This window comes from Malus sylvestris, chromosome 10, assembly GCF_916048215.2.
Source record: "Malus sylvestris chromosome 10, drMalSylv7.2, whole genome shotgun sequence".
NCBI classification, from domain to species: Eukaryota; Viridiplantae; Streptophyta; class Magnoliopsida; order Rosales; family Rosaceae; genus Malus; species Malus sylvestris.
The window spans coordinates 23075903-23209222 of record NC_062269.1 but is presented as its reverse complement, the minus strand read 5'-3'; the positions used below and the strand labels follow the sequence as shown (position 1 = coordinate 23209222).

The window sequence follows — 133320 nt, the reverse complement described above, 5'->3', positions numbered from 1 at the left end:
TGAGGAGTTTTCTTAGTCTAGCTGGTTATTATCGACGCTTTGTGCAAGATTTCTCGGTGATTGCCTCTTACTAAGTTAACCTGGAAATGAGTCAAATTCGAGTGGGATGAAAATTGTGAATGGAGCTTCCAGGAGTTTAAACATCGTCTTACTCATGCCTCTGTCATTGCTATTCCAGACAATGACGACAAGTTTGAAATTTATAGTGATGCATCCTTGTCAGGCTTAGGTTGTGTTCTGATGCAGCATAGGAAAGTCAAAGCCTATGCTTCCAGGAAACTCAAACCTTATAAGAAAAATTACTCCACTTATGATTTGGAACTTGGAGCAGTAGTCTTTGCTTTGAAAATCTGGCGACATTACCTTTACGGCGAGAAGTGCCGCATCTTTACGGATCACAAGAGCTTGAAATATGTTTTCACCTAGAAGGAGTTGAACTTGATACAGAGAAGGTGGATGGAACTCATTAGTGACTACGATTGCACTATTGAGTATCATCATGGTCACGCAAATGTCGTAGTGAACACTCTTAATCGGAAATCCTATGGACAACTTGTTTCCCTCCGAGCCATCCATGTTCCATTATTTTTTTTCTCTTAGAGGAACCGAATTTGCGTTGGCTCCAAATCCACATGGAGCATTGTCGGCACACTTCCAAATTAGACCTGTATTGGTGGATCTTGTTTGGAAAGCTCAGGAACACGATCAGCAGTGTGTAGACCTAAAAGAACAAGTGTAGAATAGGTTGAGATGAGATCTGAGGATTTGAAGATGAAGCTTTGATGATGGGAAATAGATTATTCGTGCCCAAAAACAATGAAGTCCATGAAAAAGGAAATCCTTGATGATGCTTACATTTCGACATATATGATGCACCCGGGTAGTACTAAATTATACCATACTATTCGTCCATTCTAATATTGGTATGTGATGAAATGGGATGTAGCGGAGTATGTGGAGAGATGTATAATTTGCAAACAAGTGAAAGCTGACAGACAAAGACTAGAAGGGTTGATGTAAAATCTCCCTATACCAGCTTGGAAGTGGGTGGATATCACTATGGATTTTGTGTTTGGATTACCGAGCACACAGTTAAGTTTTAATGACATTTGGGTAATTGTGGATAGGCTCACTAAGAATGCTCATTTTTAACCAGTTTGACAAAATTATACATTGGAGAAGTTATCACAGTTGTTTATCGGGAATATTGTCAAACTTCATGGTGTACCCGTTACCATTGTTTCAGACAGAGATCCAAGATTCACCTTTAGGTTTTGGAAAGCATTCCATGATGTCATGGATACACAACTATTGTAGAGCACTGCTTATCACCCACAAAAAGATGGTCAATCTAAGAGGACGATCCAGACTTTGGAGGACATGTTGAGGGTTTGTGTTCTCCAATTCAAGGGTAGTTGGGATAATTATTTGCCTTTATCGAGTTTGCCTACAATAACAGTTATCACTCTAGTATTGGTATGACACCTTTTGAAGCACTATATGGAAGGTCGTGCATGACACCACTGTGTTGGACTGAGGTTGGTGAACGAGTTTTGGTGGGGCCAAAATTGTCGACACCATTAATGCAAACATCCAATTGATAAAGAGAAATTTGGAGATGGCACAAGATCGATAGAAGAGTATCGCTAACCAACATTCTAAAGATTGTGAGTATGAAATTGGTGCCTTTGTATTTTTGAAATTGTCGCCCTGGAAGGGTGTGGTCCGCTTTGGTAAGCGAAGGAAGTTCAGTTTGTTGGCCCCTACAAAATTACAGAGAGAATTGGCGATGTTGCTTATACATTGGAGTTACCACTCGAATTATTGCCGATACACGACGTGTTTCATGTTTCCATGCTTCGAAAGTACGTACCGGATCCATCTCATGTTTTGCAGCCGCAACCTTTAGAAATGAGTCCAGACATGAGCTATGTTGAGGAGCTAGTGGGAATCATTGACCGACATGATAAAGCGTTGAGAAACAAGGTCATTCCATTGGTAAATGTGTTATAGAGGAACCAAGCAGTTGAGGAAACGACGTGGGAAACAGAAGAACTGATGAGAAATCAATATCCGTACCTGTTTACTTGATGTAGTAAATTTTGGAGATGAAATTCTCTTAAGGGGGTAGATTGTCATACCCTGTCCTTAATTTTTAAGTATTTGTATTATTAAATGTGTGAATTTATCAAATTGCCTTCGTAGCATGAGCATTGACTTTCGTTGACCATATTGTCATTACACGTATGACTAATTTTCTTAATTTATTCTTTTTGTACTTGGCGCCACAAATGTTTGGGAACGAGCAAATTCAAATTTAGAGGTAGAACAAAGTTTTTACGATTTCGAAACGTCTAGGGTATTTCGGTAATTTTACGTTTGGAAGATATTTCATGTTTCATCTTTAATGGTCTTAATTTGTGAGACAATGGGACCCACTTCTATACCCTTGTCCCCAGCCTTCCCTTTTTCTCGTGTGACCCGCCTTCCCATTTTTCTGTCACTTCTATCTTTAAACTCTCTTCTCTCATCTCTCTCTGAACTCTTTCTGCTATCTCTGAAATCAGCCCTCCTTGAGGGGACACACACAAACAACAACAATGACCCCACCATCACCCGTGTGAACCCAGAAACAAAAGAGGACCCCCCAAACTCTCTTTTTTCTCTGCACCATCACTGTTCACGAAATCTCTTCGGTGAGTTCTCGCCTTTTTTAGATGAAGGTAAGCCTCAATCTTAGTCCAAAATTTGTAGTTTGTGTTTTGGTGTATGTTTGGGAGTCGTTTTGAGAAGTTTTGGTAAATTTTGGACGTAGCAAACTAATAGGGAAAACTTCCCCAGTTTTTCAATGAGGACAACCACTTTGCAGCCACTTTTCGACCAACTCTGGCCACCACTCTGTCCCAAATTGGTACAAATATTTTCTCCTCGTGTCAAGCTTCATTTTGGCTTTTGAAACATCGAAAATGATTGAGAAACGAGCTCGAACGAAGCTGGGGAAGTCGAGCCCAGAAACCGATCAGTTTCAGGCCTTGCAAGGAAGGCCAGTAGCTTGCACTCGCAGGTGCTTGAGGCTGCAAGTGTAGCACACGCGCCTCCCCGGAGGTACTCTGCTCTGTCGCCAGTCGGCGACTTTTCCGGTGACACAACTCAATGCTTGGCCTTCTGGGCCTCTGCCCTGTGGTGGCGCCTAGGGGAACCCGAGGTCCCTCCTTTGGTTTTTTGATGTCCTGAATCTGAATATGACATCCATTTTTCCAAATTCAATCATCTTGTTAGGTTACTAATTAGTCATCTTTTGTGCTCAGGTGCGTAATTAAAGTTGATCCTATCCTCCCTATTATTGAATGATACTTTGGTAACAGAGTAATTGTGAGTGGACCTCTTCTAAAATGCATGATTTTATTACTAGAAATGCATAAATAAAAAGCATGATTTTATGACTATGTTTTATGAAACGTTTAGCAGTTATCGGATTTATACTTTATGAAATATCATGCTTTATCGAATTTATGTTTACTAAAATATTTATGAACATGGATTTATGATATAGTGTTTGAGTTATTGAGCTTCGATGATATATATTTTGAATAAATTATGTTCATGATTTTATGTGCTTACTTAGCGAGTATTCATACAATGTGCCTTTGTGCGGGTGATGAATATGCCTTCGGGCGGGCAATGTATGTGCCTTCAAGCAAGCCATGGATGTGCCTTCGGGCGATTATGATACCACTACTAAGCACACTATATATGATATATGTGTTATGGAAGTTTTATGGCATGCTAGAGTTTTCAAAAAATCTTTTACTTATTATGCTATATGAGTTTTCTAAAGCAGAGGGTTCTTACGTTTGAAGGGTAATTGATTTTAGTATTATTTATATTAAACTTGGTCCACTCATGTTTTGTTTTGTGCCCCCTTCAGGACCTAGGAACGAGGTGTACGATTCGAGCTACGAGACATTCCTATATCAGTGACTTTGTGTCCTCCCCTCTGCGTAGGACATCTCTAGTAATCGCACTTTTTAATATTGCTTCCGCTTGTATTTCGAATTGGTAGTATGCTTTGAACATGCCCATGCATTATCACTTTTTAAATGTTTGCAGTTGAATATTTTCCTTCTATCAGTGATCAGTACCTTATTATTATTATTATTATTATTTTGTTAAGGTGTGTATTTTGATTTTACCTCACATGGTTACGGCGCAAAATTTATACGCATGTTTTACATGTTTGCGGCATATGCATTAATTAAATGGCTTGCGTCACCTTCCGGTATCGACCAGCACATGTCCATCTCGTTATCCTTCGGACACCGGGATCGGGGTGTGTCACCTTGTATGTGCTTATAATATGGAGAGTAGTCCAACCTACTCTTACAAGCACATGTAAGGTCCTTCATTTTTCCGATGTGGGGGTTCATACATAATTAGTAACTTACTTACCAAATAATGAATACCAAGGCGTGTGAAGTGACTGTAAAACAATGTTGTAATACCCTGAAAGCTTAAATATATGAATTATATATTCATAATTATGAATATGTGGAGAAAATTGAAAAAAAAAATTGATTTATGGTTATGAAAATAGAATTGGGAAATTTTTATAATTTATGAAGTTTAAAGTTTGGAAATTTATTATTTAAAATTCCTAAACCTTTTGATGTCAAAATTTATGGTGTTTTACAATGAGATTGCCACCACCCATCACTTGGGAACACTTACCTTACCTCCCCTCTCTCAATTACACCAAAAAACATAAGGGTTTGGAGGTGGTTTGGTGATAAAACACCCGTGGGTGTTGCGGCCACCCTTGTCTGAATTCCACCAATTGTAAAATGTTTCCCTCCAATTACCACCATTACTAGACTTCCCTTGAGGCCTAGAACAAAGACCAAACAACTGTAGGGGCGGCGGAGCACCAGAGGTGACGATTCGAGGCCACACATGTATATGGTTTCCAGCGGGTTTGGGCCAAATTGGACTTGACCGCAAGTATAAAGTTTGTTATACTCTTTGAGACCTTCATTTTTGTAATTTTTGAGAATTTTTAGAAATAGTAGAATTTTTCCTGCGAGTCGGGGCGGCCAACCGCCACCCGCAGCTGCGGGTGCGGCGGTGCATGGCCAGGGAGCCGACATTGTCTTTTTTTGCGAATTTTGTTTTTCTAATTATGCTTTTGAGATCTAACTGTTGTGGGTTGAATATTAATACGATTGTGGTATATGTTGGATTTAAATGAATATATTCAGTTTTGGTTTGAATTTTAGAAATGTGAACTACGAATGGCTTGATCCCTGTTTAGGATACGTAGGCAGTCTAATGAGACGTTAGATGCAACCATAAAATAAGTGAAATTAAATAATCGAGAATTAATATTTAGTTGGAGTCTTGATCTAAGAGAATAAATTGGTAAGATAATTGAATTATGGTATGTTTGGTGAGAGAATTATGATTTAGACCATTTGTGGAATTAAGGAATTAAAAGCAAAGAACCTTAACCCTTGAATAGAAAATTATAAAGAGTTTAAAGTGGGCCTATCATCAAAATTATTATCCAAAATAAATTATTCCGGGCCGGGGTGTTACAAATATCGATTAGGGTTTTAATTATTATTATTAAGGGGAGAGGTAATGATTCTAAATTATTACAATCATTTAGGGGATGCGAGAGTTTTGAACATCAGACATTGATAAAAACCCACCACCCTATCTAGTTTCAATTTAATTACATAGGTAATACTATGGAGACTAAATTTGTAAATTGAATTTTGTAAACTAAATGACATGGAAGTTAATGATTAGATTATTATTTAAGTGTAGATTGATGTGCTTATTTCTCATTGGTGACACATCATTTGGTTTGCAAATTTAGTCTATGTAACATTACTCTAATTACACTAAAGGTCAAATAAGTTTTGGGAAAAGGAGAGATGTATAAGAAATGTATAAGGTCAAGCACACAAATGGTAAAAAAAAAAAAAATACCTAAAACCATTAGAAATATTGAAGAAATGTATAAGGAAAGACCTAAATGAAAAGAAAAAAAAAGGAAAAAAAAAAAACTAATTTTCACTTTCAAGATTTTGATTTCATCACTCATTTTTTCCTTGTCTTTTATCTCGTTTTCTCAACATACTTTATTCATATCTCAAATAAAAATGTGAAATTAAAGACTGAAAACAAAATAATTATTAAACATGCTTTAATTGACCAATCATGTCAAATAATTAAGCGTCTCAACCCCAAGACTTTGGTTCATTATACGGTTTATGCGCTGCAAGCTTAATACGTTCATACGGTTGTAGGTTGGGAGAGATATGACTAATGAGTAATGATTAGAGAGACGGGCCATACCAACAACTCACCATTTCATACCCTTTCCCATTTTTAATTTCAAAATTTGGAAGCAACCCTAATAATTTAGATTCTTCATTCTCGAATGCCACCTGTTTACATACCATTTTAATTTGAGCCACACTCCATCTGATTAATTTAATTAATCTCAATGAATGTTATCTCTTTACCTAATCACGAATCTATGATAAACATATACAACACATATAAACCTAGATACCTCTTTAAACGGGTATACGCGTCGTTTTCATTAGCACCAACCTCCAACCTAGACACCTATTTAAACGGGTAGGTGTCCTTATAATAAATAGTTCACTACTAATTGAATTGAGACGTTTCGTATAAAATTTCATACTTATTGGTTTGCTTAAGTGGTTAAGTTGTGGATCATGTGAACATTGATTTATAGCAAGCTACATGACTGAAATTTTGACATAGTATCATAGTGGACCAAAAGTAACTTAAGTTTGAAGTCCAAAGATGACACCCGAATCAAATCTCTTAAACTCAAACAATAAAGGTTCACCAATGTGGAAACCCCGACTTCAAAGTCCCGAGTTTAGAGTTGGACACTTGAATTGTATCCCCAAAGTGCCGAGCAAATCAAATCCCCAGATCCCAAATCGGAAACCTACAATTCAATCTCATGAAGCTAAATCTCTCTTATAATGAATGATTCAACTAATAAGTGCATTGAGCCATTTTGTATAAAGCCACACACCTGTTTGGTTTGAACAAATTGAGTTTGGACTTGGAAACCTGAATAGTAACCGTGAATTCCCGAGTTGAGACACTTGAATCAAATCCATGAAACTCAAATCGAAAGCCTATAATCAAATCTCACGAAGCTAAATCTCCCTTGTAATGAATGACTCCACTACTAAATGCATCGGGTCATTTATTCATAAAACCATACACTTACATATTGATTTGAAAAATTGATTAAGTTATAGACAGTATTGATGAGATTATTAGTGATCCACTCCTGTATGAAACTTTAACCGTTTCCACTATTAGTAGATCTTCGTTCATTAAAAAAAAAAAACAAAAAAAAGTAAGTCTTTGTATGGTGACAATGGCAATCCATGGCTCAGCAAACATGTATATCCGCAATCAGGTTAAACTCTACAAATTAAATGTGCCGGAAAGAAGAAACCTAGATCTTGAAAACATCAAATGAGATGAAAAATTCTAGTTACCAAAGAATGAACACACCAAGGCTTTGACAAAATAAAAAAATAAAAAAAAATTAAAAAAAACACACCAAGGCGCGTGATTTGACCGTGAAACAATGTCAATTAGGGTTTTCGATTAAAATCAAAGTTTTAAAATACCCTAGGCGCTATGAAAAAAAAAAGGAAAAAGAATGTAATAAAAGTCAATAAGCTCAATAAGCAAATTAACAAATTACAAATATATAATAACAGATTTCACAATTGAATTGATTTAACAAATTCCTTTGGGTAGCTTGCTCGTTGCCTACTTTAATATAATTAGTTAATTAAAAAAAAACATGGAACCAGTGAGTGTGCCGCCTAGACTGCCTAGTCCTTCCCCAATATTAGTGACTGTTTTTGCCAAAAATTGCCACAAAACTCCACAAGCAACAGCCTAGGCCGATTTTTAAAACACTGATTATAACCAATCGACATTAAGCCTTGTGTAGCAGGCCTCACTGGCTCCACCTTGCCCTTAGAAACACATACAAAACCTCAGTTATGTATTAATTGTCCACCCCAAGAAACCACACCCTAAGACTTGGTTTCTAGGGGTTTAAGCTTGATACAACAACAACAACAACAAAGCCTTTTCCCACTAAGTGGGGTCGGCTATATAAATCCTAGAACGCCATTGCGCTCGGTTTTGTGTCATGTCCTCCGTTAGATCCAAGTACTCAAGTCTTTTCCTAGGTCTTCCTCTACCCCTTCGGCCCTGAACCTCTGTCCCGTAGTCACATTTTCGAACCGGAGCGTCAGTAGGCCTTCTTTGCACATGTCCAAACCACCGGAACCGATTTTCTCTCATATTTCCTTCAATTTTGGCTACTCCTACTTTACCTCGGATATCCTCATTCCCAATCTTATCCTTTCTCGTGTGCCCATACATCCCACGAAGCATCCTCATCTCCGCTACACCCATTTTGTGTACGTGTTGATGCTTCACCGCCCAACATTCTGTGTCATACAACATCGCTGGCCTTATTGCCGTCCTATAAAATTTTCCCTTGAGCTTCAGTGGCCTACAACGGTCACACAACACGCCGGATGCACTCTTACACTTCATCCATCCAGCTTGTATTCTATGGTTGAGATCTCCATCTAATTCTCCGTTCTCTTGCAAGATAGATCCTAGGTAGCGAAAACGGTCACTTTTTGTGATCTTCGCTAGATTGCTCCGGTCATTAGTGTGGATAAGTATATAAATGGATAGAGATAGGAAAGCAAACACAAGATGTACGTGGTTCACCCAGATTGACTACGTCCACGGAATAGAGGAGTTCTCATTAATTGTGAAGGGTTTACACAAGTACATAGGTTCAAGTTCTCCTTTAGTGAGTACAAGTGAATGATTTAGTACAAATGACATTAAGAAATATTGTGGGAGAATGATCTTGTAACCACGAAACTTCTAAGTACCGGAGTGTGGTATCGTATTGACTTGCCTTATCTGTCTCATAGGTAGATGTGGCATCTTCTCTGGAAGTACTCTTCCTCCATCCAGGGGTGGTATCTGTAACTGGTGGAAATGCACAAGGTAATGTATCAATTTCACTTGAAGCTTACTTGTAGTTTCAGGCTTGGTCAAGCGCGATACAAACCATGTAGTAGGAGTCCCCCAAGTCGCCGAGCTAGGGGATCTGCTGAAAGAGGTGACAGACAAGGTAAACAATCAGAGCTCCGGCTGATTGTTCACATTCTTCCTATCTTGCAGGCAGCATGAAGGATAAAGAGAAGAAAAATGAGAAGAGATGATATGGGATACTTTTGCTTTTGAAAAAGTAACTTTCCACAGGCTTATTCTTGAAATGGGCTGGAGGGTTTTCTGGTTTCCTCTAGAGTATAAGGCCGACTGAAGAATTTGAGGGTCAAAACAAGTCCATCAAATCTAGAGTACGTTCGACCCTGCTGATATGGGATACTTTTGCTTTTGACAGAGTAATGGATGTATCGGCACGTGTGCTGTTACGCTTGTCTCCACATGCTTCCTTGTATCCTTCTCACTTGCCCTATCTGTTCCTCAGGCAGATGCGGTATCTTCCCTGGAAGCATAAGATGTTGAAGATGAGTACTCGAGAGCAATGCCAGGTAAGTAATCAGGTAAGGGGTTCCAGGCAGTCAGTTCCTGGCTGGAAGCTTGATTCCAAGTGCTGACTGATTGCTCTCTTTCTCCTTGTCTTGCAGGTAAGAACAAGGCCAAAGGAAAAGACAGGGAAAAAGCATGATATGGGATACTCTTGCTTTTAACCCTGATGATATGAGATATTCTTGCTCTAGTATAGCTTGTTTACAGAGGTATTATCGGGGGGGGGGGGGAAAGAAAGCTGAATATTTCGAAAGGCTTCGTTGGGAGTGCCCTCTCAGATAAGAGGAAGGGTTGAGCATTTTTGCAGGTCTGCCTGTCCGTTGAGGATGGAGGTCGACATATATAGGAGTCTCCCTAACATCAAGTAATAATGCTATTCCTTTACCCTGCTTGGTCATAGCACGGTAGTGGGAGCTGCCAGCTTCACATGTTTTAACTCTGTCAGAGCACTTTGAAAAAGTGGTCTGTGGTATCTGGAAAGCTGATGTTGCGTGTGAAGATTACAGACAAGCTTTATCCAAGGAGATCCAGCTCTTGAAGTTGGGAAAGTGGTGCCTCTTCAATTTTCGAACAAGCAATCCTTTCGGGGATCTGGCTCTCGAGATTCGGAGAACGATGCCTCTTCGATTTTTGAGAAAGCAATCCTGCTGGGGGTCTGGCTCTCGAGATTCGGAGAGCGGTGTCTCTTCGATTTTTGAGAAAGTAATCATGTTGGGAGTCTGGCTCTCGAGATTCGGAGGGTGGTGCCTCTTCGATTTTGGAGCAAGCAATTTTGTTGGGAGTGTTTTCTCGAATGTGAGTAAAGGTTGGGCATGTTTGCTAGTCTACCTTGCCACGAAGCACAGAGGTTGACACACAGGGACTTTCCAATTATCCAGCAGTGGTACTGTTCCTTTACCCTCTCTTCGATTTTTGAGAAAGTAATCATGTTGGGAGTCTGGCTCTCGAGATTCGGAGGGCGGTGCCTCTTCGATTTTTGAGCAAGCAATCTTGTTGGGAGTGTTTTCTCGAATGTGAGTAAAGGTTGGGCATGTTTGCTAGTCTACCTTGCCACGAAGCACAGAGGTTGACACATCGGGACTTTCCAATTATCCAGCAGTGGTACTGTTCCTTTACCCTTGTGGGTAATAATATGGTAGCTAGACCTTCAAAATTTATGTGTCTAAACTTTGTTAGTGTTGTTTCTTTGCTATTCTTTTACCCTTCTTGGTCAGAGCGATGTAGTGGGAGCTGCAAGCTTCACGTGTCTCAACTTTGTCAGAGAACTTTGGCAAAGTTATCTGTGGTACCCATGAGCTACTGTTGCGTGTGGGAAGTGGGTGATTGAACAGTATGATTCTTGTGCTTTATACTTCGCCAGAAATCTTCGACAAAATGCCCATAATTTCTGCAAAGCTGAGTGTGCGTGTGACAGGTGCTGACAAGGCTGGAAAAGTAGGTGCCTCTTCGATTTCTGAGATCGGCCCTCGTGGTCTCTGAGCAGCCCAGCTTTTGAGAAAGCAAGCCTCTTCGATTTCTGAGATCGGCCTTCGTGGTATTTGAGCAGCCCAGCTTTTGAGAAAGCAAACGCCTCTTCGATTTCTGAGATCGACCCTCGTGGTCTCTGAGCAGCCCAGCTTTTGAGAAAGCAAACACTTCTTCGATTTCTTAGCAGGCGCCTCTTCGATTTCTGAAGCTTCGTCGAGTGCAGATTTTTATAGGGGTTGACATTAAGTTTCAAAGCACACTTGAATATCCACCAGTAGAAGCTCCATTCTTACACTTCTAAGATCTTGATTTGTCCGACCTCTTCTCTCTTCAACACCTTTGAAAATGTCTGGCCCCTTCGATCGTCGTTTTGACTTGAACCTTGTTGAAGAGGCAGCCTCGCCTTCTCCAGACAACATATGGCGCCCATCATTCGTCTCCCCTACTGGTCCTCTTACCGTTGGGGATTCCGTGATGAAGAATGATATGACCGCTGCGGTAGTGGCCAGGAACCTTCTCACTCCCAAAGATAACAGACTACTTTCCAAACGGTCTGATGAGTTGGCTGTTAAGGATTCTCTGGCTCTCAGTGTTCAGTGTGCAGGTTCTGTGTCTAATATGGCCCAACGCCTATTTGCTCGAACCCGCCAAGTTGAATCATTGGCGGCTGAAGTGATGAGTCTCAAACAGGAGATTAGAGGGCTCAAGCATGAGAATAAACAGTTGCACCGGCTCGCACATGACTATGCTACAAACATGAAAAGGAAGCTTGACCAGATGAAGGAATCTGATGGTCAGGTTTTACTTGATCATCAGAGATTTGTGGGTTTGTTCCAAAGGCATTTATTGCCTTCGTCTTCTGGGGCTGTACCGCGTAATGAAGCTCCAAATGATCAACCTCTGATGCCTCTTCCTTCTAGGGTTCTGTCCAGTACTGAGGCTCCGACTGATCCCCTCCGGTGCCTTTTCTTTCTAGGGCTCTACCGACTGCTGAGACTTCTCCTAAGCAACCTTTGTGAAAGCTCCCTCTTGTTTGTTTATTTTGACTCAAGTATATGTACATATTTGTAACTTATCGGGGATATCAATAAATAAGCTTTCCTTCATTTCAACGTATTGTGTTAAATACACCAAAGCCTTCTTCGCTAAGTTCTTAAATTTTCTTTTGTTGAAGCTTGTATGTTGAAGCTTTGTGAGTAGAGCATGTAGGTTGAGGTAGTGTTCCCTTAATTTCCCGAGTGAGGAAAACTTCTCGGTTGGAGACTTGGAAAATCCAAGTCACTGAGTGGGATCGGCTATATGAATCTTAGAACGCCATTGTGTTCTGTCCTGTGTCATGTCCTCTGTTAGATCCAAGTACTCTAAGTCTTTTCTTAGGGTCTCTTCCAAAGTTTTCCTAGGTCTTCCTCTACCCATTCGGCCCTGAACCTCTGTCCCATAGTCGCATCTTCTAATCGGAGCGTCAGTAGGCCTTCTTTGCACATGTCCAAACCACCGTAACCGATTTTCTCTCATCTTTCCTTCAATTTCGGCTACTCCTACTTTACCCCGGATATCCTCATTCCTAATCTTATCCTTTCTCGTGTGCCCACACATCCAACGAAGCATCCTCATCTCCGCTACACCCATTTTGTGTACGTGTTGATGCTTCACCGCCCAACATTATGTGCCATACAGCATCACCGGCCTTATTGCCATCTTATAAAATTTTCCCTTGAGCTTCAGTGGCATACGGCGGTCACACAACACGCCGGATGCACTCTTCCACTTCATCCATCTAGCTTGTATTCTATGGTTGAGATCTCCATCTAATTCTCCGTTCTTTTGTAAGATAGATCCTAGGTAACGAAAACGGTCGCTCTTTGGTATTTCTTGATCTTCGATCCTCACCCCTAACTCGTTTTGGCCTCCATTTGCACTGAACTTGCACTCCATATATTCTGTCTTTGATCGGCTTAGGCGAAGAACTTTAGATTCCAACACTTCTCTCCAAAGGTTAAGCTTTGCATTTACCCCTTCCTGAGTTTCATCTATCAACACTATATCGTCTGCAAAAAGCATACATCAAGGAATATCATCTTGAATATGTCCTGTTAACTCATCCATTACCAATGCAAAAAGGTAAGGACTTAAGGATGAGCCTTGATGTAATCCTACAGTTATGGGAAAGCTTTCGGTTTGTCCTTCATGAGTTCTTACGGCAGTCTTTGCTCCTTCATACATATCCTGTATAGCTTGGATATATGCTACTCGTACTCCTTTCTTCTCTAAAATCCTCCAAAGAATGTCTCTTGGGACCCTATCATACGCTTTTTCCAAATCTATAAAGACCATGTGTAAATCCTTTTTCCCATCTCTATATCTTTCCATCAATCTTCGTAAGAGATAGATTGCCTCCATGGTTGAGCGCCCTGGCATGAACCCGAATTAGTTGTCCGAAACCCGTGTCTCTTGCCTCAATCTATGCTCAATGACTCTCTCCCAGAACTTCATTGTATGACTCATTAGCTTAATACCCCTATAGTTCATGCAATTTTGTACATCGCCCTTATTCTTGTAGATAGGCACCAAAGTGCTCGTTCGCCACTCATTTGGCATCTTCTTCGTTTTCAAAATCTTATTGAAAAGGTCAGTGAGCCATGTTATACCTGTCTATCCCAAAACTTTCCACACTTCGATTGGTATATCGTCTGGGCCTACTGCTTTTCTATGCTTCATCTTCTTCAAAACTACAACCACTTCTTCCTTCCGGATTCTACGATAAAAAGAGTAATTTCTACACTCTTCTGAGTTACTCAACTCCCCTAAAGAAGCACTCATTTCATGTCCTTCATTGAAAAGATTATGAAAATAACCTTTCCATCTGTCTTTAACCGCGTTCTCTGTAGCAAGAACCTTTCCATCCTCATCCTTGATGCACCTCACTTGGTTTAGGTCCCTTGTCTTCTTTTCCCTTGCTCTAGCTAGTTTATAGATATCCAACTCTCCTTCTTTGGTATCTAGTCGCTTATACATATCGTCATAAGCCGCTAACTTAGCTTCTCTCACAGCTTTCTTCGCCTCTTGCTTCGCTTTTCTATACCTTTCACCATTTTCATCGGTCCTATCCTTGTATAAGGCTTTACAACATTCCTTCTTAGCCTTCACCTTTGTTTGTACCTCCTCATTCCACCACCAAGATTCCTTTTGGTGTGGGGCAAAGCCCTTGGACTCTCCTAATACCTCTTTTGCTACTTTTCGGATACAACTAGCCATGGAATCCCACATTTGGTTAGCTTCCCCCTCTCTATCCCACACACACTGGGTGATTACTTTCTCTTTGAAAATGGCTTGTTTTTCTTCTTTTAAATTCCACCATCTAGTCCTTGGGCACTTCCAAGTCTTGTTCTTTTTTCTCACTCTTTTGATATGTACATCCATCACCAACAAGCGATGTTGATTAGCCACGCTCTCTCCTGGTATAACTTTGCAATCCTTACAAGTTATACGATCCCTTTTCCTCATTAGAAGAAAATCTATTTGTGTTTTTGACGACCCACTCTTGTAAGTGATCACATGTTCTTCTCTCTTCTTAAAGAAGGTGTTGGCTAAAAAGAGATCATATGCCATTGCAAAATCCAAGATAGCTTCCCCATCCTCATTTCTCTCCCCAAAACCATGGCCACCATGAAAACCTCCATAGTTGCCTGTCTCCCTGCCCACGTGTCCATTTAAATCTCCTCCTATAAATAACTTCTCTGTCTGAGCAATTTCTTGCACCAAGTCTCCAAGGTCTTCCCAAAATTTCTCCTTCGAACTCGTATCCAACCCTACTTGAGGTGCGTACGCACTAATCACATTGATAAGTTCTTGTCCTATTACAATCTTGATTGCCATGATTCTATCTCCTACCCTCTTGACATCTACAAAATCTTGTGTCAAGGTCTTGTCCACGATGATGCCAACACCGTTTCTCGTTCTATTTGTGCCCGAATACCATAGTTTAAACCCTGAGTTTTCTAGATCCTTTGCCTTACGACCAACCCACTTAGTTTCTTGTAGGCACATAATATTTATCCTTCTCCTCACCATAACTTCTACTACTTCCATAGATTTTCCCGTCAAGGTTCCTATATTCCACGTTCCTAAACGCATTTTGCTCTCTTGAACTCTACCCTTCTGTCCTAGCTTCTTCACCCTTCCCCGTCTAATAGGATCAAAGTACTTCTTTTGTGTGTCCCGTGTAAAGTTGATAGGAGCATATGCTCCCAAACAACTTTGAGTGGAGTCGTTCGAAAAGAAGTTTCTATAGCCCCCTTGCTCATTTAACACTGCATCCGGGTGTCGATGGAGATACAGCGACCCTTACTCACTTATCACTGTGCTCGGGCCACACAGCGCGCCACTTACGGGTGAAGCCCTAGCTTTAGCGCGATTTCGTTCTGGATTCATTTTCATAAGGATTCGACGTAATCATGGAGTGCCGGCTGTCGACTACCTGACGCCCTCCCCCTCCTCCTTTATCCGGGCTTGGGACAGGCAATGTAAGATAAACTTACACGGCGGAGTTGGGTTTAAGCTTGATAAGTTAATATAATGTGTACGCTGTGAGAGATAAGACTAGTGATTCGAAAGACAGACTATAGAAACATTTTTGGCAATTGATAATTTGAAGCAACGCAAAATATGAAACTAGAGAGTTGAAATTTCTCTTGACCACCACGTATAGATTCTCATTCACAAAGCATTAAAATTTGAACCAAACTCCATTGGGATTAATTTAATTAATCTCAAAGAATGTTCTCTCTTTACTTAATCATAAATCTAAGATAAAATACAACTGATAGAGACCAAGATATCCCTATTTAAACGTGTGCACATGTCGTTTTCATTAGCACCAGCTTCCAGCTCCATTATGTACTATGTAGGGCTCTGCATGTGAGCCGTCGGTGCGTGTACAATCCATTCGTACCTACAATTAAATAAATGAATGGACACATAAAAATTTCACAATATAAAACCTAGTCATTGAATAAGTAATCGAAGTTTGTAGTGCTGCGATCAACTTCAAAATGAGACCTTGTTTTATGATATTTCAGAAGTTATAGATATTTTTATGCATAAATCTGATATACATTTTTTACTCGTTTTCTGTTAGCTTAAGCTTTTGATGTTTAATTGTTCTTCGGTTGTCCTTCTCCCCTTTCTAACTAGATTCATACATGGGTGTTGATTCTAAAAATTACAAAGCTTATGTGACGCATAAGTTGAGCAACTATTCAGCTAACTACGTCCTTCTTATGAATACGGACGTGCCAACTTGCGATCAAGCTTGGTCAGGCGAGTAGAATAAATGTGGTGGTGTGGTGTTAAACGTGCTGCTGACTTTTGCACTTGAATGACTATGGTTGAGGAAGGAACGCCTCTCGGCCTAGGATTTTAGAAGCTGAAGGCAAGGTTACATAATTCATTGCGAAGTTCAAGATTTTCTACACCAGGTTCTGCAGCTTCAACTATATTCGTGAGAATATAAGTGCACCGAATCAGTATGAGGCTGTATGAGCAAAGATACTCAAGGGAGATGTATCTTTATTGTGAACATCATTTGGTCATCTAAATGCCGAACTTTGAATTGTACTTGTGAGTAACCAATCATATAACACATCACTTTGCCAGGGAAGCTAATGAAGTGATTTTTTTTGGCAAAAGAATTGAAGACTCTTCGCTGGCTGAGACTTAAATAGATAACAAACTGAACTAGAAGTAGTGATGTTCAACTGAACTGAAGGTACTCCTAGGCTGACTATTTCTACCGCTCTAGTGATGTTCACCCAAATTGAATTATGCTTGTTGCCAACCCAGTGATGTTCCAACGAACTGAAGATATGCTAACTGAGGGTTTAGGATAATTACTATTTTTCTCATAGTTGTGAGAAGGTTTCGCATAGAGCGTTTTGAGTTGTTTGTATGTTGAGTTGAAGGAGTTTCTCATGTTGCAGAGCCACTTCTATTATAGGGGTGGATTTCGTGATAACCAAGTTTGCCGCGATAAAGTCCTGATAGGACTATGCCTTCTCGGCGCCCACTTATCTCTTCATCCCCTCTTTAATCAAAATTCAATCTTTATCTGGTCTGGTCTCGGCTTCTTTGACTTGAACCATAGGATTTTGTATCTAGTCTCCTCATGCATTTAATTCATTCTTTATCTGATCAGCCTTAAGTTTTGATTCCTGGAATGATTCAAACCTTATCAAAACCCAGCCTGATCCTTTGCAATTTTAATTCAACTAGGACTCAAACAAGCCTAAGTCTGATCCCTTAGTAATCCTACTTCCATTAGGACTCGGTCTAATTATGCTTTTTTAGGCTAAGAAAGCTAACTAACCTGAGGGACCACCGTTAGACCGAGGGTCATGGCTTTACAACTCGATTTATCTCTCCTCGGCACAATTCCGATACTTCAGGATCAAACAGTGAGAGAAGATGTAAACCAAATATACGCTATTGTCTTATTCCTGTTGGTTTATATTGTTGTAACTCAGTTGTTGTATAGAACCTGTTGACTTCGAATATAACAGCTAAAACCCAATTGGGCACAGGGGTATATTAACAAAGTCAAATGGTCGCTACGATTCAATTAAACATTAATTAAAATTTTTAGTTACAACTCAGATGGCTAAACCCACATTGGCAATTCTTATATAAAGCTCAATCACAAATGCTATGTTCGTCAGTACATCGAGGTTCAATTAAACCCACAAGACATAAAAATCAGACATTCAGAAAGATGGGGATGATCAAAAGAGTACTATTTCGACATTTTCGAGCTCCGATTAATCGAAAGAACAATTTGATCAGAAGCAATGCGTTCATGGAGGCCGTTGTAAAAGTAAATGGTGATCATCGTCGTCATAGTACTAGCGTAATTTCTCATCATACTCGGGAAGATGGGGCTGTGAGGATGAAGATACTGGTAAGAAAGGAAGATTTGAAGCAAGTTCTGGAGCTCATGAATGGCAGCAGCATTCATAACCAAGCGTCAGTTGTTAGGGCATCGTCATCATTTTCTTTGGAGCAGAGGCTAAATGTTTTGAGAAAAAAGCAAGTTCAAAGAGCCAAACAACGCCGCCAGAGTTCTTGGAGTCCTGAATTGCAAAGCATCCCTGAAGAAATTTAATTTTAAAACCTTAATTACAACTAAATTTTTCGAGTGTGTTATTTGACTTTATGTGTTTGACATCATACCTTGATCGCATGTAATTTCTTTCTCCAATTCATATTGGTTTCTTTCAACATAATAAAAACATCCTTGTTGGTTCTATGGTAGCTTGTTATAGCTCTAACTAACTTTAGTTTGGGCTTTGCAAGTCGCTTACAAATATGAGTTCATGTGATCAATAATTTATCTTCGATCTTAACACGCTCGGATAAAAATAACCGACCACTTAAAAGTAACTCTATTGTAACCGTTTACAAAGAGCACAAATTTGGTGCTCATTAAGAGCAAAGAGCACAAGTATATTTTCGCCTTTAACTAGATATATTAGTATCGATAACATGTTGTTTTGGATCAGTTGGGTTAGAGTAGTCAAACTTAGAGACATCTTTTCAAATAATGGAAAAAGTGAACTACTATTAAACCGATATCTAGTTGGTATAACATGTATATTAAGATAACATTGCCATTTATTTGTATTTGGAATTAAAGTATAGAGGAAGTCTAGGGAAGCTAACTCGTTTAGACGAGTTACTTGATGAAGTTTGTTTTTACTATTAATAAATCTTTTCTATTGTTGGACGAAAACAAAATACTATCATCAACAATCACATAAACAAGCCATCCTCTTACATCATGATGACTATAGTTCATCATTGTAGAAGGAAACGAGTGATTCAACAGTTGAATAAGATGAATAATGTCAGTTGCAAAAAAAGAACATGCCAAGGTGCATGACTTGATCGATTGAGAAACAATGTCACTTAGGGTTTTAGATTAAAACCATTTGATGCTGAGTTGGTATGACCGATTTATCAAAATTAATCTTTTATGTTTTTTTCACTTTGGTGAATGATTTATAAGACATAAATATACTACTTCAGTGGCGTTCTGTGCCAATATAATAAAGACATGTGTAAATTTATCTACATGTCCTTATTTCATTGACACAGATATCACGTAGCGCGATATATTCGTGTCATGTAAGTTTTCTCCTTCGAAGTGCTCACAATTTTAAAGTTTTCAGAAATAACGGCTATCCTTCAAACCCTGCCAAGAAGAAGACGGAGGAGGAAGAAAATTTGTCTATTGAGTAATGAGTTGCAACGGCTATTTTCCCAGCGCCGTCTGATCCCCTGAAACCATTAAAAAATGGTTGCATCTCTCGCGCACAATCACAGCTCTTACCTCTACAACTCCACCTCCTCGCCACTGAGCCTTTTACGAAAACGAGCCGCTGAGCCCAAAGCAAACCAAAGCTCCGACCAGCCGAAGTTTCCTAAATTGGTTCGTGGAATCCGAAAACTTTCGAAGAATCCGAGCACCTGGATTAAACCCCTCAACAACTATGCGCTGAGTATGTTGAATCTGGATCCATGGAGGATGCATTCTGGGTGTTCGAGAAAATGTCCCATTCAGATACGTATTACTGGAATGTTATGATTAGAGGTCTCGCTGATAATGGGTTGTTCCGGGAGGTGATTGATTTTTATCATAGTATGCAAAGGGAAGGTGTTCGAGCTGATAATTATACCTACACATTTGTGATCAAGGCTTGTCGTAGGTTGTTGTCGTTTGATGAAGGGCAAAAGGTTCATGGGAAGTTGTCTAAGGTCGGTTTGGATTTGCATGTTTATGTCGGTAACTCGCTTTGTGCTGCGTTGTTGGTATTTAGATAATTTTTCATCATTAATAAAACTTGAATAAATGATAAATATTGAAAATCAAAGAAACAGAGTGCAGAGAGCTTTGGAAACAGAGGGCTGATGCTTTTTCTTAAAACAGAGATCTTATCTTTTCATTCAGATATTTTTTATATATATGGCTCAATACATAAGCCGACTGAAGTAATTGGGTCGACTGATAAAGAGAATGGGTCGACTGATAAAGGCAACAGTCAGCCATTTTACACAGAATCAGTTTCAGTCAGCCATTTTACACAGAATCGGTTTAAGTAAAGCATTAACTTTTAACACTCCCTCTTAATGCTTTGCTGCTTCACTCCCAAAAGTTCTCTTAAGTAGATGAATCTGTCCTTTGGTAATGCCTTGGTGAAGATATCAGCAACTTGATCTTCTGTCTTGCAGTAGACCACATCCACTTCCTTATCTTCCACAGCACCTCTGATGTAGTGATGCTTTAGAGCAATATGCTTTGATTTACCATGACAGACATGATTCTTGCTCATGGCAATAGCTGACTTATTATCACAAAGGATATGAGTTGCTGATTCTTGTTTCTCACCAAAATCTTGCATAATTCTTCTCAGCCACACTGCTTGAGAAGTTGCAATTGAAGCCGACACATACTCAGCCTCTGCCGTTGATAGTGCGACTGATTTCTGTTTCTTAGATGCTCAAGAGAATACACCAGTCCTTAGTGTAAAAGTATAGCCAGATGTGCTCTTCAAGTCATCCACACTACCTCCCCAGTCACTATCACAGAACCCATACAATTTGGGCTTAACATTCCTTTCATACATAATACCAAAGTCAAGTGTACCTTGTATGTATCTTAGGACCCTCTTTGCAACTCCATAGTGAATGCAAGTAGGCTTGTGCATAAATCTGGACAACAAGCTTGTAGCATACATAATATCGGGTCTAGTCACTGTCAAATACAACAAACTCCCAACTAGGCTTCTATACACAGATTCATCAGCATCACCACTACCATCTTCTCTTTGAAACTTTTCATTCACAACTAGAGGTGTTGCAACAGGCTTGCAACCAACCATTTTGAACTTTTCTAGAAGTGTTTTTGCATATTTCTTTTGAGTAATAAAGATACCATCATTTGATTGAATGATACTAATTCCCAAAAAATAATGCAACATGCCTAGATCACTCATCTCATATTTCCTCATCATGTCATTCTTGAAATTCAAGATCATATTATGACTACTTCCAATATAAACCAAATCATCAACATATAAGGAAACAATAAGGATATCTGAAATACCTTCTGTTTTGACATAGAAGGCAGGTTCATTCTCACTTCTTTGAAAACCTCTTTCATTGAAATATGAGTCGATCTCTCCATACCATGCTCTCGGAGCTTGTTTCAGGCCATAAAGTGTCTTCTTAAGCTTATACACCTTGTGCTCTTGTCCTTTAAGAACAAATCCTTGAGGTTGATCAACGAACACCTCTTCTTTTAGGACTCCATTTAGGAAAGCCGACTTGACATCAAGTTGGTGCAGAAACCACCCATTCTGAGCAGCTACGGAAATAAGGCCTCTGATTGTTTCATGCCTAACTATCGGTGCAAATGTTTCTTGGAAATCAATCCCGGGTTTCTGAGAATAACCCTTTGCTACCAATCTAGCTTTGTTCCTTTGAACGGAACCATCTTGATTGAGCTTAGTCTTATAAATCCACTTCACTCCAATGACAGAGTTGTCACAAGGTCTGTCCACTAGTTCCCATGTCTTGTTTTTCACAATGACATTGATCTTCTCTTGCATTGCAGCCTTCCATGTCTCTTCTTTCACTGCATCATCAAAGTTTTCTGGTTCTTCAACACAGAAATTGCAGCTTTCATAGACTTCATTTAAGCTCCTTAACCAAACCGGTGTTGAACTTGGACTCGAAGGTGTAGGAGAGTGAACTTGAGGACTATTTTCAGGTGATAATTGTGGAATTTCTGGCTCAATTTCCTCTTCATTTGGTTGATTTTCTTCTTCAATTCTGATTAGTGCAGATTCCTCTCGGATGGTTGCTTGATTCCAATCCTATGAAGATTTCTCACTAAAAAGAACATCTCCACAAACCAGAACTTTCTTCTTTTTTAAATTGTAGAGTCTCTACCCTTTTGTGTATGAAGCATAGCCTACGAAAATGCATCTTTCACTTGACTCATCAAGTTTTTGTCTTAGTTCTTTCGGAACATAAGCAAAGCAGATTGACCCAAACACTCTAAAATGATTCACGGAAGGCTTTCTTCCACTCCATGCCTCAAATGGTGTCTTATCTTCAACTGCCACTATTGGATGCCTATTAATCAAGTAAACCACTGTATTAACTGCCTCACCCCACAAATATTGAGGTATTCCCTTGTCATGCAACATTGCCTTAGCCATTTCGACTATGGTTCTGTTTTTTCTCTTAGCTACTCCATTTTGTTGTGGAGTGTAGCTGATAGTAAGTTGTCTTTCCAAGCCAATATCTTGACAAAACTTATCAAATTCTGTGGATGTATACTCTCCCCCTCTGTCACTTCTAAGAACTTTGATTAGATAACCAAATTGTCGCTCAACCATAGCTTGAAACTTCTTGAAGATTGAGAACACTTCTGATTTCTGTCTTAGAAAGTATACCCAAGTCATTCTAGAATAATCATCCACGAAGATTAGGAAATACTTGTTTCCCACTTGAGTAGAGGTCTTCATGGGTCCGCAAACATCTGTATGAATCAATTCCAATGGAACTTTTGCTCTCCAAGCTTTACCATGCGGAAATGAATCTCTATGATGCTTCCCAAGTGCACACCCTTCACATATTTCTTCATTTTCTTGGATACTCGGCAACCCATGCACCATTTCTTTTTCTTGTAGCTTCTTGAGACTTTGAAAATTCAAGTGGCCAAGCCTTTTATGCCATAGCTTTGAATCTTCTTGCACTTCCATCTTGAATGCAGATTGAGTTGCATACTCAATTGTGAGAGGAAAACTTCTACTCTTCCTCATCTCAATCTTAGTCAAGAGTTGTTGACGATTCCTCCTATCATATATCTTGCAAGTATTGTCTCCAAAATATAAGTAGTAGCCATGCTCAATGAGTTGTCCAAGACTTAGCAAATTTTGCTTCAAATCAGGAACTAACACGACATCCTTGATGAACATCTTTCCATTCTTCGTATGCACGACAATAGTACCTCTTCCCAATGTATCGACTAGCTGCCCATTTCCCATCTTCACTCGGGTTAGGTTTGTAGTGTCAACATTATGGAGAATGTTCTTATTCGCCGTCATATGATTGCTACAGCCGCTGTCCACAAACCAAACTTTAGCTTCTTCTTGGACGGTTGTATCATGACCAACATAAAACATATTGGTCTCTTCATCTTCTGCTTTGGTGTAGTGAGCTAGCTGATTATCTTTGTAAGTACAATCCTTTTGCATATGCCCGAATCTGCTATACTTGTGGCATTTCACTTTTCCTTTGAACCAACATTCACCGGAATGAGCTTTGGCACAAATTTTGCACTTCGAAACATACGAACTCTTCTCAACCTTTTTCTTCTCTTCAAAATTACCCTTTCCTTCCCACACTTTGTTTTTGCCTTTCCAATTCTTGTTGAAGTTGGCTTTGCTTTGACTTGAACTAGCTTGAGTTTTTGGATTCACTGTAAGTGTTTGGAAAACATTTTCTACATCATTGTTGTCATGCCTAGATAGTCTCTGAGCAAAACCTTTGAGAGAACCAATCAATTCTTCAACACTCAAAGTTGACAAATCCTTAGTCTCCTCTGTGATTGAAACTATGTTGTCATACTTTCTTGGCAAGCTAATAAGATACTTCTGAACTATTCTCTCATCAGACAAGATTTCACCATAGCTTTTCATTTGATTAATAATCTCAGACAATCTACTCAGGTAATCATCTAGCAATTCATCATCTTTCATTCTTATATACTCAAAATCTCTTCTCAAAGATTGGAGTTTGACAGCCCTTACCTTAGTAGAGCCTCTGTAGACTTTCTCCAGCACATCCCAAGCTGATTTGGCACTTGTCTCATTTGAGATTCTCGGAAAAATTTCATCTGAGATAGCATTTTGGATGACCCCAAGAGCTTTTGCATCTCTCTTGATGTTTTCCTTCAACTCCCTTGTTCGAGTCTCTGTCAAAACCACAGTACTTTGAGGTACAACATAGCCATCTTCAATCAAGCTCCACAAATCATGAGATACAAAAATTGTTCTCAACTTTGTCCTCCAGAAGTCGTAGTTTACTCCACTGAAGATAGGAGTTCGAATCTCACCACTGCTACTTGAACCAGCCATGAATTTGAAAATTTTTTATTCTAGGGTTTCACTTAGAATTTTCCCCCTTTTGAGAATCAAAAAACGCCCCACTCTTTGATCAGATTGGCTCTGATACCATGTTGCTATTTAGACAATTTTTCATCATTAATAAAACTTGAATAAAATGATAAAGATTGAAAATCAAAGAAATAGAGTGCAGAGAGCTTTGGAAACAGAGGGCTGATGCTTTTTCTTAAAACAGAGATCTTATCTTTTCATTCAGATATTTCTGATATATATGGCTCAATACATAAGCCGACTGAAGTAATTGGGTCGACTGATAAAGAGAATGGGTCGACTGATAAAGGCAACAGTCAGCCCTTTTACACAGAATTAGTTTCAGTCAGCCCTTTTACACAGAATCAGTTTAAGTAAAGCATTAACTTTTAACATGCGTATGCGAAACTTGGTTGTATAGAGTATGCAGAGAGAGTGTTTGATAAAATGCCTATAAAATACTTGGTTTCTTGCAATTCTATGATTGGCGGGTATGCTACTGTTAGGGATTGTTGGAGAGCGATGGTTTGTTTTCAGGAAATGCAGGTGCTTGGGATGAAGCCTGATAGATTCAGTATGATTGGCAGTCTTAATGCTTGTGCTATTGAGTGCTTTCTCCAACCCGGGAAAGAAATCCATTGCCAGGTGCTGAAATGTATGCTTGAATCAGATGTCATGGTGCAGACCTCACTTATTGATATGTACCACAAATGTGGTAGAGTGGAATATGCAGAGAGGTTGTTTGATGAGATTTGCACCAAGAATGTTGTGGTTTGGAATGCCATGATACGTGGGTATACTCAAAATGCTCGTCTGCTTGAGTCACTTTCTTGCTTGAAAAAAATGCAAGAGGCAGATAAGTTGATTCTTGATTCTATCACAATGATCAATTCTCTTCCCTCTTGCACACAACTAGGAGCCCTATTGGAAGGTAAATCAATCCATGGCTATGCCATTAGACGAGGTTTTCTCCCTCATATTTTATTGGAAACTGCACTAATCTATTTGTCTGGTACCTGCGGCAGGATAAATTTGGCAGAATGTATATTTGGTCAGCTAATTGAAAAGAACTTGATGTCATGGAATAGCATGATTTCTGCATATGTACAAAGTGGACAGAACCGGGAAGCCTTGGAACTATTTTGGAATCTCTTGAATGAACCGCTTCCGCTTGAACCAGATGCAAAATGTGGGTATCTGGAGACGGCACAAGAAGTTTTTGATAGGATGATATTCAGGGATGTCAGTTCGTGGAACACTATAATTATGGCTTATGCAATACATGTGTATGGGAGAATATCCATCGAGTTTTTCTCCAAAATGAGAGACAATGGCATTCAACCTAACGAGAGAACATTTTTTTCCCTGTTAACGGCGTGTAGTGTTTCTGGCATGGTTGATGAGGGTTGGAAATACTTGTTGCGTGAGTCTACTTTTGGAATAAGGAATGTAGGGATATTTTGAGTATGTAATTGATATCCTAATATATTTAGGATATTTACTTCCTAGTTGGTAGGGGATTGTATAAGTATATATATATTCCTATATGTGAGAAGAATAAAAATAATCAGATTAATATTCATGAAAACCCTAGAATTCTATCTTGGTATCAAGAGCAGGTTCGGCCTGCCTTCGACAGTCAACAAATTCCCAGCAAACTCTCTCATAGTCTGAACCCTAGACTGTGTTAGAAACAGAAATAAAATCAAACTGCAGCCTTTGTAAACATCAAAGCTGTGAAAAATCTAACTCAATCTATCCCCAGAACATTGTTGAGATGGCTGGACAACAGAAGGCAGAATTGATTCCCGTGCCCGCTGTGTCCAACCCAGGCTAGTCTACCAACATCAACGCCATTCCATTCAGGGTTCGGTTGAGCACCTCGGGGCAAGCGAGAGTTGTAGCTACTGGACTAGGAGCAGCACCGAATGGAGGAGATCACGTTGGACTCAAAGCCCAACCAGAAAAAACTGACTGTGCCAGAGGCATTGTGGCTGTTTCAGTGGGCCAGCCAAGGCCTAATATGTCCCACTAAGTCACGGTAGAAGCCCAATCAGTGAGGCAGGCTTTGGAGGCAGCGTCCAATGTGGATGAAACCGGCCCGTTACTATCTCTTATCGATCAAATTTCAATGAATGATAACTCGAAAAACTCAGGTAAAATCGGTACTATTTTGATATCATCCACCAAAAGAGATACTGGTTGGATAATTGATTCTGGAGCTACAGATCATATGACTTATGATGCATCATTATTTTATCATGTGACTCCACCATCTAAAGAGGATGTTATCACAGCCAATGGTGATGTTGCTCCTGTAACGGGAGCAGGTTCTATTTCCCTTACTCCATCTTTGTCCATTCACAATGCACTACTTGTTCCGTCATTATCTAATCATCTACTTTCTGTTGGTCAAGTTACTGAGCAATTAGATTGTGTTGTGTCAATGTTTCCCACTTTTTGCGTACTTCAGGATATCCAGACTCGGGCGATAATTGGACGTGGTACTAAGAGAAGAGGGTTATATTATGTGGATGATGTGTCGGCAAGCTGAGTAAATCAAGTGGGCAGTAGCCACCCAAACAAGTATAAGACAATCTGGTTATGGCATCATCGATTAGGGCATGCGTCTTTTGGTTATTTAAAAAAATTGCTTCCGTCTTTATTTCATGGCGTTTCAGACTCTGATTTCCAGTGTAAGGATTGCATTCTTGCAAAAAGTCATCGTACTTCTTATCATTTGAGTTTCAATAAAAGAACAGTTCCCTTTGAGCTGGTTCATTCTGATGTGTGGGGGCCTTCTCCAGTAACTACTAATCATGGGATTCGTTGGTTTGTTATATTTGTGGATGACTGCACTAGAATGACATGGCTTTATACTATGAAACATAAAAGCGATGTTGGTCAAATTTTTCACCAATTTTACTGCATGGTTAAAAATCAATACTCTCTGCCCCTCAAGGTTCTCAGGTCCGATAATGGTGGGGAATATCTCAATACCGAACTTTCTCAATATTTTCAGGAGCACGGAATTCTTCATGAGACTACTTGCCCACAAACCCCGCAAGAAAATGGGATTGCAAAACGCAAAAATAGACACATTTTGGAAACCACTCGAGCACTCCTTATTGGTGCTCACGCTCCTCATTCCTATTGGGCGGATGCTGTAAGATACTCTGTTTATCTCATGAATCGAATGCCCTCCCGAGTGCATAATTTTCGCACTCCTATAGAAGTTTTTGCAGACCATGTGACGTTACCATATTCACTTCATTTGCAACCGCGTATATTTGGTTGTGTGGCCTATGTGCACCTCCATAAAAATCAGCGTAGTAAGTTGGATCCATGTGCGGTTTGATGTATTTTTCTGGGATTTAATGGTCAGCAGAAGGGGTATCGGTGTTATCATCCACCTACCAAGCATATGTACATCACCATGGATGTTACATTTTCTGAGCATGAGATGTTTTTTCTTCCTGACCACACCTACTATAATCTTAAGGGGGAGATGAGCGCAGAAGATTATAGTTGGATTGATCTTCCAAATGATTGTGGGCGTGAATTCTGCAGTAGTGGAATCTGCCAACCACCTACAAGTAATAGCCGAGAGCAGCCCATCAACATTGAGGAGCCCAATGTGATCAGCCAAGACCCAACAATGGGTTTTGATAATTGCCGTGAGCAGCCCAGCAGCATTTGTGAGCCCAGCAGCACTAGTGAGCCTAATCTGGGCTTACCAAGTTCTGCAGGTGGGCTTGAAGGTTCAGGAGCCGAAGGCTTCCCTAAGCCGAGCATACATTATGATCCCAGAGCGAGTATTGGACCATGCTGCAGTGAGCAACACTCCCCTACTCAAAATTTGGACAGCTCAAGCACTTCAAATAACCCTTCTCCAGTTGTACCCATTCATGTGCCCGAGGATATCCATAAGGTACGTTTATCCCAATCTGATGAAGCTCATAATTTGACTAACATTGAAAGAACTTATGGGTTGCCTCCTAGACAAAATCGTGGGAAACCACCTGATAGGTATTCTCCGGGTGAAAAAGTTAGATATGCTATTGCAAAGTATGTCTCTACTCATCGATTATCTCCTAAGTACAAAGCCTTGGTGAATAAAATGGATGGAATCAAAATTCCAACAAAAGTGGAAGAAGCTTTGCGGGATCCTCGATGGACAGAAGCAATGGAGGTTGAAATGGAGGCCTTACAGAAAAATGGAACTTGGAGCGTGGAGTCACTACCACAAGGAAAAAGACCAGTCAGATGCAAATGGGTGTTCACCATCAAACACAAGGCCGATGGAACCATTGACAGATACAAGGCAAGGTTGGTAGCTAAGGGGTACACACAGACTTTTGGAGTAGATTATCAGGAAACATTTGCCCTAGTAGCAAAGATGAATACTATACGGGTTCTGTTGTCTTTAGCTGCTAACTTTGATTGGCCGTTGAAACAATTTGATGTGAAGAATGCTTTTCTACATGGAGACTTGGAGGAAGAAGTATACATGGAGCTCCCACCTGGGTATGAAGTGCAGAATAAAGCAGGCAAAGTATGCAGACTACGAAAGGCTCTTTATGGACTCAAACAATCGCCGAGGGCTTGGTTTGGAAGATTTATTGATGCAATGAAGAAATATGGGTACCGACAAGGGAGTGCGGATCACACTTTGTTTATCAAACGCAATGGAGGAAGGGTTACCTTGTTGATAATATATGTGGATGATATGGTAGTCACAGGTGATAATACAGAAGAAATGGAGAGATTACAGGAGTATCTTTCTTCGGAGTTTGAGATGAAAGATTTAGGAGGTTTGAAATACTTCTTGGGAATTGAAGTTTCTCGTTCCCGTGACGGTATTTACTTATCTTAGCGGAAATATGTTCTGGATCTTTTGTCTGAGACTGGGATGTTGGCATGCAAACCAGCAGAAACACCTATAGTTCAAAATCATCATTTGGCTATCTACCCGGACCAGGTGCCAGCAAATAGGGAAATATACCAGAGGTTAGTAGGAAGGTTGATTTACTTGTCTCTTACAAGACCAGATATTGCATATGCTGTTAGTGTAGTAAGTCAATTTATGCATTCTCCTAGTGAGGATCACATGGCTGCTGTTATGCGGATTTTAAGTTATTTGAAAGGTGCACCTGGAAAAGGGTTGATCTTCAGGAAACATGGGCATATGGAGATAAAAGGGTACACTGATGCTGATTGGGCCGGGAACATTACTGATAGACGCTCTACGTCAGGGTACTTCACATTTGTTGCAGGAAACCTTGTGACTTGGAGAAGCAAGAAACAGAATGTTGTGGCCAGATCCACGACAGAGGCTGAATACCGTGGAATGGCGCATGGAATTTGTGAGTTATTATGGCTAAGGATTCTTCTTACAGAGATTGGGTTCAAGCCACATGGAGCGATGCTTTTATATTGTGATAATCAGGCTGCGCGAGAAATAGCTAATAATCCAGTGCAGCATGATCGTACAAAACATGTTGAGGTGGATAGACATTTTATTAAAGAAAAGTTGGATGTTAAGTTAATTGATATTCCATATGTAAGATCTGAAGACCAACTGGCTGACGTGTTAACGCATGCAGTGTCAGCAAAAGTGTTTCAGGACTCACTTGACAAGTTGGGCCTAGGTGATATCTACGCACCAACTTGAGGAGGAGTGTTGCGTGAGTCTACTTTTGGAATAAGGAATGTAGGGATATTTTGAGTATGTAATTGATATCCTAATATATTTAGGATATTTACTTCCTAGTTGGTAGGGGATTGTATAAGTATATATATATTCCTCTATGTGAGAAGAATAAAAATAATCAGATTAATATTCATGAAAACCCTAAAATTCTATCTATACTATGACTCGATGAAAAGAGACTATGGTATTGATCCTGGAATAGAGCACTCTGGTTGTATGATCGATCTTCTTGGTCAAACAGGTAATCTTGACAGTGCCAAGATTTTTATGGATGAAATGTCACTGCTTCCCACAGCCAGAATTTGGGGGTCATTACTGACAGCTAGTAGAAACAACAGAAATATAGAGTTCGCTGAACTTGCTGCTGAGCATATTTTGTCCTTGGAACATGATAATACCGGGTGTTATGTCTTGCTTGCTAATATGTACGCTGAAGCTGGGAGGTGGGAAGATGTAGAACGGCTTAAATATCATATGAAGCAAAGAGGACTCCGGAAAACTGTCGCGTGCAGTTTTGATGAGACCAAATGTAGGTCTTACAGATACATCAACCAAGATACGACCCATGTTGAAACCTACATGATTTATGCTGTTTTATATTTGATTCTGAGGAAGATAGGGGAAGACAAATACGTTCATAGTATCACCAAGTTCAGACCGTTGGATTTGAAGAGAAAGAGAGCAAATTCCGCAGAGAGTCACGGTGTAAGATTGGCAATTTGTTTTGGTTTGATCTCTACGGAAATCAGACGCCCCGTTGTTGTTAGGAAAAACACTAGAATCTGTGAAGACTGTCATAGTGCTGCAAAGAAGATTTCAGAAATCACCAAGAGAGAGAATTGTTGGAGATTCAAAGGTCTTTCTCCACTTCATTGACGGCAATTGCTCTTGTCGCGATTACTGGTGAGACTAGTTTTGTAGAAATATGGTGTACATACACATTTATATTGCACAACTGTGGCTAAACATCTAGACCTCCTTTGGTGCTTAGGATGGATTGAGTTGAATAACTCACTAAATCCTATGTTAGTTGATAGAAGCAATGAAAGAAACTTATCTTTTTTGTGTGTAAATTTCACGCCATCTGGTCTAATTTGCTTTGAGGTGATGTAATTCAAATAGGGAATTTATTTACCAAACGCATTTAACATAAATAAGTTGCTTTTTTTTTTATAAGTACCTCAACAACGCCAAACCAACCCTTAAGTATCTGGATTGTTGCAATATATATAAACAGATCTCATAGTATGGACAATGTATATATAATGCAGTCCAGCAGGTAGCAACACAGAAGACAGCTAAGCACGCAACTTTCACCCCATTAAACTATTTAAACCGATTATAAAGTTGACTTTCATTACACAGGAGATCATCGACTTTGTGCATAAAATTAATCAACTACTAATTAGATCTTGTGCTAGGCAATCTCTCTCTCTCTCTCTCAACTCCATCATGGTTTCAGGAGTGCGACTCAATCCTCTTGTTAATTAAATCTAGTAACCCTCTTAGTATTTCCTCATTAAGGCAATTAATCTCTCTGCGACCAAATATTTTCTTGAACCACCAAATGAGATTGGCCATCTATAATTCTTGTTCGAAGTTGAAGCTTCTTGCAATTGCCGATACAATCTTTGCTTTAATGATTGTGATAATGAGATTTAGGTATCATTTGGTATACAGATGGGACGGGACGGGACGGATCGGAGAGTGAGCAAAGATGCCCTTGGATGGAAACAAGGAGAAAGAAGGAGACGGAGAGGTTATAATTTTGTGTTCCATGGATGTGGAAGAGTCGTTCCAAGGGGTGAGGCGGAACGAAAATTCACCCAAACCGTGGAACAACATGTTCCACCAGTTTTGGGTGCACCAAACGTGGGACGGAACGCCTCGTCCCACTGGGACAGGACAGGATGGAACGGAGAGGGAGCAAAGATGCCCTCGGATGGAAAGAAGGAGAAAGAAGAAGGAGACGGAGATGTTATAATTTTGTGTTCCATGGATGTGGAACAAGTCGTTCCAAGGGGTGAGGCAGAACGAAAATTCACCTAAAATTCGTTACGTGGAACATGTTCCACCCGTTTTAGGCGCACCAAACGTGGGACGGAACGCCTCGTCCCACTCTATTCCGTCCTGTCCCACGTACCAAACAGTACCTATAAAGAAAAAAAAAATGCTTTGAGCGATACTTTACTAATAATGGAGAGGAGAAGTATCAATGAGGAGTATGTTGCTTTTTCAGCTAATCTTGGTGATTTTTCAAGTAGTGATGCTATAACTATTAGATTTCCAATCCAACAGGTAAAATGGTGGATTGTCCATGGAGCTTCCACTCCAACTCTTCAAGATTTGCCTTTGAAGCTTCTTGGACAACCTTGTTCCTCCTCATGTTGTGAAAGAAATTGGTCAACGTTTGATTTCATTATTTAGGGGGAATAAGATAGCACCACAAAGAGCCAAAGATTTGATTTGGTATATGTTCATAATAATGTTCGTCTTCTATTCAGGAGGACCAACCTTTATAAAAAATGGTCAAATCAAAATCTGAGATGTGGGTAGGGATGGATTTGATTCTTTGAGTATGCATGCGGGTGTGCTCGAAATTGCAAACCTTTCACTTGATGAATCGGAACTGGAGGCTGTGATCATTACTAATGACGACGATGAAGTTCAAGAGGAAATTTAAAGAGTGATTTGAAGATCATTGAGACTTGAATCGTGTGTTGTTTTAATTATTATGTTTGTGTTTTAATTATCATGCAGGGTGATTTGTTCGAAAATAATTATTATGTATGATGAATGAATTTGATGAACATGAGTACTTTGTTATATTATGAATAGGAAATATGGTTTTTAATATATGCGATATTTATTATATTTTAATTACTGTGTCCTTATTTTTAAGTTTTTCCGCATCGCCATATCCGTGTCCATGTCATGCAACCTAGGTTGTCATTTGTCTCACCTGCACTCAAACTATTGAGGAGCTTTCAGTCCTTACTAGAGCTCTCCGTGCTACGTTGCTTGAAGCAAATGGCTGTACGTCACTGAAGACATTGTCAAGTTCAAGAAATTCACTCACACAAGTATGAGATAAACATGAATCGTTCCTAGAGCATTTTTTATTTTTCTGCCCAGACTTGGATGAAAATGCAGGGATGAACATAATGGCTGATGCACAGTTAAGAATTATGAGAGTGGCAACTGCTCCATCAATTTTTAATGAAGAGATAACAATTGATCAAGCACGTAGTAAAAGTGAATGGAATAATTAATGTAAGGAAACACTAGGACATCAGGTTCTTCATTTTCAATCTCATTAAACACTAGGACATCAGGTTCCTCATTTTCAATCTCATTAAACCCCGTTATTCTGGAATAATTAATGTAAGAAAACAGTAGGACATCAGGTTCCTCATTCTCAATCCCGTTAAACCCCGTTATTCATATTAACATCAAATTATTTCCATTCCCCACCCCCCCCCCCCCCCCAAAAGAAAAAGCACACACTTTCATATCTCTCTCATGCCATCTTTCCACGATGGAGTTTAATCATTTATTTGATGTCCATGCATAAATGTTACAAGAAATCTCTGATGGGACTTCAGTTAGCATTATATGTGTGGGAAATGAAATTCTAAATTGGTTCAGGAAATTGTTATTAGTATTTTAAAAATCTCATTTTGCACTCCAAATTTTATATAATTAGAAAGAAAAATACTCTTGTAAGGATTGTAGAATGAGACTTTTGGAGTGCTAATAACAATTATCTTGGTTCAGCGATCAAAATGAGGGATCTTTGATAACTATCAAACTTCCTCCATATTGGTATGGTACATATTTATTCGATTTTGCTCTATCTCTTGTTGTCAAAGACGACTTTGGTGATGCAAAAATGATGTTTGGATATAAGTTCAAATTTCAAAACTAATCTTAGCGAAAGCCAAAACCAGTTATCCTTTGCATTTTTTAATTTATTTTTTAAGGTTAATCTCAATTTATTACCTTAAAATTTATTGGTTTTCAACATTTGGTACATGAAGTTTTTTTCATTCCAAAATGGTACATAAAGTTATAATTTTGAAACACTTTCATATATCCGTTAAGGTTGCTGTTAAATTTGCCGTTAACTGATGATGTGTCATCAATGTGGACAATGAGTGAACGTCACGTGGATATTAAAAAGTAAATTAAAAAATTTTAAAAATTTAAAAAAAATAAAACTTACCCAAAAATATTTTGGGCGTATCAAATTCGCAAGCCGCCGACGCCGTAGCTTCTCCACACCCCAAGCTTCCTCCAGCAAAACCAAAACCCACAAATCATTCATAGACCCAATTCGCAAAACGATTGAAAGCCCACCAAAAAATACCAAAAACCCAAATGAAGCAACAGCACAAAAGCCAAGCTCACCGCAAACTGCTTGGGATCAGGCCACGCCATCTTGGTGAACTTCTTGACGGCGATCCAACAGCGGTTCTGCAGCCGGCCCTTGTAAACAAGATTAGGGGTCTTCTCGCCACTCTCCGAAACTATGTAGTCAGAGCTGAAGTTGTTGGTGGCGGCTTTGAGGTCGGCGAAGGAGAATTCGGAGAAGGGTGGGGATCCGCCGGTTTCCGGGTTGGATTCGGAGGTGGGATTCGTGTGGTGGGTCGTGGTCTGGCTGTTGTGAGCTAGATGCTGGGTTTGGATTTTCTCTGGTTGTTGGTTCTCTGAAACTTTGGATTCACAGCAACACATGACTTGGTTTTCTGTTGAGGTTTGAAAATTCAGTGAGTTTTTGAGCTTCTTGGAGTCGGAAAGATGGAAGCTTTTTAGAAGACAACCATGAGCTAGTTCCTTGTTGCCTCTGCTTTGAGTGCCTAGTGGATTAGAAGAAGACAAAGAGAGAGGTTCCTAGCAGTTTAATGTTAGAGGTTATGGAAATTAAAGCATTTTCTAGTTGCTACAGTGTAATGTTAGAGGAGAGAGATGTGGGAGGGAGGGGGAGAGAGAGAGAGAGAGAGAGAAATGGAGTGGGTGGAGTCGAAGGAGGGGGAAGGGTGGGTGCAGAGGAGAGAAGGTAGGATGGTCGGAAGGGATGAGGGAGAAGACGCCCAATTTTTTTTTTTTTTTAGTTTTAATTTTTTTTAATATCGAAGTGGCGCTCAATCATTGTTTACGTGGATGTCACATTATCAGTTAACACTAAATTTAACAGTAATTTTAATGAATGTAGCATAGTATTCCAAAATTATAACTTTATGTATCATTCTAAAATGAAAAACACTTAATGTATCAAATATTAAAAAATTAAGAAATTTCTTAAAGTAATAAACTGAAATTAATCCTGTTTTTTAATAAGAAAGGGGAATTGACTTCTTCTATCGGATCATATCACATGTGTGTGCCCAAAAAAATAATACGTATTTGTGTGGTGTAGTGCGTTTCCACTTGGAGATGGAGTAAATTTATATTGCTCCTCTGCATTTTACGTACTTGTAACTGAGCCTGTTTTGAGTTCAACGTTATGGACCTCGATCCTCTCCTCGTAGTCAAATACGAATTAAAGGTAATAAAGTGTGGGATCCGCCTGTTGTATGCCCAATGTCGAGAGACCATCAAGTTGGGAGGAACAACAAGTTGAAGCAGTCAAAGAAAATGATTGGTTAAATTGGATTAATGGTTTTAATGATGAGAGAGAAATCGGAAGATAACCTTAGTAGTGAAAAAATTCGGATTTAAACCCTCGTGGTGAACTCTGTTAGGATTTAAGCCCAAAGTTAACATTTATGTGAACTCTCCATTAACCCAAAATTAACAATCCCATCCTTTCTCCAAAGATTTCATTAGATTTTAAAACTACGAAGTCTGCTGCGTTCAATCTCAATTTATCCTACATTTTTCTCCATGCGTCGCATTTGAATAGCTGCAACCTCAATCTTTTGATTAGAAAAGCAAAAGAAGAAAGAAAAATTGTGTGAGCATTGAGATAGAGAGTGCAATAAAAGCAGCAACATTCTTACCATCAAATAAATAGCACCAAAAAAATCCAAATCTATCTCCCATCCAAAAGAGAAACCCATTTTCATGTTTCTTCAATCTCCATAGACGCATCCAACAGAAAAAACTCATCTCCCTGTAAATGAATACCATTACGTATTTTTGGATTTTCATCGCCAATTTTCTTCTCCTATTGTTTATAATTGTAATATTCATTTTCATTTTGCTTTTAGCAAGCAGAAAATCACAACCCTTCTGTAATATGACAACCGAAGGATCTTCTTTGAAATCATTTTTTCTCAAATGGGCATATTTAAAGAATTCACTGATTAATGGACAAAAAGATCTTTGAACGGAATCGAAGCATGGATCAACGAATTCATAGCCTTGGACGAATGAGTTTTTTTCTCTTTTGGTTATAAAGGTTGAATGGGTTAACAGACAGATGAGGAAGATGTTAATTTGGAGCTTAAATCCTAACGGAGTTCACCATGAGAGTTTAAATCCGATTTTTTTCACCACGGGAGCTATCTTCCGATTACTCTCTCACCACGGGGACCATTAATCCAATTTAGCCAAAATGATTAGAAATTAAAAATAAAGAATTTGAGCTGAGATGTTTATAAGCCTTGTAGCCGAGGGATTTTTTTCCTAGTGACCGGTATTAAAAGGATACTTCACGTCGTAAAATAAGTGGAGACATATGAATAAATATATTATTTTCTCACATGTGGAGTATCCGTTTAAATACCCGGTACTTCGAAATATCTGTCATGACCAAGGGATTCCTAGTTTTAGTCATTGATGTTGTAAAGCTTTGGGTCTCCAAGTAATTTACCGAACTTTTGTGTTGGTGTGCAAGTTGGGGGTAATTTGTTTAACATTACAAAATATTTTTAATATTAGGATTACTTTGATTAACATTTTGTGCTTTGAAGGATAAATCAACAAAGAGATATTTTAGCAAAATTATTGACTTTAGCTGAAAAGGAGAATTATTTCAATTGAGTTATGCTAGAAGCTATTCAAGATAAAATGATCATCGACTATATCAAAATTATTATTATATTTCTCGAACTAAATTGAATCTTTTGTTGTAAGCCTATTTTGGTAAGGGAAAAGAGAGGAGGTGCAACATAGGGAGAAAGAGAGAAAAGAGAGTTGGAGGATTCATATGATGATGTTTTTCACCACTTTGTGTCTTTATTTATAATAAAATAGTGGGTTTACTTGCCCTACAAGTAATACAAGGTCCAATAGGAAAGATCTTGAACATAATAAAGAAAGTTGAAGTTCCACTATAAAACCAATTAGCAATATGAAGAGTAACTCAATTACTTATAAGCACATACAAGGTCCCTCCTTTCATCAATGTGGAATTCATTCTTAACACGCCCCCTCACGTGTGATGAATTTTTAAGCCTAACACATGGACAACACAATGTGGTGACGTGGAGCATGTGTGGCTATTTGGCGTCATACGTCAGGCAACCTGCTCTGGTACAATGAAGAAGTTGAGGTTCCACGATAAAACCAATTGGCAATATGGGGAGTAACCCAACTACTTAAGGTCCTTCCTCCCATTAATGTGGGATTCATTCTCAACACATAATCCTAAACATAATCTACTAGGATTTACCCATCACAAATAATTAAATTAGAACTGCAAAACTCCCTCAAGTGTGTAAATACTCAAGTAGAGGGTGCATCAAGTCATTATGGATGATATAGAAGTAGTTAATGAAGTCATCTCTAGTCAGCACAATGACTAAACGCAAGTCTCAAATAGGAAATTCATATAAGAAGTAAGTTTCATAAAACCGAGAGTCTTTCAGTGTGCCTAGAACACATGATGGTACACCACATGTCACTATATAAGTAGTGGAGAATGTTAAAAAATTAACAACTTAAATAACTAAACGTTCTGCATAATGACTAAATGGTTGTACTAATATAACAACACATGGTGTACCACTTATGTTCTAGACACAAAAAAAAAAAATTCTTCACAAAACCTAGTTATGATAACATGGAACAAATCCAAAGTCTAATGAGAAAAGTGAGTAAATCATTTGGGTCGTTGCAATATATTACAAAAACATCACGTAGCATGGAGAATATACATACACATACATACAAATATTGTATATGTATAATGGAGTCCGGCAGCTAGCAACACAGAACACGGCTACCACGCAACTTCCATCTCATTAAACTAATTAACCCGATTATGAAGTTGACTCATTACACAGGAGCATCGACTTTGTGCATAAAATTAATCAACTACTAGTTAAGTAGGAGAAAATTATATAACATGACTATTAAAAGTTAGGCAACCTCTCTCTACAGCTTCTTTTTATCTCTCTCTTGTTTAAGGCAATCAATCTATGTGCGCACAAATACTTTCTTGATTCAAAAGTAAATCATTGACTTACACATATTTAATTAAATAAATTTTGGTTCTGAGCTATAGCGTAAGACAATTCATCTATGTGCGCACAAATACTTTCTTCGAATCTTTGTTTGTTTCCTCTAATTTTGAATTGGTGTTTAGGGTGTAATAATTGATGTTATAAGTTATTTTATTTTCAGAATTTTGAAATGAAAATTGATTTGCTATTAGACTAGTGATTACTTATTGTAGCTTTGTATTAGACTTGTTTTTCATGGATTTTGTGGTGTATGGTTACCACTTACATTTACTAATAAAAACTTTAGGAAATTTTGCATTGGAGTTTCTTGATCGTTCATGTATTATGCAAACTGAATTCGGTTTGAATATATCATAAGCAGATAGTGGATGCGTGGTTCCCCCTGACTCGAAAGCGTGGGTCGAGTTTTCATGACCCCTTTAATGGAGAATATAAGCTTAAACTCCTTCAGTAATCTCTTCCTTTCATTTTTGTGCCGTATTATCTGTATATGGATTTGTAACCAGTACATATTAAACACATACAGAGGCTTACCTGCCTACAAGTCAGGGCCGGCCCTGAGATTTCAGAAGTTTTGTGCGAAAGTGAATTGGAGGCCCTAAAAAGTACTAAAAATTTTATTTTTTTGTTCAAAAAAAATAATTTTAGTTTTTGTTGATGCACAAAACCAGAGGGGTCTTGGAACAACGTAAATCCAACCGTGACTCTGCAAGAAATCTAAATAACACAAGATATATCGTGGTTCACCCCAATGTTTGGGCTACGTCCACACTGATATTGTATTTCTCTGAGAGGATTGTGAGGGAGAGAGCCTCTGTAATGAATATGAGATGCTTTGAGAGGGTGAAAGGCTTTGGGGATCTTAGGCCTAAGAATTGGCCTCTCCCAATAAGGAGAGTGATGAGTCTTTTTATAGAATAAGGGCTCATCACTTATTACATATTTGCCCCTACATTTATTACATAATTACATTTGAGTCTCCGAGTATTTATACGAGGTCTAAATACGAAGACCCTAAGTATGGTACAAACAGTAGTCCCCCAAGTCTTCAGTCAAAATAGTCATTTGGCTGGAGACTTGAAATTCAGTCCATGTGTGGGTCGAAGGAACTAGATGTTGTCTAGAACTGATACTCGATATGCGGCGATACCCAATTTGAAATGATGCTCAACTAGAAGTAGCACATATTGCGAGGCTGCTCTGCTTGTGGCTTATGTTGCCTTGGTTGGCTCAGCTTGTGACGTTGAAGGTGAGTGAGTCCCTTTTATAGAATAAGAGCTTGCTCCTTATTACAAAAATGATGGGCTAGAATTGGTACTCGCGGCGAGTAGGTTGCTCAGTTGGCGGCAATGCTCTCTAATAAAGGTGAGGGAATCCCTTTTATAGAATAAGGGCTCGCTCCTCAATTCATAAGTGATGGGTTAGGAGTGATGCTCGCGGCGAGGCGGTTGCTCAATAGGCGGCGATGCTATCTAATGATGGTGAGGGAGTCCCTTTTATAAAATAAGGGATCGCTCCTCAGTACATGAATAATGGGTGCTCTCCAATGAAAGTGAGGAGTCTCTTTTATAGAATAAGAGCTCGTTCCTCAATACATAAATAATGGGTGCTCTCTAATGAAAGTGAGGGTGTCCCTTTTATAGAATAAGGGCTCGCTCCTCAATACATAAATAATGGGCTAAGTCCCCCAAGTATTTTTCATGAGGCCCAATAAATTGTACATAATGTAATCCCCCAAGTCTTCGGTTAATAGAGTCTGTTGGCTGGATACTTCAAATTGAATCCATGTATGGGCCTAAGTGGCGGTTGTTCGGAGGCGGTATTTGTATACCCTGCATTGAAGCTTTGTAGGTGAAGCTTTGCAAGTGAAGCTTTTGAAGCTAGAGCTTTTGAAGTTGGAGCTCTCGAAGCTGGAGCTCTGTAAATGAAGCTTTCGAAGCTCTCATGAATGTTTATGTTGATTTGACATGAGTGATGCTCATGAATGTTGACATGAATGATGGTCATGAATATTTATATATAATTGACATGAGTGATGCTCATGAATGTTTATGTATGATTGACATGAGTGATGCTTATGAATGTTTATGTATAATTGACATGAGTGATGCTCATATATAATTTTGGAGTACTAGACGTACTTTTGATCATCTAGTGGGTGATAATAGCGGCAGGCTGCCGAATAATTTTTGGAGTACTGGACGTACTTTTGATCACCTGGTTGGTAATAATAGTGGCAGGGTGCCGATTAATTTTGGAGTACTGGGCGTACTTTTGATCACCTGGTTGGTGATAATAGTGGCAGGGTGCCAAATAAATTTAGAGCCATATAGCCTGGCTCTTTTGGGCATATGGGCCTTTGCCCTCCACATAACATTCCAGCCCATTATTTTGGGCTTGCCTTTTTTTTTTATTACCCTTTGATTGAGTTATATAGATGTCTCCGAAAGATAAGAAAAATAAATTACATCATTCAAAAATAAATCCGACCCTCTGCTCAATGGGTCACGCCCATAATTCCCTTCTCTACATGCCATCACCACCGCAATTATGTCTGCTTCTTTTTATCTTCTTTTGCTTTTTGCTTTGCTTTTGCTTTTGCGGGAGTGGTTGAGCTGCTTAAGGGACAGATGCATGTTTTTTCTTTTCACCTGTAGACATAATCACATGTAGCTTTTTTTTTCTTTTTCACTTTCCACTGCGCCTCTGTCTCTGTCTCTACGCAGAGATCTGGCTTCCATTTGGTGACGCTATTCCTTTCCACTTTGGAAAGCAGCCAGCTTATCCACTTCTTATTTGTAAAAAGAAAAACGATACCATTTGTAAAAGCATCTTTTCCTTTTCCTTTTTTCTATTCTTTTCCTCCCTTTATTCCTTACTTTTGCCTTCTATTGGTAGTGTTCGTTGGCTTGGATGGTTTTTGAGAGACTGGGAGTAGCAGCTGCTGCCAGATTTGAATTTGAATGAACTGACTTGTTGGCCCGTCATCATCATGGTTGTGGACTGCACCACCCCACCATACATCCCATTAATATTATCTGCTGCAGTGCCGTGATCATGCACATGCTCTTTGATGATAATGATGATATTCATCAGAGTGTCTTCCTTGGCCTGCTGAGCATCATCTTCCCTGCTCGTGAGAGACTTCAAGGTTAACTTGGAGCCCTTGAGCTTGTTAAGCATGTAGTTAGCGGACTCTACGTTGGCGAAGAACTTGTTGAGGCTATCTTTCACTGCAAGTGGTCGACTCGGCAGACACTATCTCGATCATGTGATCGTCGTTTGGCTGATGCATGCTACTCGCTCAAGACAGAGAAGAACAAGAGAGAGATGACGTGGATTTTTAGAGAGGGGGAGAGAGAGAGAGCGAGAGAGAGCTGGTCTCCTCGAAATCGGCAGTGTTGGAAATTATTGCATGCTAATCAGTATAAACAGTTTTGGCTGATGCATGCTGATCTTGCTGGCCATCATTTGGGGTATTTGCACCTTTTTCACCATTCAAACCGGCATCATTGGATCGTAGGTTCAATTGGGGTTGCAGCGATGCTAATTCTGAGATTTTCTTCCCCCACGTGGTCAATTAGAGTTGAAAAAAATGGAAAGGTGTAGTGGTAGCTGAAGCTCGGGTATACGAATCAATTAAAGCAAAACTTGAGGAGTGGGTGAAGCTTCAGCTAAGTGGGTTGCTGCAGGAAGCTATTCTCAAATTGGCAGGCATAGGTCTGCAGCTGCTCATCCTCTCTGTTTTGTAGCTGGAGTGGGTTGGCTAGCAGCTGAGCACTCTACTGTCCTCGTCTTCCTCATCTTCTCTATTGGCCTTGTCTTTCGCCAAATGCACGTCTCAATCCTCGATGAAGCCTCATCTTCATCATAAATCCGACTGTGAGCTTCTCAATAAGAACACAAGACCCTCATCTTCATCAATTTTGTCTCCTCGAAACCAGGCCCTATGGCTTCAACAACCTCGAGCCGTAGCCGCTCTCTAACGTCATTTAAGTTGTTCACTTGAGTCTGTAGATTCTCAAGGTTGCTTTTGCAGTGAGTTAGGTAACCCACTTGGCGTATAGCTGGTTTGACTGCATACTTGTCAACTATTCCAACGATGGAGTCGCTCCCTGCCGTCGACATCGTAGTCTCTAGATCTGCGACGTGGACAATCCTGCGAGTCATATCTCAGAGCAGATTGTTTCCACGGAGCTCTTATTCTGATCTGGAACTTTCTCGTGTTTTTTTCTGGTAGAGGTGGGATGGGTCATCGACGTTGAAGACGAGTTTCTCGTTCCAGCAAGGATTGAAGTCTTTAGGCTTGGTCTGAATCCGCTGCCGCTGCCCCTCAAAGTCGACCTCAATGAAGGGACTCGTAAACCAGTCGCCGTCTTTGGGCATCAGGCCGCTTGCGTCGTGAACTTCAACCACAAGTTTAGTACTGCCATGGCTAGCTCAGCGAAGCTGAGAGAGCTCAGAGGAGGTTGTCTAGCTGGGAACCGTCATTATTTGCAGCAAGTAAGGTTGATGGACAATTTGAGCTGTGAATTTTCTCCAGAGAGAGATAAAGGTGGTGGGAGTGTTTGTTGGGTTGATGGAATTATCTTGAAGTTAAAGTTCTGTCAGCAATTTAGACTGTTGGAGGATTTTGCAGAGAGAGAGAGAGAGAAGAAGGTGCGGTTTCCTAGGAAAGCTTTGGGTTCTTGGGTTTTTTTGCAGATTTTGCAGATCCACAGCGGAGGTGAAAAAATGAAAAAGAACCGACATAGTTTTTTGTGTCGATTCCCACAGACGGTGCCAAATGTTGATGCACAAAACTGGAGGGGTCTTGGAACAACGTAAATTCGACAGTGACTCTGCAAGAAATGTAAATAACACAAGATGTATCGTGGTTCACCCCAATGTTTGGGTTATGTCCACACTGATATTGTATTTCTCTGAGAGAATTGTGAAGGAGAGAGCCTCTGTAATGAATATGAGAGGCTTTGAGAGGCTGAAAGGCTTTGGAGATCTCAGGCCTAAAAATTGGCCTCTCCCAATGAGGTGAGTGAGGATTTCTTTTATAGAATAAGGGCTCTTCACTTATTACATATCTGCCCTTACATTTATTACATAATTACATTTGAGTCTCTCGAGTATTTATACGAGGTCTAAATATGGAGGCCTTAAGTATGGTACAAACAGTTTTCAATTGAGTTTCTACCAATTCTAATAGCACAAACAAATTTAACAAATCAATAAGTGGAAAAGTGGCCTATTGTTTTTCCTTAACTATTTAGAGGGTCAGGGTTCGAATTTTCATATTATTGTGTGGAATTTTTATATTATTTTGTGGAAACTTATGCATTTAATAAAAATAAACTAAAAAAACAATGGAGGCGAGTTTTGAACCCATTCCCTAGGCCGCTATAAAGAAGCAATAAAACCACTTACACTAAGACTCAAGTTTGTAATATTCTACACATGCTACTATATATACGTAAATGCATGTAAATTTGAAAAATCGGGGGACCTTCTGATTTGGGGGCCTTGTACGGTGGCACCACTTGCACCCCTCAGGACCGGCACTGCTACAAGTAATACAAGGTTCAATAGGAAAGATCTTGAACATAATTCTAAACACAATCTATTAAGATTTACACAACCACAATCCTAATTAAATTAAAACTACAACTTTTCCCTTGAGTATATAAATACTCAAGTAGATGTTGCATCAAGTCCTTATGAATAATAAAGAAACAATTAATGAAATCGTCTAGTCTAGTCGACACATGCATGGGATATAACCCACAATTTTTAATGACAAAAAGGAGTTAAGGCCATCTCCAATCGAAGGGTCCAGAGGGCCAGAGGGCCGAAAAACGTTCGAAAATCATCTCCAACCGAGTGTTAGGCCAGAGGTCTCGTGGACCCCATGAAATCTAAAGACTATTCCATATTATCTTTCCTCATTTTTTTTCAATTCTTCACATTCCAAACTATAGCCCTTTGGCCCTCGGTTGGAGACGGTTTTTTGTGACAGGGCTAAAATGAGTTATATATGACCCTTTGACCCTCGGTTGGAGATGATAATGAATATGATCATGCACTGTTTATTAAAATATTAATTTTTTGAAAAACCACAAGGCTAAAACAAGCGGTTAAAAATGGCCTAATTATTTGGATCGTTGCAAATTGCAATATAATATAGAAAAGTTTATGTAGCATGGATAATGTATAATGGAGACCGGCATGTAGCGACACAGAAGACAGCTAGCACACAACTTCCATCTCATTAAACTAATTAAACTGATTAGAAAGTTGACTTTCGTTACACAGGAGCATCGACTTTGTGCATAAAATGAATCAACTACTAATTAAGTAGCACATGATCATCAAAAGGCAATTAATCTCTGTGCGTGCAAATACTTTCTTGATTCAAAGGTAAACCACTGACTTGCATATCTATAACTAGATAAATTTCGAATTGAAATTTAAATGTAATTTAGTGCATTTCTTCGAATCCTTGTTTGTTTTCTCTGTTTTTGAATTGGAGTTTAGGGTATAATAATTGATGTTATAAGTTATTTTATTTTCAGAAATTTGAAATGAAATTTGATTTGAGTATTAGACTAGCGATTACTTTGAAATTTTAAATTTCAAATTGTATCCTCACGAAAGAATGTTGAAATTGAAAACACCGCCTAATCATTCAAGTCTTTTCTTTGGAGTCTCTAAATTATACGCCCTTTGGTTGAATCATAAGGACTTACCTCAATTTTTAGTCTATTTCCTGGTAGTATACGTATAAAACTACATGAAATCCTTTACGAAACAAAAACCAGAATAATTTTTTTGTTATCTAAACGAATCCGGAAGATACATACCATCGGTAAGTTGTTTAGTAATTAAACCCTCATGAATTTGAACTTGTTGCTTTGTATTAGAATTGTTTTTCATGGATTTTGTGGTGTATGGTTACCACTTACTATTACCAATAAAAGCTTTTGGAAATTCTGCATATTGGAGGAGTTTCTTGATCTGTTATGTATATGCAAACTGAATTTGGTTTGTGTATATCGTAAGCAGAAAGTGGATGTGTGGTTACCTCTGACTAGAAGGCGTGGATTGAATTTTCATGACCCTTTTAATGGAGAACGGAAGCTTGAACTCCTTCAGTTCTCTCTCCCTCTCTTTTTTGTGCTGTATTATTTGTATATGGATTTGTAACCAGTATATCTTAAAACACATATATTATCATCTTGTCCACATGAGGTACCCCTTTGCTATACTTTCCTGGCTCCCCCCGCCGATATGCGCATATCTGTGTCTGTGTCTCTGTGTGTGTGTGTGTGTGTGTGTATGTATCTATATATGGGTGTGTTTGCAGGTTATGAGAGATACAGTTTGGTTTGCAGGTAATTAATATGGCGTCTTCATCTTCTGCTGCTGCTGGTGCTATCTCACCTCGAAGAAAGCATGATGTGTTCCTTAGTTTCAGAGGTGAGGACACCCGCGACACCTTCACCAGCCACCTTCATGCTGCTTTACTTCGAAAGAAACTTGACATCTACATAGATTACAAACTGGAGAGAGGGGATGAAATCGGACCTGCCCTTGTAGAAGCTATTGGGAAGTCAAAGCTTTCGGTGATCATTTTCTCAAAAAACTATGCTTCTTCCACCTGGTGTTTGGATGAACTCTTGCATATACTAGGATGCAGGGAAGGGGATGGACAGTTTGTTATACCCATTTTTTACGACATCAGTCCAGCAGATGTAAGAAAACAGCAGGGGAGTTATGCAGTTGCATTTGGTCAACTTGAAGAACGTTTCAAGGACTGTATGGACAAGGTGCTTGAGTGGAGGGATGCTTTGGAGAAAGCTGCCAACCTATCTGGTTTTGATAATTCAAACAAAGCCGGGTAACTAGCTTTGCACCTCTTGCATAATTTTTGAACCTCTTTGCACCTCATTAAGACATATTTAATTAGTATCTATTTTTTGACCTTCAAAATCATATTTTTCAGGACAGAGGCCGATTTCGTTGAGAAAGTTGTCCAAGTTATATTGACCAAATTGAATTGCAAACAGTCAAGTGATTCTAAGGGCCTCGTTGGAATTGAAACCAAAATCGAGGAAATTGAGTCGTTGTTATGCATTGATTCACCTGATATTTGCACTGTAGGTATATGGGGAATGGGCGGTATTGGCAAGACTACCCTTGCTGGTGCTGTATTTAACCGACTCACTTCTAAATTCGAAGCTTCTTGTTTTCTCGCAAATGTTAGGGAGGAGTCAAGAAAACAAGGGCCAAAGAACTTGCAGAATATACTTCTTCGTGAGATATTAAACGAGAAAGATCTGACTATTGGCACTCCATCTATAGGATCTAAGCTTGTCCGCGAAAGGCTCAGCCGTACAAGGGTCCTCATTGTTCTTGATGATGTGAATGATTCAGAACAATTAGAACTTCTAGTTGGAGATGATGTTCGGTTTGGTCCCAAAAGCAGAATCATTGTAACAACTAGAGATAGGAGCCTACTGAATGAAATGGTTGGTGAGGACAAAATTTATGAGGTCAAGGGATTGAAACATGACGAAGCCCTTCAGCTCTTTCAAATGCATGCTTTCAAGAATAAGTCTCCTACGACAGAATATACAGAGTTTTCAAGAAAGGTGATAGATTATATTAAAGGCGTTCCATTGGCTCTTAAAACTTTGGGTGCTTTGTTCCTTCACTGCAAAACAGAAGAAGACTGGGATGAAGAGTTGAGAAAATTGAAGAAGTTTCCTAGCGAAAAAGTACAGAATGTGTTGAGACTTAGTTATAATGGATTAGAAGAAAATGAGAAGGAATGCTTCCTTGATATCGCATGCTTTCTTAAAGGGATGGATGTTGATTCTGCAAAGAGAATGATACAGCTTCGAGGTTTCTTTGCGAACGGAATTCAAGTTCTCATTGATAAGTCTCTACTATCAATTTCAATGACGAATTGCTTGGAGATGCATGATTTGCTTCAGGAAATGGGTCAGAAAATTGTTGGCGAACAATGTACAGATGAGCCCGGAAAACGTAATAGGTTGTGGGCTCCAGAGGATGTCTGTCAGGTTCTGGAGAATAATACAGTAAGATCCTAAAACTTTCTTGAACCAAAAATAAAGAACATGACTTGTCTGTGAAAAAACACAGGAAACTCATATTTGATAAGCCGGTCAGATGTAAAGTAGTTTTGAGTAAACTTTGTTGTATATATTATGTATCATTTTATACTTTGCTCTTGATTTTCAGGGAACTGCAAAGGTTAAATGCATATACGTTGACACGTCTAGTCTTACAAGGCTACAACTTTCGGGATCATCCTTCCAAGAGATGCGTAGTCTAAGAATTCTCAAGATCTATGGTTCTGAGGATTTTCCCAAATTTATAGGTTTTCATGATGCTATCTTTGGCGAGGTGTACTACAAGATTGACCTTTCTCAAGGTCTTGAGTCTCTGCCCAATGCTCTCTGGTATCTTTACTGGGACCGATACCCTTTGAAATCTCTTCCATCAAAATTTTCTCCAAACAATCTTGTTGAGCTTCGAATGCCCTATAGCAGACTTGAGGCGCCACTTTGGAATAAGAACCAGGTACACATGCTTTACTTGAGTTAAACTTGTATGAAATGTGGTGGATGTGGAAATTTATTTCGGCCAAGTTTATAAATTTCCTTTTAATTTGTTACAGAATCTTGGAAACTTGAAAGTGATCGATCTTAGCTATTGCACACATCTGGCTGAAGTTCCAGATCTCTCTCGGAGTTCAAAAATTGAGCATATAAATCTTTCTGGTTGCATAAGATTGGAACGGATTCCTTCATATTTCAAAGGTTTTGACAAGCTTACTTATCTTCATCTGGGACACTGTGAAAATCTGAAATTCTTTCCTCAGATGCCCGACAACATTGAATTCTTAGATTTATCTTTCACCGCAATAGAGGAATTGCCCGCATCGTCAATTCAGTGTCTCCTTGGTCTCACTACACTCAAACTGAGTTATTGCAGTAGGCTGGTGAGTCTACCAGAGAGCATTTGTAAGTTAAAATCTCTTGAGAGACTTGATCTCACTGATTGCCTTGAATTTAAATACTTCCCTGAAATTTTGGAGCCTATGGAACATCTGAAATTTCTTAGTTTAAAAGGAACAGAGGTTGAAGAGCTACATTCATCGATAGGAATGCTAATTGGGCTTCAAAGTTTAATTCTTGACCGGTGCGAAAACCTTCAGCTTGTCCCAGACAGCATCAACAGTTTAAAACATCTTAAAACGTTGAGCCTTATTGGTTGCTTGAGTCTCAAAAATTTAAATCTCTCACTCAGTTTGTGCTCTTTGGAAGTAATAAGGCTATGTTTCTGTGAAATTCCCAACCACCTCGTGTTCTTACCCTGGTTACGAGATTTAGATCTGGGAGGAACCAATATTGAGAGCCTACCTTCAAGCGTCATACAAGCTTCTCAGTTGTCTCACCTGCGCTTTAACAATTGCACGAGCCTTCGATCTTTACCAGAGCTCCCAGTGCTGCGGTATCTTGAAGCAAATGGCTGCGAGTCACTGCAGACAGTTTCAAGATCAAGGACTTCACTCACACAAGCCTGGGATAAATATGATTTGTTTCGAGGGAGTTATCATTTTGCTAAATGCCCGAAACTGGATGATAAGGCACTGAGCAACATAGTCAGTGACGCACACCTAAGAATTATGCAAGTTGCAACTGCGCCATCCAACTTCAAGGAAGTAGAACGTTATAAGGTCTCTCTTTCTCTCTCACACGCGCACACACTGTCTATTTCACTTCTGCCATTTTATTCACGAGTTTAATGATTTTGATGTGCATCACGATCTCAGGGTATCTCTAGTGGGACTTCAGTTAGCATTGTGTACGAGGGAAATGAACTTCCAAATTGGTTCAGCCATCAAAGTGAGGGATCTTCGTTAACCATCAAGCTTCCTCCAGATTGGTGTGGTACGAATTTCTTGGGTTTCGCTCTATCTCTTGTTGTCGATCAAAATTTTGGTGTTGCAAATGTGAAGTTTGGGTGCAAGTGCAATTTTAGAACTGATAATGGTGAAAGCCGTGAAATCAGTTACCCTTACTATGTTCCGTTTAACGAAAGAGGGTACGACATTTCTAGGTCCAGTCACGTGTTTGTCTGGTATGGTGCTTTTGCAATTGAAGAGATAGAGAATTTCAGATGCTCCAATTCTTTTTACAAACTCGTCACCAAGGCCTCTTTTGACTTCCACTTCCTAGACCATCGTGACAGAAGTCACAAAACTAATTTCAAAACGTGTGGAATCTGCCTGTTGTATGCTCAAGATGCCGAGAAACTAATTTCGAAATGTCCTCTGTTTCTTTAAGCCATCTTCCCCAACCACCTTCCTCTCCCCTCCCGTGTCTTTCCCCCAACCTTCAAATCCTGATCTTGCCATCTCAAGATTTTCTTTGTTATGGCGTCTGTACTCTGGGTGTTGCGGTGGGTCTGCGGATGCGGATGCGGATGGGTCTTCTCTCCCACCGTTTTGACTTAGCTTCACGCCTCCCCCATATCCGGGTTATGCCTTGCTCAAGGCCTCTTCCCTGCCTCGGGATATGGTGCGTGATCTGGGCTTGGAATTGCAGCTGCTGGTGTGGAGTCACGTTTCGTCACTCTGATTTGGTGTTGTGGACTTGTTGAAATCCAAGCTCGGATTAGAGCGCAATGCCTCTTTGGTGGTGCTTCTTTGGTTTGGGTGTGCAAATCCGACGGTGGCTCTGTTTGGACTTCTTGTCGGTGGTCGCTTCTGGAACCTCTGTCGCCTGCAGTTTATTGTTGCTGCTCCGCTGGATTTGTGGATGTGGTAGCCGCACCTGTCTTGTGCGATGGCACTGCTGTGCTCCTTACCTGAGGGTCCTATCCTTCCATTGGATGGTGTCCGTTTTGCGCCGCAACGACGGCTGTATTCGGTTTTCGCCTTCAGCGTTGGATTATGTGGTCTCGTCTTCCAATGATGACGTTACGTGGTCTTGCTCCTGCGATGATTTTATGCGGCCACGCTATTTGGCGGCAACTGTTTGCAATCATCTATACAAATTTGTTATGTATTGTTTCTGTAACAGGCTTGTATAGGTGTTGTGGGAAGTTCTCGTACATGTGATAGCTGCTTAGGGGTTTACTATTGTTGTCTCATTTGCGTAAATTAATCTCTAGATCATTTGCTTGGTCACTAGAGGATTGTACCCAATTAGCACCTATGTATTGTTCTCGGTTGATTAATGAAATACCAAGTATTGTTGTTTGTCAAAAAAATTAAAAAAAAATGATTTTGAGCAGAAGTTATGTGCTCAATTTTATGGATACGGTTGATTGGTTCAATTGCGTATTCATAAGTTATAAAAATACTGGTGAATTTCACGGGTAGCAATAAAATCTTTTAATTATGTGTGAACGTTCATGTATAGTTAGTAATGAATGTGGTTCTATATTCTTAAAATAGTCATGGAAGTTTGAATACTTGCTTAATTTAATAAGTTTGATAAATATTTGTTTAATTTAAAAGTTTGAATATTTGCCGGAGAAAAAGTTTAAATAAAATAATATTTGTAATTTATGAGATTTGTTATTAAACCTCTAAAAATGTGAATATGCACTTTTTTGTGTTTGTATTTAGATATACAAAGACAAGTCGGAGGAAGAAGAAGGAGGAAGAAGAAGAAAAAAGAAAAAAGAAAAAAAAAACGAATCTGCAACCCAGATTCAGAAGAAGAAGAAGGAGAAGGAAGGAGAAGGAAGAAGGAGGAAGGAGGAAGAAGAAAAAAAAAAAAAAAACTTCCCTAGATTCGGAGGAACAAGAAGAAGAAGGAGAAGGAGAAGGAAGAAGAAGGAAGAAGGAGAAGGGGGAAAAAGAAATTGCAGTCGGAGGAGGAAGAAGAAGAAGAAGAAGAAGGAAGAAGATGAAGAAGAAGAAGAAGAAAGAAAAAAAAAACGCGGATGATACGTGGCGCCCAGTTATTGTCCACATGAGCGCCACGTCACAATTAATGGCAGATTTAACAGTTTGACTAAAGGATGTATGAGACTGTCCCAAAATTTACACTTTAGGTTTGAATCTGAGACAAAAAAAACTTGATATACTAAATGTTGAAAACCACGAAACATAAGGTAGTAAACAGTCTTTTACCCAAAATAAAACTTACCCAAAAAAATTTTGGGCGTATCAAATTCGCAAGCTGCCGATGCCGTAGCTTCTCCACACCCCAAGCTTCCTCCTGCAAAAATAAAACCCACAAATCATTCATAGACCCAATTCGCAAAACGATTGAAAGCCCACCAAAAAATACCAAAAACCCAAATGAAGCAACAGCACAAAAGCCAAGCTCACCGCAAACTGCTTAGGATCAGGCCACGCCATCTTGGTGAACTTCTTGACGGCGATCCAACGGCAGTTCTGCAACCGGCCCTTGTAAACAAGATTAAGGGCCTTCTCACTGCTCTCCTAAACTATGTAGTCAGAGCTGAAGTTGTTGGTGGCGGTTTTGAGGTCGGCGAAGGAGAATTTGGAGAAGGGTGGGGCTCCGCCGGTTTCCGGGTCGGATTCGGAGGTGGGATTCGTGGTCTGGCTGTTGTGAGCTAGATGCTGGGTTTGGATTTTCTCTGGTTGTTGGTTATCTGAAACTTTGGATTCACAGTAACCCATGACTTGGTTTTCTGTTGGGGTTTGAAAATTCAGTGAGTTTTTGAGCTTCTTGGAGTCGGAAAGATTGAAGCCTTTTAGAAGACAACCATGAGCTGGTTCCTTGTTGCCTCTACTTTGAGTGCCTAGTGGGTTAGAAGAAGAGAGAGAGAGAGAGAGAGGTTCCTAGCAGTTTAATGTTAGAGGTTATGGAAATTAAAGCATTTTCTAGTTGCTACAGTTTAATGTTAGAGGAGGGGAGAGAGAGAGAGAGAGAGAAATGGAGTGGGTGGAACCAAAGGAAAGGGAAGGGTGGGTGCAGAGGAGAAAAGGTAGGGTGGTCAGAAGGGATGAGGGAGAAGACGCCCAAATTTTTTATTTTTTTATTTTTATTGTTTTAGTTTTAAATTTTTTTTTTTAATATCCATGTGGCGCTTAATTATTATTTACGTAGATGCCATGTCATCAGTTAACAGTAAATTTAACAGTAATTTTAACGGATGTATGATAGTATCCCAAAATTATGACTTTATGTATTATTCTAAAAGGAAAAACACTTAATGTACCAAATATTGAAAACTAAGAAATTTTAAAGTAATAAACTAAAATTAATCCTATTTTTTAATAAGAAAGGGGAATTGACTTCTTCTACCAGATCATATCACATGTGTGTGCCCAAAAAAATAATACATATTTGTGTGGTGTAGTCAAGGTATAAAATATCGATGATATCGGAAATATCGGTAATCTAAAAACACGGAAATATCGATGGAAATATCGGGATATTATCGATATCGATAAAAATTGAATAAAAACCATGGAAATTGTAAGAAAAACTTGGAATTTTTTATTGAAACTTTGCAGGATGTTTATTTAGTCAATTATCTATTAGTTTATCACAAAAATTTGGAAGGAAATGCATTGCATGATGGATTTAACTGATTTAAGTTGATTATATAGCGAGCTGGCAAACGTTGTGAGTGTAGAAAATATGTAGTAATTAATGAAAGAAATTTAAACACATCATAATCATTTATACAATATTTTACACTTTATACATTGCATGGTAAGATACATGAGTGACTTAGTATCACATAAAGTTCCTATGAGGTTCAAAATTTTCACTATCTTCATGGTAAAATGGATGACTTAGTACCACATAGAGTTCCTATGAGTGACTTAGTAAAATGGGAGGGGTTCGAATCCCCTTGGTGTTTTTTTTAAATATAGAAATTTATCCTAAATAATAAATATTAGTTTGCAAGCCTTGCAGACATCTTAACGACCATATAAATATTACAGGCTGAATATGTAATCACAAACCAAGGTTCTAAAAAACGTTAGGCGCTAGTCGGGCGGCGGGCGGCGGGCGGCGGGTAAAGGCCTAGCGCCTAGGCGGCTAGGCGGATTTATATAAATTTATTATATATCTTCTAAATAAATGCTTATTTACACTAAAAAAATATACTTGTATAGATAATAAAAGAATTATAAAATACAAAACTAATACACAAAGTACATCTATCCAACAAGTTCAATATTTAGAAAATGGTAAGCATATAATCATAATGAGAAGTATTCTTGGATGATAAACTAAATTATTCTTATTTATGATCATTGCATTAGATTGAGTATAGATTAAATAACTCATATGGCATTTAAATAAGACATTAATATATATATATAAACTTTTGAAAGAGAAAAGCCCACGTAGTGGGTTGTTATGAAATTAAAATTCATTGAATGTGCACTCCACCTCTCACATTACCCAAGGTGAGTGTGCACTCCACCTCTCACATCCCAAATAAAGTAAAACACCTTCCCAATTTCCCATTAAATCTGTTCGGTTCTCATCTTCCTTATCTCTTTTAGAAGAATCAGAACCACAAAGTGAAACAAAAAATGCAGCTCGCACAGTCGCACCGCCACACTGAAATGTCAAATACCCTATCTCCCTCTCTCTCTCTCTCTCTCTCTCTCTCTCTCTCTCTCTCTCTCTGTGCGCGTACTCTCTCTTCCTTCTTTTGTTCACAGACGGCAAAGCTGCAGAAGCTCGCCAAGATCGGAAGTTGTAGATTCAGAGTTGCTGCGCGTTTGGATTTGCAATCGCCTAGACGGGTACGGTCCACCCGGAACTTGGGCTCGCACACCCATGGCTCGCCGGACCTGGGTTGGGTGTCCTCTAGGTGCCCTGGAGCTTCACGGAGACGAAGGGAGAGAGGGTTGACGCAAGTGATGATTTTGGTACCGTCGTCCATGGGTGTGGGTGTGTAAATGGGTGCGTGAGTGTAGATCGGGGTGAGAGGGAGAGTCTGTGCGAGAGAGAGGGGGAGAAAGAGGGAGTAAGCTGAGAGAGAGGGAGATGTTGGCGTGGGTGGGGAAGGGGAATGGGGGAGATGGGAAGGGGTTCTGGTGATGCAGAGAAGAGAGAGAGGCGAGAAATAGATTTAATATATCGCGATATTATTGATAATATCAATAATATCGCGATATTATCAATAATATCGCGATACATTGATGATAATTAAATGGATAAGTGTGAAAATATCACTCTAAAAAAAACGAATATCGCCGATAATATTGATATTTTGTACCATGGGTGTAGTGCGTTTCCACTTGGAGATGGAGCAAATTTATATTGCTCCTCTGCATTTTACATACTTGTAACTGAGCCTGTTTTGAGTTCAACGTTATGGACCTCGATCCTCTCCTCGTAGTCAAATACGAATTAAAGGTAATAAAGTGTGGGATCCGCCTGTTGTATGCCCAATGTCGAGACCATCAAGTTGGGAGTAACAACAAGTTGAACCAGTCAAAGAAAATGATTGGCTAAATTGGATTAATGGTCCCTGTGGTGAGAGAGTAATCGGAAGATAGCCTCCGTGGTGAAAAAATTCGGATTTAAACCCTCGTGGTGAACTCCGTTAGGATTTAAGCCCAAAATTAACATTTATGTGAACTCTCCGTTAACCCAAAATTAACAATCCCACCCTTCCCCCAAAGATTTCATTGGATTTTAAAACCATGAAGTCTGCTGCGTTCAATCTCAATTTGTCCTACATTTTTCTCCTTGCGTTGTATTTGAATAGCTGCAACCTCAATCTTTTGATCAGAAAAGAAAAAGAAGAAACAAAAATTGCGTGAGCGTTGAGATAGAGGGTGCAATCAAAGCAGCAACATTCTTACCATCAAATAAAAGGCACTAAAAAAATCCAAATCCAAATCCATCTCCCATCCAAAAAAGAAACCCATTTTCATGTTTCTTAAATTGAAGATCCAGTTCATTCATTGTATTCATATAAGGTCAAGGAGTGTCGTTGTAAACAACCATCAAAATCGGAGTTAAAATAACAGTTAAATCGTAATTTTTTGTTTATAACCGTCGAAAAGTTTTGTCCCGTTACTTGATCTCTAAATGTTTGTTTTTTACGATTTTTGACATATGCGATCTCGAAGCATATACAAACAAGTTTGACGGTTGGATTGTTGAAATTAGTTTCGTAGAATGCGTATCCCATCAAAACGATAGATTCACTAACACTTAAAGTCTATTTATACTTTCATTAAGTATAACATAAGATATGTGGTATCCACTAGTGTAAATATTTTAAATTGAAGATTGAGTTCATTCATTGTATTCATATAAGGTCAAGGAGTGTAGTTGTAAAAAATCATCAAAATCAGAGTTAAAATAACAGTTAAATTGTGATTTTTCATTTATAACCGTCGAAAAGTTTTGTCACGTTACTTGATCTCTGAATGTTTCTTTTATGCGATTTTTGGCGTATACGATCTCGAAGCATATACAAACACGTTTGACGGTTGGATCGTTGAAATTACTTTCGTAGAATGCGTATCCCATCAAAACGATAAATTCATTAACACTTCAGAGTTTTTTTATACTTTCATTAAGTATAACATAAGATTTGTGGTATCCACTAGTGTAAATATTTTAAATTGAAGATCGAGCTCATTCATTGTATTCATATAAGGTCAAGGAGTGTAGTTGTAAAAAATCATCAAAATCGGAGTTAAAATAACCGTTAAATCGTGATTTTTCGTTTATAACCGTCGAAAAGTTTTGTCCCGTTACTTGATCTCTGAATGTTTGTTTTCTACGATTTTTGGCGTACGCAATCTCGAAGCATATACAAACAACTTTGACGGTTGGATCATTGAAATTAGTTTCGTAGGATGCGTATCTCATCAAAATGATAAATTCACTAACACTTAGAGTCTCTTTATACTTTCATTAAGTATATCATAAGATATGTGGTATCCACTAGTGTAAATATTTTAAATTGAAGATCGAGTTCATTCATTGTATTCATATAAGGACAAGGAGTGTAATTGTAAAAAATCATCAAAATCAGAGTTAAAATAACAGTTAAATTGTGATTTTTTGTTTATAACCGTCGAAAAGTTTTGTCTCGTTACTTGATCTCTGAATGTTTGTTTTTTGTGATTTTTGGTGTATGCGATATCGAAGCATATACAAACAAATTTGACGGTTAGATTGTTGAAATTAGTTTCGTAGGATGTGTATCTCATCAAAACGATAGATTCACTAACACTTAGAGTCTATTTATACTTTCATTAAGTATAACATAAGATTTGTGGTATCCACTAGTGTAAATATTTTAAATTGAAGATCAAATTCATTTATTGTATTGATATAGGGTCAAGGAGTGTAGCTATAAAAAATCATCAAAATCGGAGTTAAAATAACTTTAAATCGTGATTTTTTGTTTATAACCGTTGAAATTAGTTTCGTAGAATTCGTATCCAATCAAGTTCAATTGTGTGTGTATATATATTTATTTATTAAGTATATTTAAATTTATTTATTTTGTATGTATAACACTTAAGAAATTGAATCGTATGTATATGTAAGCCAATCCAATGGTCACCAATTTTTAAAATTTAATTTAATATATATATATATATATATATATATATATATATATATAAGTATTATAGTTTTTTGGGGCATAAAATTTAATTTAATATATATATATATATATAATTTATGTCGCTTAAAAGCGACACTAGTATTTAAAAATTATTAAAATGTATGTTTACGTCGGTTTAAAAGTGACATAAATATTTTATGACGCTTATAAGCGACAGTAAATTTGACGTCATGTTCAGTTAGTGTCGCAACTGTCACATCCCGGCCCAGGCCGGACCATTTCCCGGGCCCGCTCCACCATCGTAGTACGATATTGTCCGCTTTGGGCTTACCATTCCCTCACGGTTTTATTTTTGGGAACTCACGAGCAACTTCCCAGTGGGTAACCCATCATGGGAGTGCTCTGGCCACCTTCTCGCTTAACTTTGGAGTTTCTACGGAATCCGAAGCCAGTGAGCTCCCAAAAGGCCTCGTGCTAGGTAGGGATGGAAATATACATTTAAGGATCATTCCCCTGGGCGATGTGGGATGTTACAATCCACCCCCCTTAGGGGCCCCACGTCCTCGTCGGCACACTTCCGGCCAAGGATTGGCTCTGATACCGTTTGTCACATCCTGGCCTGGGTCCACCACATCCCGGGTCCGTTCCACCACCGTAGCACGATATTGTCCGCTTTGGGCTTACCATTCCCTCACGGTTTTGTTTTTGGGAACTCACGAGCAACTTCCCAGTGGGTCACCCATCCTGGGAGTGCTATGGCCTCCTTCTCGCTTAACTTCGGAGTTCCTACGGAACCCAAAGCCAGTGAGCTCCCAAAAGGCCTCGTGCTAGGTAAGGATGAGAATATACATTTAAGGATCACTCCCCTGGGCGATGTGGGATGTTACAGCAACTTTCTTATCCGCCACTATATTATATTAAAGCGACACCACCCACTGACACTATAACACCCTTTTGTAGTAGTGTTTGTTTAACATTACAAAATATTTTTAATATTAGGATTACTTTGATTAACATTTTGTGCTTTGAAGGATAAATCAACAAAGAGACATTTTAGCAAAATTATTGACTTCAGCTAAAAAGGAGAATTATTTCAATTGAGTTATGCTAGAAGATTTTCAAGACAAAATGATCATCGACTATATCAAAATTATTATTATATTTCTCGAACTAAATTGAATCTTTTGTTGTAAGCCTATTTTGGTAAGGGAAAAGAGAGAAGGTGCAACATAGGGAGAAAGAGAGAAAAGAGAGTTGGAGGATTCATATGATGATGTTTTTCACCACTTTGTGTCTTTATTTATAATAAAATAGTGGGTTTACTTGCCCTACAAGTAATACAAGGTCCAATAGGAAAGATCTTGAACATAATAAAAAAAGTTGAAGTTCCACTATAAAATCAATTGGCAATATGAAGAGTAACTCAATTACTTATAAGCACATACAAGATCCCTCCTTTCATCAATGTGGAATTCATTCTCAACAAACCCCCTCATGTGTGATGAATTTTTAAGCCTAACACATGGACAACACAATGTGGTGACGTGGAGCATGTGTGGCTATTTGGCTTCATACGTCAGGCAACCTGCTCTGGTACAATGAAGAAGTTGAGGTTTCACCATAAAACCAATTGGCAATATAGGAAGTAGCCCAACTACTTGAGGTCCTTCCTCCCATTAATGTGAGATTCATTCTCAACACATAATCCTAAACATAATCTACTAGGATTTACCCATCACAAATAATTAAATTAGAATTGCAAAACTCCCTCAAGTGTGTAAATACTCAAGTAGATGGTGCATCAAGTCATTATGGATGATATAGAAGTAGTTAATAAAGTCATCTCTAGTCAGCACAATGACTAAACGCAAGTCTCAAATAGGAAATTCATATAAGAAGTAAGTTTCACAAAACCGAGAGTTTTTCAATGTGCCTAGAACACAGGATGGTACACCACATGTCACTATATAAGTAGTGGAGAATGTTAAAAAATTAACAACTTAAATAACTAAACGTTCTGTAGAATGACTAGATGTTTGTACTAATATAACGACACATGGTGTACCACTTATGTTCTAGACACAATAAAGAATTTCTTCACAAAACCTAGTTATGATAACATGGAACAAATCCAAAGTCTAATGAGAAAAGTGAGTGAATCATTTGGGTCGTTGCAATATATTACAAAAAGATCACGTAGCATGGAGAATATACATACACATACATACAAATATTGTATATGTATAATGGAGTCCGGCAGCTAGCAACACAGAACACGGCTAGCACGCAACTTCCATCTCATTAAACTAATTAACCCGATTATGAAGTTGACTCATTACACAGGAGCATCGACTTTCTGCATAAAATTAATCAACTACTAGTTAAGTAGGAGAAAATTATATAACATGACTATTAAAAGTTAGGCAACCTCTCTCTACAGCTTCTTTTTATCTCTTTCTTGTTTAAGGCAATTAATCTATGTGCGCACAAATACTTTCTTGATTCAAAAGTAAATCACTGACTTACACATATTTAATTAAATAAATTTTGGTTCTGAGCTATAGCGTAATACAATTAATCTCTGTGCGCACAAATACTTTCTTCGAATCTTTGTTTGTTTCCTCTAATTTTGAATTGGTGTTTAGGGGTGTAATAATTGATGTTATAAGTTATTTTATTTTCAGAAATTTGAAATGAAAATTGATTTGATATTAGACTAGTGATTACTTATTGTAGCTTTGTATTAGACTTGTTTTTCATGGATTTTGTGGTGTATGGTTACCACTTACATTTACTAATAAAAACTTTAGGAAATTCTGCATTGGAGTTTCTTGATCGTTCATGTATATGCAAACTGAATTCGGTTTGAATATATCTGTTGACCCTAAAAACTACCAAGTCTACGTGGCGCGCAGGCCAAATAATCTATAAGCTAACTACGTCATTCGGTGAATGTGGGGCGTGCCAACTCGTCGGCCGAGCTCGGCCGAGGAGTAAATTTGTTGATGTTGCGTTGGGTGCGCGGCTGACTTCTGCGTCTTGTGATTGCGGCCGAGAAAGGAACACGTCTCGGCCTCTTGGGCTCTCGAACATGAAGACAAGGTTACTATTCTTACGAAGTTCACGAATTGCCGTTGTCGGATTCGGTCACAGTGATGTTATTCGTCAGAGTAAACTCTCGTCGAATCGACACCAAAGTGCAAGGGCACAAATACTCAAAGCGAATATAAGTCTTAATAGTGAACGTGGTTCGGCCGTTTGAATGCCGAACTCTAAATCCCACTTGGAATATCCAATCATAAAATAACTCGGCGTGCAATGCGTCGAGTTCAATAAACTGTAACACCTCACTTCGCCGAAAAGGCTAATGAGATGACCCCAATTAATAAGGATTCGGAAACCCTTCTCGACTGAGACTTAGATAGGCAACCAACCGTCTTCACCGCAGTGCTGTTGATGCCAACGGAAGATACCGTGAGACCGGCTGATTCTACGATGACAGAGCTATCTATACCGACTTAAGATATCACCGGTTGCTTTCACAGTGCTGTTGATGCCAACGGAAGATGTGTCAGCGAAAAGAGAAAACAAAAATCTCAAAGTTGTTGAGAGAGTTTGCGCAGGGCAGTTGTATGTTGAATTGGAGAGGCCTTGAATGATGCACAGCCTCATCTATTTATAGCATTGGATACCCTTAAAGCCGACTTAAAACCCTACTCGGACTAGGTCTTCTTCTCCTGATCAAACACCAACTCGACCGGAGGCCCTAAGTATGGTACAAACAGTAATCCTCCAAGTCTTCAGTCAAGAGATTTTTTGGCTGGAGACTTGAAATTCAATCCATGTGCGGGCCGAAGTAACTAGATGTCGTCTAGAACTGATACTCGATATGTGGCGGTGCCCAATCTGAAATGATGCTCAACTAGAAGTAGCACATGTTGCGAGGCTGCTCTGCTTGTGGCTTATATTGCCTTGGTTGGCTCAGCTTGTGGCGTTGAAGGTGAGAGAGTCCCTTTTATAGAATAAGGGCTCGCTCCTCATTACAAAAATTATGGGCTAGAGTTGGTGTTCGCGGCGAGGCGGTTGCTCAGCTGGCGGCGATGCTCTCTAATGAAGGTGAGGGAGTCCATTTTATAGAATAAGGGCTCGCTCCTCATTACAAAAATGATGGGCTAGAGTTGGTGCTCACGACGAGGCGGTTGCTCAGCTGGCGGTGATGCTCTCTAATGAAGGTGAGGAAGTCCCTTTTATAGAATAAGGGATCGTTCCTCAATACATAAGTGATGGGTTAGGAATAATGCTTGCGGCGAGGCGGTTGCTCAGCAGGTGGCGATGCTCTCTAATGATGGTGAGGGAGTCCCTTTTATAAAATAAGGGATCGCTTCTCAGTACATGAATAATGGGTGCTCTCTAATGAAAGTGAGAGAGTCCCTTTTATAGAATAAGGGATCGCTCCTCAATACATAAATAATGGGTGCTCTCTAATGAAAGTGAGGGAGTCTCTTTTATAGAATAAGGGCTCGCTCCTCAATACATAAATAATGGGCTAAGTCCCCCAAGTATTTTTCATGAGGCCTAGTTGAGGCCCAATATATGGTACATAATGTAGTCCCTCAAGTCTTCGATCAATAGAGTCTGTTGGCTGGAGACTTCAAATTGAATCCATGTATGGGCCGAAGTGACAGTTGTTCGGAGGCGGTATTTGTATACCCTGCACTGAAGATTTGTAGGTGAAGCTTTTAAAGCTGGAGCTTTATAAATGAAGTTTTTGAAGTTGGAGCTCTCGAACCTAGAGCTCTGTAAATGAAGCTTTCGAAGTTGATTGACATGAGTGATGCTCATGAATGTTTATGTTGATTTGACATGAGTGATGCTCATGGATGTTGACATGAGTGATGCTCATGGATGTTGACATGAGTGATGCTCATAAATGTTGACATGAATGATGGTCATGAATGTTTATGTATGATTGACATGAGCGATGCTCATGAATGTTTATGTATGATTGACATGAGTGATGCTCATGTATAATTTTGGAGTACTAGACGTACTTTTGATCACCTAGTGGGTGATAATAGCGGCAGGCTGTCGAATAATTTTTGGAGTACTGGGCGTACTTTTGATCACCTGGTTGGTGATAATAGCGGCATGGTGCTGAATAAATTTGGAGTCATAGGGCCTGAATCTTTTGGGCATATGGGTCTTCGCCCTCCACAAAACATTCCAACCCATTATTTTGGGCTTGCCGTTTTTTTTTTAATTTTTATTACCCTTTGATGGGGTTATACAAATGTCTCCGAAAGATAAAAAAAAAAATTACATCATTCAAAAATAAATCCGACCCTCTGCTCAATGGGTCACGCCCATAATTCCCTTCTCTGCATGCCATCACCACCGCAATTACGTGCGCTTCTTTTTATCTTCTTTTGCTTTCTGCTTTGCTTTTGCTTTTGTGGGAGTGGTTGAGCTGTCTGAGGGATAAATGCATGTTTTTTCTTTTCACATGTAGACATACTCACATGCAGCCTTTTTTTTTCTTTTTCACTTTCCACTGCACCTCTGTCTCTGTCTCTGTCTCTGTCTCTACTCAGAGATCTGGCTTCCACTTGGTAACACTGTTCCTTTCCACTTTGGAAAGCAGCCAGCTCATCCACTTCTCATTTGTAAAAAGCAAAACGATACCATTTGTAAAAGCATCTTTTCCTTTTCCTTTTTTCTATTATTTTCCTCCATTTATTCCTTGTTTTTGCTTTCTGTCGGTAGTGTTCGTTGGCTTGGATGGTTTTTGAGAGACTGGGAGTAGCAGCTACTGCCAGATTTGAATTTGAATGAACTGATTTGTTGGCCCGTCATCATCATGGTTGTGGACTGCACCACCCCACCATGCATCTCATTAATATTATCTACTGCAGCGCCATGACTATGCACATGCAGTTGCTCTCTCTGATGATCATGATGATATTCATCAGAATGCCTTCCGTGGCTTGCTGATCATCATCTTCCCTGCTCGTGAGAGACTTCAAGGTTGACTTAAAGCCCTTGAGCTTGTTGAGCATGTAGTTAGCGGACTCCACGTTGGCGAAGAACTTATTGAGGTTATCTCTCACTGCGGGTGGTCGACTCGGCAGACACCATCTCGATCATGGGATTGTCTTTTGGCTGATGCATGCTGCTCTCTCAAGACAGAGAAGAACAAGAGAGAAAGGACGTGGATGTTTAGAGAGAAAGAGAACGAGAGAGAGCTGGTATCCTCGAAACCGGCAGCGTTGGAAATTATTGCATGCTGATGCATGTTGATCAGTATGAACATTATGAACAGTTTTGGCTGATCTTGCTGGCCGTCATTTGGGGTACTTGCACCTTTTTCACCATCCAAACCGACATTATTGGATCGTAGGTTCAATTAGGGTTGCAGTGATGCTAATTCTGATATTTCCTTCCCCCACGTGGTCAATTAAAGTTGAAAAAATGAAGAGGTATAGTGGTAGCTGAAGCTCGGGTCTGCGAATCAATTAGAGCAAAACTTGAAGAGTGGGTGAAGCTTCAGCCAAGTGGGTTGTTGCAGGAAGCTATTCTCAAATTGGCAGGTGTGGGTTTGCAACTGCTCATCCTCTCTATTTTGTAGCTAGAGTGGGTTGGCTAACAGCTGAGCACTTTGTTGTCCTCGTCTTCCTCTTCTTCTCTATCGGCATTGTCTTTCGCCAAATGAACATCTATGTCCCCGATGAAGTCTCATCTTCATCATAAATCCGACCGTGAGCTCCTTAATAAGAACACAAGACCCTCATCTTCATCAACTTTGTCTCCTCGAAACCAAGCCTTATGGCTTCAACAACCTCGAGCCGTAGCTGCTCACTAGCGTCATTTAAGTTGTTCACTTGAGTCTGTAGATTCTCAAGGTTGCTTTTGCAGTGAGTTAGGTAACCCACTTGGCGTATAGCTGGTTCGATTGCATACTTGTCAACTATTCCGACTATGGCGTCGCTCCCCGCCATCGACGTCGGAGTCTCTAGATCTACTGCGTGGATAGTCCGGCGAGTCAGATCTCGGAGCATATTGTTTCCATTGAGCTCTTATTCTGATAAGGAACTTTCTCTTGTTCTTTTCTGGTGGAGGTGGGATGGGTCGTCGACGTTGAAGACGAGCTTCTCATTCCAGCAAGGATTGAAGTCTTTGGGCTTGGTCTGAATCCACTGATGCTGCCTCTGGAAGTCAACCTTAATGAAGGGACTCGCAAACCCGTCGCCGTCTTTGGGCATCAGGCCGCTTGCATCGTGAACTTCCACCACGAGTTTAGTACTGGCCATGGCTAGCTCGGCGAAGCTGAGAGAGTTCAGATGAGGTTGTCTCGCTGGGAATCGCCATTATTTGCGACAAGTAAGGTTGATGGACAATTTGAGCTGTGAATTTTCTCCAAAAAGAGAGATAAAGGTGGTGGGAGTGTTTGTTGGGTTGATGGGAATTATCTTGAAGTTAAAGTTCTGTCAGCAATTTAGACTGTTGGAGGATTTTGTAGAGAGAGAGATAGGAGAGGGTGCGGTTTCCTGGGAAAGCTTTGGGTTCTTGGGTTTTTTTGTAGATTTTGCAGATCCACGGCGAAGGTGAAAAAAATGAAAAAGAACCGACATGGTTTTTTATGTCAATTCCCACAGACAGCGCCAAATGTTGATGCACAAAACCAGAGGGGTCTTGGAACAACGTAAATCCGACCGTGACTCTACAAGAAATGTAAATAACACAAGATGTGTCGTGGTTCACCCCAATGTTTGGGCTACGTCCACACTAATATTGTATTTTTCTGAGAGGATTGTGAGAGAGAGAGCCTCTGTAATGAATATGAGAGGCTTTGAGAGGGTGATAGGCTTTGGGGATCTCAAGCCTAAGAATTGGCCTCTCCCAATGAGAAGAGTGAGGAGTCCTTTTATAGAATAAGGGCTCCTCACTTATTACATATTTGCCCCTACATTTATTACATAATTACATTTGAGTCCCCCGAGTATTTATACGAGGTCTAAATACGGAGGCCCTAAGTATGGTACAAACAATTTTCAATTAAGCTTCTATAAAGTCTAATAGCACAAACAAATTTAACAAATCAATAAGTGGAAAAGTGGCCTATTGTTTTTCCTTAACTATTTAGAGGGTCAGGTTCGAATTTTCATATTATTGTGTGGAATTTTTATATTATTTTGTGGAAGCTTATGCATTTAATAAAAATAAACTAAAAAAATGATGGAGGCGAGTTTTGAACCCACTCCCTAGGCCGCTATAAAGAAGCAATAAAATCACTTACACTAAGACTCAAGTTTGTAATATTCTACACATGCTACTATATATACGTAAATGCATGTAAATTTGAAAAATCGGGGGCCCTTCTGATTTGGGGCCCTGTACGGTGGTACCACTTGCACCCCCTCAGGGCTAGCACTGCTACAAGTAATACAAGGTTCAATAGGAAAGATCTTGAACATAATTCTAAACACAATCAATTAAGATTTACACAACCACAATTCTAATTAAATTAAAGGGTAAAAGACTGTTTACTACCCTCATGTTTCGTGGTTTTCAACATTTAGTACATCAAGTTTTTTTCGTCTCATATTCATACCTAAAGTATAAATTTTGGGACAGTCTCATACATCCGTTAGTCAAACTGTTAAGTCTCCCGTTAACTGTGACGTGGCGCACTGACTAGGCGCTACGTGTCATCCACATTTTTTTTCTTTTCTTCTTCCTTCTTCTTCCTCTGACTGCAACTTTTTTTTTCTTTTTTTTCTTTTTCTTCCTCCTTCTTCCTCCTTATTCCTTCTTCTTCTTCTTCTTCTTCTTCCTCCTTCTTCTTCTTCTTCTTCTTCTTCTTCTTCTTCTTCTTCTTCTTCTTCTTCTTCTTCTTCTTCTTCTTCTTCTTCTTCTTCCTCTTCCTCCTCCGAATCTGCCCAGATTCATTTTTTTTTTCTTCTTCTTTCTTCTTCTTCCTCCTTCTTCTTCTTCTTCTTCTTCTTCTTCTTCTTCTTCTTCTTCTTCCTCCGACTGCAACTTTTTTTTTCTTCCTCCTTCTCCTTCTTCCTTCCTCCTTCTTCCTTCTTCTTCTTCTTCTTCCTTCTAATCTGGGGGAAGATGAAGGTTTTTTTTTTTTTTTTTTTTTTGAGGAAGAAGAAGGAAGAAGAAGGAAGATGGAAGAAGAAGAAGAAGAAGAAGAAGAAGAACAAGGGGAAGGAAAAAGGAGGAAGGAAGAAGGAGAAGAAGGAGAAGAAGGGGAAGGAAGAAGGAGGAAGAAAAAAAAAAGTTGCAGTCGGAGGAAGAAGAAGAAGAAAGAAGGAAGAAGAAAAAAAAAACTGAATCTGGGCAGATTTGGAGGAAGAAGAAGAAGAAGAAGAAGAAGAAGAAGAAGGAAGGAGAAGGAAAAAGGAGGAAGAAGGAGGAAGAAAAAGAAAAAAAAAACTTCCCCAGATTTCAGAGGAAGAAGAAGAAGAAGGAGAAGGAAAAGGAAGAAAAAGGAAGAAGGGGAAGGAAGGAGGAAGGAAGAAGGAGAAAGAGGAAGAAAAAAAAAGTTGCAGTCGGAGGAAGAAGAAGAAGGAAGAAGAAAGAAGAAGAAAAGAAAAAAAAAAAAAACGTGGATGACACGTGGCGCCCAGTTAGTGCGCCACGTCACAGTTAACGGGAGACTTAACAGTTTGACTAACGAATGTATGAGACTGTCCCAAAATTTACACTTTAGGTATGAATCTGAAACGAAAAAAACTTGATGTACTAAATGTTGAAAACCATAAAACATGAGGGTAGTAAACAGTCTTTTACCCTAAATTAAAACTACAACTTTTCCCTTGAGTATATAAATACTCAAGTAGATGTTGCATCAAGTTCTTATGAATAATACAGAAACAGTTAATGAAATCGTCTAGTCTAGTCGACACAATGAATAAACGCAAATCTCATATAGAAAATTCATATAAGAAGTCTAGTCGACACATGCATGGGATATAACCCACAATTTTTAATGACAAAAAGTGAGTTAAGACCATCTCCAACCGAATGGTCCAAAGGGCCAGAGGGCCGAAAAACGTCCGAAAATCGTCTCCAACCGAGGGTTAGGCCAGAGGTCTCGTGGACCCATGGAATCTAAAAGACTATTCCATATTATCTTATCTCATTTTTTTTTAATTCTTCACATTTCAAACTACAGCCTTTGGGCCCTCGGTTGGAGACGATTTTTTGTGACATGGCTAAAACGAGCCCTATGACCCTTTGACCCTCAGTTGGAAATGGTAAAGAATATGGACATGCACTGTTTATTAAAATATTAATTTTTTGGAAAACCAGAAGGCTAAACAAGCTGTTGAAGATGGCCTAATTATTTGGATCGTTGCAAATTGCAATATAATATAGAAAAGTTTACGTAGCATGGATAATGTATAACGGAGACCGGCAGGTAGCGACACAGAAGACAGCTAGCTCGCAACTTCCATCTCATTAAACTAATGAAACTGATTATAAAGTTGACTTTCGTTACCCAGGAGCATCGACATTGTGCATAAAATGAGTAGAACATGATCATCAAAAGGCAATTAATCTCTCGTTTAAGGCAATTAATCTCTGTACGTGCAAATGCTTTCTTGATTCCAAGGTAAACCACTGACTTGCATATCTATAGCTAGATAAATTTCGAATTGAAATTTAAATATAATTTAGTGCATTTCTTCGAATCTTTGTTTGTTTTCTCTATTTTTGAATTGGAGTTTAGGGTATAATAATTGATGTTATAAGTTATTTTATTTTCAGAAATTTGATTGAGTATTAGACTAGCGATTACTTATTTGAACTTGTTGATTTGTATTAGACTTGTTTTTCATGGATTTTGTGGTGTATGGTTACCACTTACTATTACCAATAAAAGCTTTTGGAAATTCTGCATATTGGAGGAGTTTCTTGATCTGTTATGTATATGCAAACTGAATTTGGTTTGTGTATATCGTAAGCAGAAAGAGGATGTGTGGTTACCTCTGACTAGAAGGCGTGGATTGAATTTTCATGACCCTTTTAATGGAGAACGGAAGCTTGAACTCCTTCAGTTCTCTCTCCCTCTCTTTTTTGTGCTGTATTATTTGTATATGGATTTGTAACCAGTATATCTTAAACACATATATTATCATCTTGTCCACATGAGGTACCCCCTTGCTATACTTTCCTGGCGCCCCCCGCCGATATGCGCATATCTGTGTGTGTGTGTGTGTGTATGTATCTATATATGGGTGTGTTTGCAGGTTATGAGAGATACAGTTTGGTTTGCAGGTAATTAATATGGCGTCTTCATCTTCTGCTGCTGCTGCTATCTCACCTCAAAGAAAGCATGATGTGTTCCTTAGTTTCAGAGGTGAGGACACCCGCGACACCTTCACCAGCCACCTTCATGCTGCTTTACTTCGAAAGAAACTTGACATCTACATAGATTACAAACTGGAGAGAGGGGATGAAATCAGACCTGCCCTTCTAGAAGCTATTGGGAAGTCAAAGCTTTCGGTGATCATTTTCTCAAAAAACTATGCTTCTTCCACATGGTGTTTGGGTGAACTCCTGCATATACTAGGATGCAAGGAAGGGGATGGACAGTTTGTTATACCCATTTTTTACGACATCAGTCCAGCAGATGTAAGAAAACAGCAGGGGAGTTATGCAGTTGCATTTGCTCAACTTGAAGAACGTTTCAAGGACTGTATGGACAAGGTGCTTGAGTGGAGGGATGCTTTGGAGAAAGCTGCCAACCTATCTGGTTTTGATAATTCAAACAAAGCCGGGTAACTAGCTTTGCACCTCTTGCATAATTTTTGAACCTCTTTGCACCTCATTAAGACATATTTAATTAGTATCTATTTTTTGACCTTCAAAATCATATTTTTCAGGACAGAGGCCGATTTCGTTGAGAAAGTTGTCCAAGTTATATTGACCAAATTGAATTGCAAACAGTCAAGTGATTCTAAGGGCCTCGTTGGAATTGAAACCAAAATCGAGGAAATTGAGTCGTTGTTATGCATTGATTCACCTGATATTTGCACTGTAGGTATATGGGGAATGGGAGGTATTGGCAAGACTACCCTTGCTGGTGCTGTATTTAACCGACTCACTTCTAAATTCGAAGCTTCTTGTTTTCTCGCAAATGTTAGGGAGGAGTCAAGAAAACAAGGGCCAAAGAACTTGCAGAATATACTTCTTCGTGAGATATTAAACGAGAAAGATCTGACTATTGGCACTCCATCTATAGGATCTAAGCTTGTCCGCGAAAGGCTCAGCCGTACAAGGGTCCTCATTGTTCTTGATGATGTGAATGATTCAGAACAATTAGAACTTCTAGTTGGAGATGATGTTCGGTTTGGTCCCAAAAGCAGAATCATTGTAACAACTAGAGATAGGAGCCTACTGAATGAAATGGTTGGTGAGGACAAAATTTATGAGGTCAAGGGATTAAAAAATGACGAAGCCCTTCAGCTCTTTCAAATGCATGCTTTCAAGAATAAGTCTCCTACGACAGAATATACAGAGTTTTCAAGAAAGGTGATAGATTATATTAAAGGCGTTCCATTGGCTCTTAAAACTTTGGGTGCTTTGTTCCTTCACTGCAAAACAGAAGAAGACTGGGATGAAGAGTTGAGAAAATTGAAAAAGTTTCCTAGCGAAAAAGTACAGAATGTGTTGAGACTTAGTTATAATGGATTAGAAGAAAATGAGAAGGAATGCTTCCTTGATATCGCATGCTTTCTTAAAGGGATGGATGTTGATTCTGCAAAGAGAATGATACAGCTTCGAGGTTTCTTTGCGAACGGAATTCAAGTTCTCATTGATAAGTCTCTACTATCAATTTCAATGACGAATTGCTTGGAGATGCATGATTTGCTTCAGGAAATGGGTCAGAAAATTGTTGGCGAACAATGTACGGATGAGCCCGGAAAACGTAATAGGTTGTGGGCTCCAGAGGATGTCTGTCAGGTTCTGGAGAATAATACAGTAAGATCCTAAAACTTTGTTGAACCAAAAATAAAGAACATGACTTGTCTGTGAAAAAACACAGGAAACTCATATTTGATAAGCCGGTCAGATGTAAAGTAGTTTTGAGTAAACTTTGTTGTATATATTATGTATCATTTTATACTTTGCTCTTGATTTTCAGGGAACTGCAAAGGTTAAATGCATATACGTTGACACGTCTAGTCTTACAAGGCTACAACTTTCGGGATCATCCTTCCAAGAGATGCGTAGTCTAAGAATTCTCAAGATCTATGGTTCTGAGGATTTTCCCAAATTTATAGGTTTTCATGATGCTATCTTTGGCGAGGTGTACTACAAGATTGACCTTTCTCAAGGTCTTGAGTCTCTGCCCAATGCTCTCTGGTATCTTTACTGGGACCGATACCCTTTGAAATCTCTTCCATCAAAATTTTCTCCAAACAATCTTGTTGAGCTTCGAATGCCCTATAGCAGACTTGAGGCGCCACTTTGGAATAAGAACCAGGTACACATGCTTTACTTGAGTTAAACTTGTATGAAATGTGGTGGATGTGGAAATTTATTTCGGCCAAGTTTATAAATTTCCTTTTAATTTGTTACAGAATCTTGGAAACTTGAAAGTGATCGATCTTAGCTATTGCACACATCTGGCTGAAGTTCCAGATCTCTCTCGGAGTTCAAAAATTGAGCATATAAATCTTTCTGGTTGCATAAGATTGGAACGGATTCCTTCATATTTCAAAGGTTTTGACAAGCTTACTTATCTTCATCTGGGACACTGTGAAAATCTGAAATTCTTTCCTCAGATGCCCGACAACATTGAATTCTTAGATTTATCTTTCACCGCAATAGAGGAATTGCCCGCATCGTCAATTCAGTGTCTCCTTGGTCTCACTACACTCAAACTGAGTTATTGCAGTAGGCTGGTGAGTCTACCAGAGAGCATTTGTAAGTTAAAATCTCTTGAGAGACTTGATCTCACTGATTGCCTTGAATTTAAATACTTCCCTGAAATTTTGGAGCCTATGGAACATCTGAAATTTCTTAGTTTAAAAGGAACAGAGGTTGAAGAGCTACATTCATCGATAGGAATGCTAATTGGGCTTCAAAGTTTAATTCTTGACCGGTGCGAAAACCTTCAGCTTGTCCCAGACAGCATCAACAGTTTAAAACATCTTAAAACGTTGAGCCTTATTGGTTGCTTGAGTCTCAAAAATTTAAATCTCTCACTCAGTTTGTGCTCTTTGGAAGTAATAAGGCTATGTTTCTGTGAAATTCCCAACCACCTCGTGTTCTTACCCTGGTTACGAGATTTAGATCTGGGAGGAACCAATATTGAGAGCCTACCTTCAAGCGTCATACAAGCTTCTCAGTTGTCTCACCTGCGCTTTAACAATTGCACGAGCCTTCGATCTTTACCAGAGCTCCCAGTGCTGCGGTATCTTGAAGCAAATGGCTGCGAGTCACTGCAGACAGTTTCAAGATCAAGGACTTCACTCACACAAGCCTGGGATAAATATGATTTGTTTCGAGGGAGTTATCATTTTGCTAAATGCCCGAAACTGGATGATAAGGCACTGAGCAACATAGTCAGTGACGCACACCTAAGAATTATGCAAGTTGCAACTGCGCCATCCAACTTCAAGGAAGTAGAACGTTATAAGGTCTCTCTTTCTCTCTCACACGCGCACACACTGTCTATTTCACTTCTGCCATTTTATTCACGAGTTTAATGATTTTGATGTGCATCACGATCTCAGGGTATCTCTAGTGGGACTTCAGTTAGCATTGTGTACGAGGGAAATGAACTTCCAAATTGGTTCAGCCATCAAAGTGAGGGATCTTCGTTAACCATCAAGCTTCCTCCAGATTGGTGTGGTACGAATTTCTTGGGTTTCGCTCTATCTCTTGTTGTCGATCAAAATTTTGGTGTTGCAAATGTGAAGTTTGGGTGCAAGTGCAATTTTAGAACTGATAATGGTGAAAGCCGTGAAATCAGTTACCCTTACTATGTTCCGTTTAACGAAAGAGGGTACGACATTTCTAGGTCCAGTCACGTGTTTGTCTGGTATGGTGCTTTTGCAATTGAAGAGATAGAGAATTTCAGATGCTCCAATTCTTTTTACAAACTCGTCACCAAGGCCTCTTTTGACTTCCACTTCCTAGACCATCGTGACAGAAGTCACAAAACTAATTTCAAAACGTGTGGAATCTGCCTGTTGTATGCTCAAGATGCCGAGAAACTAATTTCGAAATGTCCTCTGTTTCTTTAAGCCATCTTCCCCAACCACCTTCCTCTCCCCTCCCGTGTCTTTCCCCCAACCTTCAAATCCTGATCTTGCCATCTCAAGATTTTCTTTGTTATGGCGTCTGTACTCTGGGTGTTGCGGTGGGTCTGCGGATGCGGATGCGGATGGGTCTTCTCTCCCACCGTTTTGACTTAGCTTCACGCCTCCCCCATATCCGGGTTATGCCTTGCTCAAGGCCTCTTCCCTGCCTCGGGATATGGTGCGTGATCTGGGCTTGGAATTGCAGCTGCTGGTGTGGAGTCACGTTTCGTCACTCTGATTTGGTGTTGTGGACTTGTTGAAATCCAAGCTCGGATTAGAGCGCAATGCCTCTTTGGTGGTGCTTCTTTGGTTTGGGTGTGCAAATCCGACGGTGGCTCTGTTTGGACTTCTTGTCGGTGGTCGCTTCTGGAACCTCTGTCGCCTGCAGTTTATTGTTGCTGCTCCGCTGGATTTGTGGATGTGGTAGCCGCACCTGTCTTGTGCGATGGCACTGCTGTGCTCCTTACCTGAGGGTCCTATCCTTCCATTGGATGGTGTCCGTTTTGCGCCGCAACGACGGCTGTATTCGGTTTTCGCCTTCAGCGTTGGATTATGTGGTCTCGTCTTCCAATGATGACGTTACGTGGTCTTGCTCCTGCGATGATTTTATGCGGCCACGCTATTTGGCGGCAACTGTTTGCAATCATCTATACAAATTTGTTATGTATTGTTTCTGTAACAGGCTTGTATAGGTGTTGTGGGAAGTTCTCGTACATGTGATAGCTGCTTAGGGGTTTACTATTGTTGTCTCATTTGCGTAAATTAATCTCTAGATCATTTGCTTGGTCACTAGAGGATTGTACCCAATTAGCACCTATGTATTGTTCTCGGTTGATTAATGAAATACCAAGTATTGTTGTTTGTCAAAAAAATTAAAAAAAAATGATTTTGAGCAGAAGTTATGTGCTCAATTTTATGGATACGGTTGATTGGTTCAATTGCGTATTCATAAGTTATAAAAATACTGGTGAATTTCACGGGTAGCAATAAAATCTTTTAATTATGTGTGAACGTTCATGTATAGTTAGTAATGAATGTGGTTCTATATTCTTAAAATAGTCATGGAAGTTTGAATACTTGCTTAATTTAATAAGTTTGATAAATATTTGTTTAATTTAAAAGTTTGAATATTTGCCGGAGAAAAAGTTTAAATAAAATAATATTTGTAATTTATGAGATTTGTTATTAAACCTCTAAAAATGTGAATATGCACTTTTTTGTGTTTGTATTTAGATATACAAAGACAAGTCGGAGGAAGAAGAAGGAGGAAGAAGAAGAAAAAAGAAAAAAGAAAAAAAAAACGAATCTGCAACCCAGATTCAGAAGAAGAAGAAGGAGAAGGAAGGAGAAGGAAGAAGGAGGAAGGAGGAAGAAGAAAAAAAAAAAAAAAAACTTCCCTAGATTCGGAGGAACAAGAAGAAGAAGGAGAAGGAGAAGGAAGAAGAAGGAAGAAGGAGAAGGGGGAAAAAGAAGTTGCAGTCGGAGGAGGAAGAAGAAGAAGAAGAAGAAGGAAGAAGATGAAGAAGAAGAAGAAGAAAGAAAAAAAAAACGCGGATGATACGTGGCGCCCAGTTATTGTCCACATGAGCGCCACGTCACAATTAATGGCAGATTTAACAGTTTGACTAAAGGATGTATGAGATTGTCCCAAAATTTACACTTTAGGTTTGAATCTGAGACAAAAAAAACTTGATATACTAAATGTTGAAAACCACGAAACATAAGGTAGTAAACAGTCTTTTACCCAAAATAAAACTTACCCAAAAAAATTTTGGGCGTATCAAATTCGCAAGCTGCCTGTCTTGTGTGATGGCACTGCTGTGGTCCTTACCTGAGGGTCCTATCCTTCCATTGGATGGTGTCCGTTTTGCGCCGTAACGACGGCTGTATTTGATTTTCGCCTTGAGCATTGGATTATGTGGTCTCGTCTTCCAATGATGACGTTACGTGGTCTTGCTCCTGCGATGATTTTATGCGGCCACGCTATTTGGCGGCAACTGTTTGCAATCATCTATACAAATTTGTTATGTATTGTTTCTGTAACAGGCTTGTATGGGTGTTGTGGGAAGTTCTCGTACATGTGATAGCTGCTTTGGGGTTTACTATTATTGTCTCATTTGCGTAAATTAACCTCTAGATCATTTGCTTGGTCACTAGAGGATTGTACCCAATTAGCACCTATGCATTGTTCTCGGTTGATTAATGAAATACCAAGTATTGTTGTTTGTCAAAAAAATTAAAAAAATGATTTTGAGCAGAAGTTATGTGTCTGACTGGTAGCTCAATTTTATGGATACGATTGATTGGTTCAATTGCGTATTCATAAGTATTGTGGTGGAGACAACTTAAGAAATGATGAAGAGGTGAGTGCATGACGAGCATAAATTGTAAGATATTTTCTATTCATTTTTGTTACAAATTAACAAGAACGTATAATTCTCAGTTACATTGATTTTCGTAGGTACAGTACATGTAAGGAGCACCATTACGTCTTGCATTATAAGGCTACAACTCTCCAGTTCAACCTTCAAAGAGATGTATAATCTGAGATTGCTAAAGATTCATGGTTCTGAGGATTTTCCCAAATTTATAGGTTTTCATGATGCTATCTTTGGCGAGGTGTACTACAAGATTGACCTTTCTCAAGGTCTTGAATCTCTGCCCAATGCTCTCAGGTATCTTTGCTGGGACCGATACCCTTTGAAATCTCTTCCATCAAAGTTTTCTCCAAACAATCTTGTTGAGCTTCGAATGCCCTATAGCAGACTTGAGGTGCCACTTTGGAATAAAAACCAGGTACATGTACTTACTTGAGTTAACCTTGTATGAAATATGGTGGATGTGGAAATTTATTTCGGCCAAGTTAATAAATTTCTCTTTAATTTGTTACAGAATCTTGGAAACTTGAAAGTGATCGATCTTAGTTATTGCACACATCTGGCTGAGGTTCCAGATCTCTCTCGCACTTCAAAAATTGAGCATATAAATTTTTCTGGTTGCATAAGATTGACACGGATTCCATCATATTTCAAAGATTTTGACAAGCTTACTTATCTTCATCTGGGACACTCTGAAAATCTAAAATCTTTTCCTCAGATGCCTGACAACATTGAATTCTTAGATTTATCTTTCACCACAATAAAGGAATTGCCCACATCGGCGATTCAGTGTCTCCTTGGTCTCACTACAATTAAACTGAGTTATTGCAAGTGAGTCTACCAAAGAGCATTTGTAAGTTAAAATCTCTTGAGAGACTTGACCTCACTGATTGCCTTGAATTCGAATACTTCCCAGAAATTTTGGAGCCTATGGAACATCTGAAATTTCTTAGTTTACAAGGAACAGCGGTTAAAGAGCTACATTCATCGATAAAAATGCTAATTGGGCTTCAAAGTTTAATTCTCGATAGGTGCGAAAACCTTGAGTTTGTCCCAGACAGCATATACAGTTCAAAACATCTTAAGACGTTGAGCTTTGCTGGCTGCCTGAGTCTCAGCAATTTAAATCTCTCACTCGGTTTGTGCTCTTCGGAACTAATAAGCCTATGTTTCTGTATTAAATTAGAAATCCCCGACCTCCTCATGTTTTTACCCTGGTTACGAGATTTAGATCTAGGAGGAACCAAATTTGAGAGCATACCTTCAAGCATCAAACGAGGTTGTCAATTGTCTCACCTGCGGTTAAACTATTGCAGAAACCTTCGATCTTTACCAGAGCTCCATGTACTACGTAGTGTTGAAGCAAATGACTGCAGGTCACTAACGACAGTGTCAATTTCAAGAAATTCACTCACACAAGCTTGGGAAAAATATGAATTGTTTCGAGGGAGTTATTATTTTACCAATTGCCGAAACTTGGATCATAAGGCACGGAGCAACATATTCACTGATGCACAGCTAAGAATCATGCGAGTTGCAACTGCGCCAGCGAACTTTAAGGAAGAAGAATGTTATAAGGTCTCTCTGCTCTCACACGAGCACACACTGTCTATTTCACTTCTTCCACTTTATGCAAGAGTTTACTAATTTTGATGTGCATCACTGTCACAGGATATCACTGGTGGTACTTCAGTTAGCATTGTCTATGAGGGCAATGAAATTCCAAATTGGTTCAGCCATCAAAACAACGGATGTTCAATAATTGTCAAGCTTCCTCTAGATTGGTACAGTACATGTATGGAGCTGATTCACAGCTAAGAATTATGCGAGTGGCAAGTGCTCCATCAATCTTTGAAGAAAAAGGCTTTGAAGAAGCAAAATTAAAACGCTCCGCTGCTTTCTATATGAATGGAACATAAGAGTCAATTAAATGTTGGCTTTTTAGCCAAAATAGTTTATGAGATTCCCATAAATCATTATTTTGGTATCTGAGATTTGAAAGAAATAGAAGTGGTCCCTTAGTTTGTCCACCATCAATCATTTTGATCATTCCAAGAAAAATTATATTAAATAAGGACCAAAATGACAAAAATATCTTAAATTTAATAAACAATGGGTCAAATGATTTGACAAAAATTGAGTGTATTTTTGTTATTTTAGTCTTACTTAATCTAGATTTTTTTTATGGAATGACCAAAATGATTGATAGTGGACAAACGTAAGGATTACTTCTATTGATTTCGAATCTTAAGAACTAAAATTAGAAGTTAAATAAATCTTAAGTATCATTTTGGCTAAAAAGCAAGTGTATAAAGGTATGATGAAAGGATGCATGTGCATCAAGGGGCTATCTTTTTTGCCCTTTTGCAAACAACGAGGAACCCTATTGGAGGGTGAATCAATCAACAGCTATGCCATTAGACAAGGGTTTCCGCTCATCATATCAATTTGTATGGTGGTGCAACAACGGACATTTGGTCACCTAATTGTAAAAAACTTGATATCATACAACTCGCATAATTTGTAAGATGCTAAAAATGATCTATCCAGGTGATTTTTAACTTCTCAAATATTTCTCTTTATTTATGGTCATCATCAAATTGAATAAATCAAACAAAAATAATGAACAAAATTAAACATGAGTGTATAAGAGGCTAAAAATGACACACCCGCGCATTGAAGTGGTGCATAATTTCTAAAGCAGAATTATATAAAGGGAAATGTTTAACGAGTAATTGTGCACTTGAAACAAATGAAAGAATAAAAATGAAAATACAATTTTTTTTAGTGAAACGGTAGCGTTAGTAAGTTAAATGTTACAACCATCCCCAAATAATTGTAGTATTTGTTATTTTCACCCTAAGCTGCCACGTGTCAGCCATCTAACCCTCTCCCTTTTCTCTCTTTCTGGCCCCCCCAAGACTTATCTCTTCTTCCTCTCGCTCTCTCTCTGTACTTTGTCCCTCTCAACTCTCCCGTACCTCTCTCCCTCAACCTCTCGTCTCTCTCTCCCTCTGGACTCACTAGGACCCTATCACCATCAAGCAGGCTCGCAATGAGCCCAGGACCTTCACCCTGTGAGCTTGACGGCGCAGAGCAAAGCTCCGGCGAACTCTCTCTTTTTCCCGTTATGTAAGTCGAATCTCTCCTTCTCGTTGTTAGCATGATGCTTGGTTGTGTTTCAGGAGCTTGGTTGGGTTAAGCACACCCATTTTCCGGCAAACCCGTACATTTCAAGGGCATTTCCGGTCACTTCCAACCGAGTCACGGTTTTTGGAAGGTAGCAACCTCTTCCTCTCTCCTTGTTCTTCATGTTCGTACTTAAATCGGAGCTTAGAGCCCATGTTTTCAGGTGACTGGAGCTGTAGCAGCTCCGGCCTTCTTCTTCCTCGGCAACCAGGCCATCCGGCCTTTCCCTCCCCCTCGGGCCTTATTTTGTAGGACCTTGGGCCGATTTCTTTTAAAGGGCTTAAAGCCCTGCCCTTTTGTGAGGCCTTAGGGCCGGCCTTTGTGGTGTGTGTGTGTGAGTTAGTGTGTGTGTGCGTGTGTGTATATGCATGCCATGCATGCATGTGCATGCCGTGCGTGTGTGTGTTTGTGGTGTGTATATGTTTGGGCTTAAGCCCAAATCCCATTCCTTCATCCTAAAACCTTTTTAACCCAAAAACCCTAGGTTCCTAAAATCCTTTAAAACCTAAACCCATCCAACCCCAATTCCCTATTTTATTTAGTTCAAGCCCAATCTTTTAGAAAATCTTTTTTATTTATTTATTACCATTTTTGTGCTTAGGTAAAGTTGCTAGTGGAGAAATTCTTAATCCTTACTCGCGCAACTCTTCTGCTAAGGACCCTTTCTAAAATTACATGATTTTATGATTTAATTGCATAAATGATTAGCATGCCTACGAATTTATGATCGATTTATGTAAAACCTGTTTATTGAATTTATTGAATTCGTCTCGTGTTTTTGGTGAGGAATTAAATGTTAGCCTATTTTGAGCTATATTTAATATATCTTATTTTCTATAAAAATAATGATCTGGTAGACTATCTGATGGATGACGATAGGATGTTAGAACATGTTTTAGAAACCCCTCTTTATAGTATAGACGATGGATAACTTTATACTATGAAGTATGAAGTGGTTATTTATGAGAGGCATAATTATTTGTGCGTACCTAGAAGACACTATGCCGCCTGGGGCGAGGATCTGATGTTGGCATTTAGGCCGGGAGTTAGTAATCCCTAGCTACGAGCTGAGGGACATGGAGCAGGCATTGGGCTGGGAGTTGGTAATCTCTGGCTACAGGCACAGGGACCACGGAGCAGATATTAGATCGGGAGTTATATATATTCAGTGATCTTTCTAGCAACACACTGCGCTTATGAGACGATCTACGATGCGTTTATTGTTTTGATTTCCGCGATGTTGTTCCGCAATATGGCTTTTAAGATATTTTTGGTATGCTAGGATTTTTATTAAATCCATCACTTATTATGCTAGTAGTTTCCATTATATAACTGTGGGGGTTAATATCTTGATAATTGTTTTATTATTATGTATATATGAACTTGGTCCACTCACCTTTGTTTTGCGCCCCTATTTAGGTCATAGAATTGAGGACTACGACTCGACGTGCGAGGCATTCCCCTACCAGTAGCAATCTATCACCTACTTATGTGATATCTTGTAATGATCTTTCCTTTTTGTAAATCTTATTTTAGATTGTGTCTGGTTCACTCTAGACATTTCCTTGAACTTTGTTATTTACTCTTAAATTCTGATATTATTCATGAATATTTTCTTCTAATCATTACTCTTATAATCAATTAATGGCTTTCGTCACCCTCGGGTGTCGGCCAGCACATGTCTATCCTGGTATTCGAGGAATATCAAGGTCAGGGTGTGTCATTAAATGTTAGAATAGCTACTGACGGGGTTCAAACTCACGCGGTCATGCAAGAGCAAAACACATTTCCACCACTGTGGTAAAGAACCACTTGCAAAATGAAAATGAAAATACAATTGGAAGAAAGGTACAATGATTTTTTTTTTTTGAAGTGTCCTTATTAGCCCCCTTATATAAAATGTGGTGGGCTAGCATGCCTAATTGGAACAACTGTCTCCCTTAAAAGGTACCTGGTAATAGGCTCACTTAAAAAAATGTTAGATTATAAAAAAAATAATATTAGGGAGACCATCTATTTAAATTATGTTTTATAAATTATATAATGTGGTTATTGATAATTGAATTATTATTTAGGTGTTAAACAACATGCTTATTTTTTAACATATCACATGTTATATAAATTAATCTACCTGGCATTACAAAAAACCAGACGTCTTTTCTTAGGTGACGTATGTGCATCCCTCATGAGACGATTAGCACTTAGAAGTTAGAAGTGATCACCGACGATAATCCTAGTCAGCCAGGATGTTATTATATACTAGTGACTAGTCACTAAGCTCCCAAAAATGTCATAGTCGTCATGGTCCCAATATCCTCATGGAATAGTCTTTGGTATATATAATTAGTATGCATACTTCATGTTGGAAAATTTTCCATATTTGATACTTAAAATTCGCTATCACAAAATAATTTCAAGTTTGTTTGGCATTCGAACATTAGTAGGTTGCACTGTAACAGAGTCATTTTTATTATATTTTCTTCTAGAGGAGTAAGGAAGATTAAGTCCGCATCTTACTTTGATTAGTTGTTCTTTTGAGTCTCTATCATTTTTGAAGCATTTTGTGAACTGCCAAGCATTTTTTCTTGTAAGAAAAATGTTATAAAAATACTGGTGAGTTTTGTGGGTGGCAATAAAATCTTTTAATTATGTGTGAACGTTCATGTATAGTTAGTAATGAATGTGGTTCTATGTTCTTAAAATAGTCATGGAAGTTTGAATACTTGCTTAATTTAATAAGTTTGATGAATATTTGTTTAATTTAATAGGTTTGAATATTTGCCCGAGAAAAAGTTTAAATAAAATAATATTTGTAATTTATGAGATTTGTTATTACAACTCTAAAAATGTGAATATGCACTTCTTTTGTGTTTGTATTTAGATATACAAAGACAAATCGGTGCTGTCACCATGCAATGGAATCATCATCTTACTTCGATTAATAACATTATCACCAAAATACTATAGGGTTTAGATTACAAATTTAGTCTTCAAAGTCGAAAACATTCATACTTAGTGTTCTTTTTTCGTTTGATATCGCAGATCCATCTCCAAAAACTCCATAGCTAAATCTACTAAGTACTCAACACGAAACTTTACTCACGGCAATTATACACCATAAAATAAGTAGAAAGTCATAATCAAAATGTTTAAAAAACAAAGCAGAAAACTTGGTCTAATCGATCTAGAAGCAAAAAATTCCACAAAATCTTAACTGACAGATCCATATATTACATTTGACCAAAAAATATAAACAGCACCAAGAAAATAAATCTCAATAACATTTTCTTGAAGAAGAAAAAAATCAAATTCTCTCCCACGAATCATGCGTTCGGTGATTAATAAATCGAACACGATGTATACCTATTTACAAAGCCACCCACCAAAACTCAATTACCAACAAAGAAAAAAAATTAAATAAATGGTATATACAAAAAGAAGGCCTCACTCAATTCTCTCTTTACCATCATCTACCAGTCAACCCCTAACTTTCCAAAAATACCCCTCTCCTTCACTCTCAGTCAACCTTCAAACACTCCTCCTCCTCCTCCTCCCCCTCCTCGTCTTCCTCATCCCCAATCTCGCCAAAACTATTCGTACAACCACAAACGCCACCAAACACGTCCCTAACTGTCTTCAAAACGACGTCGCCGAACCAACCGAGGCACCCGAACTCACAGTTGCACTTCTCCCGGATCATCCGGAATAATCCCTTATCGCCGACCTCTGGCGGCGAGGACATCGGCTGGAGGTACGCCAGCGCGGCATGCTTGACGAGCGGGTTCTTGATCGGAATCTCGTCGTGCCAGCTGGAATTGTGAATCGGTGACATGATCGATGGCTGCGGCGACGCCGGGAGGAGGTCCCTGAGGCTGGTGTAGGTGACGGTCTGGATCGTGATCATCTCGATGTCAGAGACATCGACCTCGTCGCTGAAGCCGTTGTGGAGGAGAAACGTCGGGGAATGGGAGTGGGAATGGGAATGGGAATGTGAATTGGGCTTAGGGTTTTTAACGGCGGAGATCTCCTTGGAAATGGATTCCATCGACAATTCCGACTAGAAAAACATGAAAAAAAATTTTGGGATTTTTCAGAGACGGAGTAGGAGACTGAATCGGGAAGGTTCTTGTGTTGCGTCGGGAGCCTTTGTGAAGCGGGAGTAGGAGATGGCGCACGCGCTTTTTGGGGGGTGGATCCATGTGGGGACGGCACGTGTCTAGTTACTATTGGATTGAGTCAGTGAAATTTCTTTCCCTTTTATTTTTATCAAACCATTGATTTTGTTACATTAGTTAACGATAAAATTCGAATCCACTCTGCCATCATGCAAGATCTCAACTTCTTTTTATCCATGTGGCAAAGGACTACTTGCGAATGAAATTTATTTTTGCTTCGTTGTTTTTGGTTGTATATTCAATTAGATTTATGAACGGTCCACTATAAATTCTCCTTTTTTAATTCTTGAATTTAAATTTTTCTAAGAAGCCCTTCGTAATATAATCTAGTGATATTCTTCTTTTTATGTTCAATTTTCACTAAAAGAGAACTTAAACAATATTATTAATAGTTTATTATTCAGCTAAGCTCATTTTCTTTTAGTAAATAATATCGTTTATTAAAAAAAATAAACGAATTAGATTTATATTTTTAGGTCAACAATTCTCACTCCAGACTCCAAACAATGATTGCCAGTTGCCACCGATTTTTTTTTCCTAGTAGAAGAAAATTATTTCTTCACCGAAAATTTTATCATATGAATTTATATTTAATAAAAAAAAAATTTATTAGCTGTTGAATTGATAGGCTTATTTTTTTAATGGTTGGATTTAGATTAATGAATTGTATAAAGTCATGAGAATGTATAAAGTGAAACTTTAGGTTGCACAAGGTTGTTCAATGCAATATAAATTATTATTATTTTGGTAAAATGCAATATAAAATTTAAAAAAGAATACAATATATCAGACCTATTTTGGATAAACTCAAAGGTGTCGACCCCATGAAAATAGTGAAGTGGAGCCCAAATTCTCACAAACTCACATTTTGGTCCGCTAGATATTTATCGCCGCTTAAGATAGAATTTGAGTCTCATTTTGCTCTTTAAAATTGAAAAATCGTTTGTTCGCCCCTAAATTTCTCATGGGTCTTGTGTGTCACCACTAGTTGTTGCAGTAGATAGCGTGTATGTGATAGAAACTGCCTTTGTTTCACCTCTAACCAAAAGATAGTATCATTTACTGAGAGTGGCTCAACTTTAGATTCTTTCTTTATCTTTTCGGCTAAATAGTCAAAATGGTCCTTGAGATTTGCATAACTCATCACTTTGGTCTCTAACATTTCAAATCGATAAAAGTGGTCCTTGAGATTGTCCACCATCCATCATTTTGGTCATTCTGTTAAAAACTCCGTTAAGTGTTCCGGAGCTCTTGGCCGGAAGTTTGGACAATTTTCAAAGCTTCGTAACTCAATCGTTTCTTAACCAAATTCGATCCATAATATATCAAAATGAAGATAGGAAAGTGTAGAATAAGATTATACCTATTTAGAAGCCCAATGTCTGCCGAAGATAGCCGGAAAATGTCTCAAAGTTGATTGGTCTGAAACAAAACTGGAAAACTCACCGGAAACTGGGTAAACTTTAAACGTTCATAACTTTTTTAATACTCAACGAAATCAAGTGATTCAAAAACAAAAATCATACTTCTTGATGAGATGAAGATAATGGTACCTTTTTCGATGGCTAAATCGCCGTGGTTTGGGCGAAAAATGGCTCGAAAGTGGCTATCTTGGTATCAAGTTAGCCATTTTCGAGCGGTTTTCTGGCCAAACCACGACGATTTAGCGATCTACAAAGGTACCATTATCTTCATCTCATCAAGAAGTATGATTTTCGTTTTTGAATCACTTGATTTCGTTGAGTATTAAAGAAGTTATGAACATTTAAATTTTACCCAGCTTCTGACGAGTTTTCCAGTTTTCCCTCGGACCGGTCAACTTTGAGGCTATTTTCCAGCCATCTCCGGCATCCATTGGGCTTCCAAATATTATAATCTTATTCTACACTTTCCTATCTTCATTTTGATATAGTATGGGTCGAATTTGGTTAAGAAACGATTGAGTTACGAAGCTTTGAAAATTGCCCAAACTTCCGACCAAGAGCTCCGGGACACTTAACGGAGTTTTTAACAGAATAACCAAAATGATGGATGGTGGACAATCTCAGGGACTCGATTTGAAATGTTATGGACCAAAGTGATAAGTTATGCAAATCTCAAGAACCATTTTGGCTATTTAGCCTTGTCTTTTCTATTAAGGACTTTACTTATGTAGATGATTAAATCACAATATATAAATGTTGAACTAAAGCTTTAATACTAGGAGCTCAAGTTGTGATTCAAAGAGGTAAAATAAAATAAATAAAATAAAATAAAATAAAAATAAATAAAAAAGAGAGAAATTGCTTTAGTTCTTGTCAGTGGCGGATTCAGGATTTTAACTTGGGGTGGTCCCAACATACCTTGCACTTGTGAGAAACGCACAGATTGTAGAATATATAGTTTACACCTTCCAAAGGCAAAGGCTGCAGCTTGATCAACTCACTATACTCTACGAAATATTCCATGCAATTCCACTACCACCTCAAGTTCAGAAAACAAGCACGGAAACAATATCGAAAGAAAGCACAGATTTTTACACACCCTTTTAGCATCACAAACTAGTTGTACACTCCAATTCACAATACATTACACAAAAACATATGAGACGAATATCGTAGAATAGAACTTGCTTAAATTTAAGTTCTCATTTTGAATTGGAGTGTTCAACTAATTGATCACAACTAGTATGTGAAATTCTATGTAAAAAGTCCATCGTAATTAGTAAAGACAGCCACTAAATTTAAGTTCTCATTTTGAATTGGAGTGTACACGGTGTAACCAAAGGTTTTGTTCTAATTAGGGCATTTTAGTGATGCTCTGTTCATTGGCCTTCATTGAAAAGTATGCACTTATTACACTCAGCCAAATGCCACACAATTGGAAGACAAAATTACAGAGAGTAACAAAGCAGGTTCAATCCCTTAATGTGTATAGCCAACACATTACACAAAAATACGAAACGAATATCGAAAGAAAGCACCGATCTTCAGCCACCCATTTAACATCAGAAACTAGTTCTACGCTCCAATTCACAATATACAGCCAACACGTTACACACACTACCACTTCTTTAGTTAATCTACTCTCTTTCAGACTAAAGATCAAACATTTCATAAGCATAAATTTCCTCTGCTCCCGAACCCTACCCACCTACACATTCATGATTCATATATACTAACACAGACACAGTAACACTATCAGATAGTGGATCTGTGGATGGCAAAATTATTTAATGGACAGAGACTTCACAGAGTCAAAGAGAGTACAATTACGAAGTACAAACCTCTTCGACTAAGAAGAAGAGGACTAGCAGCTAGCCTCCAGAGTCCAGACCAGAGCTTTACACGGAGAACAGAGATGTCGTCGCCCCGCTCATCGGTGCAAGTTGCAACGGTGAACATAAACTAGAGTGCAGGTGCAGCAGAGAGTTGATCGATGCTTAAGGAACATGAGCGGGCCGAGCGGCAGGATTAGGTATTATTGAAGTGAAGGTTCTGATTGCTGAATGAGCTGATCGTGTGAGGGTTCTCACTTGAGTGAGGTTTCAAACCTTTTTAATGACTTGGCTCAAAACGACGTCGTTTTGGCCAAGTCATTTTGAAAAAAATTTTGGCTTTCTTCTTCCTCTTTCTGAAAAGCACAGCATGCAGCAGCCACCATGGCTGCTATTCTTCTCCATCACTGCCCAGACTAGGGTGGTCCTTGAAGATCCTCACAGCCATTTTTCCAAGCTTCGGGTGGTCCCGGGACCACCCTAGTTCCTTAATAGATCCGCCCCTGGTTCTTGTATTGAAATGATAATAGTTGATTCAGAGAGAGTCGCACTAATATAACAAAAGCTAATACAAGATGGACATTCATAAAGAGGAATAATTGACCCAAAAAAAAAACTATGATGAAATGAATGAGGGCTTTCACATTCAAAAGATTGGAGAACGACACTTGATCTACCTAGCCGTGTTCTCGACACACTAAGAAATCTCTGGCTTAATTTGATAAAGGTTTTAATGAAGAAGTTGTCTCCATTAGTTTTTAAGAATTGTTGTTGGATTGATTGTTTGAGTGTCTCTTTTTATTTCTCCTACTCTTCTATTTAAAGTATTTCGTGACAAACCCTAGCATTCATCATCCCCACCAAAACGTCTTCATTTGTGGTCTACAATCAATGATACCTCTATGCCACATGAAATTTCACTACCCAAAGACAAGTTTCCCCTTGTCACTTAGTACTACAATATAGTGGTGTTCCTCTTTACTTGTAAGTGAAAGGTCTTAGATTTGATTCTCGCCAAAAACAAATTGGAATCACATTATTGATAACTCATGATGAGGCTAAGTCCAACCCTCCCTCTTAATGTAAATAATACCATTTGTTTAAAAAAAATTAAAATAAAATAAAAAGACAAGTTTGCCCTTAACTATCCTTAAGCCAGTTAAGGCTACCCTCCAAAAATGACCAAAACCATCTTAAATTGTCGGCTTCGGAAGAAAGCTTTTAGGCCCCGTATTTTGGGATATTTTCAGTCCAAACAGGTTTCTTTCGCTTTGGAGGCAGATTGTCTGCCCTTCGATTTGGGTACCCTTCTCATCCCCTCATATTTTGTGCGGTCATGGTTAAGCCACGTCAATGTTTTATATTAATTTTTTTATAGAGATAATAAGACAAAAAGCAATAAGAATATAAAATGTTGACGTAGCTTAACCATGACCTCACAAATAGGAGGGGATAGGAAGGGCACCCAAACATGAGGGCAGACAATCTGCCTCTTTTCACTTTACCCTATCGTCGTTAATTCCATCCAAGACAGTCAAGTAGCTTATGTTGTGGGGTGTTTTGGCCTGTTTAACAGCGGATTTGGATCCTCTCCTAAGTAGGGGGTGCAAATCCTCTTGACCCAATAACACGGATCGTTGGATTTTGATCCAACGACTACAAACAGGAGACCCATCTAAAAGTTATAATAATTGTAGTCGTTCGATCAAAATCTAACGGCCCGTGTTATTGGGTCAAGAGGATTCAGACCCCTTGCTCAGGAGATGATCCAAATCCTTTAACTGCACCATCTTGATGTGACCGTTTCTTGGTTGCCACATGGCATACTGGCCCACATTTCTCCCTTTTTTAATTATGGATAAATTACATTTTACCCCTCAGGTTTGGGGTCGATTGCAACCTCATACAACATCTTTAAAACGTTTCAATTTTATACATTTGCTTCTCATTTTATTTCAATTTCATACATCCGTTAGAAAATCCGTTAAGTAAACCGTTAAGTGATGACATGCCCAGATTATTTGTAATCAACCAAAAACCCTGATTGTCAAATACCAAAATCCCATTCCGATGTCGTTGGTGGTTGCATCTCATGGGTCCAATCAACGACAATTCGAGGTTAGAATGAGAGAAGGAGGAAGAGAAGGAGATAATGGAGGTCATCGGAAATAGTGGGTTTGTTTGGGTTTTGGGTGGGGTGGGGGTGGTTGCATCTCGTGGGTCCGATTGATGACAATTCGAGGTTAGAATGAGAGAATGAGGAAGAGAAATAGATGGATGAGGTTGCTGGAAATAGGTGGGTTTTTTTTTGGGTTTTGGGTGGGGGTGGGGTAGGGTGGGGGGGTTACAGGGGAGGTGGGGGTAGGGTGGGATGGTGTGGGTTTTTTGGATGGGATGGAAAGAGAGTAGAGGAGAAGGAGAAGGTGGGTCTTGGGGGGGGATTTTTTTTAATAGGGTAAATTATTATATTTTAAATGCATAAAAAATGTTTTTTTTACCACGTGGTACAAATTTGGCAACCATGTTAGCACAAATGTGGATTTCATATTTTCCACGTCATCACTTAACGATTTACTTAACGGATTTTCTAACGGATGCATGAAATTAAAATAAAATGATAAGTAAATGTATGAAATTGAAATGTTTTAAAGATGTTGTATGGGGTTGCAATCGACCCCAAACATGAGGGGGTAAAATGTAATTTACCCTTTTATTATTTATGATAATGTTAGTGAGACTAAATTTAGAAATAAAATTTGCAAACTAAAAGATGTGTCACCATAAGAATGAACACGTTTATTAATGTTTAAGTAATAAACCAATCATCAACTTCCATATTCTTTAGTTTTCAAATTTAATTTATCTAGCATTACGTTTACTCTCTCTCTCTCTCTCTCTCTCTCTCTCTCTCTCTCTCTCTCTCTCTCTCTCTCTCTTTATATTTTTTTTCTCTTTCCTCAACCCTTTATTTGGTAGAGCTACCGCATCCATTAGAGCACTTTCAGTGTAGTAAGGCCCTCACATGCAACTCAATTCCTTTAAGTGAACAGTAATTATCCAAGTGCATCTCCACCTGTAAACTGAATAGCTCAAAGAATTTTATTAAAATATTAGTATTTTTTTTTACTTTGTAAAATAATAAAATATAACTTTATTTTTAATTTTGGATAGTAATAAAGGTTGAAAGTATTTGAAAATATTTAAATGTAGTGTAAAGTGGAAGAACATGATTAGGTATTTATACACACAAAAAAAAAAAAAAAATATATATATATATATATATATACTTTTTATATTTTTAATTAGTTTTTTATAATTTTTACAATTTTCTAATAATTTAAATTGTGGCTGAGCCTTGCGTCACATAAGCAAGGTGCTAGGCGAGGCGATAATTGTCTGACTTCTCCATCTGACTCGCCTTGAGCCCAATTATATGAGCTGGAGTGATTTGGGGAGGAAAAAGTGGATTGGGTTGCCTATCCCCCAAACAATAAGCAACCGTGAAATTGTTTCTAAACACAAGAAATTGCTCGACTCATAAAATATCCATGTGAAAGTTTAATAATTTCATTCGTCATCACAAAATGTTGCTCATAAAACTTATTTTCGTTGCCCTAAGATTAATGCAGGACATCCCTGGACAACATAGATAACAAAACTCCATTTGGCTACATTATGAGCTCCATCAGTAATTTTTTCTGACTTTAATTGTCCAAATGGCTTATACATTTTAATTATGGGAAGAGATCCCATTCGGATTTCTCCCACAAAGTCCTAGGGATCTGGAGATTTGGATCCTTGAAATTTGATCAAACGGTTACAATTATTATAACTTTTAGAGAGGCACCCCTTGTTTGTAACCGTTTGATCAATTTCAAGAGTCCGGATCTCCGAATTCCTAAGACTTGGTGAGAGAGATCTGGAAGGGATCTCTTCCCTTTAATTATGACGTGCAAAAGGTCATGTGAAACTCAATAGTATGGTGGGGCTTGCCTCCTTGTTTACTTTGACACATTTCTCATAGAAATTAATAGGTTTTGAAAAATCTATGAATACCACCTTTCGTGGCATTTTTGTTAAAATTAATGTTGAACATTCCTAACACCATGTAATAAAATTATAAATGGAACTCTTTTCGAAAAACGTGAAAGGTATTCGCCGTTTTTTTTTTAATTTTAATTTTAAACGATTATCTCTAAACTTTTATAATTTGTTAATTTTCTCTTCTAACGTGAGATTTTGAAAATTTTCATCTATTTTGATCACGTGCACAACACATGGCAATTGTCTGAAGGCAAAAAAGTAATTTTATGCCACAACAAAACCTAATCGTTGCTAGATAGAAGAGGAAGGCATGAGCGCCACAAAGAACGTATATGGAGTTGGCGGTGGGCATCCTAGGGTTAGAATCTCAGAGAGAATATGAAGAATCAGCGGCGGAATCAACAAATTAGTAGAAAATTCAAAGGTATCTTGAGTAGGCCTGGGCATGGTTCGGTACGGTTTGGTACCAAGGTAGTACCGAAACCAAACCCGTAGTAAAATTTTGGTACGGTTTGGTATGGTACGAATGGGTGTACCGATTTAGTACCGAACCTAATAGGTTCGGTCCAAGTATAGGTTCGGTACGGTTGCAATGGCATGCCGGACCTCGAAATGGGTCGACGGGTTCATGGACAGGTGTTTAGACATGGGTTTGAATCAGATGTTTTTGTGCAGAATGGTCTCGTGGCGTTGTATGCTAAATGTGGTCGAATAGATCGTGCTAGGGCTGTGTTTGATGGTTTAGGTGAAAGGACGGTTGTTTCCTGGACTTCGATGATTTTGGGGTATGCCCAGAATGGCCAGCCTTTGGAAGCTTTGAGAATTTTTGGTCTGATGAGAAAATTGAATGTGAAACTGGATTGGATCGTTCTTGTTAGTGTTCTAAAAGCTTATACTGATGTAGAAGACTTGGGACAGGGGACATCTGTTCATGGTTGTTTGATTAAAATGGGTCTTCAATTTGAACCTGACTTGCTCATTGCATTCACGGCAATGTATGCAAAAAGTGGGCAGGTGATGGCTGCTAGATCGTTTTTTGATCAGATGCAAACGCCGAACGTAATACTGTGGAACGCTATGATATCTGGTTATGCGAAGAATGGTTATGCTAACGAGGCTGTAGAGTTATTCCAGGAGATGATCACAACAAATTGTAACAATTTTAATTGAAAAACTTATCGGTACGGTTATGTACTAAACATAGAACCGAAACCGAACCGACTACACAAAAAATCGAACTGATTTTGTACCCATACCGAATGAACCGAAAAAAAACCGAACCGATCAGGTTCGGTTCGGTTCTCGGTATTTTTTGCCCAGGCCTCATCTTGAGCTTTGAAGCTCATAACAATGGGTATCGTGGTAAAAGACGGTGGGCATCGTCCAAATCTCCAAGATACAGCAAGTCTTTACTTTTTTGTTTTTTTCAGTTTGATTAATATGCAAAATGGTTGCTCTGTCTGTTATTTTCAGCTTTAAAATTCTAATGATGTGTGTATATGGGCCCCCTTGGTTGTTTTTTATGAAGTATTGTCTCTTACTTCAAGATTTCATAGTTTGTGTTACTGTTTGGACTCAAAATTACATCATCGGTCTAAGTAATCAATGTCGTTGAATGAGCAGAATTTTAGACAGTTGAATGACAAAATAGTTGAAATGATTTTCAATTAATATTGAAAAATAATATTATGATATTATCTCTTAATATATATTAGGATATCTAAACCTAATATTAGGTATATCCAATTGATTGTTTTGAAAAGAGATGATCTGATCTGTCTTCAAAGGATTGCACGAAGACATTTGAATGGGCTCATCATATCAAAGCCCCAGGTGCATGCAATCTCCTACATGGCTAATTATTATCAAAACCAAGTCCTATTGAAGTGGGTGGTACAATTCAAATTGGCTTGGAATTCATGGACGTGTTGGAGTGAATGGGGTTGTAGCACGTGGCTTTATCTTGAGATATGACTATTATATTTCATCAATTAGAATCACCTTTTAGAGTTTTATTTGGTGAAGGAACCATCATGCATGTACATGGTCTTCGTTAGGGGAAATGTGCATGATGAATTCAATTCGTGAAGTGATTTGATGGAATTATGATGAGGTAAGAAGCCTAGGTAGGCTAGGCTTTTGGTTATGATGGATAAGTCTGCCATAGATAGGCTTTTGGATGGGTGATGGGATAGGTTTTTATTTTGTTTGAAAAGTCAACCATCTGGAAGATAGGCTTCAATCTATGCCACGGATCAGCCTTAATTCTACGAGTTTGAGTTTCAATTGGTTTCCAAGAAATTATTAGGTCATGCCAAGCAAAAAGGATGGATGCTATAAATACAGAGTTGCAGGCAACATTGAGGCCCTCCAATTCAACACACAAATTGCTATACGCAAAACTTCTCAACAACCTTTGAGATTTTATCCTCTCCCCTTTTCTTCTCGCCAACACATCTTCAGTTTGGATAAACAGCACTGTGAAGGCAACTGGCGACATCTTTAGTTTGGATAAACAATACTGGAGCAATAGAATCAGCCGATCAATGAGCACCTTCAGTTTGGATAAACAACACTGCTTCGAGACCGATTGGTTATTTATCCAAGTCTTAGTCAACAAGGATTTTCAAGTCCTTGTTAGTAGAGGTCATGTCATTAGCCTTATTGGCAAAGTGAGGTGTTACGGGTTACTAGGCTCGGCACGTTGAACGCCAAGTTGTTTTATGATTGGATATTCACAAGTACATTTTAGAGTTCAGCATTCCAACGGCCAAACCACATTTACCATCAAGACATACATCTCTTTCGAGTATTTATGTCCATATAGTTTGGTGCCAGTTCAGCGTGCTTATACTCTCACGAATATAATCACCGTGACCAAACCCAGCACCGACGATTTGTGAACTTCGCAGAACTAGCAGCCTTGTCTTCAGGCTCTAAAATCTTCAGGCTGAGATGTGTCACAAAATCAAGAAGTCAGCAACGCGCTCAACGTGACATTAACATATTTTACTGCTCAGCCGAGCTCGCCCGTCGAGTTGGCATGCCCCACACACAACCGAAAGACATAGTTAGCTTATTAATTACTCAGCCTACGCACCACATAGGCTTGGTAGTTTTTAGGGTCAACAGGTACCAAAACATGTATTTTGTGTATTTGGTCTGTTGCTCCTTCTACTTAATTCAATAAATACAGATAGGGGGAGCTAACAAACAAACATGTATATTAAGTGGCATTAAAAATGAGAGCACAACTTGAAAGAGATATCTAACAAACAAGCAAGTTTTTTTTTTTTTTTTTTTAAAGAGACAACTGGTAGCAAGCCACGGTTATCCACTTCTCCCGAAAGTCAGAATGACTCACAGAGGCATTTCAGCTTTCCCCTGGCCACAAGTTTGACTTCCACACCAGCATGGGGTTTCGAATCCAAGACCTTTAGTTTTTAGTTTGAAGGAAGCCTCGCAACCCGTCTTTTATCACTGGAACACCTACTCGTGGTTAAACAAGCAAGTTTTTGATAAAACAAATAAAAAAGAAACAAAAAATAAAAACAAGCAGATTTTACTAAAGTGGACATATGAGTGGATAAATAGAACTTACTTGTGCGACACATCAGCACACTAACATAAAATTTGATTAAATGCTAACGGAATGATCAAATTGATATGTATGATCCATTTTTAGAAATCAAATTAATTGATTTTCTATTTAAGGGTCCATTTTGATTGGAAGGTCCAATTTCAAGATCAAACTGTGATAAGTATTCAATATTTTATTGATTTCTATTTTCCAGCTTAAAAATTAAATGAAGTGTACTTATGTGACCCAATGAATAGTAAAGGGGGCCAAAACACATTTATAGCCTTTAGATCATCTTCGGAATATCCCGCATGAATTAGGTGAGCTTATAATGCAGTGACAAAGACACGAGAAATAGATTTTACATTCCGTCGTTGGAATGTTTTACAGCCAACTAAAATATATAAAGGGATACTAATTTCAAGGTATTTTATATTTTGCATTGAAGATGCTCTATACTAAATAATAGAAAAAATAAATTAACACTGAACTCGTCATTCACGAGATTCAAAATTACATCTTACTTAAAAAACACTAACTCGTGATACTAAATGTCTAAGTATTAGCATTATTTAACAAACTATTATGCATGTTAAACAGGTGGGGGATTATCAACCATAGGTCATTATAAGACTCGTAGTTACTAACGGTCCAAAATCAACCACGTCTCGTTGGTAACCCGACCTTCAGTAAAACTCCTTTTTCCATTTCAATCAAACCCTATAAACATGCTTTTGCATATCCGACATTCCATATGCTAACGGTCCTTGTAATAAGGAGGCAGATTGTCTGCCCTTTTGTTATGATGTCTTTTCCATAGTCTTGTACGATTACAGTTAAATCACGTCAATATTTTATATTTTTATCATTTTTTGTCTTATTATTTCTATTAAAAAATTAATATAAAATATTAACGTGATTTAACCATGAACGCATAAATAGAAGAGAATGGTTACGACACCATAACAAAAGGCAGACAATCTGCCTCCTTGTAATAAACGCAACACTTGAAAATCTGTGTTTGTTTTTCTCTGCAGCCGTGTCCAACTGTGTCGGCGATGCAGCGCTCTCACTCTACAGCTGAATCAGATTCGTGTGTGTCCACTCAGACCGACGCGTGGTGGAGACGCAGATGCTCCCTTCTCTGACATCATGACGCATCGATAAAGCACCGCAAATCCGATTAGGCCACTTCTCTCTCTTGCCTCCTTTTCATGGTTAGCTCCTCCTTCTTCTTCTTCTTTACTCAACGCCCCCGCCCCCCTTTTGGCCTTTTTTGTTTCTTCACCGAGTTGTTCTTGAAATCGGTCGTGGATTGTTAAGCCAGAAAGAGAGGTACATTTCCCCATTGGGTTTTTTTTAATTGATTCATTGATGCTGTATTAATTTGGAATTTGCCTAATTGGGATGTGAGATTTTTGCTTTATATGGCTGCTTTGAGAGAACTCACATTGTTATTTTGTTTAGTTTTTATCAATTTGATGTGATAGTTTTGGTGGGTGTTTGTGCTTTGTGGTTCTTTTGCCGGTTTGCCTGTATTTTGTGGCTGGAAATTCATTGCTTGATGGAATGAGCGTTTGTGATTTTAGTAAACAATTTTGTATTTGTTGCATGACAAAGACTTTACAAGGAATTTATCTTCTTCCCAATGAATGGAATTCTGGAATTATAGAAAATTATACTCTTTTTGTATAGTTTTTCTTAATCCTGTTGTGAATTCAGTTAAATTTATGTGTTTTTTTACTGTGAAAGTAATTGCCTTTGCTTGAAAGTGATGGCTTTAGATATAATAACTAGGAACAATGTTAGCTTCTGCAGTATTCGGTTCCCTTTTCACTTTAACAGTCGAAATCCAGTAATCCATGGCATTTCGTAAGAGTATGTTTACTACATTATGCGCAGAAACATAGAAACTCACCTATTAGGCAAATGTTGGACAACAATATTGCTGAGTATGCTCGTTTGGGGGAAGGATCCTCTCACGACTTACATAAGTATCAAAAGGTTTCAATTATACCTCTTGTGTTCTTGATCTTCTACGAGGTCTCAGGAGGTCCATTTGGTGTCGAAGATAGTGTCCAGGCAGCCGGTCCCCTTTTAGCCCTTCTTGGTTTTCTAGTTTTTGCAATCATATGGAGTGTTCCAGAGGCCTTGATAACTGCAGAAATGGGTACTATGTTCCCTGAGAATGGGGGATATGTCGTTTGGGTCTCATCGGCTTTGGGACCGTACTGGGGCTTTCAGCAAGGATGGGTAAAATGGCTTAGTGGGGTGATTGATAACGCTCTATACCCTGTTCTGTTTCTTGACTATCTCAAATCAGCAATTCCGGCTTTAGAAAGCGGTCTCCCAAGGACAGTTGCCGTGTTGGTTTTGACAGCAATGCTCACTTACATGAACTACAGGGGTTTGACAATAGTGGGTTGGGCTGCTATCTTACTGGGGGTGTTTTCACTTCTTCCTTTCATATTCATGGGATTTATAGCAATCCCCAAACTAAATCCTTCAAATTGGTTTGTGGTAAACCTGGAGACTGTGAATTGGACTTTGTACTTGAACACGCTGTTTTGGAATCTTAATTACTGGGATTCAATTAGTACTCTTGCAGGGGAGGTGGAAAACCCTGGTACAACTCTTCCGAAATCTCTCTTTTATGCCCTTATCTTGGTTGTGGTTGGATACATTTTCCCTCTTCTGATTGGTACCGGAGCTGTTCCAGTTGAACGTGATCTATGGTCAGATGGGTATTTTGCAGATATTGCTAAAATGCTTGGAGGTGTATGGTTAAGAACCTGGGTCCTAGCAGCTTCTGCTTTGTCAAACATGGGTATGTTTGTGGCTGAAATGAGCAGCGACTCGTTTCAACTTTTGGGTATGGCAGAACGTGGGATGCTTCCTTCAATCTTTGCCAAAAGATCTCGTTACGGCACACCGCTTACCGGAATCTTATTCTCTGCGTCCGGTGTAATCTTGCTTTCCTGGTTGAGCTTCCAAGAGATTGTAGCTGCTGAGAACTACTTGTATTGCTTCGGAATGATAATGGAATTCATCGCGTTTGTGAAGTTGAGGATGAAACACCCAGCTGCATCGCGGCCTTTTAAGATACCGGTGGGTACAGTGGGAGCAATTTTGATCTGCATTCCTCCGACGGTGTTAATCTTTGTAGTTTTAGCTCTTGCTACTCCAAAGGTAATGGCTGTTAGCATCGCTGCGGTGATCATCGGGCTGCTTCTGCATCCTTGCATCGAGCACACGAAACAAAAGAGGTGGTTTAATTTCTCCACGAATTCTGACCTTCCAGACATCCACAATGCATATGACCAGTATAGTATTGTGGCATGATTCCATCAATAAATGTAATCATTTGGTGTTTGAAATAATTGGTTGTCTCTGACTTTGACAAAAAGTTTAGAAGAGCTTTTAATTCATAGAAGTGTTTTGAAAAGAAGCACTTGATGGATGTTAGTTTATGAAGCACTTCCAAGTGTTTTTCAAAAAGCACTTGAAAAGTGGTACAATACAAATACTTTTGTACTAAAACTACCACTCTGATCTGCTTTGCTTGCCAAACAGTCCCTTGGAAGGAGATCATTTTATCCTATCCGTTCATCAGATATTATGTGGCAATAAATTATTTTGAAATTTTTATTTAAATTGAACACAAATAATACCTAACAAAAGTTGGCCGCAAGCTGTACGATAAACGACTAGAATAATTAATCCCTAAGAGCGAGTCCACCCTTGAAGATTTTGTGCTAGCACCTAGCGCATTTATACACTCAAGTGAACAGTAATAGACCTCAGTAAACAGTAATAGAAAGCACCCAGCCTATCTAATATTATATTATTTTATTCATATCAATTAATATTTTATCATTTAATTTATTTTTTATTTTTTCTTCTTTCTTCCTTTCCCTTTCCGGTCCTTTCTTTATCATTTATTTTTTCTTCTTTCTTCTTTCTTCATTTCCCTCACCATGTCGGTACCCATCAATACTCAACCTCCGACCAAGACCTCGACACCCAGGGCTTCAACCTTCACCGCACGATCGCGGAGCTCAACCTGGACCACCTTAACAAGGTGTTCGTGGCCGTCGAGTTTCTGAAGCGAGACCCGGACAAGATCCGGACGGCGCAAGAGCACACGGACTCGCTGCTGTGAATGGAGTACAGGAAGACGAAGCGGCCGGTGGCGTTCACGAGGTCGACGGGAGACGGCCTCCAGTTCAAACTTCCTTCGGACACCATGCTGGCGTCACCATGGCATCAGATAGGTCGGTCCCAAGGTCTGTCGATTTTAGGCCGGCCTGTGGACTGGCATGGGCTGGGTGCCAGTCAATTAGGTCGGTTGGAGCAAATTCACTAGGTGGCCTATTTTTTCAGCTGGGTGCCGGGCAAAAAGTCCTCCAGTGGACTTGCTTCCGAAGATGATCCTCATCCAATGTTTACGACATGTTGTCTTGTTGCTTAGCAGTAACATCATTCCACGTGGCACACACTCAAGAACGAAGAAAGATTGGTAAACTCAATTAGTCCTTAAACAAGTTGTTCGTTAATTCCTAACAGCTGTTAATATTAGTGAGAAACACTTTGACGATCACATTGTAACATCCTCTATCAACTTTCTGAGCTTATGTTCAGTAATCTAATCATTAAAGAGAGTATTCCGAGGCTTATTGTGAAAAACCCCTTATATTGGCTTAACCTTACCTTAGCAGCTAATTAGGTTTATGTCAAAATTGCGGTCTTTTGGTTTATTTATTTAGGGTGATGCTATCCACACTCTCATTTTTACTTCTCACACATTCTCTTAATTTCCGGCCGTCGGATCAAATGAATTGAAAATGATCAATGGATAAAAATTAATATGGGTGTGTGGGGGGTAAAAAAGGGTGTATGAATAGTATTACCCTTTATTTATTTATTTATTTTTTAATCAACAAATTGCGGTCTTCTGTTAACCATCGGATTTTACAACACTTTGTTGTCTATATAACACCGCTGTCGTTTTGGCCTTTGTTTCATCAGCTAGTGAAAAAAAACTAACCAAATAAGCACTTTTATAAGCAGTTTGAGGATGCGGTGCTTTTCTGGATAGAGAAAAAGCTTAGAGGAAGAGAAGAAAAAAAAAAATGGGAGTTCAAAACAACACTCCAAGAGCTTCACCAAGGGCATCACCAAGGGCTTCCCCAAGAGGATAATCTACAACCCTTCAACGCCTATTTGATCTCGATGCCAAAAGCGCTTCTGACTGCGGAAAAAATATTGCCAACTCCAATAGTACTATTGGCAGTCAATCTTCTTCCAGTGTGGAAAATGAAGAAATCCTATCAGCTATCTCCGTTGCCATTGTATCTTCACCTTCACCGATCCAAGGGAATGCCCTACGCAACAAGAACTCAAAAGGCAAAAGCTTTTGCAGCTCCTCTCGATTGTCAAAACCTCGAAAAAGCCTCTGAATGATCATGTCATGTCGTCTCTCATTTCCATGATATCGTTAAACCTTTTCCGGCCTCTCCCTCCTCCTTCCAATCCCACAATCGCTACGGACTTTCCCGATGATGAGGACCCCATATATTCCTTTTCCCCTGTGTGGTCGCACCTGCAGTTAGTCTACGACATCCTCATCCGCATCGTGATTAACAACGATCCTAAGTTACTCAGAGGATACATTGACCACCAGTTTATTGTCAACCTCCTTGCCCTCTTCCAATCAGAAGACCCGAGGGAGCGCGACAGCTTGAAGAATGTGTACCATAAAATATATTCTCGATTCACATTCTACCGTTCCTTCATGAGGAAATCTATGAATGATGTGTTCTTGCACTATGTATTTGAGACAGAGCGGCATTGTGGGATCAGAGAGTTAGGTTGAGATATGGGGAAGCATAATCAATGGCTTCACTGTGCCGCTGAAGGAAGAGCACAAGCTGTTTTTGATGAGAGTGCTTATTCCTTTCCACAAGGCTAAAGGGATGCAGAGCTACCACAGGCAGCTGGCTTATTGCGTGTCGCAGTTTGTGCAGAAGGAGCCCGTGCTTGGCGGGATTGTGATGAGAGGGATTTTGAGGTATTGGCCCGTGACGAATTGCCAGAAGGAGGTTTTGCTGGTTGGGGAGCTGGAGGAGCTGGTGGAGAATATTGACCCTGATCAGTATAGGAAGTTGGCTCTGCCTTTATGCCTACGGATAACAAGATGCTTGAACAGTTGGAACTCACAGGTACATAGTTTTAATTTTGCTTCTGGCTTGATGATTTTTCGAATATCAAGATTCACAAATTCAGTGTTCTTTTCCCTTGCAAACAAACAGAAAAGCATTGCTAATTCATAAAAATTTAGTACCCTCTTTTTTAAGGAGTTGCTCCTCTTTATCTGCCAATCATACAAACTACATTATTCCCTTAAGTTTAAATGTCATGTTTTAACTATGGTCTAAAAAAGTGCTATATTGTTTTGTACTCATAGGTAGCAGAGAGAGCCCTCTATGTTTGGAACAATGAGCACTTTGTGAAGATGATATCTGTGGCAATGGAGGAAGTGTTTCCGGTCGTGGTTGAAGGCATGGAGAAGAACTTGAAGTGGCATTGGAGCAAAAGCGTCCGGCAACTGACCGAAAACGTGAAGGTGATGCTTGAAGAAATGGATCCAGTTTTGTACTCCAAATGCCTTGAAGAAATTGAGCTAAGAGAATCCAAGGCCAACCAAGCAGAAATCAAGAGGAAGGAGAAATGGGACAGAATAGAAATGGCAGCAGCAGGAGCAGCCAAGCCTCAGTTCCTCCAACCACAACATTTCTTGTGTGTATACAAAAAGTAGTCTCTACTGGCTTTTTTGGGTTTGGTTTCATACCCATTGAAGAAGGTTTATTATAAACTCAGCTCCTTACGTGTAAATAGTTATTCCCCTTTGCAGATCAATCAAATTACGACGTGCGGTGAAACTTTCTATTTTGTGGTTAATGAGGGCTTTAGAAACAAGATACAACTATTATATTCCCCACACGAAACCAAGCTAATTACTGTATGTATCGCAACTCGGTCGCATGATATTATCACTTCACGTATTATAATCTGGATTGGCAACGAATTAATACTTTAAAGTGTAGTATCATAAAATAAAACACTTAAGACTTATTATATTAACGCGTAAACACATGTCACTTTACATGATTTCAAGGTGGTGGATGAGAAGGTGGTGAAAAATCGAAATTAAAGTTATTACCTAATTATTCTTTGTTTGTTAATTAAGTGCTATATATGGAGACTGCTCAGACTGGCCAAGGATATATTTTCTAGTTGTGAGGATTACAAGGAAGTTGGAAACAAGGCAGGCAGGCCTGCAGACTTCGAAGGTTTGGGTAGATGAACATACACCGTAACACGTTTTATCTTCTTTTTAAAAAATATATATATTTGGGAGATCCTTTCTCTGAACGTATCCATGTTTTTGTAGATCTTATTGTAACAGGTTTGTCTGGAAATATGCGTACCCATATTTTTCCACCACGGCGTGCATTTCGTGTCATTGCTCGCCGCTCTGCTTCTATTTGTCTATAATTTTATAAGGATTTATTTATATGTGCTCTACGGCTTTGAAAGAGATTAAACTTATCAACAAACTTTCAATCAAGTAATATATATATATATATATATATATATATATATATATGTGTGTGTTTCTTTTGATAGAAGGGGTTTCAAATTCGACTCTCCTCTAGTTACTAAAAAATTCATAATTTTGACCTAATTCTGAGCATATATAGTCATCTTACACTTTGCTAAGCCTTTGAAACATGCCTAAAATTTGCTTATGCTCTTTAGGTTTTGGTTTGACGATCTCTCCTGAATAAATGAGTGAAGGTTACATTAGGATTGAACACATGATTATATTAATGTGTGTGACATCCACACACACCTTTTTATCACACATTTCTTATTAATTTCTGTCATTTGATATTCTTCAATTCATTCGATCCGATGGCCGGAAATTAAAAAAGTGTAAGAGAAGTAAAAAATGGTGTGTGGATAGCACCTCCTATATTAATAACAATTTTTCCACTCTTGCTTGCTCATTCTCATCGTTTAGGAAGTCCTTTTAAATGACTGAAAGCGTTTTTAGAGAAAATATTTTAAAATCAAACCTTAGTGGAGTTGCAAGTTAATCTTCGAAAAGCACTTAAAGTGCTTTCTGTAAGAAGCACATAACTGGTTATTCATAAGCATTGTATACATAAGGAAAAAAACGAATCGAAGTTGGGACTTTCAATAAAACATTATTATTTTATATTTTTTTTGACAATTTTCAATTGAGATCACATATTCAAATAAAAATTCGAGATTAATCACGGTACATGTGCATTTATTTCATACATTCGTCATCTATCGATTATCTTTGCAACTAAGAGGAGAGAATATTATATATGACAGATAGATGATGAATATATTAAGTAAATGCATGCACAACTTGAATTTTAATAATACATAATCAACTTAATATTCACAAAAATCGAATTCCCTCAATTTTAACTAATACATATAGCTAGTTTGGGATTGTGGTGCTTAAAAAAAAAAACTTATTAAAAATTTAGAACATCAGATATGTTTGGTAAAACAAACAAAAAAATTGTTTTTAAAAAATTGTTGTCAATGATAGTAGAAAAGTATATAAAATCAAAAGCAGGGTCTACCATGCTTCTAAAACAAATGTTTTTTTTTTCAAAGCATAGTGATCAGTGCCCGTTTAATGAAATTTTCAAATGGCAAGTATACAACCACATATTTTACAAAATTACAATCTTGGCCCCTACATTATTTTCTTGACAATAATTATATTACATTAAATACAATATCATTTTTAGTCATTTAACATATCACAACATTTATATAAAAGTTTATGAAACACTCAAACACTTTTTTCAAGCACTTTTACAACAACAAAAAAGTTTGCCAAACACTCAATAACTTTATTTTACAACTGTTTATTCTCACAAAACAACAAAAACAATTTCTTTTTTTTTAAATCACAACAATAGCAAACTAGCTCATAATCAAAACTAAAACAGTCCTAATATCTGCAAAAGCAACATCCCCCCCCCCCCAAGTTAGTTTTTATCAAACTTAATTTCAAATTAAATTGTACACGAAATTTCACCCACTAATGTTATTATTTATCAAAAAATTCAAACCAAACTATTTACTAATGGTTTGTTTGCAAGTGCTTTGAAATGATTGAAAAGCGTTTTTAGAGAAAAATGTTTTTAGGTTCCCAAAGCACTTGAAGTGCTTCCTGCTAAAAGTACTAGTTATGTGCTTATTGTTGGAAGCACTTCAAAAACTTTTTCAAAATTAACTTGCAATTTTACTAACGTTTGGTTCCAAAAATATTTTATCTAAAAACGTTTTTCGTTGTTGAAAAACACTTGTCAAACGAATCCTAAATTTGATATCCTATTTTACTCATCACCTAGTTACAACGTTGCGCATTGGCAGAAGGCGAAACAAAACGGTGGTAGTTCGATTGTCGTTCATTTTTTGATATCGTCCTTCTCTATCTATACAACTAACGGCAATGTGTGTGCGTGCATGCGAACCAGAGCGACCGGGTCGAGCATGTAAGCACCACCTCTTCTCTCTCACTTAGGTAGAGCAAAATGGTGCGTTTCGGGTGCCATCTTACTAGGGTTCGCTTAGTAGGAGGTTTTCTGTGTACTTCACAAATTTATTGTGAAATTCAAATTTTGATTGCCAGAAACCAATTTTTGATTGAAAATTTGGTGACATTTTAGATTTTGTTAGGTACAGTAGCTTCCTGGTTTTCTTTACCTAAAAATTCTACATTTGAAAGAAAATTGAGTATTTAGGGATGGGGTGGCTAAGAATTTGTTGTAAGATTAAATTTGAAAAAAAATAAATAAATCCAATTGAAAATTTGTTTGGGGGTTGTTTTGTTTTTAATTATTTTGGGTTGTGGGTTTTTCATGTGTTGCTGTAGATGGTAGATTTTAGGACTCAAATTGCATGATTGTGTGTGTAAGCAAGCACTGTTGCCATTGGTATATGGATGTGAGTTTGTGTTTTGCTTCTCATAATTTGTTTCAAATTTGACCTAGGATGGGGGCTGCTTCGTAGTCGGTGGCAAGCTGCTGTTCTGGTTACTATCCCTAGACTCTCATTATTTCTTTTGGATATTAATTGGTTGGAAATTTGACTGAATCTGCATTTTCCTTTCTTTATCTGCCACATTACAGGTTTGGTTCATCGTTCCAGTCATGCTAAACTACCGTTTCGAATCAGACAGTGTAATGGGGCCAAAATCGATAACTGTAATGATGCTTTAGTAACATCAAGAAAGGTAATTTTATCTTCTTTTTGTTTTAGATTTTATGATGTGTCCAATTATCTTGTGGATGCTTGCATATTGAGGATAGAGCTTTGCTATCGCAGATTGTTAGAGGAGGAAGAGGGATTCAATGTTTGATTGCACGTCGTGTTAGCACCATATGCGCTGCATTTGTGGAAGGGGATCATCATCAATTGAGAATTGATGATGATTCACCTCATGAGCCCTACTTTTTAAGTCTTGTCAAAGAAGCTGTGTGGTAATTCCCCTATCAAATCATAGATTTGTCAATAGCCTTTGTTAACTGAAGGAAAATTTTCTAGCAAACATGTTCATTTAAGCAACATCATATGACATGCAATTAACAATTAAAGGCGGAATCATGCTAGCATGCACTTAAAAAAACAAAACATTAACCAAGAAATTCAAAGCCTAGTAGATTGGTGAACCATTAATCAACTCAAAACAAAGTGAGTTGAGATTTATACCTTTGTAGATTCCTCTTTGCATAAGTAAAGGCTAATCACCCAAAGAGAGGGCCTTCATTCCTTGCATCTTAAATCTATATTTTTGGATGGAAGAATAGGTTTCTCCAAGTTCCCAAAGTAGGGAACCTCTAAGTCTCTTCACCAAGGAGAGATTGGAGAAGAAATGAGTGACCTTGGAGTAGTGGGATTGCAAGATGCACCCCCCAAGGGGCCGGCCTCCTAGAGAGAAAATGGAGAGACAAGTTCTCACCAATTTTCTCTAAAAGAAACCCTAAATGAATTTTGGCTATAAAGTCATATTTATACCTTTATTCATTTGAGTGGCAAACTTGTAAATAAGTCCAAGTTCACTACCCTAAACATCATGGCCGGCCTTGGGGTATTTTTGGGTTGTTTGGGCCTTTGTGAATCATTATTCATTAAGTTGTCATACAACTTAAGTTAATGGGCTTGACGTTCGAAGCCCATTGGGCCTAAACGTCCAAAACTATCCCGAGGTCTTTTAACGAACTTATTCGTTTGATTAATTAACATATTAATTAATCCTTGCCATAAATAAATGATTAAACCATTTAATCATTCTTACTCATCTCCGTTTAATCTCCAATCTCCACCTCTTATGGTGTGCGATCCATTAGGTTCCTTTTAGCGAGGCAGTGGGCGATTAAAACCATTTCAAATCGATTGTGAATTGAAACTTACTTTCAATTCTACCTTTAGTGTTTATACACGTTTAGGGCTTCCACAAACCATGAGTGACACCTTGCAGCATATCATGGTTACCCAAGCTAATCAGAAGAGGTAGAGAAAACCTATTCAGTTTGGGATTACAAATGCAATACGGTCTTTCTCTAATACAATACTCTTGACCACATTGTTTGGTTTGATAGTTTATTTATTCATGTCTACTATCCAATGTGATTCGTGTGCTTATATGATTTCCTTGAATGTGATTTAGAACGACTTTTCTAAATCTGATTCATACTCTGGCCAGAGATTCTAAATCATATCATAGAGTATTCTCCCTCAAACAGTTTGAAGGTTAGAGATCCCTTGTTGCGCATTCACTTGCCTCCATGGCTAAGTGGCTTAACCCCAACGATGCCGTGGACACCCCGATGGGGTGACTTTGACATAATCAAAGATCAAGGACTTAACCACAAGACAACTGTGATGCCTCAGGTCAAAGGACTAATTTGCATTATCCCAAACATGAGTTCTCATGTGACATGAGTATGAGAACTCTTCGTTGATCACGTTCAGTGAACTCATTCTCTACTGAGCACCTACGTACTTGTCTTGATGTCACACACACCAATGACTCGAGACTAGTCACTCTCCCTGAGAGAAGACATAGCACGTACCGATCTTGACGGACTATCAATGCCCAATTGGCAATCCTATGATCAGGAACATTTAGGATGTGTCTACGAAAGAATGGTCTCAAGAATCTAACTTCATTAGATTACATTCTTCCAATCACATATTCCTTGGACTTTATCGTTTAAGCATATAACATTTATATGAGACGGCTCAAACAATAATCTTTGCCCTTTATAGTTAAACTAGATAAGTTTAACATGTAAAATGTCCGCAAAGTATCATCATATGATTGGCTTTAGGGCACATTTCCAACAATCTCCCACTTGCACTAGAGCCAATCAGCTTAGTCATCAGTGATGATACCTCTTTTGTAGTCATTTCATAAATGGCTGAATAGTAGGCCTAGGCAATGGATATCTATATGTTATCCATAGAAGCAACCTTGAGAATAACGACGTCACCATTATACATGATTCTCAATCATGTGGTTCAGTCTCTCATATGAGTTCGGATCTTGATAAGACCTTGATTCCCAGGCTTGAGCTATCGCCCCATTAGTGTCATAATGTCAGTACACTAGATACACTTGCTGGTTGGAACCGAATAGAGAGTTCACTAAATGAACTTTCCCATCCAAACAACATTGTTGCAAACTTCTATATGGCAATATATTTTGCAATCATAATGGAACACACTAAAGTCATTACTTTAATGTTTCCATCCAAATATCTCTTTAGTCATAATAAAGAGATATCCGTTTATCTCTTCATTCATAATGAAGAAACATCCAATGATGGATTAGATTCATAATCTAATACATTTACGCTTCCATTACGTTACTCTGATTTTTCCTCATTCTTTGAGGAATTTATCCTTTAGTATTTCTTAAATACTTAAGGACTTACTTGACAGTTGCCATGGTTCTGATCCTGGGCTTACACTGATATCGTCTTGTACCTTTCTAGGTACAACCCATATCAATGTTTTTCATACAATATGAAATACATAAATCACCTTTCTGCTTACGCATAAAGGATTCTATTTACGCATTATTTCTTTGGGAGTCAAAGGGTACGTTCCCTTTGAGAAGAGCTACCTCCTAGTCTCACTAGAGTTGTTCTTCTGATTAAAGTTTATCATCATATGAGAAACTTCCTAGCATCTTTTGTCTATTATTAGGGATTAATATAATCAAATTATATCCTAAAATCTATCAATATAGATTTCCATCCCATGTATATAGACTATGTCTCCCATATACATTCTATCTTCATATAATGTTTAAAGTCATAACTTTAACGAAGAAATATTCTTTTCATTTCCAAAATTAATATATCATACATATATTCATATATATCACATATATATACAAATTTAGGAATATGATTAACTCCCACTAATCTTTTGTAAAACTAGTAAACAAAAGATTAATTTACATCTTTATGAGAAATCAAACGATTTGACCTTTCTCTCATAAGACGCTTATAGCTCCCACTAGCTTGCTAAGATCCATGATGGATGGATCTCTACAACTTATATGTCTTGTGATTCATAGTTTTAGACATATATTATCAAGACTATCTTAATAATGGTTTCGGAAACCCATATTATGTCTAAACATTGAATCACCATTTAGTTGTAGCTAGCAATCTTCAAATTAATTGAAACTAAGACTACGTCAAAAATGGTTCCTTCAAAGTCAACCATTCTATTTGATTGTAGTCACCTTAAGCTACCAATTAGCTTATGAAGGTTTCATTATTTCGGGTCAAATGGTACTTTACCATTCCCATGAGTATATATCGTATATGCACTCAATGTAATCATAAGGATTTTCATTCTTATTTCTTTCGAATTAAGAGGTGCAACTCTATGACATAGTCATAAAGTTCAAACCATTCAACTGAGACGGTTTATAAATCCTTCTCGACTACCTTGGAGCTTATGGTCTAGGAACTAGGTTGTTATATTTGTTGATTACTTTCTTGTCTCTCAAAGAACCATTCTTTGAGTTCTATCCTTCGTTCATTTGCTCTTAGGCAAATCACATTGTAGGATTACAATGAACTACCCAACAAAACAACATTTGTTAGTTGGTTTATAGAAGCGATATCCAAAAGTTAATTTAAGGATATCTTACAAGATTGTTATCAAACAAATATTGTGTATTAACACACAACCCCAAATCTTAACATGCTTAAGATTTGTCTTTCTTTCCAACTACATCTTATGGAGTCATGAAAAATTTGGAAGATCTTCTAATTGACAATCATATTGTTTTAGAAGTATATATCCTATATATATGGGTAATTGATAATATCCAACGAACTAAATCTTATTCGAGTTCGTTCTTCTCCTAATGGAGAAATCCATTATCTTATGATGCTTCTTTCCTTGATATCTTTCAAGAAAACTATTCTAAAGTGTTACCATTCCTTGGATCAAATCTGAGGATGTAAATACTTTAGACGTCTTACTCATCAACTTACATTTCTTGAATTCTTTGAAACATTTTGCAAAGTATTCGGACTTGTGTTTATTCAAAAATAAACTATAGTCCAACCGAGAGTGATCTTCGGTGAATGTTATCCAACATGAGTAGTATTATGTTTGTGGACAAGTGCCACTAACATCTAAGTGAATTAACCTCAACAACTTTGTGATTCTTTCTTCTTTCCAAAAGAATAAAGATTCGAACATTTCGCCTCTATACAATTTTAACAAGAAGGTATTGGATCCGGATCTAATGATCCAAAGCGTCCATCTATGACCAACTCGTAATTTATGTTTTAGAGGTATCACAACTTTAGTTGGGATTAGTCACTACTTTGCAACCTTTTGGGTTTTTAAGCATCATTATATTCTAAACAGTTAACACTACTATATCATCTCTACTATAGAGATAATTAATTAGATTACAATAATCTAATCATTGATTAATAAAGAACAATGTTTTGTCAAACAAAACATTCATCCATCTCTACTATAGTGACGGAATTAAATTCCTTAAAATTGGAATGTAAAGACAATCTTTGGTTTTTCCAATTTCTTTGGTAATTCATATGAGGAAGTAAGTACCATCTGCTTTCGCAGAAATCTATATTTTATTCACTTTCCGAATGTGAAGTACTTTCTCTTCTCTCATATATCTTCTACTTCTTATTAGCCATACTTTTACAACGATTGTAAAACTTAGTTACTAATACGGAATCAAGCATTCAAGTAGAAGAACCAACTGTTTTGAACTATTCAAGAACAATTTACAATGCCTTCGAAAGGTGTGTTCTTGACACTTGCAAGACATTTCTTGCAAATACCCCTTCCAATGTCCATCCTTTCATAAAGAAAGTTTGTTCCCTTGGAGTTATTTTGCTTTCTTCATTTGACTTCTCCTTTGACTACCATAGTCAAGGTCCCTAAACTCCCACTATCTCTCTTGAAACTTATTTCAATTGTGTTATACACATCAAACATTTTGGAGAGCATGTGGTTATTGTACACTACATAGTTTACAATAAACTTAGTGAACGATTAGGATAGGGACACAAAGATGAAGTCCTTGCCTTAGTTCCCGTCTCTAGAAGTGTTTTAATACTTCAACACTCAATGATTCAAAATCATCATAAGTCCATGTTGATGGACTATTTTTGTCAACCAACCATTATGTTCTAAACATAATTACAAACTTTCAAGAGTTGTTCAAAGCAACAACTCTCATTTCTTCATACAACAATTTGTAAGTGAAGAATCATGGCACATTAAGTGTCCATGCCTTTGTGCTTTCTTCTTAAGTTCTTTGTTCATTTAACAAAGAAACAAGCACTAAGTGTTTGCATTGACTAAGGGTTGTTCAAAACAACTCATTATTTCTTCATACAACGATTTGTAAGTGAAGAACTAATAACACTAAAAGTGCCCTTTTCTTTATGCTAATCTTCGTAAGTTCCTTTGTTCATATAACGAAGGAATAAGCATTGGTTGTTTGTGTTGTCCTCTTCATGATAGACTTTTCTAACATGTTCTTCCAATGATACATTATCATTAGGAAGATTGTGAGGATGAGACTACTTAGATACATATGCAATCCTTTTAAGACATTCTTTGGGATTGTGGTACCAAGTCCGGAAACTAAAACATTCGATTTTATTTGTCAAGTGTTGGATAGCGTTTGCAAATATATTGGTAAACAAATACATAACGAATATAAATTGATTGATTTTAAGCTATTTGATTCGGGTCTTTAAATCAAATAGCACCACCCACTATTTTTGGCAAATTCCATATCCCTCATTGGAATTCGAGAGTTTTGGATGAAACTCTTAGTAGGTTATGGGAGGCTCACTATTACCAAGCCCACCTCACAATGATATGATATTGGCTAGCATTAATAATAATGAGAGAGTACGCTTACTCATTTGCAACTAATGCAAGTACCCATCTTATTTGGCCTCTAGAGAATGTCACCTCACAATGATATGATATTGGCTCCATTGCACTTAGTTAAGTCATTCCCACCATGCTTAGTTCGTGAAGGGGTTCAAGAATAGCCTCACAATGATATGATATTGACTATCCTCGTTGCCTACACTAACCTCATCATATGTTTATGGATTCCTCCTGAGTATAAGCATGCACTTTGTACTCCCCCATGATAGGGTGAAGCCGGTGTACAAGTCATAAACGATTGGAGCCCACCACGGTGGAAGGCCTACGAAAGAGTGTTCTAAGCACTCTCACGCTTATCAACTTAATAATGGTTTGGTTGAGGGTTTTAGGTCTCATCACATATAAACATACATTTTAATCTCTATTAAAACAATTTTGGTCCTATTACAACTATTGGTCCATATGATTGTTTTTAGTTGTATATAATACTCCCACTATGCTTATAAAACGGTTTTTAAAGCAAGAGTATATGATACTACTAACATAACCTTTGCATTCATTTGATGGACTATATAGTTGCCTTAGGGCCTTAGGATGATTATGAACCTTTGTTTAGATTCAACACGAGCCTTGTGTTGAATCTCGGTCTAGGGATGGTGATTGATTTTAGTTACGCGTTTAATCACATTAAGGCGTGTTGTCTTAGGGGCGTTGGACCCAACTACTTCATTTTCATGCATATCAAATAAAGCAAGAAAGAAGTACTTCAAAGTAAAGGTGAGCTTATGCTCATTACAACATTTGCATAAAACAAATTACTTTAAAGTAAAGAAGAGCTTATGCCCTTTTACAACATTTGATCAAATCAAATTACAACCAAAATCTAATCTACACATTCCCATGGTTCAAACAAATTTGAAACGGCCTTTCACATAGCTCAATTATATTAGGCTTAGGTTCATAATCACCCTTTAATTAATTAACACTTTAACTAATTAAATTGAATGCAACATTTTCATTTGGTTTTTGTATCCATAAAATTGATTTAAATGGAGCTAAACAAAATGAAAATCCAATTCTCATTTAAAGAGACAAAACAATTTTGTTCTCTATCTAATTTGGGCCAATATGCAATAACCACAACTTTTGGGCCATAAAGCAATTAACCTCAACTTTTGGGCTATATTGCAAAACTTTTGGGGTCACTTTGTAAAGACACATAAGTCCACTACTTCATGTAATTACACTAGAACCCAAAATTTAATCAATGCAAAAACTTCATTAAAGGAGCAAAACAATTTGTCCTTTAGCGTTTTTGGACCTAAACGTAAAAACGTAAACTTTTGGGCCAAAGTGCAAATACACAAAAGTATCAAAACTTTATGTAATTGCATAAAAGACCCAAAAGTACCCCCACTAGTAGGGTGGCCGGTTTTGGAAGAAGAAGTTAGTGATGTGTGTGTTGATTTGTGAGTTTTGACATAAAGCTTGCAAGTGGTGCAAGTGGTGTGTGTGAAAGGAAATTAATCCTTACACACCCATCACCATATCTCTTACATCTCTTACACCTCTTACACCATTTAAACAAATATCTAAAACATTTAAACATTTGAAAATGCATAAAACATAAACTTTATGAAATAAATCAAAACTTTGAATCAAAACACAAACCTTTTTGTTCTTGGCAAAAATGTCAAGAACAATGAAGAACATTCATGAAAAACCCAAAATTTTTCCATGAACTTTTTCCACCCAAAAACATTCCAAAACCATTCAAACTTAAGGGAAATAACATCTAACCAAACTAGGGTACATAGGGGTTCCAAAAGTCACTTGAAAACACTTTTAACAAGTCAAACAAGAACCCAAAAATCCACCCTTTGGATTTGGCCGAATTTTCCCAAAGTCATGGCACCAAATTTTAGCTCCAATATTCATGCTCATATGAACTACATCTACAACATTTGAGATGGCAAATTTTCTAACAAAATTTACATTCAAAGAAGCAAGAATAAAGCTTGTAACAATTACAACTTTTAAATCACAAACTATGAACTACAAAACCCAAAAGGATTCACCAACTACTAGACCTAGGCTCTGATACCACTTGAAGGAAAATTTTCTAGCAAACATGTTCATTTAAGCAACATCATATGGCATGCAATTAACAATTAAAGGCGGAATCATGCTAGCATGCACTTAAAAAAACAAAACATTAACCAAGAAATTCAAAGCCTAGTAGATTGGTGAACCATTAATCAACTCAAAACAAAGTGAGTTGAGATTTATACCTTTGTAGATTCCTCTTTGCATAAACAAAGGCTAATCACCCAAAGAGAGGGCCTTCATTCCTTGCATCTTAAATCTATATTTTTGGATGGAAGAATAGGTTTCTCCAAGTTCCCAAAGTAGGGAACCTCTAAGTCTCTTCACCAAGGAGAGATTGGAGAAGAAATGAGTGACCTTGGAGTAGTGGGATTGCAAGATGCACCCCCCAAGGGGCCGGCCTCCTAGAGAGAAAATGGAGAGACAAGTTCTCACCAATTTTCTCTAAAAGAAACCCTAAATGAATTTTGGCTATAAAGTCATATTTATACCTTTATTCATTTGAGTGGCAAACTTGTAAATAAGTCCAAGTTCACTACCCTAAACATCATGGCCGGCCTTGGGGTATTTTTGGGTTGTTTGGGCCTTTGTGAATCATTATTCATTAAGTTGTCATACAACTTAAGTTAATGGGCTTGACGTTCGAAGCCCATTGGGCCTAAACGTCCAAAACTATCCCGAGGTCTTTTAACGAACTTATTCGTTTGATTAATTAACATATTAATTAATCCTTGCCATAAATAAATGATTAAACCATTTAATCATTCTTACTCATCTCCGTTTAATCTCCAATCTCCACCTCTTATGGTGTGCGATCCATTAGGTTCCTTTTAGCGAGGCAATGGGCGATTAAAACCATTTCAAATCGATTGTGAATTGAAACTTACTTTCAATTCTCCCTTTAGTGTTTATACACGTTTAGGGCTTCCACAAACCATGAGTGACACCTTGCAGCATATCATGGTTACCCAAGCTAATCAGAAGAGGTAGAGAAAACCTATTCAGTTTGGGATTACAAATGCAATACGGTCTTTCTCTAATACAATACTCTTGACCACATTGTTTGGTTTGATAGTTTATTTATTCATGTCTACTATCCAATGTGATTCGTGTGCTTATATGATTTCCTTGAATGTGATTTAGAACGACTTTTCTAAATCTGATTCATACTCTGGCCAGAGATTCTAAATCATATCATAGAGTATTCTCCCTCAAACAGTTTGAAGGTTAGAGATCCCTTGTTGCGCATTCACTTGCCTCCATGGCTAAGTGGCTTAACCCCAACGATGCCGTGGACACCCCGATGGGGTGACTTTGACATAATCAAAGATCAAGGACTTAACCACAAGACAACTGTGATGCCTCAGGTCAAAGGACTAATTTGCATTATCCCAAACATGAGTTCTCATGTGACATGAGTATGAGAACTCTTCGTTGATCACGTTCAGTGAACTCATTCTCTACTGAGCACCTACGTACTTGTCTTGATGTCACACACACCAATGACTCGAGACTAGTCACTCTCCCTGAGAGAAGACATAGCACGTACCGATCTTGACGGACTATCAATGCCCAATTGGCAATCCTATGATCAGGAACATTTAGGATGTGTCTACGAAAGAATGGTCTCAAGAATCTAACTTCATTAGATTACATTCTTCCAATCACATATTCCTTGGACTTTATCGTTTAAGCATATAACATTTATATGAGACGGCTCAAACAATAATCTTTGCCCTTTATAGTTAAACTAGATAAGTTTAACATGTAAAATGTCCGCAAAGTATCATCATATGATTGGCTTTAGGGCACATTTCCAACATTAACTAGGAGCACAAATTGGTGGTCTTGCCTAAGTACTATTATCATATGTGATAAACAAAACATTGCAATTATCATTAATTAATTGGGTGAAGTTTTTCTACTTCTTTTAGGGGGTTGAGTTCGTTATTCGTTTTTCTAGTTGAGCAGCCTAGTCAGCTGAAGTACATTAAATGGCCAAGCTTTCGCAGCACGGTATGCGCAAAACAAAAACTACATTTGAAAGATGTAGAATTTTGAATCTACTTTGTGACTTTGCTATCTTTTAAAGTCAACCAGTGAATACTTATTTCTCCATCTTTCATCGAGTTCAAAATTGATTACAATTTATGGTAGTTCAAATCTGATGTTGTTTTATTGATTCTGTGCAGCTTAAGACTGCTACACTTACTCTTGTTCTTGTGGTGCTACTCATCGTGGCACTTTCATCAACGGACTCTGCCCTTAGCTATCTGTTGGCTTTGATTCTCAGGCGAACCCTCTGATCATCAGAAGTGCGATCAACTATCAAAACTAGAATTATGACCGAGCTCATTTATTGGAGACACTACAGTGCACATTCCATGGAACATCGCCCCTTTGGTGTGTTGTTATCGAAACAACACACCAAATTATGTGAGTACCTTTTTAGCATAATCTGCACATTATCATAGTGTACCCTGTTCATTTAGCAATTAAAGATACTTATCAAACAAGATAGACCTTCACTATTGTTTTATGTATGCTTGCGTCTAGTAGCAATGAGGGTCAAAATGCTAGTAATTGAATCATTATAAGCTAATTTTGATTCGTGGTGAGTTTTTATTAACCTTTATGTATTGCTGTTTTAATTTTAACCTTTATAGTATTGCTGTTTTAATTTTTTTTATTTTGTAGTTTTCCATGTTCAAGTAGGATTTTTGTATGAATTTTTTTTTTTTTAATTCTGGGTGTTTTCTTTATATCATTAGATCCGATGTCTGGGTGTATGATTTGTTTATGTTTTTCGTTTTAGAACACATTGCTCTATGTTTTTTGGAATTTAGTTTTTGTAATTTTGGGTGTTTTGTTTATATCCTTAGATCTGTCGTTTGGTTGTTTGATTTGCTGCTATTTTTTTGTTTCAGTGCACTTTGCTCTTCGTTTTTTGGGGCTTCTGTGTGCAGCTTCGAAGCCGTTTATGCTCAAGGTAAATAATTTCAGTTTTTTCCTTTTAGCATTTTCTGCAACAATTTTATTTTATTTTATTTTATTTTATTTTATTTATTTTTTTTTATAAAGATTTTGGTGTCTTTGTTATGTTGTTTTGGATGGTGTTGGATGACTTGGTGTTTCCTGTTGTGTTGCAAAGGATTTTATCTTAAGTGGTAGCAAGTTTTTGTGAAAATTAAATATGAAAAACAATCAATAATTTCATAAATTAATTGTCGAACAATGGTTCCTAAAACACCCTTTAAAAGGTAGATCTTTCTTTAAAAGAATTGTTGGCACTATTGTGCGATCTGTGCAAGACGATCCAAATGAGCAAGCTTGGTATTGCTTTATGCTTTTCCTTATCATAAGATGTTGCATATTTTCTTTTGAAAGAACTGATTGCTTAATTTTTAAAGTTCTCTAATACTTCTCTAGCCATGTTATTTGCATGCATTGAGACCTACTAGATATGTTGTCGTATTAAGCTTTCCAGACCATCGACATAGTGCAATAACTTTGTAAGGATGTCGTAGTTGTCTTATTTCACTTATCTCCCCCCTCTCCCTTCCCCTTTTCTTTTCGGTTATATTTGTACCATACTTGATTGCCTACCTTGTCAGTTACCTCTTTCGGCAAATCTCCTAGCTCGGCGACTTGGGGGACTCCTACTATAAAGTTTGTATCGCGCTTTGTAGGTGAAGCTTTGGAGTTGAAGCTTTTGTTGGGTACCATGAATTGATTTTGCTTCACACTATCTTGATCAAGATAGTGTGAAGCTTTTGAGAATTTGTAGTTGTCCTCCATTGATGAAGCTTTGTTGAATTTCCCAATTTCGTTTTTTTTTTTGGAAAAATTAGATATTTGTTGAATTTCCCAATTTCCTTTTTTTTTTTGTTGGGAAAATTAGAAATTTGAAAATGTGGGAGAGACAACATATACAAATTTTGCTTCCATACTGTTGAGCAAGAGATTGTGATGAAAGCCACACCTTGTAGTAGTCGAAGGTTTGGATGAACCATATAAATCGAATTTGCTTCGAACAGTCTTGATCAAGAGTGTGTGAAGCTTTTTGCAAGTTGTAGTTGCCCTTCATTGATGAAGCTTTTGTTGGCACCATAAATTGGTTTTGCTTCACACTGTCTTGATCAAGAGTGTGTGAAGCTTTTGAGAATTGTGGTTGAAGTCTTTTGATGAAGCACTTGTTGGCACCATAAATTGGTTTTGCTTCACACTGTCTTGATCAAGAGTGTGTGAAGCTTTCTATGAGTTATAGTGTTTGCATTGTTACAGAGGATAAATGTCTTAAGCAAATGCAAGAGGGCTGAATAGGTTGATTTTCGTATGCCATGCACTGAAGTTGTTGTTGGCTTGTAATAAGACTTTGTTGGTGACTATAACTCTTGTTGGGCATAAGTGCTCCCCTAGTTGAGTTGTCAAGCTTGAGGGTTTTTGATTATTTGTGAATGCTATGAGTTCACATGTACAAGTTGTACCACTCGTCTTCTGGTAGGTGGAATGAATGGTGAGTTGCTTTCATCACTTGGTTGGTGGTACGAAGGTGAGTTCCTTTATCACCTTTCATCACATTTCATCACCTGGTTGGTGGCACGAATATGAGTTCCTTTTTCACCTGGTTGGTGGCATGAATGGCAAGTTGCCAAATGATATTACAGTACGGGTTGTACATTTCATCACCTGGATGATGTCATGAAAGAGAGTACGGGTTGTACATTTCATCACTTGGTTGGTAGCATGAAGGAGAGTACGGGTTGTACATTTCATCACCTAGTTGGTGGCATGAAGATGAGTTCCTTCTTCACATTTCATCACCTGGTTGGTGAGAATAAGGGCAAGGTGTCGAGGCACATTGTAGCAAGTGTCGAATGACACAAAGTATGTTGAACCCTTTCAACGCACAATTGGCTTATGTATGAATGTGTTGGAATGTATGATTAAACGAATATATTGTGAAGCTGTTTGTTTATTTGTATGGTCTTGTTGACATATACTTAGACTTGGTTTCATGTTGGAAGCATTCATGTTGAAGCTTTGAACCCGAGTGTTTCATTGCTAGGAATGTAAGAGGATTAGGACCGAATTGTCTAAATCACCTCTTTATTGAATTCATGCCAAATATTCTTCGTTACATAGGATGCCGAATGGCTGAAGCTTAACACTTATACAATATGAGTTTACTTGTAATAGTACTTCAAGTGATCAGCGTTCCATGGATGGCTAAGGGTCTTGCCATCGGAGCTTCTAAGCTTGTAGGAGCCAAGGCGACTGATGCCAACAACTTCAAATGGTCCATCCTAATTTAGACTAAGTGTTCCTTCACTCGGGAGTCTGGTGCAGAGTAATCTTTTCTTCAATACCCAGTCTTTCACTTTGAAAGAACGAGGTTTGACCCTTGAGTCATAGTAGTTGGAGATGCGCTGCTTGTAGGCGACATTCCTCAAGTGAGCTTGGTTTCTGTGTTCCTCGACGAGATCTAAATTGAGGGTAAGTTGTTTGTCATTTTCGGTTTGCACGTAGTTCTGGACTCGGAACGTTGCTTGCTTAAGCTCAACTGGGACAACTGCCTCTGTACCAAACGCAAGTGAGAATGGGGTTTCTCTTATTGATGTCCGATACGAAGTGTGGTATGACTAAAGAACTTGGGGTACAAATTCTGGCCAACAACATTTAGCCTTGTCCAAGCTGGTTTTCAAAGTTCTCTTGATTATTTTGTTGATAGCTTCAACTTGTCCATTATACTAGGGATGAGCTGGGGAGGCAAAACATAAGTTGATGTTAAACTTAAAGCAGAACATCCTGAACTTATTGTTGTCGAACTGTCGCCCGTTGTCAATGATTATCGCATTGAGAATACCGAATCTGCAAAGGATGTTATTCCATACGAAGTCTTTTATTTTTGCCCCAATAATGGTTGCCAAGGGTTCTACTTCGGCCCACTTTGTGAAGTAGTCAACTGCAATGATTGCATAGCAGACCATGCCCTTCCCTGCATGCATTGGGCAGATCAAATCAAGTCTCCATTGGGCGAAGGGCCAAGGGCTGATCATAAGAGTAAGCGGCTTAGGAGGGGAGTAAGGAATAGTTGCGTAGTGTTGACACTTATCACATGAGCGAGATATTCTGATGGCATCTTGGTGGAGTGTTGGCCAGTAATATCCTTGGTGAAAAGCCTTGTGTGCTAGGGATTGAGATCCAGCATGATCTCCGCAGACTTTTTCATGTATTTCCCGAAGGACACTTTCTGCCTCCGCGGGCGTAAGGCATCTTAGGTATGGTAGGTTAAAACCCCGCTTGTAGAGTTAGTCATTGATGATCAAGTAACGGGTAGCCTTGTATTGAATCTGCTTAGCTTGGACTTTATCATTTGTAAGGGTGCCATGAACAAGGAATCTATAAATCGGGGTAATCCAACTATCCCCCTATTGTAAGTTGCACACTTCCGCAACCATGGTGCTTGGTGCTGCCAACAATTTGACCTGAATTTTTCTCTCAATCTTGTCTTCCACCGTTGAGACGAGGCAAGCTAAAGCATCTGGTAGTGGAAATGCTTGAGCAATAATTGTGTTTGTGTCAAATATGTTGCCATGGAGCTATCTTTAGCGTCAAAGTTGTTGGTGACCTGGTTAACCACTAATTGTGAGTCATTGAAGATATCAATTCGTTTAACCCCCAAGGTGTTTGGCGAAACATAAGCCTACTAGGAGGGCTTCATATTCGACCTCATTGTTCGACGCCTTGAATTTGAAACTAAGAGCATACTCCATCGCCACTTTGTCAGGGGTCGTAAGGACTAATCCTGCTCCACAACCCTGTCGGTTGGACGAGCCATCAACATATAGACTCCATGCTGGGGCTGTTGGTTATATTTTCTAAGATTATGAGGGTAATGAAACCACTTATTTAGGCGTAGAAACAATGTCAACATGATATGTGAAGTCGGCGATGAAGTTTGCCACTGTTTGGCCCTTCTCAGCTGGCTTTGGTTGGTAGGTGATGTCAAACTCACCCAATGTTATTGCCCATTTGATCATTCGCCCCGAAGTGTCAGGATTTTGGAGTATCTGTCGAAGAGGATGATTGGTAAGCACGATGATGAAGTGTGCTTGGAAGTAAGGGCGAAGTTTTCGAGCAGACATGACCAATGCTAGAGCCAATTTCTCAATGTTGGAGTATCGTGTCTTCGCATCTTGTAAGGCCTTGTTAGCGTAGTAGACAGGCCGTTCGAAATTACCATCATTTCGAATGAAAACGAAACTTACTGCTGAAGCCGATACCGATAGATAGATAATGAAAGTGTCACCAACTTCAGGTTTGGATAGCAGAGGGGCTTTACTCATGTAGTCTTTGAGGTTTTTGAATGCCTCGGCACATTTATTAGTCCATGTAATATACTTCTTACTTCCTTTAAGTGCTTGGAAGAAATGAGCACATATGTCTGTGGCCTTAGAGATGAACCTAGTTAAGGCTGCCACCTTGCCAGTAAGGCTTTGGATGTCTTTTGAAGTTACCAATTCCTTCATGTTAATGATTGCTTTGATCTTCTCGGGATTAGCGTCAATGCCTCGTTGGCTTATCATGAAGCCTAAGAATTTGCCAGAGCCTACGCCAAAGGCACATTTGTTGGGGTTCAACCTCATTTGATACCTCTTCAGAATGGTGAAAGTTTCAGATAGGTTGGTGATGTGTTGGTCAACATGTTTGCTCTTGGCTAGCATATCATCAACGTAAACTTTCATGCTCTTCCTAATCTGTTCAGCAAACATCGAATTGACTAGTCTCTGATAAGTCGCCCCTGCATTCTTTAGGCCGAAGGGCATGACTTTATAGCAATATAGTCCCCTGTCAGTAGTGAATGCTGTGTGTTCTTAGTTCAAAGGGTTCATAAGGATTTGATTGTATCCTAAGTAAGCATCCATGAAGCTCAGGAGTTCATACCCTGCCGTATAGTCTATAAGTCTGTCAATGAGAGGAAGAGGAAAGCTATCATTCGAGCATCCTTTGTTTAGGTTGGTGTAGTCAACACACATTCTCCACAAGACCTTTTGGAGCATGAGACTTTCTTTGGTCGGATTTTTCTTAACAAGGACCACATTTGCTACCCATGTTGGGTAATTGACTTCGCGGATGAAGCCTATGCCTTTGAGTTTTTCAACTTCTGCCTTCATTGCTTTGTATCGTTCAGCGTCATAAGATCTTCGTTTCTGTCTCATCAGCTTGGTCTTAGGGTCAATACTCAAACGATGACATATGATATCGAGAGAGATGCCTGGCATGTCCTCGTATGACCAGGCAAAGACCTCAGTGTTCTCTTGCAAAAAAGAGATCAATGTCAACCGAATGGGTGGTGACAAGGTGGTGCCAATCTTCACCATGCGATTTGGATAATCTTTTGATATAGAAACCTTTTCCATCTCTTTAGCGGGTTGTGCTTGCTGGGTGAAAGAGTCATCTCGAGGATCGTTGGGTTGACTGCTACCACCGTGAAGATCCAAGTTGGCTTCGTCTGGGCTAGTCTTTATGACTTGGTCATGTATAGAAAAGGTTTCCTTAGGCACAAGCATGTGTTGTTGCTTGATCGAAGTGTTGTAACATGACAGTGCACTAAGTTGATCTCCTCTGATGTAACCATTGCCATAGGGGTTGGAAATTTCATCAACAACATATGTGTGGATACCATGGCCTTGAGATCATTGATGCATGTGCGTCCAAAGATGACATTGTATGCCTTTGGGCAGTCAACTACCAGGAAGTTAGTGGTAATGGTAGCTGTGTAAGGGCCTGTACCAATGGTGAAAGGTAAGTGTGCGCTCCTTATAGGTTGCACGATATCATCGGAGAAGCCTATCAGAGGAGAAATTGAGCGATCGAGCAAGTGTTCAGCTACATTAAGTGCCCTGAAAGCTTTAGCAAACATGATATTGACCAAAGCCCCCATGTCTACCAAGGTTCGTCGTACTTCAAAGTTGGCTATGTGAGCTTTCACAATCAGTGGGTCGTTGTGAGGGTAGATGATACCTCTTTCTTCCTCAGGGTAGAAATATATTGGATCCTAGTTAGGCTTTTGATACTTGCCTCCCCTGATGTCTTCCACGTGAAACACTTAGTGGCCAGGCTTTAAAGCTCGTTCGTTGTTTTTCATGGCCCGATTGGAAGATTCAGGTATGGGTGTGCCGTTACTTATAGAATATATCACATTCACTTGGCGTTGGTTACGGTTATCCCTTGAAGGGTGAAGGAGGAATCGATCAATTTTTCCTTCACGTGCCAAAGCTTCAATATGATCACGAAGGGTGATACATTTCTTGCCGTCATGGCCATTATGCTTGTGGTAGCAGCAAAACGTGCCCGTGTTCCTCCTGGGCTTGTAACCCGACTGCCTCGGCATTGGCTTCGGTATCATGTGTGCTATGATGTGGTAAATGGCCACGTATGTGGCGTTCAAAGGTGTGTATGTCTCATACCTCAGGGTAGGGCCTGCCCTGACACGTGTAAGGCCCACTGTGTTGACTGTATGGGTGCGGGCATTATCATGGCGATACCCTTGGTTATTGCGATAATGTCCCTTACTCCTTTTACTAAAATGAGACTGATGAAGATGGAAATCTTTCCTTTTGCCCTGAGATTGATATATCTGTTGACTTGGCGAAGTATTAAGTGAGGCAGGGGGAGGCACCACTGCCGTTTGGAAGGTCGAGGTCTTCTCATTTGGTTGGATCTGGCTTCCACTCCCTACTTGCTAATAAGGGGTGGCTGTAGGAGGTTTCCCTTGATATGTCCTTGCCTCAATGAAGGCATGGTTGTAAGCTTGTGTCATCATCTCAGAGTAAATCTTCCAAGTGTTGGCATTGATCATGTACTTGAAGAAACAATCACGTAGGCCTGCCATGAAAGCTTTGAGGGTAATCTTGTCATCTGCCTTGGCACAAAGGGAATACTCATGGCTGAAGCGGCTAGTATACATACGTAATGACTCATCTGGCTTCTATCAAATAGTGTACAAGTCATCTGCAGAGTGCAAGCGATCGGTCTGGAAAATGTGTTGAGAAAGAAACAGTTTTCTCAATTCCTCAAATGAGTCTACCATCTCAGGTGGAAGACGGCAATACCAGTTTAAAGCTCCGCCAGAGAGGGTGGAGGGGAAGTGAAGACATCGTTCTTCGTCGGTGTGCATCCGGTATGCCATGATGGACTCAAAAAGGTTAAGGTGTTCAATCAGGTCCTCATTTCCAGTATAGAGTTTCAAGCCAAGCTTCTGCTTTGTCTTTGCTTGGAGGAGGGTGTTGAGGATCCTCCTTGTAAAAGGGCCAGGCCTAGGTTGGTTCCAATCAGGTATCCTGAGTGGAGTCATGTACGACTGGAGCTTTCTTTCGTAAATCTCCATCTCCTCTTGGAAGTAGGAAGGTTTGATCAGGAGCATGTGATTTTTCCCTGGACTCGCCGTACTAACTTCCTAGGTATGTCTGTTGGAACATATCTGAGTCCTCTATACCTTCGTGTTCCTCTATAACTTGTTTCCCCTTCCCCAAATTGGTAGCTGGCCTGGGACATAGGAGGGGACCGAGTCTTTCAGAGATCCTTGGGTTATTGATCTTCGAGCTTACATGGATGAGATTGTCTCGAAGTTGCTTTAAGAAGTCTCGACAATCGTGAAAGACGACTTTCGATCCTTCTATTCCTTATGTAAGGAAGTGTCTTCCTCCACTCCTCCTGCTTCGGGTCGAAGCGGCTGGGTTAAGATAAGTCTCATGTTGGTCACCATTTCGATGAGTAGCTCGCTCCTTAACAAGAATACCCATGTCGAGGGCAAATGACCCTCCGTGTTGGGGGGTACCCAGTTTATGGTTGACTTCCACATGGGTGATGAGCTTGTGTGTTTTAGTATATCTAGCCTCGTGGAGCATTTCGAAGACCTTCTCATACTGCTCTTGGAAGATCTCATTCTTCATCGCTATCTTGTTGTTTTGAGCCTCCAGCTCATCGACTTTAGCCTGAAGAACAAACTTCTTTTGTTCCTTCTTTTGTTGTTTCACACCAGGTGCAAGAGAGGTGTCATTCTGTGTGCTGTGGCTTCTTTTGCTCCCCATGTTGGATAGGGATGCCTGGTCAAAAGAGAGTGTACGAATGATGGAAACCAGTTTAACAAAGTTTCCCACATACGGCGCCAAATGTAAGACCTCTATCATAGTTTCTGAGACTGATTTCTTGGAACTTTGATTGTCTACCTTGTATGTCACCTCTTTCGGCAAATCTCCTAGCTCGGCGACTAGGAGGACTCCTACTACATGGTTTGTATCGTGCTTGACCAATCCTGAAACTACTGAGCACCAGTCAACGTTATACCGTCAAGGACCCAGAAGAGTTTCCTTCCAACTTGAAGGCCAATCACAGCGCGACACATGTCGACCTCAGAAGCCAATCATAGCGTGACACATGTCAACATCAGAAGCCAATCACAACACGACATGTGTCAATGTCAGAACAAAGCTAGAAACTCTCTTCTATAAAAGGAGATCATTCTCCCACAATATTTCCTAATGTCATTTGTACTAAATCATTCACTAGTACTCACAAAATGAGAGCTTGAACATATGTACTTGTGTAAACCCTTCACAATTAATGAGAACTTATATACTTTGTAGACGTAGCCAATCTGGGTGAACCACGTACATCTTGTGTTTGCTTCCCTGTCTCTATCCATTTACATACTTATCCACACTAGTGACTGGAGCAATCTAGCGAAGGTCACAAAGTTAACACTTTCTGTTGTACTAAAGTCCTCACTGATTTTGTGCATCAACATTTGGCACCGTCTGTGGGAACGACACTTATTCCCATTCTCTTCAACTTTGTTAAGCTGGTTTCCACCATTCGTACACTCTCTTTTGACCAAGCATCCCTTTCCAACATGGGTAGCGAAGGAAGCCACAACACACAGAATAACACCCCTCTTGCACCTGGTGCGAAGTAATGAAGGAATGAACAAAATACGTTTTCTCTTCAGGCTAAAGTTGATGAGCTGGAAGCTCAGAATAACTAGATAGCAATGAAGAATGAGATCCTCCAAGAGCAGTATGAGAAGGTCTTCGAGATGCTCCACGAGGCTAGATATACTAAAACACACAAGTTCATCACCCTTGTGGAAGTCAACCATCAACTGGGTGCCCCTCAACACAGAGGGTCATTTGTCATCAACATGGGTATTCCTGTTGAGGAGCAAGCTACGCATTGAAATGGCGACCAACATGAAACTTCTCTCAACCCAACTGCTTCGATCCGAAACAGGAGGAGTGGAGAAAGGCACATTCTTATAGAATGAGTGAAAGGATCGAAAGCCGTCTTTTGTGATTGTCGAGACTTCCTAAAGCATCGTCAAGACAATCCCATCCATGTAAGCTCGATGATTAATGACCCAAAGGTCTCTAAAAGACTCGGTCCCCTCCCATGTCCCAGGCTGGCTACCAATTTGGGGAAGGGGCAACAAGTCCTAGAGAAACACGAAGGTATAGGGGACTCAGAAATGTTCCGACAGACATACCTTGGAAGTCTGTACAGCGAGTCCAGGGAAAAATCACATGCCTTTGATTAAACTTTCCCACTTCCAAGAGGAGATGGAGATTTGCGAAAGAAAGCTCCAATGGTACATGACTCCACTCAGGACCCTCTTGTCCTACAATTCCTTAAGGAAGTAAACAAGTTGAAGGCCGAACGATAAGCTGAGATACTTAATTGCAACCAACCTAGGCTTGGCCCTCTTACAAAGAGGATCCTCGACACCCCCTCCAAGCAAAGACAAAGCAGAAGCTTGGCTTGCAACTCTATACTGGAAAGGAGGACCCGATTGAACACTTTAACCTCTTTGAGTCCACCATGGCATATCGGATGCACACCGACGAAGAGCAATGTCTTCTCTTCCACACCCTCTCTGGCGGAGCTCTAAACTGGTATTACCGTCTTCCACCTGAGACGGTAAACTCATTTGAGGAATTGAGGAAACTGTTTGTTTCTCAACATATTTTTAGACCGATTATTTGCACTCTGCGGATGACTTGTACATTATTCGCCAAAAGACGGACGAGTCATTACATATGTATGTTGGCCGCTTCAGCCATGAGTATTCCCGTTGTGCCGAGGTAGACGACAAAACTGCCTTCAAAACCTTCACGGCAGGCCTACGTGACTGTTTCTTTAAGTACATGATCAATGCCAATAATTGGAATACTTACTCTGAGGTGATGGCGCAGGCTTATAACCATGCCTTCGCCGAGGCAAGGACATACCAAGAGAAACCCCCAAAAACCATCCCCTATCAGCAAATGGGAAGTGGAAGCCAGACCCACCCAAATGAGAAGACCTCAACCTTCTAAACGGCAGTTGTGCCTCCCTTTGCCTTACTTAATACTTTGCCAAGTTAACAAACATATCTATCTTAGGGAAAAAGGAAAGATTTCCATCCTCACCAGTCTCATTTTAGTAAAAATAGTAAGGGACACTATCACGATAACTAAAGGTATCGCCACGATAATGCCCACCCCCAGGCAATCAACACAGTGGGCCAAGCACGTGTCAGGACATACCCTACCCCAAGTATGAGACATACATATCTTTGAACACTACATGCGTGGCCATTTACCCCAGCATAGCACCCTTGATACCGAAGCTAATGCAGAGGCAATTGGGTTACAAGCCCACGAAGAACACAGGCACATTTTGCTACTACCACGAGCATAACGGCCATGCCGGCGATAAGTGTATCACCCTTCGTGATCATATTGAAGCTTTGACACGTGAAGGAAAAATTAATCGATTCCTTTTTCACCCTTCAAGGGATAACCGTAACCAACGCTAAGTGAATGTGATATATTTCATAAGCGGCGACAAACCCATAACTGAATCTTCCAATAGGGCCATGAAAAACAGCGAACGAGCTTTAAGACCTGGCTGGAAGACATCAGGGGAAGCAAGTATCAAAAGCCTAATTGGGATCCAATATGTTTCTACCCTGAGGAAGAAATAGGTATCATCTACCCTCACAACAACCCACTAATCATGGAGGCTCACATAGCCAACTTTGAAGTATAACGAATCCTGGTAGACACGGGGGCTTCGGTCAATATCATGTTTGTTGAAGCTTTCAAGGTACTTAATGTAGCTGTACACTTGCTCGATCGCTCGATTTCTCCTCTGATAAGCTTCTCCGGTGATATCGTGCAACCTTTAGGGAGCATACACTTACCTTTCACCATTGGTACAGGCTCTTACACAGCTACCATTACCATTAACTTCCTGGTGGTTGATTGCCCAACGGCATACAATGTCATCTTTGGACGCACTGGCATCAATGATCTCAAGGCCATGGTATCCACACATATGTTGTTGATGAAATTTCTAACCCCCTATGGCAATGGTTACATCAGAGGAGATCAACTTAGTGCACGGTCATGTTACAACACTTCGACCAAGCAACAACACCTGCCTGTGCCCAAGGAAACCTTTTCTATACATGACCAAGTCATAAAGACTAGCCCGGACAAAGCCAACTTGGATCTTCACTGTGGTAATAGTCAACCCAACGATCCTCGAGATGACTCTTTCACCCAACAAGCATAACCTGCTGAAGAGCGGGATAAGGTTTCTATCTTAAAAGATTATCCAGATCGCATGGTGAAGATTGGCACCACCTTTTCACCACCTATTCGGTTGACATTGATCTTTTTTTTGCAAGAGAACACTGAGGTCTTCGCTTGGTCATACGAGGACATGCCAGGCATCTTGCTCGATATCATCTGTCATCGCTTAAGTATTGACCCTAAGACCAAGCCAGTGAGACAGAAGTGAAGATCTTATGACGCTAAATGGTACGAGCCAATGAAGGCGGAAGTTGAAAAACTCAAAGGCATAGGCTTCGTCCGCGAAGTCAATAATCCAACGTGGGTAGCAAATGTTGTCCTTGTTAAGAAGAATTCGACCAAGGAAAGTCTCATACTTCAAAGGGTCTTGTGGAGAATATGTGTCAATTACATCGACCTAAACAAAGGATGCCCGAATGATAGCTTTCTTCTTCCTCTCATAGACAGACTTATAGACTTTACGGCAGGGTGTGAACTCCTGAGCTTCATGGATGCTTACTCAGGATACAACCAAATCTTCATAAACCCTCCGGACCAAGAACACACAGTCTTCACTACTGATAGGGGACTATATTGCTATAAAGTCATGCCCTTCGGCCTAAAGAATGTTGGAGCGACTTATCAAAGACTAGTCAATTCAATGTTCGCTGAACAGATTGGAAAGAGCATGGAAGTTTACGTTGATGATATGCTAGTCAAGAGTAAACATGCTGACCAACACATCACCAACTAATCTAAAACTTTCACCATTCTGAAGAGGTATTGAATAAGGTTGAACCCCAACAAATATGCCTTCGGCGTAAGCTCTGGCAAATTCTTAGGCTTCATGATAAGCCAACGAGGCATTGAGGCTAAACCCAAGAAGATCAAAACAATCATCAACATGAAGGAATCGGTAACTTCAGAAGGCATCCAGAGCCTTACTGGCAAAGTGGCAGCCTTAACTAGGTTCATCTCTAAGGCCACAGACAGATGTGCTCTTTTCTTCAAAGCACTTAAGGGAAGTAAGAAGTACATTACATGGACTAATGAATGTGCTGAGGCAATCAAGAACCTCAAAGACTACATGAGAAAAGCCCATCTGCTCTCTAAACCTGAAGTTGGTGACACTCTCATTATCTATCGGTATCAGCTTTAGCAGTAAGTTCTGTTCTCATTCGAAATGATGGTAATGTCGAATGACATGTCTACTACGCTAGAAAGGCCTTACAAGATGTAGAGACACGATATTCCAACATTGAGAAATTGGCTCTAACATTGGTCATGTTTGCTCGAAAACTTCGCCCTTACTTCCATGCACACTCCATCATCGTGCTTACCAATCATCATTTTCGACAAATACTTCAAAGTCCTAACACTTCGGTCAGAATGATCAAATAGGCGATAGCATTAGGTGAGTTTGACATCTCCTACCAACCAAAGCCAGCTGAGAAGGGCCAAGCAGTGGCAGACTTCATCACCGACTTCACATATCTTGTTGACATTGTTTCTACGTCTAAAGAAGTGGTTTCATTACCCTCGGAAACTTAGAAAATATAACAAACAGCCCCAACATGGAGTCTATATGTTGATGTCTCGTCCAACCAACATGGTTGTGGAGCAGGACTAGTTCTTATGACCTCTAACAAAGTGGCAATGAATAATGAGGCCGAATATGAAGCCTTTTTAGCAAGCTTAGTTTTGGCCAAACACCTTGGGGTTAAATGAATTGATATCTTCAGTAACTCCCAATTAGTGGTTAACCAGGTCACCAACAACTTTGACGATAAGGATTGCTCCATGGCAACATATCTGGCACAAACACAATTGTTGCTCAAGCACTTCCACTACCAGATAACCCAAATTCCTCGAGCGGCAAACAGTCATGCAGACGCTTTGGCTCGCCTCGCCTCAGCAGTGGAAGACAAAATTAGGAGAAAAATTCAAGTCGAATTGTTGGCTGCACCAAGTACCATGATCGCGGAAGTGTGCAATTTACAACAGGGGGATAGTTGGATTACCCCGATTTATAAATTTCTTGCGCATGGTACTCTCCCAAATGATAAAGTTCAAGCTAAGTAGATTCGATACAAGGCTACCCGTTACTTGATCATTTATGACAAACTCTACAAGCGGGGTTTTAACCTACCATACCTAAGATGCCTTACGCCCGCGGAGGCGGAAGTTATCCTTCGGGAAATACATGAAGGAATCTGCGGAGATCATGCTGTATCTCGATCCCTAGCACACAAGGCTTTTCTCCAAGGATATTACTGGCCAACACTCCACCAAGATGCCATCAGAATATCCCGTTCATGTGATAAGTGTCAACGCTACGTAACTATTCCTTTCTCATCTCCTAAGCCACTCACTCCTATGATCAGCCCTTGGACTTTCGCCCAATGAGGACTTGATTTGATCAGCCCAATGCCTGTAGGGAAGGGCAAGGTCTGCTATGCAATCATTGCAGTTGACTACTTCACAAAGTGGGCCGAAGTAGAACCCTTAGCAACCATTATTGAGGCAAAAATAGAAGGCTTTGTATGGAAGAACATCCTTTGCAGAATTGGCATTCCCAATGCGATAGTCACAGTTCAACAACAATAAGTTCAGGATGTTCTGCTCTAAGTTTAACATCAACTTATGTTTTGCCTCCCCAGCTCATCCCTAATCTAATGCACAAGTCGAAACCATCAACAAAATAATTAATCAAACTTTGAAAACCAGCTTGGACAAGGCTAAAGGTTGTTGGCCAGAATTTGTACCCCAAGTTCTTTGGTCATACCGCACTTCGTATCGGACATCAATAGGAGAAACCCCATTCTCACTTACCTTTGGTACAGAGGTAGTTGTCCCAGTTGAGCTTGAGCAAGCAATGTTCCGAGTCCAGAACTACGTGCAAAGAGAAAATGACAAACAACTTACCCTCAACTTAGATCTAGTCGAGGAACATAGAAACCCAGGCTCACTTGAGGAATGTCGCCTACAAGCAGCGCATCTCCAACTACTATGACTTAAGGGTCAAACCTCGTTCTTTCAAAGTGGGGGATTGGGTATTAAAGAAAAGATTACTCTGCGACAGAGTCCCGAGTGAAGGAACACTTAGTCCAAACTGGGATGGACCGTTTGAAGTTGTTGGCATTAGTCACCCTGGCTTCTACAAGCTTAGAAGCTCCGATGGCAAGACTCTTGGCCATCTATGGAACGTTGATCACTTGAAGTACTATTACAAGTAAACTCACATTGCACAAGTGTTAAGCTTCAGCCGTTCGACATGCTATGTAACGAAGACTATTTGGCATGAATTCAATAAAGAGGTGATTTAGACAGCTCGGTCATAATCCTCATACATTTCTAGCAATGAAACACTTGGGTTCAAAGCTTCAACATGAAACAAAGTCTAAGTATATGTCAACAAGACTATACAAATAAACGAACAGTTTCACAGTATATTCATTCAATCATACATTCCAACACATTCATACAAATACTTTGTGTCATTCGACACTTGCTACAATGTGCCTCGACACCTTGCCCTTATTCTCACCAACCAGGTGATGAAATGTGAAGAAGGAACTCAACTTCATGCCACAAACCAGGTGATAAAATGTACAACCCATACTCTCCTTCATGCCACTAACCAGGTGATGAAATGTACAACCCGTACTCTAATATCATTTGGCAACTTGCCACTTGGTGCGAAAATTAACTTAACACACAAATTTAATCCTCTTTTGACAATTGTAGTATAAGTATAAGTAGGGATCGTTCTAAACTGGGGATTAAGAGGGCTTGCTAAAACCTCTAAACTTACTTAAAAATATATAAACAAAGTTAAAAACACTAAACTAGACTCAAAGAATTCAAAACAAACTCAAAGAACTCAAAACAAGCTAAAAACACTCAAACCTACCTAAAAACACAAACTGGGCAGATTTGGACTCTAAACACACTTTTGGACAAATTTTGGTTTCAACTTGGTTCGAAATACTTAAAAGCACAAACTAAATCAGTTTCTAACTAATATGACTCAACAAGGTAAAGGGGGTTTTGGTTTTGATGAATTTGAAAACAAAACAAGTAAATTAAAGAACTAATGAAATCTGCATGAATTTGAGTAAATTGAATGGATGGAAGGCTAGCTAGGAGGTTCTTCTCCACACATGACACACTTGCAAAAAAAAAACGATTTCTAGTTGCTTTTCAAAAAAACTACGAATTCTCAACGCCCCAGATTAACTGTGAATTGCACTAATTAACCGTCAGATTTTCCTAATTTCATTAAATTGGATGATTGCATACAACAACCCAAAGCATTCCCCACAAGTTCCCTACATGAATTGCATAATAGAGATACAAGCAAGAATCATTAAGTTCTATGAAAATCATAAGCATTGACGAAACACTTGTAACTATGAATTGCATGAAACTTATGCCAAGAATTTACTTAACACGGTTGTGACGAGCAACCTTCACTACTTGTGAATATAAGTTCATAACGATTAGGTGAAACTCCCTTATATCCTAGCATCAGATTTATGCATGAAAATTAAGCGTGCACTCTCAACCAACATACACAAATCAGTTTTAATTCAAATGGATAAGTAAATTGAATTCACAACTTATGAATCACAACTGAAAGTAATCAAATCATATTGCAAGCATGAACATGGTTTCGAATTCCCCCTAGCTAAGGGGGGTTTAGTTCCTCATACTCATAAAGCAAAGATAAACAAATTTAGACATTGAAAATAAAAGAATGAAAACACCTAAAAACGCTCCAACAATCCAACTTGAATGGCAAGCACATCCAAGGGTCCTCCTTCTTCTCTTTGTTGCGGCACAAGTGTCTAGGATGTGTATGGATATATGGAAAGGTTAGGAATGTATTTAGGATTGGTGAATGTCTCGGCCAAGGGAAGGAAAATGTATTTGTGTTAGTGAAATGTGGGATTTATGGATGTATGGATGGAATGGATCTCATGGCATGGAAAATGGAAGTGTATGGAGATGTGTTTGAATGTATGGATGAAATGGAATGGAGCTCACGGCAAGGGACTTATGTTTGTGAATGAAGCTCTTTTTTTATGGATCAAGATTCTCTTAGGAAGGGGAATGGTGGATGTATTTATAGGCTAAGGAGATGACCACTTCAATTCCTTGCATGTGCAGTTTGTATGGGTGTGTGATGTCCATGTTTCCCTTTACAATTGCACACACATGACCTCCATCATTTCAGCCACAAAACAAACACATTTTCTGCCATGTTTCTCCTTTACATTTACACACATGTTCTTCATCATTTTAGCCACAAATCAACCCATTTTCTGCCCATATGGGTGTCTTTCCTTTGCCCATGTGTGTGTGTTTCCTTTGCCCATGTGTGTGTGTTTTTCCTTTGCATTTGCACACACATGTTCTTCATTATTTTAGCCAACAATCCACCCATTTTCTGCCCATGCCGTGCCTTTCTTGTTATGTGTGTGTTGTCCATGTAGAGTGTGTGTATGCCCTCCAACCTGTGCAGTTTGCATGTGTGTAGCTGTCCATGTTTCTCTTTTGCATGTGCCATGCCTTCTCTTTCTAGTTGTGCATTTCCACTTGCTCCAAAGCCAAATGAGTGCAATCATAACCCCATTTGCTGCTGAGTGTTGATGACAAAGCAAAACACAAAACAAGTGCCTTTGCTTTCTCATTTTATTAGCCAAATCTGCTTAGCCCTTTTCTGAACCTTTTAGTGTTACAATGCCCATAACTTCTTCTAGAAAAATGATATTAACAATCCGTAAGGCTCATTCTCCCATTCATTCTGAGTTGTTCGTAACATGCTTCCAAAGTCAGCTAATCTGCATAGACAGTTTTGACGAATTTGTTACTTAATATCTCACTTGTGCTACTTTTCTTTTCTTTGCTTGATAAATCACACAAAACACAAAAACATAGTAAATAGCTCAAAAATATAAGGAACTAACTAAGAAAAGACAAGACAAGTGAATTTTATGTAAAATATATATAAATATGAGCTTATCACCACTCATGACACCAACCAAGTGAAGAAGGAACCTATCTTCATGCCACCAACCAGGTGATGAAATGTACAACCCGTACTCTAATATAATTTAGCAACTTGCCATTCATGCCACCAACCAGGTGAAAAAGGAACTTATCTTCGTGCCACCAACTAGGTGATGAAATGTGATGAAAGGTGATGAAGGAACTTACCTTCGTGCCACCAACCAAGTGATGAAAGCAACTCACCATTCATTCCACCTACTAGAAGACGAGTGGTATAACTTGTACATGTGAACTCCTAGCATTCACATATAATAAAAAACCCTCAAGCTTGACAACTCCACTAGGGGAACACTTATGCCCAACAAGAGTTATAGTCACCAACAATGTCTTATTGCAAGCCAACAACAACTTCAGTGCATAGAATACGAAGATCAAGCTCTCTTGCATTTGCTTCAGACATTTCTCCTCTGTAACAATGCAAACACTACAACTCGTAGAAAGCTTCACACACTCTTGATCAAGACAGTGTGAAGCAAAACCAATTTATGGTGCCAACAAAAACTTCATCAAAGGAGTTCAACTACAATTCTTAAAAGTTTCACACATTCTTGATCAAGACAGTGTGAAGCAAAACCAATTTATGGTGCCAACAAGAGCTTCATAAGTAGAGGGCAACCACAATTCTCAAAAGCTCCACACACTCTTGATTAAGACAGTGTGAAGCAAAACCAATTTATGGTGCGAACAAGATCTTCATCAAAAGACTTCAACCACAATTCTCAAAAGCTTCACACAGTCTTGATCAAGGCAATGTGAAGCAAAACCAATTTATGGTGCCAACAAAAGCTTCATCAATGAAGGGCAACTACAACTCGTAGAAAACTTCACACACTCTTGATCAAGACTGTTCGAAGCAAATTCAATTTATATGGTTCATCCAAACCTTCAACTACTACAAGGTGTGGCTTGCATCACAATCTCTTGTTCAACAGTGTGGAAGCAAAATTTGTATATGTTGTCTCTCCCACATTTTCAATTTTCAAATTTTCACAAAAA

General features: G+C 38.9%; 7 protein-coding genes and 4 pseudogenes across 12 annotated transcripts; 9 read left to right on the top strand and 2 right to left on the bottom strand.

The window, feature by feature from the left end:
* Nucleotides 1-19296: 19296 nt before the first annotated feature.
* LOC126584874 (pentatricopeptide repeat-containing protein At4g35130, chloroplastic-like) lies at nt 19297-31217 on the top strand (annotated as a pseudogene).
* Nucleotides 31218-32037: 820 nt separating this feature from the next.
* Nucleotides 32038-52669, bottom strand: LOC126585787 (serine/threonine-protein kinase BSK1-like; annotated as a pseudogene).
* Nucleotides 34208-35049, bottom strand: LOC126585786 (serine/threonine-protein kinase BSK1-like). Its single transcript, XM_050250316.1, has 2 exons — nt 34471-35049; nt 34208-34350 (listed from the first exon to the last, which is right to left on the bottom strand). The coding sequence occupies exons 1-2, from the start codon at nt 34795-34797 to the stop codon at nt 34306-34308; spliced, it is 372 nt and encodes a 123-aa protein (XP_050106273.1). The 5' UTR covers nt 34798-35049; the 3' UTR covers nt 34208-34305.
* LOC126585782 (disease resistance-like protein DSC1) lies at nt 44782-73228 on the top strand. 3 transcript variants are annotated; one of them, XM_050250310.1, is made up of 6 exons: nt 44782-44879; nt 68331-68833; nt 68939-70037; nt 70201-70542; nt 70640-71701; nt 71798-73228. In XM_050250310.1, exons 2-6 carry the CDS (start codon nt 68340-68342, stop codon nt 72308-72310), a joined length of 3510 nt encoding a protein of 1169 aa, XP_050106267.1. In that variant the 5' UTR covers nt 44782-44879; nt 68331-68339; the 3' UTR covers nt 72311-73228. The 3 variants fall into 3 exon arrangements, with proteins under 3 accessions (XP_050106267.1, XP_050106265.1, XP_050106266.1); XM_050250308.1 differs by lacking the exon at nt 44782-44879 and adding an exon at nt 67533-67665; XM_050250309.1 differs by lacking the exon at nt 44782-44879 and having other exon boundaries at nt 67685-68833.
* LOC126585781 (disease resistance-like protein DSC1) lies at nt 44891-50754 on the top strand. Its single transcript, XM_050250307.1, has 5 exons — nt 44891-46359; nt 46465-47563; nt 47727-48068; nt 48166-49227; nt 49324-50754. The coding sequence occupies exons 1-5, from the start codon at nt 45863-45865 to the stop codon at nt 49834-49836; spliced, it is 3513 nt and encodes a 1170-aa protein (XP_050106264.1). The 5' UTR covers nt 44891-45862; the 3' UTR covers nt 49837-50754.
* Nucleotides 73229-74451: 1223 nt separating the features above from the next.
* On the top strand, nt 74452-75729 carry LOC126585785 (disease resistance-like protein DSC1). Of its 3 annotated transcripts, none has more exons than XM_050250315.1 (3): nt 74452-74730; nt 74835-75163; nt 75260-75729. In XM_050250315.1, exons 2-3 carry the CDS (start codon nt 74903-74905, stop codon nt 75578-75580), a joined length of 582 nt encoding a protein of 193 aa, XP_050106272.1. In that variant the 5' UTR covers nt 74452-74730; nt 74835-74902; the 3' UTR covers nt 75581-75729. The 3 variants fall into 3 exon arrangements, with proteins under 3 accessions (XP_050106272.1, XP_050106270.1, XP_050106269.1); XM_050250313.1 differs by having other exon boundaries at nt 74829-75163; XM_050250312.1 differs by lacking the exon at nt 74452-74730 and adding an exon at nt 74731-74754 and having other exon boundaries at nt 74829-75163.
* LOC126585784 (disease resistance protein LAZ5-like) lies at nt 75676-76782 on the top strand. Its single transcript, XM_050250311.1, has 2 exons — nt 75676-76323; nt 76417-76782. The coding sequence occupies exons 1-2, from the start codon at nt 75676-75678 to the stop codon at nt 76561-76563; spliced, it is 795 nt and encodes a 264-aa protein (XP_050106268.1). The 3' UTR covers nt 76564-76782.
* A 13224-nt stretch (nt 76783-90006) lies between these two features.
* LOC126584330 (pentatricopeptide repeat-containing protein At3g12770-like) lies at nt 90007-90579 on the top strand. The gene has a single exon (XM_050248742.1). The coding sequence runs from the start codon at nt 90007-90009 to the stop codon at nt 90577-90579; it is 573 nt and encodes a 190-aa protein (XP_050104699.1).
* A 3365-nt stretch (nt 90580-93944) lies between these two features.
* On the top strand, nt 93945-96529 carry LOC126587447 (probable polyamine transporter At1g31830). 2 transcript variants are annotated; one of them, XM_050252517.1, is made up of 2 exons: nt 93945-94206; nt 94892-96529. In XM_050252517.1, exons 1-2 carry the CDS (start codon nt 94204-94206, stop codon nt 96329-96331), a joined length of 1443 nt encoding a protein of 480 aa, XP_050108474.1. In that variant the 5' UTR covers nt 93945-94203; the 3' UTR covers nt 96332-96529. The 2 variants fall into 2 exon arrangements, with proteins under 2 accessions (XP_050108474.1, XP_050108475.1); XM_050252518.1 differs by having other exon boundaries at nt 93945-94324.
* A 1326-nt stretch (nt 96530-97855) lies between these two features.
* Nucleotides 97856-99974, top strand: LOC126587375 (serine/threonine protein phosphatase 2A 57 kDa regulatory subunit B' beta isoform-like; annotated as a pseudogene).
* Nucleotides 99975-103099: 3125 nt separating this feature from the next.
* Nucleotides 103100-113937, top strand: LOC126584329 (uncharacterized; annotated as a pseudogene).
* The last annotated feature ends 19383 nt before the right edge of the window (nt 113938-133320 follow it).

Bases quoted from the DNA above. Each gene is read 5' to 3' on its own strand.
- LOC126584330 (XM_050248742.1), top strand. From the start codon at position 90,007: ATGCCGGACCTCGAAATGGGTCGACGGGTTCATGGACAGGTGTTTAGA.
- LOC126585786 (XM_050250316.1), bottom strand. From the start codon at position 34,797: ATGTGTTGCTGTGAATCCAAAGTTTCAGAGAACCAACAACCAGAGAAA. The intron at 34,351-34,470 runs GTGAGCTTGGCT...TGCTGGAGGAAG, and splicing joins CTGATCCCAAGCAGTTTGCG to CTTGGGGTGTGGAGAAGCTA.
- LOC126585782 (XM_050250310.1), top strand. From the start codon at position 68,340: ATGGCGTCTTCATCTTCTGCTGCTGCTGCTATCTCACCTCAAAGAAAG. The intron at 70,038-70,200 runs GTAAGATCCTAA...CTTGATTTTCAG, and splicing joins AGGTTCTGGAGAATAATACA to GGAACTGCAAAGGTTAAATG. The intron at 71,702-71,797 runs GTCTCTCTTTCT...TCACGATCTCAG, and splicing joins AGGAAGTAGAACGTTATAAG to GGTATCTCTAGTGGGACTTC.
- LOC126585781 (XM_050250307.1), top strand. From the start codon at position 45,863: ATGGCGTCTTCATCTTCTGCTGCTGCTGGTGCTATCTCACCTCGAAGA. The intron at 47,564-47,726 runs GTAAGATCCTAA...CTTGATTTTCAG, and splicing joins AGGTTCTGGAGAATAATACA to GGAACTGCAAAGGTTAAATG. The intron at 49,228-49,323 runs GTCTCTCTTTCT...TCACGATCTCAG, and splicing joins AGGAAGTAGAACGTTATAAG to GGTATCTCTAGTGGGACTTC.
- LOC126585784 (XM_050250311.1), top strand. From the start codon at position 75,676: ATGGAACATCTGAAATTTCTTAGTTTACAAGGAACAGCGGTTAAAGAG. The intron at 76,324-76,416 runs GTCTCTCTGCTC...TCACTGTCACAG, and splicing joins AGGAAGAAGAATGTTATAAG to GATATCACTGGTGGTACTTC.
- LOC126585785 (XM_050250312.1), top strand. The intron at 75,164-75,259 runs GTACATGTACTT...AATTTGTTACAG, and splicing joins CACTTTGGAATAAAAACCAG to AATCTTGGAAACTTGAAAGT.